The 121,896-nt window shown below is 42.9% G+C and overlaps 2 protein-coding genes across 2 annotated transcripts; both read left to right on the top strand.

Annotated features, from left to right (window-relative positions):
* The first annotated feature begins 19,634 nt into the window (after positions 1 to 19,634).
* Positions 19,635 to 61,383, top strand: HIF1A (hypoxia inducible factor 1 subunit alpha). The gene is made up of 15 exons (XM_077819517.1): positions 19,635 to 19,868; positions 40,875 to 41,065; positions 42,279 to 42,424; positions 42,525 to 42,609; positions 46,691 to 46,803; positions 48,102 to 48,304; positions 49,920 to 50,026; positions 50,214 to 50,361; positions 51,457 to 51,668; positions 51,857 to 52,137; positions 52,990 to 53,112; positions 53,420 to 53,817; positions 54,658 to 54,763; positions 59,702 to 59,828; positions 59,980 to 61,383. Exons 1-15 carry the CDS (start codon positions 19,843 to 19,845, stop codon positions 60,129 to 60,131), a joined length of 2,418 nt encoding a protein of 805 aa, XP_077675643.1. The 5' UTR covers positions 19,635 to 19,842; the 3' UTR covers positions 60,132 to 61,383.
* A 14,839-nt stretch (positions 61,384 to 76,222) lies between these two features.
* Positions 76,223 to 102,689, top strand: SNAPC1 (small nuclear RNA activating complex polypeptide 1). Its single transcript, XM_077819516.1, has 10 exons — positions 76,223 to 76,419; positions 87,175 to 87,334; positions 90,906 to 91,046; positions 91,667 to 91,771; positions 92,792 to 92,950; positions 93,421 to 93,495; positions 94,787 to 94,849; positions 96,782 to 96,926; positions 100,135 to 100,221; positions 102,102 to 102,689. Exons 1-10 carry the CDS (start codon positions 76,292 to 76,294, stop codon positions 102,134 to 102,136), a joined length of 1,098 nt encoding a protein of 365 aa, XP_077675642.1. The 5' UTR covers positions 76,223 to 76,291; the 3' UTR covers positions 102,137 to 102,689.
* The last annotated feature ends 19,207 nt before the right edge of the window (positions 102,690 to 121,896 follow it).

Genomic DNA, 121,896 nt, shown 5'->3' with positions numbered 1-121,896 from the left:
GCAGACGGTGCTTTGACTGGTAGCCATCGTCACCGTACTCCAGGGTGCTCTTTTAGCCGACCTTGGTGAGGTCGGTCAGGAGCGCTTGGGCAGACATGGGAGTGACTCAGGCAGGTCATTTCCCTTTTTAAGTTTCGTCTTATGGAGATTCAGTCCTGCCGGCAGTCGTACTGCACCGTCTCCTGGTGAGCACCCAGGAAATGACGATGGCTAGCAGTCGTACTGCACCGTCTGCTGCCAGCCTAAGATGTATAAAGATACATGAAGTGGATCAAAACAAGAAATAGACCAGATTTATTTTGTATTCATTTGTATTCATTTTCTCCCCCCTCCCTCCCTCCGTGAAATCAATGGCCTGCTAAACCCAGGGTTTTGAGTTTTATCTTTGAGGGGGCCATTCTGTTTCTCATTGATGCAAAGCCACCCCCTTTGTTGATTTTAATTCCCTGTAAGCCAACCCTGTAAGCCATGTCATCAGTCGCCCCTCCCTCCGTCAGAGCAACAGCAGACAATCGTTTCACGCCTTTTTTCAGCGCAGATGCCATAGCACTGGGAACATGGAGCCTGCTCATATAACCGCAACAATTATGAGCACAAAAAACACGCGCGCATTATCCAGGAGAATATGCAGAACCATAACCTGCAACAAAAGCGAAACCAGGCGAGGAGGTGACTGCAGTGCGGTGACAAGAGTGATGAGGACATGGACATAGACTTCTCACAAAGTACGGGCCCCTGCAATGTGCACATCATGATGTCAATTGGGCTGGTTCATGGCGTGGAATGCCGATTCTGGGCCCAGGAAACAAGTACAGACTGGTGGGACCGCACAGTGTTGCAGGTCTGGGACGATTCCCAGTGGCTGCAAAACTTTAGCATGCATAAGGGCACTTTCATGGAACTTTGTGACTTACTTTCCCCTGCCCTGAAGTGCAAGAATACCAAGATGAGAGCAGCCCTCACAGTTGAGAAGCAAGTGGCAATAGCCCTGTGGAAGCTTGCAACGCCAGACAGCTACCAGTCAGTTGGGAATCAATTTGGAGTGAGCAAATCTATTGTGGGGGCTGCTGTGATGCAAGTAGCCAACGCAATCACTGAGCTGCTGCTATCAAGGGTAGTGACTCTGGGAAATGTGCAGGTCATAGTGGATGGCTTTGCTGCAATGGGATTCCCTAACTGTGGTGGGGTGATAGATGGAATCCATATCCCTATCTTGGCACTGGAGCACCAAGGCAGCGAGTACATAAACCAAAAGGGGTACTTTTCAATGGTGCTGCAAGCACTGGTGGATCACAAGGGACGTTTCACTGACATCAATGTGGGATGGCCGGGAAAGGTATCTGACGCTTGCATCTTCAGGAACTCTGGTCTGTTTCAACAGCTGCAGCAAGGGACTTACTTCCCAGACCAGAAAATAACCGTTGGGGTTGTTATCCTTGGGGACCCAGCCTACCCCTTCATGCCATGGCTCATGAAGCCGTACACAGGCAGCCTGGACAGTAGTCAGGAGCTGTTCAACTACAGGCTGAGCAAGTGCAGAATGGTGGTAGAATGTGCATTTGCGTGTTTAAAAGCTCGCTGGCGCAGTTTACTGAGTTGTTTAGACCTCAGCAAAACCAATATTCCCACTGTTATTACTGCTTGCTGTGCGCTCCACAAAATCTGTGAGAGTAAGAGGGAGACGTTTATGGTGGGGTGGGAGGTTAAGGCAAATTGCCTGGCCACTGATTACGCGCAGCCAGACACCAGGGCAGTTAGAAGAGTACAGGAGGGCGCAGTGCGCATCAGAGAAGCTTTGAAAACCAGTTTCATGACTGGCCAGGCTACGGTGTGAAAGTTCTGTTTGTTTCTCCTTGATGGAAATCCCCCCTCCCCCTGGGTTCACTCTACTTTTCTGTAAGTTAAGCACCCTCCTCTCCCCCCCTTCAATCACCGCTTGCAGAGGCAATAAAGTCATTGTTGCTTCACATTCATGCATTCTTTATTTATTCATCACACAAATAGGGGATAACTGCCAAGGTAGCCCGGGAGGGGTGGTGGAGGAGGGAAGGACAAGGCCACACAGCACTTTAAAACTTATTGAATGCCAGCCTTCTGTTGCTTGGGCAGTCCTCTGGGGTGGAGTGGCTGGGTGGCCGGAGGTCCCCCAACCGCTTTCTTGGGCGTCTGAGTGAGGAGGCTATGGAACTTGGGGAGGAGGGCGGTTGGTTACACAGGGGATGTAGCGGCGGTCTGTGCTCCTGCTGCCTTTCCTGCAGCTCAATCATACCCTGGAGCATATGAGTTTGATCCTCCAGCAGCCTGAGTATTGACTCCTGCTTTCTTTCAGCAAGCTGACGCCACCTACCATCTTCAGCCCGCCACCTCTCCTCGAGGTCATATTGTGTTTTCCTGTACTCTGACATTGTCTGCCTCCACGTATTTTGCTGTGCTCTGTCAGTGTGGGAGGACAGCATGAGGTCAGAGAACATTTCATCACGAGTGCGTTTTTTTTTCACCTTCTAATCTTCGCTAGCCTCTGGGAAGGAGAAACATATGCAGCTGGTGGAGAAAAAAAAAAGGGAGAGTGGTAGTTAAAAAGACACCTTTTATAGAAAAATGGGTACACTCTTCCACGGTAAACCTTGCTGTTAACATTACATAGCACATATGCTTTCATTACAAGGTTGCATTTGAGAGTATGCCGGTTTGGTGGAGAGATCACTCACGCAGGGCCAGGCAGCAGAATTCGGCTTTCAGGCAGCCATGGTAAGCCATAGTCTTTTGGCTTCTTTAACCTTCATAACATGTGGGAATAGTTTCAAACAGCAGCACCCTCATTTCCCATATGAAGTAGCCATTGGGTTGGCCATTTAAAAGGAGGGGCTGCAGTTTCCGGGTTCACGTGCTGCAGAAACCCAACTAACCCCCCCACCCCCCCACACACATACCCAATTCTCTGGGATGATGGCTTCACCGCTCCCCCCACCGCATGGCTAACAGCGGGGAAGATTTCTGTTCAGCCACAGGCAAACAGCCCAGCAGAAACGGGCACCTCTGAATGTCCGCTTACTAAAACCACCCTATTTCAAACAGGTGACCATGAATGATATCACTCTCCTGAGGGTAACACAGAGAGATAAAGAACGGATGTTATTTGAATGCCAGCAAACACTGGGACCATACACTGCAATGCTTTGTTCTGCAATGATTCCCGACTACATGCTACCAGCCTGGCGTGGTAAAGTGTCCTACCATGGAGGACAGAATAAGGCTGCCCTCCCCAGAAACCTTTTGCAAAGGCTTTGGGAGTACATCCAGGAGAGCTTTATGGAGATGTCCCTGGAGAATTTCCGTTCCATCCCCAGACACGTTAACAGACTTTTCCAGTAGCTGTACTGGCCGCGAATGTCAGGGCAAATTAATCATTAAACACGCTTGCTTTTAAACCATGTATAATATTTACAAAGGTACACTCACCAGAGGTCCCTTCTCCACCTTCAGGGTCCAGGAGCACACCTTGGGTGGGTTTGGGGGGTCCTGGCTCCAGGTCCAGGATGATAAACAGATCCTGGCTGTTGGGAAAACTGGTTTCTCCGCTTCCTTGCTGTGAGCTATCTACAACCTCCTCATCATCGTCTTCCTTGCCCCCAAAACCCGCTTCCATGTTGCCTCCCACTCCTTGGATGGAGTCAAAGCACAGGATTGGGGTAGTGGTGGCTGCACCCCCTAGAATGGCATGCAGCTCATCGTAGAAGCGGCATGCTTGGGGCTCTGAACCGGAGCGGCTGTTTGCCTCTCTGGTTTTTTTGTAGGCTTGCCTGAGCTCCTTAATTTTCACACAGCACTGCTGCAGGTCCCTGTTATAGCTTCTATCCTTCATGCCATTTTTAAAATGTTTTGGCATTTTGTTTTTTCGAACCGAGTTCTGCCACCATGGATTCGTCTCCCCATATAGCAATCAGATCCCGTACCTCCCATTCGATCCATGCTGGAGCTCTTTGGCCATTCTGGGACTGCATGGTCTCCTGTGCTGATGGGCTCTGTATGCTGACCTGTGCAGGTGAGCTCGCCACACTGGCCAAACAGGAAATGAGATTCAAAAGTTCACGGGCCTTTTCCTGTCTCCCTGGCCAGTGCATCTGAGTTGAGAGCACTGTCCAGAGCGGTCACAACTGAGCACTCTGGGATCGCTCCCGGAGGCCAATACTGTTGAATTGTATCCACAGTACCCCAAATTCGACCCGGCAAGGCCGATTTCAGCGCTAATCCCCTCGTCAGGGGTGGAGTAGAGAAATCGATTTTAAGAGCCCTTTAAGTCGAAAAAAAGGGCTTTGTCGTGTGGACAGGTGCAGAGTTAAATCGAGATAACGCTGCTAAATTCAACCTAAACTCGTAGTGTAGACCAGGCCTTAGATAGGTGTCAAATATGAGTAGCGCTCTTGAAGTCAATGGTAATAAACTGTAAAATTGGTGCGATGCTAATCAGGCCCCTTGAGACATCACCATTTGTCTGAATCTGACTGGGAAGAGGGAGGTTATTAATATTTTTAATTAAAAATGAGTTTACTTTATGGGTGCAATATTCTGATTTATACATTATTATATTTCTCCCTGTCGTGGAGCAGGGGGATGGACTGGTGCTTTATAATTACAGTATATAACACTATTTAATAGATGAGCTGGAGAACATGATTAAGGGACTATATATTTATTACCTTTCCATCCCCTCATTTGCCCATTTTATCGCCTTCCCCTTTTTAAGCGCCTCCTCCCGCATTTAGCTTTTAGAGGCTGATCTTTTAGGCATTGGTTCCCAGAAAGACTTACGCACATGGAACTTTATCCACAGTGGTGTGCATGGCTGGATTGTCTTCAGTGGAACTACTCACAAAGCATAAAGTCAAACATGTGCAGGATGAGGACCATAGTATATTATACATTGTAGTGGTAGTGGTATTTATTATTATATACAGCATCCAGAGTGCTTCAGCTGGGGAGGGTGGGGAAAAGCCCTTTATAAGGACTATTATTTGTTACAGTTTTATCCCATCAACACTGCTAATCAGTGTGTGTGTTCCATGAATATTTTAAGGCCTCAACTCTGTTTTTAATCTGCGGTGAATGAGCTGATAAATTACTTCAGCCTGTTTAGATTATCGTTTGAATTGACATACAAAAACTGCTCAGAGTCCATCTGTTTAGGTTACATAACAAGTTCTGAAGCAATTTTAGAAGCAGGATTTACTGCACAAATAGAGTTCAGAGTAGCAGCCGTGTTAGTCTGTATTCACAAAAAGAAAAGGAGTACTTGTGGCACCTTAGCGATTAACAAATTTATTTGAGCATATTTCATGCATCCGATGAAGTGAGCTGTAGCTCACGAAAGCTTATGCTCAAATAAATTTGTTAGTCTCTAAGGTACCACAAGTGCTCTTTTTTTTTTTTTTGCATAAATAGAACAATTTCCAGTAAGGCGATGAACACTTTTTTGCGGGAAACGGAGAAATTACCAGAAAAGCTGTCATTTCAGTGAACAGAAATGTTCCAAAATACACAGAAAGAGAAATCCATGTCACTGAGCACTTTCACTTTGAGATGCCTGCCTCAGCTGGAATGCCATCATATAAAACCAAAACCTTCCGTTAAACGTTGATCACCTTTTAAATATTTATGAAACTTGGTTGCCTGTATTTTCTGAATTTTAAAATGTAGGTTAATTCTTTAAAAATCAGTGATGCTAGTATTCATATTTTACATTTTGTGTTTTTTAATTCCTAGCTTTTTTTAAAAGCAAATCGCTGGCTTTATGTAAGTGCCAGAACTCAGTAAATCCCCCCGCACTAGGAATAATAAAATAACCTTTTTTACCAATGTTCACTAGAAGGAGTATAAACAAACCGTAACCAAAGTTACAAATGCTACCATGTGATAGTTCTGTAGTAGACTAAACTGTGTTACTAAGACTGAGGAAAGCTTCTGTTGGTATTTTACTGCAAATGCTGTGTTTGAGCTCAGGAAATGGACTAACAGTGTTTAACGTTGCCTCTATGCTCCCAGTTTTGTTTGGTTTGTGTGGTTATTTTTTTCTCTCTCTTACATGTTGGATAAGGTAACTTTTCTGTTCTGTTCATTCTTGAAAACAGATAGCCAAATGTTTCTGCAAGCAGACAGTTACCATGTGTCACATACTTCCTGAGGAGAAAAAATATGTTCCGTACAAATGTTATTTGTAAAAAGCATTTATTAAAATAACCCACTAAGCTTGTTTCCTTGAAAGTAACTATGGCTGCATTGCCTTGTAACAGCAGGGCATCTAGAGAGAGTTTCCATAGGCCTGCCCAGCACACAAGTTCTCTCTTTCAGAAGGGAAGAAATGCTCTGTTGGCTTATGAGTCATCATGAGCCTGCTCACAAGGCCTGCTTAATCCCTGATCTCAGGCAGCTGTGCTTCTCATGGGGCTCTCCAATTCCTTTCCCAGATTGCAGTTTTGAGTGGTTGTTCCTAGCCTTACCCGCATTTTTGCCTATTTATCCTATTTCTACAGCTCTAACACTTACCTGGGCCTGGCCTCAGTCTCCTCTCCATTCCCTGGGAATCCCCAAATCCTGGGTGTGATGGAGTTCCTCATCCTTTACAAGTAGGCTAATGTTTTGGCATAAAAGATGCCTTTTCTATGGCTCTTCACCAGATGCCTCCTTCCCCTCCCCTGACTGTTACCTCGCTGGAAAGCCTAAAAATGATGTGCCTGAAAAGAGAAATTTGTTTTGGTAGCTCCCATTTAGTTACTTCTGTACCACCATCCCCCTCACAAAACACTGAGTTACAACCCCTGTGCCTTCCCTGCCACCTTCATCGTCTTCCTGAACTCTGCCTCTCTGCCTACAATCTCACTGCACTGACTTCTTCAAGGAAAAGACTGACAAGACTTAGCATACGCGTCCTCTTCAGTCAGAAGTCCACACTTTCTGCTCCACGTAAATGGTTCTACTGTGGACAGTCAGGGCTCCTGTCCTGTTCTCCTCTTCAATCTTGCTCACTTTAGCAATGTAAAATTTTAAACTTGGGGGGTTTTGCTGGATATTTTTTACCTGACACCCCAGATGTGATGTTGCTCATCTTATCATAATGAAACTGAAATGACTGCTGTGATATCAGGACGATATTAAGCCACAAAGAGGAAATGGCTTGTCTATTTATAGCTAATGCACACAACACTTGTGGTATCGAGGTCATCCAAAGCAAAATGTTGCTGAAAAGTACCCTGCTTCCTTCACCTCCTGATGTGAAGTGCTGTTACTTCTTGCCCGTTACAGCAAACCTTCAATAAGATTACTCATGTGAGTATGGATTACTCATGTGAGCAAGGGATTATAGGATCAGGTCCTTGTAACTTCCCTTCCCACTGCCCCTTGTCATCATCCATTTGTTAGAGACAAGACATTCTTCTTCCTTCATTGAGGGACAGCTTGCACGTAAAGGTGGGCCTTGCACTGTGCTGTGAAAATAGTCAGATTTGGGCTCATTCAGAGTTCCGCAGTCAACAATCTTCTGCCAAATTGTCTCTGTTCCTGGTTCACAACAATCTCTACCAACTGCAACATCCTCACTGAGTGGGTGAGGTGGATAGAGACATACATAGCTGGGCCCCAGCTCATTAAGGACCTGGACTTTGAAGTGGATCTGGAATCAAATGGGGAGCCAGTGGAGTATGCAGAGCACTCATGCGACACACTCTCATTGGTCATGCTTGTATAACGGGGAAGCTGTATGTTGTCCCAAGTGGAGTTTCTATGTGGACATCACAGTGAGCACCAGGCAGAAGAATTTGCTGTAAACCATTTGAGATAGGATGCAATCATGCATAACAGTTTCTAGGGTCTCATCTGAGAGGAAAGAGTGTGGTATTTGGGACTGTGCCTTTTAGGGATGAGCCTCTCAGATAGGGAGTGTGGGCAGGGCAATGGAATGATCTTGCTGTTATGCACAGCCAGTTGGATCCAGACACAGAATAAACCAAATCTCTTGCATGCACCTTGCTTATTAAATGATCCCTGAACACCATAGTGCAGCACAGTCTTCTGCCTAGCCAAAGGTGGAAGAAGGCATTTCTTGCCACTATTACTGCCTGGATGCCTCGAAACATGGATGCATCCCATAGGACTCAGTGGCTGTGCATAATTATGACACAGAAAATAACTCCACATGGAAAAAAAAAGAAGAAATGCTGCCAGGACATGATTAGCATCTTCATCTCATCAGCAGGTGTTTGAAGTCATGCTATAAACATCAGTAATATTTTCTTATATGAAAGAATGAACTTTGAGGCAGGGTTTATAGAGACAGAGCAATATTTCAGGAAATGGAAATCTGCCAGTTATAGGGTTTACACTAAGCAGTAATTGAGTCATACACACAAACCTATACGCTGTAGCTGTGTGTGTTCGGGGAGCTATTTCATAGTACATGTTACTATTTATTTATACATTAATTACTGTGTAGTTTTTAGGCCTTTCGAGGCATCTTCCAGGCAGGAGGCTCTAGATGGCCAACTGAAGAAAAGATAGTGAACAATAAAATAAACTCTGGTCAGATACATTGGGTCACTCTAAGGACATTATGCCTCTTTCATGCTCTTGGTATGAGAAGGTGTAGCGGAGTGGCGACTCACCCCTGCGGCGCCTCCTGCTGGTCATCCAGGGAATTAGAGTGTCCCTCCTCCAGCGAAGCTCTTCCACCAGCACAGAGTGGGACGTGGCAGCCAACCCGCTGCCATCCTCCAGTGAGGCCTGCAGAGACGGGCAAGCATGGAGCAGAACCCCGGCGTGGTTGCGCCAGGCAGCCCGTCCCCATCCCCAGCACGGGAGGGGGCGGCGGAGGAAATAGTGCAGCCCCCATGATGTTGGGAAGAGGGGACATGAAAACTGCCCCCCTGAGAATTGTCTGTAGACAGAGGAAACGAGACAACCTCGGGGGCGGCAATAACATGGGAGGTAGCGGGGAAGGGGGCAAGCGACTCATTCATCGTCCTGGTAGAAAACCGGCAGCTCAGAGAGGTGTTGCGGAAGGCCTCTCAGATGGAGAAAAAAGAGCTGGCGGTCATATCGGAGCCCTCAGAGGTGGCAGAGGAAGACATGTGCCAACGTGCTCCATGCCGCACTACCTGCCCCGTAAAGGAGCCTCTGCAGGGCCTGGAGACAGAAAACATGGACCTGGCTGCGCAAGCAACCCAAGCCCTGTCCTCCCTCCTCCAGGGGAAGACTCAGAGCCCCCGCAGAAAGCCAGTGCAACCCCAGCCAGAAGAACTCCAGAGCCATCCTCTGGAGCCTGGCCAGGATCCTCGGGGCTGGGCTCAGGGTGTTGAGTCGGTGCCAGAGCATGGACAGGACTAGTTGGTTCAGCACCAGCACCCTCCCTCGCAGGGAGAGACACCGGAACAGTCCTGTCCATCTCCGCAGCCACTCACCCACCCTGGCCTCCAAATTCTGCCAGTTCTCCCGTGGAGAAGGATGCATGGCGGATAGATAAACGCTAAGATAGAGCAGCGGACCCGCGTTCCACCAGATGGCTTGAAGCGCGGGCGGGAGGGAGCTCGCCTGCCACCCGTCCCCGACCACCAGGCCAGAGCTCTTGACCCAGTTGACCCGGGCGGAGGAGGCCATCGAGTAAACGGCCTGGCACGCCTCCACCCACACCAGGTCGTCTGGGTCCTGGATCACGAGGAACACGTCGTCGGCGTACGCCGACAGGACCAGCCGCAGTTCCGGCTCCCATAGCGCCAACACCATCAACCTCTGGCAGAGGAGACGGAGGAAGGGCTCGATTGCCAGAGCATACAGCTGGCCCGAGAGGGGGCACCCCTGCCATACTCCCGCCCGAAGCTGACCGGATCGGTCAGGGTCCAGTTGAGCCTGACCAGACACTCCGCGTCGGCGTACAGCACCTGGAGAAAGTCCACAAACTGGGGCCCGAAGCCGAACGCCCACAGGGTGCCCAGGAGATACCCATGGTCCACCCTCTCGAACGCCTTCTCCTGGTCCAGGGACAGGAGAGCGAACGATAGACCATCCCTATGCCCCAGCTCCAAGAGTTCCCGGACGAAATACAAGTTGTCAAAGATGGTCCGGCCCGGGACGGTGTAGGTCTGGTCGGGATGGACCACGTCCGCCAGCATGGACCCCAGCCGCAGCGAGATGGCCTTCACTACGACCTTAGTCCATGCTGAGGAGAGAGACGGGACGCCAAGTCCGTAGGTCGCGGAGGTCCCCCTTCTTCGGCAATAAGGCGAGCATGGCTCGCCTGCACGAGAGAAGGAGGACCCCGCTTTGCAAGGACTCGGCCCAGACGATGACAAGGTCCGGGCCAAGGACGTCCCAGAACATGCAACAGAACTCCACAGTCAACCCGTCCATGCCCGGAGATTTATTGGTGGGCATGCAGCAGAGGGCTTCCAAGAGCTTGGCCAGAGAGAGAGGCAGCTCCAGCTGATCTCGGTCGCCTGCGCTGACCATCGGGAGTTCAGTCCAGAGCACCCTGCAGGCTTTGGCATCGGTCGGATCTGGGGAGAAAAGGCCAATAGGCTGGCCCGGACTCTCCGAACTGAGAGAGGCCGTCATGGTCATCAAGTGGTGATCCAAGAACAGGGCCGGCTGGACACCGGAGTCATGGGCTCATGCTAGATGGAAACGCAAAAAATAAATGCAGTCCAACCGGGACTGGCGCGACCGATCCTCCTCTACCCAGACATAGGTAAAGGAGGCATCATTGTCCGGGTGGTGGTCGCGCCAGACGTCCACCAGTGAGTGATGGTCCACGATCTCCCTGAGGACACCCGCAACTACCTGCCCACTTCGGAGGGCTGGGTGCTCGTCCGGGGGAAGCACAGCGTCCTTAAATCACGGGCTCGATCCCTCCCCTCCTTTTTGCAAGCCTAGATATAATATTAGTCACCTTCCTCTCTGAATGCCTACAATTCTCCAAAAGGCATGTTATAACACACCCAGCTATTAAAGCCTGAATTGTGTTTTCTAATATATTAGCCAAAACACAACAGCAAATTAAGTTTCCATTTGAACCAAAAACCCAAGGGGAAAAATGATAAACAGAAAAATTATTCAGGAAATGTGCATTTTCCAGTGTTTAGTGAAATAAATTTAGCAGCGTGACAGGAAAATTTCAAAGTTGAAACAATACGGGATGTTAGCGTATGCAAAAATATATAAATTCCCCTTATATTTTAATCATTCACATACATGTTAACACTCATAGCTTATTTCAGAAATAACAGAATATTGGATTATGTGGGACACAGAATCTCACAAATCTGCAGTCCAGGCTGTAAATTGGCTGAGGGGGAGAAAAGAAACGTTTTCCAAAATGTTCAGGGGTATTTGCAATGAGTGTCTGTGTGAAGCAAAAACCACTTTTCCTTTTGAGATAGTTACAGTTCCCCTCTGCTGTAGGTATTGGTATGTATGAACACGTTCTTCCTGAAATCCAGTTAATGTTTCACCTGCCTACTGTTTGCCTGGCTTCCATTACATGTTCTTAAAGCATTTCCCTTATACTCATAAGGCATTCAGAAGGGAAGCTGGACTAAGAAGAAAGTAAAACTAGCTTTGCAGATGCCTTGCAGCTAAGTTGGTTACGCTGTGGAGCTGGTTGGCACATTGGAGTTTCCTTTCAGCTCCAGTGATGTGAGTTAAAATACTGTATTTTGGACACAAGTAAAAGTGTCTGGCAACCCTATTTATTTGTATTGCAGCAGGACCAAGAGGCCCTAACCAAGATCAGGGCCCCACTGTGTTAGCTACTGTACATACACATGTAAGAGACAGCCCACACTCTGAAGAGATTGCCAGAAAAGACAAAGGGTGGGGGAAAGGAAACATTTGTGTCTCCATTTTATAGATGGGAAGATGTGTCACAGAGAAACTGATTTGCCCAGTGTCCCACAGAAGGACTGAACTAAACCCAGACTTCCTGAGTCCCTTGATAATGTCTTAACTACAAGATCATCATCCTTACCCTGTGGAGCAATTTGTAGATACCATTCTGATCCCTAGTGAATGTTTGTCCACATCAGGAAACCCTCCATACGTTGACCAGTGTCTGTTCAAGACTGGTCTGGGGCTGGCAAAGCTGGCAGGCCAGCAGGGGAAGTTTGCGTAGCACCTGCATGCATGCTTCCATCTGGTCAGTGTTCTCAGTTTGTCTCCTTCATGAGAGCAATATTCTCCCTTAAAGTTCAGCTATACTGAATTTGGGCAGACTGAACTGGATGGCGGTTTTTTTTATTACAGTAAAAGTTACCAGCCACGCTGCATCCTCTTTGTATGCAGAGACATGGCCTGATCCAAAGCCCATTGAAGTCAGTGTGAGTCTTTCCATTGACCTAAACCAGCTTTGGAGCCAGGTCCTAAAAGAGGGCATTGGCCTTAAAATATTTTAACGTGCAAATGCTAAGAGGAAGGAACAAGAGGCTGGATTAGGAATGTGAGGAGAGTCTTCAGGGTACGTCTACACTGCCACCAGAATTGTGACTGCAGCACATGTAGATAGCTGAGCTAGCTTTGATCTAGCGAGCTTAAAAATAGCAGTGAAGCCGTAGCAACAAGGGCGGCAGCATGGGCCAGGGTCAAGCACATACCCAGGATCCTGAGTGAAGTTGTACAGCGCATGCTGCCATCTGGGCCGCTGCAGCACCACTGTTGTTATTTGAGTTAGCTAAACCGAAGCTAGCTCGGGTATGTCTCCATGAGTTGCAGTTACACTTTGGCTTGCACTGTAGACGTGCTCTCAGACTTGGGAGAGACTATTGGAAATCGTAGCAATTGCAGAAGAGTAGTATCCTTTTCTGGTCACGTCTCTTCTGCTTCAGCCAATGTTGCAGACTCAGGGAATAACTTGTGGCAGTAGCTTTCACTACCCGGTCACAGGCTTGAATCCAGTTAATAGGGACAGATATTACGGAAAAACAGCTGTTTATTGCAAAATGAGTTGGTGATTATTCCAGGTCTTTGCCTCATGAAAAACGTCACAGCAATTGGCAATTGAACTTGGATTTCACTTCAGCCCAAGCTGGCAACCTGCCTACTTGGCTGTGTGAATGCAGGCGAATCAAGCCCAAGTGCTGTTAGTCCTCCTATCCTATCGCACCTGAGCAGTTCTTTTTGTCGAACTCCTCCCTTATTCTGCACTGCATTTTAAACCTATGTTTGCCTGCCCCATTTCTGTTGCACTTCCTCAGTATTTAAACAGAGATGCCATCCAATAAATCTCTCTCCCGTGCTGCCAGATGGCCAGAAGCTGACACTAGCCTTATGTAAATCTGTGGTGTGACATCAGTAAGACTCACAAGACCACTTGCACAGGAACCCAGGAAAGACAGACAAGTTCTTCCACAACACACAGCAAATGAATTCAAAGGAGTGGCCCAGTCTAATGCACAGCTAAGGCTATCCTTAGGCTATCCTGCTAGAAATTCAACACAGCACAAGGGCTAGTTTAGCACCATTATGGATGCAGTCTCATGCATAGGGCTCTGCAGTAGGGATGCTCCACCCATGCTAGTCTAGCCAGTCTAACTCTGTGGTGAGGACATACCCTTCCAGTAGGTGCTTCTAGAAGAAGTATAGTGGGTTGCATCTGATTTGTGGACAAATATGTATTGATTGATTGGTGCCTATCACTGTAGCATCAGGGGCTTATTTACAAAGTTGATGGATATTAATGTTGCAATCACAATAGACTTCACTGTCAATTCAAAGTCAATGGGAATTACAGATGCTCCTTGACTTACGCAATTGTTCCTTTCCAGAGCACCTTGCATAGCTCAAATTTTGCGTAAATCGGAAACGTATACCCAACCATTATGCAAAAAAACAAAAAACCCCCTCCTATTTCTACTTACAGAACTTTTTCCGTAAGTGCGGATTTGCGTAAGTCGGGTCTTGGGTAACCTGGGGAGTGTCTGTATGTGTGTCCTGCTGCAGTGTCAGGAGAGAAGGGTGTCCAACAAGATTAAGGTCCTGACCGTGTTTCCACTGAAGTCAATAGAAGCTTTGCCATTTATTTCAATGAGACCCGAACTGGAGCTCAAGACAGCTCCTTTTCATCCATCACCGTGGTATCTGAACCACTGAGCAAGCACATCAGGAAACCGAGAAGGAAAAAGGTCCGGCATCCTTTTGTTGACTTGTTCTCTTCCCTATTTCCTGCTCCATCCTCACTGAGCTACTTTCTGACTCAATGCCCAGCCTGCTGTGAATGAGGTGTAATTAGTCATATGTAAGTAATAGGTTATTCAGGAAGTTCTGCTAACGAAATAACTTAGTGAACTTTGTACATGTATAAAGGTCAGGAAAAGTGACTAAGTTGCTACATACTATAATGAGTTACTGTTAGCAGGCACTGGCAAGATGAGAGGGAAAAAGTGTATAAGAAATTGTTGAAGTTAAGTGGCTTGAAATTTCATGTCGGGGAAAACATTTATACTTCATATCATCTTTAAATCGACTATAGTACCATTTTTAAGGGAAATGTGTAATTGCTGAACAACCTTCCATTTTTAATATTGTTCTGAAATACTACCACCCTTTGATGGATAGGTCTTTACTACTGATTGTATGTATATTTGGCATGAGAGAAATGCACACAAAGGTGCCTGTGTGAACTGTGCATAATGAGACCATAGCACTTACAACTCCTCAGCCAGTTCATGCAGTGAGATTTTACACTTTCTAAACAATTAACATGGATACTATTAATAATATGCCACACTGAACTTTTATCTAGTGCCTTCCATCCAAGGATCTCAAAGAATCTACTACACCTGTGTGACTGTAGTGTTAATCTGGAGTCTCATTGCTTGAGTCACTTACAACTAGACAGGACAAGGCATTTGGGGGATATACTGTGAGGTACAATCTACATTTGTCACATGTACAGTGGTCCATAAACTCTTCAAACCTTAATGGTATAACAAACCCAGATTGTGGTGGTAAAGATGTACAAGTGCCTCCTAAAATGAGCACATGACAGGTATCAAAGTTAGCTGCAGCTGAAAGGATAGCAACGGCAAGCTTGAAAACAAATTATGCTAATGGCTAGAATAAGCCTGATCCTGTCTAATTTTCACAGCTCTACAGGTTTTGACCTGACTAGTACCCTTCTTTGTGCTATTTACCTGGTGTTCTAAGGGGCCAAATCAACCCTCCACATGCACTGAGGCAGCTTTGCACCTCCTTATGATGGGGTCAGCAGGGGCCACTTCAGCTCCCAGTGCAGATTAAAGCACCATTCCAGCAGTCAGAAGTAGCCAGGACAGGGCATAGGAATGCCATTGTCACTTTCTATCTCCCCCCCCCCCCCAGAAATGCCCCTAACACATCCACTCTGCCGGTGCTCCTGTGGGAGTGGCAGAGAGCCAACTGGGACACCTCTGCACCTGCCAGGAACTCCCCTTTACATCAGGGGAATTCCCGAGAGGACTGTTACAGTGGTTCTGTGGCCCTGTTAAGTTGGTATAAAGGTGCTGCAATGCACCAGTGAATTTCTCCCTATCTTTAGGCTGGCTGTGCTTCATTTTGAAAGGTAAGTATCTGCTCTCCTGCCTGGTGGCCTAGTAGTAGTGCTCTTCAGTGTTTATGTGGGAGATCTAGTTTTGATACCTGTTCTTATTATTTCTGTCCTTGAGGCTTCGGTGAGCAGAACAACAAAAATATCACAAGTCCATAGCCCTGCTGCCGTGAGCTACGATATTGTCACATCTCATAAGCTAAGCAAAACTGGCCTTCATCCGTTCTTGGATGAGAAACCTCAAAGGGATAACAAGAGTCTATGGCATATGTATCCGACTGCAGCAGCTATTCACCCTGCCATTTCTATTTAAACTTCACAGACACCACTTTTTTTTTTTTTTTAAAGAAAAACACAGTTGCATGCAAAAATGACTTTGGCTTGTTAAAATTAAGAACCTATGTAAATAAAAGTCAGGGAGTTAAGGATATTACAGCAACGCCAACTGGCACCCCTAGGAGCATTCATTACAACATTATACAATATGTATACAGGCATGCAAAAGGTTATCTATATGCACCAAAACAAGTGTAGCTCCTTATGTGTCATTATTGCATAGTATATCACATTTCCCAGCTTTGTATGAGCATTTATTATTGTTTGTTATTGTTATTTATTTATGTCAATCAACTATGGGGCCCCATTGTATTGGGCACTGTACAGACAGAGTAGCAGACAGCACCTGCCCTGAAGAGTTTATAATTTAAATTGACAAGATAGACACAGCATGGCAGAGGGGGTATAACACAGAAGCAGAGTGATCTATATATGATGGAATATAATGAACGCTTTTGTCATAGGACTCAATCTTGTGAGGGGCCAATTGCTTCTGGTGTATCTCACTTCTGTTTACCACTCACAGGATCAGACCCATAATCCACATGATCAAGGAGACATAGTTAATATTGCTGTGGAGCCTTCAATGCTAAATGCACTGACTCTGGCCAAAATTTCCTCTCTTCACTCTCCCTAGTTGTGGTTGCATGGTGTGCCATGTTCTAGTTGTTATTCTCTTTCCGAGATGTTTCCTACCGTTTGTCTGTGTGCCTGTGTTTATGTAAAGCTTCCTTCATGAGGCCTTCCTATGTTAATCTCTTCACCAACAAAGTATTGGCATGCATTTATGCTGGCACAGTTGTCTCCTGTTTTGTATTTGTCTGAGTTCGATTGCAAGCTTGTTGGGAAAGGACCTTGTCCTTCTTGTGTTTGGTGAAGCACCACGTATGCTTGTCATGCTGCATATGTAAAAATACTTTGACATCCTTTGGAACAAAAGGTACTAAACTAATGTATTATATTCAGCATAGAACATTTTCTTAATACTATATTAACATAATTTATTTTACCTGTACTGTATTGCAAAAGACAAGAGATATTAGTCGTATGTGACAACATGAAAACTGTATCATGATTGCATTGCAATCATATTTCTCCTACAGCGAGGCTATGTTTGTAGGAGTCCTGCTCCCACTGAAGTCAGTAGAAGTCTTTCCACTATCATGATGAGAGTTGGACTGAGTCCACTGAACCCAGTCCTGCAAACCATTATATACCTGAGTAGCTTTTTGCAGGTGAGTATTCCTATTGATCTAAATAGGATTACTCATATGTATAAAGTTATTCAGTAAGAGTCTGCAGGATTGAGGACATAGTTTGTAAAAGATTTTAGTGCCTTGACTCTTTAGAGTAGTTGCATCTATTTGTTCTGCAAATGGACAGTGTGTTCTCTGAGCCATGCCCTCTTACTTCTAAACTTAAATGTTTGAATCATTGCTATGGAACATTGCCTCCTGCCACTTCCCCTACACAGCTCCAGGAGCAGCTCTGATCTGAGTCAGGAGTGCTCGCCGCACCTTCTGTCCAGTCTGTGATGCAACTGCTCAGTAGCACCCCTACTGGCCACATGGTGCATCCCTTTGGTTGCCCCACTCCTTACCTGTAAGAGCCCAGTTGGTTCTGCCTGTGCCTAGGAGAGTACTAATCAGAGGACGGTTCCTCTCCCTCATATAACTTACAAGAGGGAAAAAGAAGAGAAAACTATGAACCAACAACCAGTTACATCCCCCTCCCTTTCTGTCACAGTCCCAGCACAGATGAGAGCTCTAGGGGCTGCTCTAATTTATGCCGGCTGTCTGTGGTCCCTAAAGGACATAAACCAGCTGTGGATAATCTGAATGCAGCATATTCCAGCCACTTTCCCTCCCTGTGCTGCGCTGCAGAAGCTGCAAGGAGAAGGCTATGCTGGCTCTCAGTGCCTGGTGGCAACTTGAAACTGGTTGTGAGTTGGAGTGCTCCCTTTTGCACCGCCTGAGAGGCACAAACAAAGATGAACAGGACAGAGCATATAGCCCAAAGTACTAAGCGTGGCCCCTTGAACACTGAAATAACTTGTCCAGCCTTAAGGCTGAAAAGGTTGGACATGACTCCTTTACATCTTTCATAATGAAAAAGAAGCTTTTAAAAACATTTGAGTTTTAATAAGGGTAACTGGAAATTATGTTTTCCTTGTGGTGTACAGTACCATGCGGAAACAGAAAAGAGATGGTGAAATTTTTTCATCAATAGTTTACATAATAGTGTGCTGTCATGGATGTATATGTATTGTCCCCATAAAATCTCAGCTATGAGGCTGAACAGTTTTTTTGCATGTTATAAAGTGTATTATTTGGTGAGTCTCATCAGTTTTACTTGGTGCTGTATGAAATACAGAGAAAAAGCACAAGCCCTGGCCCAAGCATCTTACGGTCTCTAACGGCCTTGTCTGCACAGGGGATTTCACTCATCCGTAACCAGCCATCAGTGTACCAGATGGAAACCCAGTCGACAGGCCAAGCCATGATTTACAGTTTAGTCAAGTAAGGGTAAGTTGCACTGGCAGCAGTCATGGTTTGTAGTGGCTTACTCTTCCTACGCTAAGGGTATGCATAAGTAACTGGCCATCCCTGCCTGAAATTCCTGGGGACAAGGCCTTTGAGCCTTGAACCTACAATCAGACCCCTGTGGATGGCTCCCTGTGCCCATGCAGAAACCCACTGAAATCAATAGATGATGTAGGGATTAAGCCATGTGTGATTTCACAGGATTCAAGATATTACCCTAAATTAACAAATGTTTGAAATCAATCTTCCTCAGCAGACCTGTCTTGATGGAGGGCTCTGTGTGGCAGCTGTGTAAGTGTGTATACATTTTCTTTACAGGCCTGCCGGTGTGGGTGGTGATGTCTCTGCAGGCTTCTCTTGTTGATGTTAGTAAGTGCTGGTGGTGATACGCTGCCCCATCTGCGTCTCCATGTTGGGGAGGGGAGTTTCTCAGGCCTCTCTTTGTGTTTGGAGGGGTGAAAACCTCTGCAGACCTGTCTCTATCAACAGAGGTAAGGATCTCTGTGTGGGAGGGGGTTCTCAGTGGCAGGCCCAGGGAGCGAGGGTTTCTCTAGGACCACTGGGAATGTGCGTAGGGGGAGTGTCAATGTCAGGCTCTCAATGGGGGTCTTGGAGGCAGTCTTGGGGGTCCCTAGACTCCCTCTCTGCGGGGGGGGGAGGTCTAGCCCTGCTGTGTGCACGGGGTGCCGGTGGCAGGCTGGGGGGGGGGGTGGATCTCTAGCCCCACGGGGTGCCCGTGGCAGGCTGGGGGGGGGGGGTCTCTAGCCCCGCCAGATGCCGGTGGCAGGCTCGGGGGAGGGAGGGTCTCTAGTCCTGCTGTGTGCACGGGGTGCCCGGGGTGGCGGGCTCGGGGACCCGGCGGGGGGTCTCCGGCCCCGCGGGGTGCCCGGGGTGGCGGGCTCGGGGACCCGGCGGGGGGTCTCCGGCCCCGCGGGGTGCCCGGGGTGGCGGGCTCGGGGACGCTGCAGCCTGGCCCCGCCCCGAGCACTCTGCAGGCCGCGCCGTGTCGCCGGGGGCCGGGCGGAGGGGGGCTCGTCCCCAGCCCGCCCCGCACACAGCCCAACACGTGAGACTCCAGCCCCCGCCCAGCTGTTTGCTCAGCTGACCCAGCCGGCGAGGGGGGCCGGGCGGCGGCGCGGCCTCTCAGTGGTGCGACGCCTGGCAGGCCCGGCCCCGGCCGCCCGCCCGCCCCCTAGTCCTCCGCCTCCCAGCGCTCGGCGAGGAGCGAGCAGCCCGCAGCCTTGTGCGGTCAGAGCCGACGCCGAGCCCGTCCCCTCCGCAGGCCCCGCCGCCTGCCCCATGCGCTGAGCCCCGGCCCCTCGGCTGCGCCTCCCCCCAGCGCCGCGCTACCCCCTGCGGGGATTGGAGCCGCCGGCCCGGACTGCGACAGGGGCGGCCGCCGCCATGGAGATCACCGGCGAGAAAAAAAGGTACCGGGGCCCGCTCCCCAGCCGCGATTCTCCCCCGCCCCGGGCCTTCCTCTGCCTCTTTAGCTCCCCGTGGCGCTTCCCCTCCTCCTCGGGCCTGCGCCGCCCGCCTCATCCGCGGCACCGGGGCCTAATCCCCACTACCCCCCCCCCGGTCTGTGGGGCTGGGGCTCGTCCGCCTGTCCGCCCCGCCGCCCGCTTCCCACCCCAGCCTGCCCGGGGGGGGGGGGTTGGAGACCCCCCGGGGATCTGCCCCCTTCATTCCACCCCCTGTCACATTCCCCTTCTCCTCCCCCGGTTATACTCTGACCTTCCCTTCCTTTCCCCCCCATCCCTCCTTCCCTGCCCCCGGGCGCCCCTCTTGCCCCCCCCCACCACAACCCCCCTCGCCTCCCCATCGGCCTCTATTCCCTCTCCGGAGAGTGCTGCACTCTCGTTTCTCCTCCTCCTCCTCCCTGCGGTCCACGTCGCCATTTTGCGGGGGAGGGGAGTGCAAAAGCTGGATTTCAGAAAATTAATATCCAGGATTTGCGCGGGGAGCTTTTGGCCGTTCTGTTTAATGCATCTTCGTCTCCAAGATAATTGATTCACATCAGTGACGCTTAATGCATAGGCCCGGTGGAATTCAGTGGCCTGAGCTGCTTTTTTGCTGCCACACGGAGCATTACACAACTTAAAAAAAAAATAAAATAAAATAACCCCAAAACCCACCCTTGTTCTGCTCTTGGCTTGGAGTAAGTAGGGAATGACTTGCCGTTGATTAACTGTGATGTGTGTTCACCTGATTTCATGACTATGTTCTGTGTATAATTTCAGGTTTCAGAGTAGCAGCCGTGTTAGTCTGTATTCGCAAAAAGAAAAGGAGTACTTGAGAGTGTAATGATAGTGTTTGGATGAGAAGAGGGGGTGGCTTTTTAGTGTGTAGATTTGTATTAATAAGAACCATACTCTTGTTTAAAGCTCTCTACAATCTGTCAGAAAATAGATACACCAGATTAATAAAGGTAGAACAGTTACAGGCAGCAGAAACGAAAATACACAGCTGTTCAGTAGTTATTTCAAAAATTGATGGATTTTTAAAGCCAGATTGGGAAGGAAGAGAATGTCTGTATATGCTGAGAAAATCAACACAGTATTTTTTTGAAAGGTACAAATGTGATGAGGTGTTCTGATACTGAAAACAACTCCAGAGTGCTGTTTGTACTGGAAGGGATATGTGAACAATGAACTGTGACGTCGGGGGTTTTTCTGTTTTTTTTTTTTTTTTAAGGCATCTTCTGCAGTTTTGGTTTCCATAATTGGCTGGTTTTTGTTGAAGTTGGGGGGGAGGGAGGAAGAGTGGAGATTCTTAAAATTTTGAACCCATAAGTAAAAATTCCTCTTCAAGACGCTGATCCTCTAGAAAAGAGAGAGTTTACTGAACAATGTATGTTCCAAAGTGTAAATAACTTTCTTCTCTAAGAATTTTTAATTCAGATTCAAAAGGGGGAAATGAAAGCTTCGAGAAATAAACCTAATTGTATGTTGAAGGTGTAGAGTTTGCTGGGGAGCACAGTATTTTGGTTATTAGGTTTTTAGATTAAACAAACTCCACCAATGCGCTTTGAGGAGGGATTAATTTAATCTCCATCTGCAGAAGGCAGAGTATGTTTATATTGTTGTTGTTAGAGTGACCAGATGTCCTGATTTTATAGGGACGGTCCCGATTTTTGGGTCTTTTTCTTATATAGGCTCCTATTACCCTCCCCCCCATCCCGATTTTTCACATTTGCTGTCTGGTCACCCTATAATTGATACCCTTTTTTTGAGATTTAGAGTAGCAGCTGTGTTAGTCTCTAAGTGCCACAAGTACTCCTGGTTTTTTTTGAGATTTGTTATCTTGGTCGTTGTATCAGAGAATCATCTGAGAAGGTCAAATGAGAGAAAGATATAAAATGCTTTACTATTTAAATCATACTGGAAGTGAGACGAATTAAATATCTTTGTGGCTGAACTAGCTTTTTCTGGTGGATATTGATTTTGTGCAGCTAGAGGTTGCAAATACTGTATGTGAAAATACTGAGCAATTTACTTGTGGGGGAAGTGCTACCTTTGCACCAATTGCAATTTATGTTTCAATTTAAAAAAAAAGTCTTATGTAGCAAAATGCATGCAAGTAGGGTACATATGGGTGGTTCCCATTCTAAACTCATGTGTTCCACTCAACGCTAATAACTATCGGAAAGCCTCATAGAAAATGTTGCACCATAAGTAAATGACCTTTACTGAGCTTGGCCCAGTTTAAAGGCTGGTCTGGAAAAGGTTTGGGGGGTTCAGTTTTTTTAGTCCCTTCATTCTGTGTCTGTAGCTGTTATTTTTCTGACCATCCTCTTTTATTTGGCAGCTTTTTCCCATTTTCCTGCTGCTGCTGGATGTGATCTGCCATTTTATTTTATTTTATTTTTCGATGTAAGAATCAGTGTACATAGGAGGGAGGGGATAAGCTAAAGGTGAAGCTCAAGAATGAGAATTTATTGGCTGCTGCTTCCTGGAGACCTACTTCAATGTGGGAAGAACTTCCTTCTGAATCTTCCTGTGAAGTTGTATTAACTCTAAAGCATTGTGGAGTATGTTTTTTGTTTGAAAAAGAAACAGTATAAAATTTAAGTTGTAATTTAGGAATACTCTTCCTGATGTTATAAATGCATAGAGCAAAGATGTGGGTAGCCATAAAAGGAAGGACATGAGTTGACATTTATGCAACTTGGAGCAGAGAACTTGTTGAAAGTCTGTGTTACTTGAGAGACAAGATGAGTGAGGTCATATATTTTTATTGAGCCAATTTCTGTTGGTGGAAGAGGCAAGCTTTCAAGCTACACAGAGCTCTTCTTCACCCACCTTGTCTCTCTAAAATCTGGGGACCAACATGTCTACATTACTGCAAACATCAAATATTACTTAACAGTCCCAAATTGTTTGAGGTGGGTTAGGTTTGACTGTGTGTATTGAAGGATTCTTTGAAGCTGATTCTTTCCATTTTCCAGTAATGTTTTCTTGAAGCTACAGAAATGCAACATTTGAGCCAAAGTGATGATGACTCACTACAGTTTAATTTTCTACTCTCATACATTCATTTAGTTGAATCTCTCTTATTTTACACCACATGAACATTGATGCTTATTTTTAGTTTTGTTAAAGTTTCTCTCATATTTGGAGACGCAACATAAATCCTGTGGTGGTTTCCATCTTTTTTTTCCCCCCTGATGTGTTGGAAACAGAACTAAATTTTGTAATTTTGTAAGAATTTGGATAAAAGTTAGTATTTGTCATAGAGCAGAAAAAAAGTTGCAATACTATAAATACAGGAGCAGCAAAGATTGGGAAACCATCTTACTTGACAGTTTACTCTGGAATTTAGTATAAGAATAAAGGAATCTTAACACTTGGGTACCTCCCGATTCATGAGTATTTGCAAGAGGATATAAAGTGAGACTTGTTATCTGCTAGTTGAGTGTGCTGTAAAGTCCTGAACTTAATTATGTAGGTGAGTAGCTATAGGTATATGAAGAATGAAAAAGAGAAGCTGTATGTAAATGTAGATCAGTGATGATAGTAATTTTAAATGTGAATTGGTGGCTTATGGACTTACTGACTCATGGAAAACTTTGAAAGACACTTGAAAGCCATTCTGCTTTATATAGCTCAGAACTTCTGTAGTTCTGGTTTCATTCCTTATGGACACTTGAGCCCAGTATAATTAACAAACTGACATATTACTGACAATTATTTGGGTTTTGCCTCTTCCCTTGCAGTTAAACCATCTTCAGTATGGGTTCATGGAGGCCTGTTGCCACTTGTGCCTTGTGGGGAGAAACAGGGTCTCTGAGAGGGGTTTTTGTTTTCAATTAGTAAGCCTCGGTTGTTATTCTTTTGGGCTTTTGTTAAACAGGATAATACCAATATGTTTACCCTTTATTTCCAAATAGGGTCTCTTACTCTACTGTTCAGTTCTTTGGTCTGAATTTGGCCAAAAACAAAAGTAATCCAGCTTAAAAGGATAGTATATGCTAAAGTAATGTTTTAGCCCCCTAAATTTTATAAACCAGGTACAAATGCTTGGTGCTGCCAACAGGGTTTTTTCTCTGTGCTCACCATTAGCAGCATGACACTTGCGCCATCTTAAGTGTATGTGCTGCGTAGTAAAACTAGTTAATATTATTAAAGACATGCTGCTTGTGACTACACATACTAGAAAAGGAAACTAAACAAGAACGCTATCATCTTCTTTCTTGATACTATAACATTTATTTCCTGAGTATTCAATAACTTGGAGTAAATTGTTCCTTCTGTTTTAAATATTATCTATTAAGGGTAACATACAGGAGAATTTTAAGAGGTAATCTCGGGTGTTCAGTATGCCTTATATACCAGTAGTTTACATGTCTGTAATGCAACACTCATATTTGGTTTCTAGTTTCATTAAAACTACAGTTATTGTCTGCATGTTTAATTCTTAGTTGGGACTTAAAAACTTGACTAGACATCCATTATTCAATTCCAGTATGAGAAAGGAGGGTGGGGTCTCCACCAGCAAAACCTGATGAGAAGCCAAGTTCCAAGGCCAACAGATACACAGATGATGAGGGGGGATGACCGTTTTGCTGAGGCTATTCCAGCATCTTATCTCTGGAACCATTCATCATGGACTTTGTGTTTTTAAAAAAAATCTCACTGTTAACACTGATTCAGCTCTGCCAGTGTGAGCAGTGGTGGGAAACTCAGCCAAAAAGGTTAATCTATGTCATCGATATCAGTTACTGATTAGTAAAAGTCTGAAAAATGTGAAGTCGCACCTCCCCAGGTGTTGCGAGAGGGGGAGATTTTCTGTCTCTTTATGCATAAGTACTTCCTGTTTCTGCAAGGGGGGGGAAATAGTCTCCATTGCTTTACCTTTTTAATCAGCAATGTTTTGTGTGGCGCATCAGAGTAATTTAGCTCCAGTGTCTGTTTCTGCAGCTTCTCATTGCTGTACTAAGTATGCATAACATGATATGCACAAAGTTTTGAATATCATCAATAAAAATTATCAGAATTTTGTTAATTTTACTTTTTTGATGTTTAACAAAGTTATGAGTAACAGAAAAGTGGCCCTGGAGCAATCTATCGCCAAGATTTGGAAAAGGACTAGCTTTCGAACAATAATCTAATGTCAAATTATCTTTACAAGTGCAAGGGCTAGAAACTTTTTGGTAAATGATAGACAATCAACATTTGCAGAATCTAAGCTAAGTACTATTGCTAGCTAGCTAGGGCAAGCCTCTGTCTTGCCTGGGGCCAGCTGATTTACCAAGCCCTGCTTCTGAATAGGGAACATCTAAAACACGCATCGCTTAATTTTTTCACATTGTTCTCTTTGTGGGGATGTTTCCTATATAATTTTATCCTAAATGAGAAAATAACTAATTGAACATTAAAGGTGATAATTTAAAAAAGGGAAAATAGGGAAATGTTCTCTTAAAAAAATCTATAAAGAAGGCATGAAAAGTGTTTAATTTGCAAATTTTTGTGTATGGTTTTTACACATTAGGAATCCAGCCTTCTTTTCCTTTGACTGCTAGATGGTGCCTGGAGAACTAGTGAAATTGATATCCTAAGAGTAAAAAGACAGAAAACTGAACAGTTGGAAGGAGAAGTGTTTTTTTTTTTTTAGTCACTTATTGTTTACAACTTTAACACTTAATTTCACTTGACTAATGAGCATTCTGGATAAAGGATTTCATTAAAGATTCAGCACCCTTGCCCTGTGGTAAACTGTTCTGAAAAAAAATATTCTGGGACCACTCTCCATGTGACCACGCCTATGCTGGAATAAGTGAGCTCACAGAGGGAGCTATTGTGAAATATTTTATTCCAGTTAATTTCCCTATGCAGACAAGCCCTGCGAGTCAGCTCTCCAGTTCATATTCTTTGGTCCACCAAAAGTCTTCCTGAAAAAACAGGGGAATACCAGACTTGACATTCCTGTTACTTCTGAGGATGGAAAAAGGGCAGAGCAAGCACAATGCCGTTCCCTGCCGCTTCCATTTTTGTTAGAAAAATCTGCCTTTACACATCTCCAGATCCTTGTCTGAGAGGAATATTTCTCCCTCGACTTGTCTGCAAACAGGAGGGAGAGGAGTGGGCAACAGTTCTGTGACTGCTGGTTGGTCAGAATCTTCCTGCTAGTGAGAGAATGCAAGTCGGAGAAGTGTAGCTACTGAAGCCTTGTTTTAACTTTTCCGGTGTGGCTCCATCAGTGATAATAGTGGGAGAACTAGCATAGGTAGTGTGTGGGTGAGAGCCGGTGTTTTAATTTCCATGCTATCTAGGCCTGCTCTGATGCAGCTGAAATACAAGCAACTGGTCTGCACTAGATGACCACTGTTGTTTCCCACCATTGTTACAGATTCACTGGTGGTAGCTTTAAGGAAAAATGTAGTGTAGAGAAGGCCTGATAGGCCAAGTTGTCAGCTGGTACACAACAGGCATACAGCAGCAGGGAGCAGTGGTAAGAGTCTGTTATCCCAAGTTCGCTGTGGCCTCCTTTAGCATGCTGCCCTTTCTTCTGGCTCCTCTCCCTCATTCGTCAGGATGCATCCAGTCACTGCTGGGGTGGGGGGGAGGAGCTGATGCTGTTACCATGGTTGGGGGACATTAATTAGCTCTTGGCTCAGTACTAGGGCTCTTTGTGAGGTGAAAGAAGATACCCTTCCCCCATTGCACTCCCCATCTTTTTATGAGAAATGGTGAACATTCTGTCTAGTAAGAGCTTATCTAAGCTAGGGTAAAAGGTGTATTTTAAAAACATTTTGGGTAAAAGGTGTATTTTAAAAAGACACATTTTATGCCAGTCTAGACAAGACCTAAGAAATTCTCATACTTTCTTCTCAGCCCATTGTTGATGGAAGAGGGAGACCTTGGTGCTAGTGTGACTGGGACTGATGTCAGTGATGTAACAGCATGCACTTGTTCCCTGGTGCTTGCAACTTCCTCCTTTGGATGATTTGAGGGGAACCTTACTCCTTTTAAAAAGAAAAGGAGTACTTGTGCCACCTTAGACTAACAAATTTATTTGAGCATAAGACCTTTTGTTTCCTCTGTGTAGTTGGATTAGGTATAGAAGTTGATAAGTCTTTTGAGAACACTGAGACTGTTGGTAACAAATTCATCTTTTCCAATCAAGTATTTTTTAATCATCAGTAGAAACTGTCATTAACGGTTACTGTTTGTTTGAAACTCTTATCTTTTTTTGTGGTTGTCAGGAACCTAAGAGACTTCGAAAACTTCTTCCATTTAGTCTCTTCTGCTCATAATTACAGAGAATGAACCAGCTTCTTTGAATGTCCTTGGTACTTGCTTAGCCAGGGCATATTTAGGGAGATGAGTGTGGTAGTGGTATTAAACTAAAACCCAGAAACTCATGTGTCAACCAGATTTTCCCCTAAGAAGAATAATCAAAGAGAATGTCCTATGGCAAAAACCAGTTGTCATATATTTCAAGAAAGCATTTGATGCATCTGTTGTGATTCAATTGGGAACATTTTTAAGAGTTATGGTATGCCAGTAAAAATAACTAATATAATCAAGGCAGCTTAACAACAGTATAGAAGATCTATTTTGTGCTGATCTAGCTAACCTAAGTGACAGCTCAACCAACATGCAAATAGAGACCAGCATTGCAAAAAAGATGGGGTTAATAATCAATTGTGGGAGGAAAAATCAAATGAGAATCCCAGCAACTTCCAACTCAAGCATTACTTTAGAAGGCAGAGGAATAGAAAGAAGTGAGTTAATTCACATATGTTGGCAGTAACATGCATGCAAGCCAGTGGAGATGGCCATAAGGAAATAATGTCACAAATTGGTAAAGTGGCAGCTGAAGTCCCCAGCTTAAACAAGATTTGGTCATCGAAAGTCTACAACTTAAAGACCAGACTACAAATGTTCAACTCAAATATTATATCTGTCTTAATGCATGGATGTAATAGCTGGAAATCCCCCAAAGGTACAGGCAAGTCTCTAAATGCCTTAGAAAAATACTAAATATTAAATGGAATGAATTTATAACAAATGCTGAGATTTATCAGAGCATTCAACAGCACATTTTCTCTAAAGCTATCCAGAAAAGAAGATGGAATTATTTGGGATATCTGTTAGGAATGAAGCCAGAGCGTCTGCCATGGCAAGTGTGCTCTTGGGCAACTGGAGGAACACTGAAAGAATCCCTCCAAATACTACCTGGGGAGGGAAAATTTGTGGAATTTAACACAGAGAGAACATGCAAAGAGTGGTCGAGGATAGACAAGGATAGCAGAGCATTGTTTGTGCTTGAAGTGATGTTCAGCAGTCTGGGAAGAATTCAGATTATGGATCTTAGCTTCCAGGAACTGGTGTGATTTGGCCTACCATAAAAATGCTATTTATAATGTTGTAGGTAAGATTTTTCAGTTTTGAAAGAGTAGCATTTCAAAACCATTAGAAATGGAGAAATTATTTTAATATGGATATATTCCAGCAGTGTGTCTTTAAATACTATTTGTGTAAATCACAAACCCCAACATTCCCTAGGGTTCTTTTTGGAGCCAGATCCCCCAACTGATGGAGCTATGCCAATTTACATTGAAGCTATGTGAGTTTACGCCAACCTGAAGATCTGGCCCAAGGTGTTTTGTTCAAAATAAGCGAGCTGATAAAGGTGAACGCCTCATCAGATGTATACATATATAGTATCTGACCTGTATTTGTTTCCCTTTGTTGAAGTCTGTAATATCCAGACTTATAATGGCAGTGTCCTCCATTTTGACATCTACAGCCTTTTCATTGATATATATGAGACATTTTAAACTGCCCTGCTAGCACTGGAAGTCTGACCTTTCAAGAATATCACTCCATGAGTAGCTCTTAGGAGAGTATAGATAGTTATTAAACTTGATTTATATTGCAAACTGACTAGATTTACTTCAGACCTCATGGAGATTTATAACAGTTGGCCACATGTGGCTTCATGTTTTCATCCTACAGATAATAGCTATTAATAATTTATTATGTATGTATTGTAACTCCTAGGAGTCCCAGTCATGGACCAGGACCTCATTGTGCTAGGCACAGTAGCAACAGAGCAAAAAGATAATCCCTGCCCCCAAAGAATTTACAATCTAAATATCAGGCAAGAGACAGACAGATGGATACACAGGCAGTCTGATGGAAGAGTGCAAGAAAACAGTGAGAGGCTGTGGTCTCAGCCACCACAGCCTAACTGTTGTAAAGTTTTTGTGGGTATCATGGCAGAGCAGAGTTTGAAGAAGGATTGAGTTAGTTTTGTAGATATTTATGGAGAGCTTCTTCGAAGTCTTAGGGTTAGCATCGGAGAAAGCACAAAGGTGCTTGCTTGAAAATTTAACAAGTGGGTGGTAGAGGCTGGCATCATGGGCGGATCAAAAGTAGGAGTTGTTGATTATTTAATACACCAGAGAAGACGGAGCCAGTGGATGGATACAAAGCAGGGGGAGATGGTCAAAGTAAGGGGACAGGAAAATGATCTCTACAGCAGGATTCTGAATGGATGGACAAGATTGTATTTGTCAAGGCCAGAGAAAAGGATGGCGTTTCAGCTGTGTGGATGGATAGGAAAGGGTGCATCTTAAGAGATGATATGCTGAAAGAATCTGCAAGACTTGGGACATAGCCTGGATGTGATGATCTGTGTGTGAGGGCTCCAACTCAGAGATGACACTGAGGTTATGGGCCTGAGTGACAGGCAGGTTGATGGTATTTTCCATGGTCAATGAGAAATGAGATAGCAGGGAGAGTTTGAGCTCTGTTTTAGCCATGTTGAGCTTGAATTGATGGCGAGACATCCATTAAAAGATGTCAGAGAGACAGTCCAAGATTTTAGTTTGGACACAACATGGACTATTTGGAGTAAAGAGATAGAAATTAGCAAAATATTTTAAATAGTAGTATATGAATGTATATTTACTAAACATTTAAGGAAAAATCTGCAAAGTTAATACATTTGTAACTTGCATGGCATTGAAAAGGAGCTCAAATGAAAAATTGAGCAAGCTGCAACACTTCGTGCTTACAGTACAATAAAACTGTTTTGTATTACAACGCTGGGAGGTTTTAACAAGTCATTAACTTTTATTAAATATACCCTTTTCAACAGTTTCAACACTGATGTGATTGTTGTAGTAGTACCTAGTGAACAAGGATGACATCTGTTTTCTAGAATCCATGTTTTATTGTACTCCTAATTAAAATCAGACTAGCTTTTTTTATATGGGGCTCTTTTTACATTTCAAGAGGGAAAATAGAGTTTTAAGAACTCAGGACATCTGATCTTCAAAAATTTCTTTATGCAACTCACGTCCCAGGATAAACTTACTAATGAACTGAAAAGGCAAAATGTTTCTTAAAGGCCTGTATATTTTGTGTTTGGCATTTTAATTTTCATGATCATTTGAATGTATGGAATTGTACGGTCAAGCTAAGTGTGGCTTCACTTCTCCTTTTTAAAAAACAAAAAACTCACCATCTATAAAGCCTGCATCTGCAGCTCCTTCCAAGATATGAAAAACAAGAGGCGATGACTAATTACAGTAAAAGCTGTGTTGTCTGGCACTTTATCAACCGGAAAGCGCTATAAATTAGCATTTCTGATATTCATTGAAAGTCCAGTTTATAGTCCGATTGGCGTGGGGCTGACAGGCTCCCTACCTGGCTCCACATGGGTCCCTAGAAGCGGCGACATGTCACTGCTGCTCCTAGACGGAGGAACGGGCACGAGGGGTTCGGAGTGCAGGAGGGGCATGGGAGGGTGGCACTCACCTGGGGCGGTTCTCCGCAAGCGGCAACATATCCTACTGCTCCTAGGCAGAGGTGCGGCTAGGCGGCTCTGTGCAACACCCCTGCCCCGAGTGCTAGCTCCACAGCTCCCATTGGCTGGGAACCACCAGAGTTGTGTGTGTGTGTGTGTGAGTGAGTGCATGGTATTGGGGGGGGGCGCTGCAGGGGAACTGCTCCCCACCCCAGCTCACCTCCGCCACCCTCGGCCTGAGCGGGAAGCCGCCGCCTGCTTCTCAACCCTCCCCAGCTTCCCGCCAAACAGCTCATTCGCGGGAAGCTGGCGCAGAGAAGCAGAGCGGGGCGGTGGGTTCAGGGGAGGAGGCGGAGTGGCAGTGGGCTGGGCGCGGGGCGAGGAGCTGCTGGTGAGTGCTCTGCACCCACCAATTTTTCCCCATGGGTGCTCCAGCCCCGGAGCACCCAGGGAGTCGGTGCCTAAGGCGCCACTTTTGATGTGATCAGTGAGGGGAGCAGTCACTCCCCCGCCCCTAGGAGCCAGAGGGATCTGCCGGATGCTTCCTGGGAGCTGCCCCAGGTAAGCACTGCCGGGACTCCCCATCTCACCCCCCGGCAGGTGCCTCTGGCTCTTAGGGGTGGGGTGGCCATCCACTACGGTGGCCCACGAGACCCTCCTGCCCTGTTCTGGGGGCAGTCAGGGGACAGGAGGGGGGTGGATGGGGCAGGGGTCCTGGGGGGGACGTCAAGGAACATGGGGGGGTTGGATGGGGCAGGAGTCCCGGGGGGCAGGGGTGGGCAACGACCCCCTCATGGGGTGAGGAGGGAACCCGTTGTTAAGGTTTTGGCAACTCATCACTGGGTACAAGAATACTAAGTTAGCTGCAGATTTAACGTTGTCTAGTAATGTAGCTGACCCAGCCACTGCTGAACCCAGGACCTACTACAAATCAGACCACAAGTGCTTAGCTCCGCAAAGAGGATCCATCGGGGGGTGTTATGTTTCAGGCTTCATCAGGACTCCTGTCCCTGCACCATTTGTGACATGGTTTCAAACGTTTGACCTAAATTTAGTACACTATTGTGTCAAGTATCAGGAGTAAAGGATGAGTGAATCCCCTGGCTGCTCAGTTGAAAATACCACAAGACTGAACCTTTAGAACTTTGTCTTGCATGAATTAACTTTCATCAAATGAAGGTTTATCTAGTAGACGAATCATTACATTTATACACTAAAGAAACTGCATATAGAATACTGCAAAGACAGACTGAATTCTGCCCATTTCAGCTCAGGATGGTCCCTTTGCTTCCAAGCTTCAGAACTTTCACCCTCTTCCTGCTCCAGTCTGTGTACAGTAACTCTTCACTTAAAGTCACCCTGGTTAACGTCACGTTGCTGATCAATAGGGAACATGCTCGTTTAAAGTTGTGCAATGCTCCCTTATAACGTTGTTTGGCAGCCACCTGCTTTGTCTACTGCTTGCAGGAAGAGCAGCCAGTTGGAGCTAGCTGGTGGGGGCTTGGAACCAGGGTGGACCGGTAGCTCCCCTATCAGCTCTCCACTCCCCTAAGTTCCCTGTGTGGCAGTCGCCTAGCAGGCTATCAATTGCCGGCAGTTCAGCTGTCTCTGCCTCCCGCTGCCCTGTGCTGCTCCTGGAGCCTCCTGCTTGCTGTGCGGGGACGGGAGGGGGAAAGGGGTGCTAATGTCAAGGTGTCTCCCTTCCCCCCACTCCTTTACCCCATCCACAGAGCGGTGGGGGGGACACAACAGGTATCAACAGGGCTCAGGACAAAGGGAGCTTGTGGGCAGCAACTGCTGTCTCAACTTGCATATCTACTTAAAAAGGCAGTGTACTTAGAGTGGGGTCAGCGTACTGGGCAATGCGCGTGCGTGTCTCTCTCTCACACACACAGGGTGTGTGTCTCCCCTCCCTCCATTTGTGCTGCCTTGTAGAGTGTGAGGCTACATTAACAACAATGTTAACCCTTGAGGGCTCAGCCGAGTGCTAGTTCATCATTTAGCAGTAAGGCATTCCCTGGGCAATATTCCACCCTCTGACTCCACCTCGACCAAGCTTCATAATCATCATTGCTGTTTACAGTATTAAATTGTTTAAAACTTATACTGTGTGTATGTATATGTGTGTATATATGTATGTCAGATTGCATCTGACGAAGTGGGTATTCACCCACGAAAGCTTATGCTCCAATACGTCAGTTAGTCTGTAAGGTGTCACAGGACTCTTTGCCGCTTTTACAGATCCAGACTAACACGGCTACCCTCCTGATACTTGACTTCCCTCAGTTTGTTGCACTCATCTGCTGGCAGCTGATCCTTAAACTCCTCTATCTTGGAATAATGCCTTCTGCCATCTTCCCAGCTTTGACACCTTCCTTTCTTCATCTGTCTTTCACTGAATATTTCTCTGCATTCTTCACCATGTTCTCAGTTCCATCTTTGCTGAGGTCACCACAAGACCGGATCACAATTTGCTGTTTGCGTCCTGTCCCTTATCCTTTGCTGAAATGTGAACAGTGCTGTTAGCGTCGGTGTCAAAAGTGACTTCAATCTGGGGCACTCCATGTGGAACTGTAGAAATTCTAACCAGAGTGAATTGCCCAAGAAGCTTGTTGTCAGCAGCCATCTCTCTCTCACCCTGGCACACTTTAATCTCCACTTGAGTCTGTCCATCAGCTGCTATAGAAAACACCTGGCTTTTCTTGGTTTGGAATCTTTGTGTTCCTGTTGATGAGCTGAATGAAGACACCTCCCATCATCTTGATTCCCAGGCACAGGGGAGCCATGTCCACCAGCAGCATGTCGGTGACATCACCAGCCTTGAATAGCAGCACCAATAGCATCAGTTTTATTGGGATTAACTGTTTTGTAAGGAGCACCGTCAAACAGATCCTGCGCAGTCTGCTGCCCTTTAGGCATTCTGTTCATGCCACCAACCAGGATAATTTGCCAGCATCATTCTTGCTGATTTCAGCAGCCTGCATGGCTTTTTAGCAAGGTGCTACTGTCATCCTGATCAGATCTGCTACAGTCCGCTTAAACTGGGAACAACTCAGTATCCTGCTCAAGTGCTTTGGTCCAGAAGCATACATAGTAAGATATGGCAAGTTAATGTCCATTAGCTCACACTTCACTTTTTCAAATGCAACTCTCACTGTCTGAAGAGCCATGTTGTTTTGTCAGTGCCCGCCTCTCTTGAATTCCTTAACCGTATGCCTCTCTTGAATTCCTTAACAATGCTGCAGCAAATCCTGATGAAAATCTTCACCATCTATGGTCATTAACCCCTCCCATCTATGTGAATAGAGGCAGTTCTCTCTACTTGCACATTCAGGAAGACAACTATGTTGGCTTTCATCTGGAAGATTGTCTTCAAAATCATAAGGAATAGAAGTTTGGGTCAGATTTGTGATATTGTAGAAACTTGGGGGATGGAGGGGGGCAGAGTTTCAGGCTTCAGTGCCTAAAATTAGTCACCCAAGTGTGAAGATCATGGTCTTAGTTTTTTGAATGAAAACTTTAATTCTTCAGAAACTGGGTGTCTTTTCCCCCCACTTCGTCACTGCCTTTGCCCATGAAAAGGTAGGAAACTTTTTCTGCCATGCATTTGCTAAATCATAATACTTATTTTCAGTTACTAGAAGTAATTAGTTGGTGAGCAAAGTACCTGTTGGTAAGTATAGTTCTTACAGTTTAAACTAAGATTTTCAATGAAGTGAGAGAGAAACTTGATATGCTCTTCACAAAATCCAGAAAACTTCAGCTCAGTTTCTTAAGATCAGATTTATATTTAACTGAGATTTTAAATGTTACCTCAAACAATTTACTGCCAGCATGACAGCCCTACTTATAACATCAAGCGTTAAGTGATTAAAAAAACTAATCGCGATTAATCATGCTGTTAAACAATAATAGAATACCATTCATTTAAATATTTTTGGATGTTTTCTACATTTTTCAGATATATTGATTTTAATTACAGCACAGAATACAAAGTGTACAGTGCTCACTTCGTATTTATTTTTGATTAGAAATACTTGCGCTGTAAAAAACTAGAGCATTTTTCAATTCACCTAGTGCAAGTACTGTAGTGCGATCTCTTTATCATGAAAGTTGAACTTACAAAGGTAGAATTATGTGGGGAAAAAAATCAAGCCTGCACTCTAAAACAAAACAATGTAAAACTTTAGATCCCACAAGTCCACTCAGTCCTATTTCTTGTTCAGTCAGATACTCAAACAAGTTTGGTTACAATTTGCAGGAAATAATGCTGCCCGCTTCTTGTTTAGCCAGTGTCACCTGAAAGTGAGAACGGGGTTCACATGGCACTGTTGTAGTTGGCATTGCAAGATATTTACGTGCCAGAGGTGCTAAAGATTCATATGTCCCTTCATGCTTCAACCACCATTCCAGAGGACATGCGTCCATGCTGATGACGGGTTCTGCTTGATAATGATCCAAAGCAGTGTGAACCAACGCATGTGTTTCATCATCGTGAGTCAAATGCCACCAGCACAAGGTTGATTTTCTTTTTTGGTGGTTCGGGTTCTGTAGTTTCTGCATCTGAGTGTTGCTCTTCTAAGACTTCTGCAAGCATGTTCCACACCTCGTCCCTCTTAGATTTTGGATGGCACTTCAGATTCTTAAACCTTGAGTCGAGTGCTATAGCTATTTTTAGAAATTTCACGTTGGTACCTTTGCATTTTGTCAAATCTGCAGTGAAAGTGTTCTTAAAACAAACGTCCTGGGTCATCATCCGAGACTGCTATAACGTGAAATATATGGCAGAATGCAGGTAAAACAGAAGAGGAGACATACAATTCTCCCCCGAGGAGTTCAGTCACATATTTAATTAACACGTTATTTTTTTAACGAGTATCATCAGCATGGAAGCATGTCCTCCGGAATGGTGGCCGAAGCATGAAGGGGCATACAAATGTTTAGCATATCTAGCATGTAAATACCTTGCAACACCAGCTTCAAAAGTGCCATGCGAACACCTGTTCTCACTTTCTGGTGACATTGTTAATAAGAAGCAGGCAGCATTATCTCCTATAAATGTAATCAAACTTGTTTGTCTTTGTGATTGGCTGAACAAGAAGTAGACTGAGTGGACTTGTAGGCTCTAAAATTTTGCATAGTTTTGTTTTTGAGTGCTGTTATGTAATAAAAAAACCCCACTACATTTGTAAGTTACACTTTCACGATAAAGAGATTGTACTATAGTACTTGTAGGAGGTGAATTGAAAAATACTATTTTATCATTTTTACAGTGGAAAATATTTAATAAAAAATATTAATTTATTATATTGAAGTGAGCACTCTCCACTTTGTATTATGTGTTGTAATTGAAATCAATATATTTGAAAATGTAGAAAAACATCCAAAAATATTTAATACATTTCAATTGGTATTCTATTGTTTAACAGTGCAATTAATTGTGATTAATTTTTTTGAGTTAATCGCATGAGTTAACTGCAATCAATCCACAGCCCTAGTTATAATTAAGTATTTATCAGGTTTTACTGTTGCCTACGTTATTTTATTTCATCAGTTAGAGATCATGACGTGTATTGGTGGTTTAAAACTGGAATCTGAGGGCAGCCTGTGGATTCTTGGAAACCTAATAGTACTGAAACCTTCCTGTGAGGTGGCTGGGGTTAAACCTAGTTATTGGGGAATTACAAAAAGGCAGGTCATGATACAAAAGTTACTATGTGTCTTTTTGCTTAAAAGTCCAAAATAATTTGTATATCTAGCCACTTGAGATGTTACATTAATAGTAATGGTCTTTTTCTCCCCCCGCCCCCCTTTGGATTTTTAGATAGGGCAGGAAATTAAATGTCACAAGAAAATCTATATATGCAGCTAAGTGGGAGAGGACTTTTCCATTACATTTCTAAGTGTTTTGTGGTAAATCTTTCCTTCCTATACCCAGATCCTTTAGATTAGGTAAGAGTAAACAAATTGTTTTTATTGGATAGTAGTCCTGTGGTTACTATTTTGGTAATAACCTGCACCTATATTTAAAAAGCTGTGTGGGTGGGGGGTGTCTTGAGTCAAGGGGCAGGAGGGGAAGTTGAGTCAAGCTCTCCACAGTGAGCTTTTGCAGCAGACGGACTTGGGCGTGGCAATTCTAGGCCATGTCTAGTTGCACAGGCTTAACTAAAATTGGTTTGTACCTGGCTTATTGATTTAAATTAAATATAAGCCAAATTTAATTCTGCCTTTGCAGACTTTGCACTGTTTTAAGTAAATCATTTGAAACAGTTTTGTTAAACCAGTGCCGGGAGAAGTAGTTTATTTCATCCCGATAGTCGGAAGGAATCTAACTTCAACTGGAAACATCTGCAACAGAAATTAGAGGGAAATTCAAAGAGCCTGGCTTCTCGAATTGAAACACATTCAAGTTTGACTGTTCTGAACCAATATATCCAAGCCATTACTTAACAGGACAATTGTGGTTTTGTCTGAGAAGGGCAAAATGGACACATTACTACAGGAAACTATTTGAGATATTTCAGAGAATGACTATAGTTCCTGAAATCATGCATTAAATCCCCATTTGTCCAAATATCTGGAGAAAAGAATAGGCAGTAAATAACTAATGATGATTGGTTGGGTTTGTTTTTGTTTTTGTTTTTTTTTTGCATCACATAATTAACCAGAGGAATAGAAAAGCTGGCAGAAAAGGCACAAGAATGCATGGGCTAACAGGACCCTGCTCATGCTGCAGGTCAGTCATGCCACAACTGCTGGACTAACGAAATCCTGCTTGTTTTGGGTTGACCACGCCCCATACAGCCAGTCCTGGAGGGCTGAGAGGAGCAGCTCAGATATAGAGGAACAAGCGGGTGGTAAGAGGCCTCGTGGCCCACCACTTGTTAAAACAAACAGAGTGATAAAACAAGGTGTGAGTCAGCCGTATGGAAGCCTGCCTTGCTCACCCTGCGATCCAGTTTGAAACAAAAGGACATGTCCATGCGGCTGTTAGGTAGCTTTGCTTGGTTCAGTACAGGATACAGTGGTTGCCAAAACCATGTTAGCAGCTTCGAAATTTTAAATAGGTTGGTTATTTGGGGAGTCATTGGACAAAGTGGTGACAGTCCTCAGATAAATTAAAAAAGTTCTTAAAGAACCGTCCTGGTTCCAGACATGGGAAAGGAAAAGCTGACCTTATTACAGGCCTAAGTATCCTTTTCATGGCTACTCTGGCTAAGTAATGGCTACTCTGGCTAAGTAATGAAGGTGAGACTACAGCAAAAGCAGGTTAAACATGTCTAAGTCCAGAAAGAGGAGAAGCCAGTCTTCCCTCAGTGCAAATTCCAGCACTAGAAATGCTCTCTGGTTGCAGTCGGCTTCTCTCAACAACTGACAGATGGGTCCTGGATGTGGTTCAACTGGGGGATTACCTTGCATTAGTTACTTGAAGGATGCCTACCTTAATATGCTGGTTCACCAATGCACAATAGATTTTTGCACTTTGTTCATGGGACCAATCATTTTCAATATAACACGCTGTTTTTTGGACTGTCATCCGTTCCTTGAGTGCTCACAGAAGTCCTTGTCGTCTTGGTGACTGTTCTCAGGCCGAAGAGTGTACAGATGTACCTTTTCCTGGACGATGTTCTGTTCAGAGCCTGTCCTTGGGTCCAAATGGTGCAACAGGATGGATTCATAGTAAATTCTGAAGAGTCGTCTTCAACCATCTCAGCACCTAGTACATCTTGGAGTATTGATAGACACAGAGGCCCACAACTAAAAGACAAGACAAGACCACCCTCCTAAGTAAGCACTCTAAAAAGTTGGACTCTTCCCTGTTTCTCTCTAGGGGAGAATCTCGGAGCCAACACCCAACCGCTGGTCCCTCTTTCAGCAGCAACACAGATCATCATTTCTCGACTGGTCATTAGAACACAACAAATCAACTGTGATTTTGTTTCTTTGGTTCTAATTTCCCTTTCTCTTCATAACTCAATCAGCCACGTTTTCTTTAGCTGATCATAATTCATTTTCCCTTCTTTCTCTCTTCGCTATTTCTTTTCCCAAAGGGACTGTCAATGCTTTTTTCTCTGTTTTTCCTTCTACAGTACTTTTACTGCTTTTGGCACTTAGCAATTCACATTGTTACAGATCGCATACCTGCTACCACTGTATGTAGCAGTTCAGGGCAACTGCATCTATATTTCCGTTCAGTGTACAACAGGGATACTCTCAGCTTTCTAGCTCCTCAGCTATTGCCTCTTATGTAGAGACCTTTCTGACTGGGGTATTTCCAGATTGCACAGTTTCCTGCCTTTACTGTGTTTATTCCCAGCACGGATAAATTGTCCAAGGACACCTGCTTGCTTTCTGTTCAGAGACCGTTAACGTGTCTTTAATTGCCAAAGTTATAAGGCACCACACAGCACTTCTTATGCAAGCCTATTCTTAAGGTAAAAAGCATTACAGAGAAAACATACTAAAAACAGTAAAAGAACTTACTTACATACTAATAAGCTTAACAGAGTTCACTCTAACAATGGTTCTGGCAGGAGCAATCCTTCTACTCCCCACCCAAGCTGATTCCTCGTGGTTATGAGTTCATCACCGCTGCAACTCAGAACAAGTACCCAGTAGGCCCAGTCTTTCCAAACCTACCCTAAGGACTGTTCAATGAATCAGGAAGAAGGTCATGAGCCAGTTTAAAATCAAGTTGTTTATCCAAAAACCCTTTATTTTTCTTCTGGTCCCTGGAGAATACACTTGAACTAGTATATGCTTACCTCTCCAGGAAGTAGCTTTAAATGGTTGATAATGGAGGAAGTGCATTAGTCTCCCCGCTTCCCTCCTGCGGAATGTACATACAATGCCACAATAACACACACACAATTGCATTTTAATACAATGTACCCCAAAGGTATTAACCCTTAAGGTTTATTCAGAATATTGTCCATCTGTCACAGTCACAGCTTGCCACCTGCCCAGTCATTATCTGATTGTAACTTACTGTGTGCATCCCAGCAGAGGTGAGTTTTGAGGAAGGACTTGAAGGTGGTGGCGTTACAGATTACAACTGGGATAAGCTCCCAGTGACAAGGACCAGCATAGGAGAGAGTATAGATGTGTTTGATGGAGGAAAAGGAGGATTAGGCAGTGAGGCTGGCATCTTTGGCAGAGCCCACCTTGTGATGATAGGTCAAATAGGAAGGGATGGGCTAAATTGTTAAGAGCTTTGTAAGTAGGGACAGGAAGTTTGTCTGATGCATTAGGAGAAGAGGGACCAATGGAGGGGATTAAAAAAAAGAGAGAGAGAGAGGTGTGTGTGATGTAGTCAGAGCAACAAACCAAAAATAACTTTAGCAGCTGTATTCTGAGTGAATTTGAAGGATAGGGCAAGTTTGGAGGATTGAGGCCAGAGAAGAGGAGTTCACAATAATCAAGACATGAGATGGTCAGGGCTTGAACAAGAGTTCAGCAGTGAGTAGAAAAGGTCATGTCTTGCATATGTTGAGGAAGAAGCCGCAAGATTTAGACAAGGTCTGGAGAGGTGGGTAAAAAAGCTGAGTCAAATATAAAGCCAAGATTATAAACTCTGACAGGTAGGGCAGCAGTGTTGTCCATCATGGTAGAGAAAAGGGGAGAGGGGAGTGCTTTAGGTGAAAGAACAGGAGCTCTCTTTTTTGCCATGTTAAAATTAAGTTGATGACTGAATGTAGTGAAACTTCACTAGCACAGTAATTTGATATTCTCAGAAGAATGAGGCATGGTACTTCTAGATAAACTATTTATTTTTTAAACAAACTTTGTTTATAAATCTTTTTTGCATTTGCCAATTTAATCTTGTAACGGTCACACTTGGAAATGCCAAGAATATTTCCATTGAAGCTGCAGTGTGTATTGTCAATCCACAATTGTTGTCTAAACTGGATTTTGGTCTTAATAATCGATTTTTGTTTAATCTTGTCTGCGAGGATTTTCTGTGCCAGAAGTCAGAGATTCATGTGCAGATATGGAATAGTATCTGCCCTTACATGGAATATTTAAAATCTTTCTACAAAGTCTCAGATATGTCATAACAAATGTACCAGCTACCAAGTAGCTTAGATATAAAGGCGGAAGGAATGTGTTTGTGTCACTGTGATAACGTTGCCTCCAATGTATGTTAATAATCTAAAATTTTATTCATACAGGATTAGTTCTGATCGCAGAAAGGAGAAGTCGAGAGATGCAGCCAGATGCCGAAGAAGCAAGGAATCTGAAGTTTTCTATGAACTTGCTCACCAGCTGCCTCTTCCTCATACTGTCAGCGCACACCTTGACAAGGCCTCCATTATGAGGCTGACTATCAGCTACTTACGCATGAGAAAGCTGTTAGATGCAAGTAAGTGAATAAACTTATTATGGCTTACCAACAGAGAGGCCAGGAAAGGGGTCTGAGTGATCTGAACTCGCCCCTTGCCTTTTACATTGGTTAAAGATAGCCTCCCTCCATTGGGATATCAATGAAGACACTAGAAAAACTAGAACGTTACCTTTTACTGTGGGGAGAGAGATTAAATAGATACAGCCAGGCTGAGGGGGGCCTAAACTGTAACGTACACTCCATTTTTCTCATACTTATTCCTGATATCTCTTGGATCCCTAAGAAGACCAGCACCATTATCTTATTTTTTAAAAATCTCAGCTGTGACTCCCCCACAAAAATCAGGCTCTCAAGTTTCTGGGCATAAAACTTGACACCATCTCCACTCTGCCTGCTTCCCTTGTGAGAAGGGAGGTCGATTATACCCAAGATAGCTCACAGGACCCCATATGTAGTTGGTAGATCTAAGATTAGGTTTGCTAAATTTGAGCATTCCTGTTTAAATGAAACCACTGAAAACCATTATATGTTGTGCTCCACTTAGGATACACCTCAGTAATACGTGTTCCAGGAAATAGTGGTAGCGATGGGGAGTGACTGCTGTATAAGTGAGATAGTAGTTTAAACTCTGTGTAATAGAGGACCCATCTAGTCAGTGCCTGGTAAATAAGTAAAGAAGTACTTGTGGCACCTTAGAGACTAACAAATTTATTTGAGCGTAAGCTTTCGTGAGCTACAGCTCAGCTCACGAAAGCTCATGCTCAAATAAATGTGTTAGTTTCTAAGGTGCCACAAGTACTCCTTTTCTTTTTGCGGATACAGACTAACACGGCTGCTACTCTGAAACCTGGTAAATAAGTGGCATTTACCAAGACGTTAGAGATGAATGATACAAACTTTTGTCATTTAATGCAGAAGTTGTTAAAGTTTAAAAGAAAAAAGATGAGATAAAGGTAAAATGCAGCAACCGTTACTTTTATTTTGGCATTTTTGAACATAGTATGTGGTATTACTAAGTTTTTATCAGACAGTCTTTGAAAGCTCATGTTTTTAAGTGAGATGCTTAATCAGGACAACCATCTCTCCAGCTAAGTATCCCAGTAAGAGAATTGTGCTGTCTTTGGTGAGTAGCCTGTCAAAATAGCTGTTAATGTGTGGGATGACTTCAGGCAACAAAGTGTGAATTACGTGAGTTTCATCTAAAAAACAATAAAAATGTGGGCTCTTCTAGGTGACCTGGAGACAGAAGCCAAAATGGAGAAGGAGATGAATTGCTTTTACTTAAAAGCCCTTGATGGATTTGTCATGGTTCTTTCCGAGGATGGTGACATGATTTACATGTCTGAAAATGTGAACAAGTGTATGGGGCTCACTCAGGTGAAATACTGACACATCTTTAAATGCAATTACAATGTTGTGCCTACTGTACATTCTTGACTACTCGGAGCTAGAGTCTCACTCTTTTTTACTTCTACAGTTTGAGCTGACTGGGCACACTGTGTTCGATTTTACCCACCCATGTGACCATGAAGAGCTGAGAGAAATGCTTACACATAGAAATGGTAAGAAGAGGCTACTCTTTAATTTAATGACAGACGGTTCCTATCAGTGTTGTATAATCAGCTGCAGATATTACCAGTTTTGATATTGTTTACCTCATTTACTTGAATAGGAAAAAGCCTGAATCCACAGTTACCTGGTTACTGAGACTTCTGTGGCTTCTTTAGAACAGGCACCAAAGGTATTTAAAGAATAAAATAACTGTGAAGGGGAAAAAAGGAGTCAGTGGAGAGAACTACTTGCTACACTTCACTTCTCAGAGCTCACAACAAATCTAGTTGGGACACTATAGTAAGAGGTGTCAGAAACAACTCAAATTCTACCGAGATCTCACGCTATTTCAGGGGATGGATGTTCCGAGTAACTCATATCTCTCAGTAGTGCTTTTAAAAAAAAAAAAAAAGTTTGTATCAAATAAAATTATTGAAGATGGAAGGAATGAAAATGCGTAAAAGATAAGAAACATTTAGAGGTAGGGTGAGTGTAAAGAACATCTTAATTGGTTGATATAGAAGAATTTGAAGATAATAAATCTGTATTTTCTGTATTGGTCTTGGAGTGTCTGTGCAGGGCAAATCTTTCCACAGGATGCTGGAAGAAGTTATATTTAGGTTGCAGTTCTCAGAAAAGGTATAGAAAAGAATCATGCAGTAGCTTTATAAATTTCAGATGATTTTAGATCTTGCTTTGGCATGAATTTAGGACTAACCAAAAATATTTAAAGTAAAATGAACCTTCAGCTAATACTGGTCTTTGACTAAGCTGTTGCTTCACTGCAGTTCTTTATTCTGAAGTTACTGTCTTTTTGACACAGAGTATATTTCATAGTTTTGTTTTCTCTGTACTAGAATGGAACACACGAATCCCATTTTCTCTAACTGCACTAGCAAAAATTAAAACTTCCACAATCCTTTTACTCATCAGCCATTTCCAGGCTCAGTGTAGACTGTGCAATTGAGCTACTATATTTCCACTGCAGCAAATAGGGGAAAAAGTTCAGATATTGGATAGGTGGCAGCCAAGCAAAGCCACTGTGCTTATTGAAGGGGAGAATGTCACGGAGGGTAGGTTTACATCGCAGGTGGGGTGTAATTTCCAACTTGGATAGACATACCTGTACTAACTTCGATTGAGCTAGCAGCGTAGCTGTGAAGGTGTGGGCTAGCTACCTGAATACTTACCTAGGGTCTCGGACAGGATTGTACGCAGGTGGCTAACCTTAACTGCCACCCGCACTGCTATTTTTAGTGCGCTGGTTTGATCAAAGCTAGCACAGATACTTCTACCTGAGCTGGAAATTATACCTCCAGCCGCATTGTAGACCTACCCTGAGTCCCTGGAATGATTAAACAGAAGATGATTATAAATTCCTACATGTCATCAAAATGTGTAGGACTTGATTCTGTTTTCTCACACCAAGGTAAATCAGGAGTGACTCTGAAGTCAGTGGAGACGACTAGTTTAAAGCCAGTGTAAAGGAAAAACAGGCCCTTTTAATATTAATACTGAATTTTCTAAATCTTCCTGCCATCATTACTGGTCCATGCATCCAGTGCTAAATTGGAAGTGTACTTGAAGCAATGCTATATTCAATACAGCAGGATATAAATGGATCTGTTGCAAAGATAAATTCTTTTTAAAGACTAACGTTTCATAATAAGTAGATACAATGTAGACCCATTCTGGCATGTCTAAATTAGTCAGTTTTCAACATGGTTTACCTACCCCCTCACTCAGAAGATCTCTTTTCTGTATATAATTGAGTTCTATTTCCTGACTGCAGTAACAAAAGTATGTCTTTATTTGTTATTCCTACAAGGCTAACATGACTTTGAATAACCTAGGTTTTGTTCTGGCTCACATATAACAGAATTATTAACCCGTTTTCAGTCTTGGTGCTAAATATTGCTATATGTGATCGTACAGGTGTAACTGAAGCTAACATTTGGCTAGCAGAAACATTTATTAGTAATGCTGTACAATCACAGCACAGTTTAGTTTCAGATCCCAGTTTGTGTTTTCAGAATTGTCAATTTGAAAACAACTTGCATAGATCTAAGTCACCAAGAACCAGTAAATGTGCCATCTTTATACAGCTGCTCCTCAGAGTACAACCACACATTAAGATGTTTAGACAGATTATTCAGAAAGTAATAATGATGGTAATATTGTGAATTGTAGATTTCTGAATATGCTTTGCCTAGTTCATGCACCCAGAAACTGTGTGCTGTTTTAAAAACTTTGAGTTGATATGTTATTGCTATGATCCTCTGAACATGTGCATTCTATCCATTTTTCTTCCTGTGAATGTCATAACTGTGTTGTCTTCAGAGTATGAACAGACGAGTGCATAGCTGTAATGTATGCTAGAATGAGCCTGTATTCTGTAAGCTTCCAAATTGTACCAGGTCAAATTGGTGGCATAAAGTCATTATGAATGCATTCCTGGAAACTAATTCTCCACCACCATCCCCAAACCTCATCTGTCCATCTGTTTCCACTCACAAAGGCACTAAGCTGCTTACACTTGTGTTGATGAGGCAGTTTGCACCTTCTCTGCCCAGTCTGAGCAGTTTGTTCCTGTTGAAATAGACCTCTCTGAAATTCAGACTTCTCATTTTTATCACAACGTTTTAAAAATAATGATTAGTCTTCAGAAGTTTGTTAATGAATCCAGGTGCACCACAATTAGATGATTTGTACAGTAACATAAAATGGGATCCATTAATATTAGGTTGCACTAAGATTTCTTCATTGACTTCAAGGGAGTTGAAGGTGTGTTTCAAAACTTGGTTCATACTTATTGTACAATTCTAAGTTCATATATAGACACATTCCTGTATCTGTAACAGGGACTTGGACACAATCTTAACTCCTGCTGTCATGACTATGGTGCTATAATAAAATAGTTTTGGGGGTGAGATGTGTAATAGAACTGTTAGTCTCTAAGGTGCCACAAGTACTCCTTTTCTTTTTACAGAACATGAAGATAGGCAAAGGATGGGGGGGGGGAAGGGGAGGAGAAATAGGGTGAGAGAACTGTTGAAAGATTAACACATTTATTTGAGCATAAGTTTTTGTGAGCTACAGCTCACTTCATCGGTTGCATTCAGTGGCAAATATAGTGGGGAGATCTGTAGTGAGCTGTAACTCACGAAAGCTTATGCTCAAATAAATGTGTTAGTCTCTAAGGTGCCCAAGTACTCCTTTTCTTTTTGCGAATACAGACTAACACGGCTGCTACTCTGAAACCTGTGTTCATGTTCTGTGTTTCTCTACTTCGCACTGTAAACTCTTTGAAGCAGGGGGCCATGGTTCCTTAATTTCCATAAAATCCCTTGTAGTGTTCCAGATGGTATAGAGCTGTTTGTCAATAAAGGCTGCTATGCGTCAAAACAGAGCCAAGTACCCATTATTAAGAAGCTGTGATTCTCCTTCAACATCAATCCCACCCTGAGTGGCTAGGCATCAGCTTCGGTCCCAGTCTTGGAGACCTCTATGCAGCAGCAGCATGTTACTCTCAGTAAATCATGCAGATGATTAATCCTGAATTGAAATAGTGTTTGTTTTTGTTTGTTTGTTTTTATTTTTTAAATACTGAAAACCTAAAGATAGGCCAAAATTGGTACAATATATCTAGCCTTCTTTTTCCCCCCACCCACCATGAGTTATTGGGTGTGGAGAGGGTTCAGACTAATTTTCTTGTGTGTTTAAAATAGAGATGGGGGAAGAACAATACACATTAATTCTCAGTCAGTCTCTCTCTCTTTCTCTCTCCCCCATCTGTCCTCACGTTGAAATCAGGGGGATTACTGTAAATGGAACCTTGAACCTATCCTTGTTTTGGCAGGTCCAGCATTGCAATATCCTCTTTTGCCTATCTCAGAGTAAAAACTTACTTGAAAACTCCTCATATCTAAAATGCGGTCAGGCCTCCCAGCATGCATCATTCACTCAAAAATAACCATTTCATCCCTACTTTCATGTGTCCTTTATTCTAGTCACACAGCTAGTTTTGCTGCACTTATTTGAAGCTTGTGAAGGTGATGAAATACTCACATTTCACTTAATATTTTTTATTAGGTCCTATGAAAAAGGGCAAAGAACAGAATACAGAGCGTAGCTTTTTCCTCAGAATGAAGTGCACACTGACCAGCAGGGGAAGGACCGTGAATATAAAGTCTGCAACATGGAAGGTAACCAACCATGGGGTATACATGAATACTGATATAACTAGAACCTTTGCTTTTCAGCTCTCATCAGGTACAAGTATCCACATTTGGAACAAAGTATAAAATAATTAGCTTGCAGGAGTGCAATTTAGCATTCTCCAATTTCTTGCTGATTTGGTAAAACCTAGAGTGCACTCTTTTGACCAGAAGTTCTTAAGTATGCTGCACTGCAACTTAGAACACGCCTAGGATGTAACTGAACAGTCATTTTCAAAATAAGAGAACCTTTTTAATACTGACCTTTCAACTTAAATCAGGAATCACTAATCATTATTAAAATATTTGCGTGAAGCTTCCTGCTCTTGCATAAAACTAACTAGGATTACATCATGATGATGACTGATCCTGATTGACTTTAAAGTGGTTACCACAGTTAAGGTCACTTTGTGAAGGAGCCTAGCATTATTATACCTCTTTTGCTGGTTCTCCCCCACACCATAACTGGAATAAAATATAGCTAATTTGAGTCTCGATCCATTTAAAGAGACTCAAATTAGCTATATTTTATTCCAGTTATGGTGTGGGGGAGAACCAGCAAAAGAGGTATAATAATGCTAGGCTCCTTCACAAAGTGACCTTAACTGTGGTAACTCTATTACACTCTGTTCAGAAAGGTTTTTCCATGACTTACAGTTTGTCATGTATTCATGATCAGCTCCCCACTCTTAGAAACAATTCTGACTTCAGACTCATAGGGAGGCAAAGTGATTGCCAGGCTTTTGTCTTTCAGGAATATTTGGAGTGTGTTGGAACTCTCTCCTTCCACCTTAATCCCCACAAAGAATGCAAAATACAGCTTTGTCTTCTATCTCTGTTTCAAACAGAATATAAGCTGTATCTTCTGTCTGTGTTTCAAATTGAAATACAAGCAATCAAACACCATCTGCTAATGCACAATGTCACTGATGAGTGATTGCACTCGTCTGTTGGCTGTAGAGGCAATTTTCAAAGATGAATCAATTAACTTAAGCATAAATTCAGTGAGCACCAAAAAGGAAAAAAAGTTGGTAGCCAACTTAACATTTTTAATGTGCATAGTGTAAGTGGGGAGGAATTTTTTTTTAACATAACTGTAGCAGATGTCATGTATATTGCTTGAATGCTGCTATTGCATTTTGGTTACGGACACCAATAGCTCACCTAGGGCAGAGGGAGAGAGGAAGGCCACTGTCCACTTATGAAACTAAAACAGTTATTATGTCAATCTCCTTTTCCAATACAGAACTTAGTTTTTTAAATGTTTTCCCCCCTCCCCCCCATAGGTACTTCACTGTACAGGGCATGTTCGTGTGTATGATACCTGCAATAATCAGACTCTCTGTGGATATAAGAAGCCTCCCATGACATGCTTGGTGTTGATCTGTGTACCTATCCCTCATCCATCAAACATTGAAGTCCCTTTGGACAGCAAGACATTCCTCAGTCGCCACAGCCTGGATATGAAATTTTCATATTGTGATGAAAGGTAAAGCCAAATATAAGCTCTGACAAACATTCAATGCATTATTGTAGTTTTTATACTTGTGGGTAGTTTTATTGCTTAACTTTCACCTATCTATAAAACTGAGTTCATATGTGGTACTTCAGGTTTTACTAGCTTGTCATTTTTTAATTGGTCAATATATTTTATGTAAAAAGCAAGGATTTCTTTTTTTTTTTTTTTTAACCTGAGAAGTTTACTACATTAAGGAAATAATTCCTGTATGGAGTCATCACTTTTGGAAGAATTTGAATTGGCAGAGTAGCACCTTTCATCCAGAAGGATCTAAAGGCATTTTAAAAATCAGATACCCTTTTACCCATCAGTGAAGTGCAGCCACCTCTGGGGTGTAACACAGCTGCTAATTTCAGTGTTTTGTATTTCTTTATAAACCTTTCTTGCATGTGTACAATTGACCACTTCTGAGCAAAATGAATTTATCTAACAAGCTCGTAGTGAAAACTTAGTTTGTCAAGGTCAGAATATGGAATAAGTAACTTTACAACATTGGATTTAAAACTGCGATCAATACCAGTGTATGCTACTACTTCTTGATAGAATAAGCAGTGGTCGGAGATTGCTGCTTCTAACGTAAACTGTTGCTTCATCAGGTTGCTGTTAGATTCAAACAAATATATTGTATGTTAGTGCAAGTGTTTTTTCGGAACTGGTTTGCATGCAGAAATTGCACCGATTCAGCCAGTTTAGTGAGATCAGTGCCATTTCTGTGTGTTCTGTTTCTCTGGTTTCTTTTGTTGGCAGCTAAACTGAGTGCTCTTGTTTTTGTTCTGTGTACAACACTGCCATCTAGTGGTTAAAGGGATTGCGCTTGTAAAAGTTAGGATTGCTGAAATTTCAGATTCTTATTCATCTTAAACAATTACAGAATAAAATAGTGCTGAAGCAGGTATAATATCTTATCTATATTTGATTTAACTTCTGAATATAGTATTAGTAGAAATGGCATACTACATCCTTTCAGAGTAGCCACTGTCCTGTATTTAATAAGAGAAAAAATGATGTATAAAGAGCTGAGATTAGATTTTAATATCCAGAAGTGGAGGGTTATGAACATTCCAGCTGTTAGTAAAACTATGCCTAGAAAGACTAATGGAATAGGACTATGAGATCTTTGAGTTAGGCAAACATCAGAAGAGGCAAGTTTCCTCAGTTTAACCCTGCTTGAAAGGAAAACTCTCATTTTAAACGCACCACTGTTGTTGGCAATGTATTCATCTGGGAGTTTCTGGTTTGGAAGAGATTGTATCTTTAGAGCCATTAACATCTGCATTAAATATATTCATCTAATCATAAAAATAAATGATTGTTAGCCAAGAGGTCAGGGATGCAGCACCATGCTCTTGTGACCCTACACCTCTGACAGCCATAAGCTGGGACTGGACGGCAGTATGGATCATTCAATAATTACCCTGTTCTGTTCATTCTCTCTGATGCACTGGTACTGGTTGCTGTTGGAAGATGGGATACTGGGCTTATATGTACCATTGGTCTGACCCAGTAGGGCCATTCTCATGTTCTTATCTACTTCTCTATTTCTGCTTTCACTTAACTTTTTTTCTTTCTTCTTTTCAATTTAAAGAATTACAGAGCTGATGGGATATGAGCCAGAAGAACTCTTGGGTCACTCCATCTATGAATACTATCATGCTCTGGACTCTGATCATCTGACCAAAACTCATCATGATAGTAAGTGGAAAGACAGACATATAACTCTCTGTAATTTAAGTCCTTTAGATAAGATAGGGAGGGTGTGTGTGGGGAGGGAACTACTTGAAAGTTTTTAATAGCACGTGTGGCTCTGAAGTGATTGTTTATTTTTGCTTTAGAATAATGAAGTGACTTTTTATAGCTAAAGTTGACCTTTCTGCTTTAGTGTTCACTAAAGGGCAAGTGACTACAGGACAGTACAGAATGCTTGCTAAACACGGTGGATATGTCTGGGTTGAAACTCAAGCAACTGTTATATACAGCACTAAGAACTCCCAACCACAGTGCATAGTGTGTGTAAATTACGTCTTGAGGTAAGCTGTGAGTAGTTAAACACTTTTTGCATGTTTCTTTATTGTAGATTGAGCCAAAGCCCAAAGGATCTGACCTCATGTTAGATAGGTTCTGGCATTTACTATTTCCTTTACAAGCAATGCTTTGCATTCGCCTAGAAAATTGCCAGTTACAGGGTTAAGGGAGCAATAAACTGAGAAGTAGAGTCGCTCTTTAATGTATACCTAGAACTCCCATTGATGTCAATGGGAAAATCTGAATGTAGAATTCGGAAGGACTCTGCAGGAGGGGTGCGGCAGGGGGCTCAGGGCAGGGGGTTGGGGTGCAGGAGGGAGCTCAGGATAGGCGGTTAGGGTTTGGGGTGCAGGAGGGGTGCAGGCTCCGGCCCGGCGCCACTTACCTCAAGTGGCTCTGGGGTGGCAGTGGCATGCAGCAGGGCTGGCAACCCTGCGAGCTGGATTGAAAGCCCTGATGGGCCAGATCTGGCCCATGGGCCTTAGTTTGCCCTCCCCTGGTCTAGATAGATGTCCAGATCTCTAATTTTACCTTTTTGTCTGGAGTTTTTCAGTGGTGTGTTAACTGTGTCCCTCTTTAACACTATTTAACTCTGTTAAAATATAATCTTTCCTCCCGCTTCTTCATAAGTGTGACTTTTCTTGTTTCCTCAAAACTTTAACTTTTCACTGGTAAAATAACTGCATTGCTAATATTGACTGCAACTTGCTGTTTTTGGAAATCTTTTGAACTTCTTCAAAATTGTGAATTAATCTGTAATAACCAGTAAAACAGCATATAATTGTTGTGTAAAAAAAAATTAAGATTTCCATATCTGTGTTTGGTATTTTTTTAATCTGTTTATTACTGACATTTTAATAGAGCACAGCCGTCATAATTACTTACGTGAAGTTATCCCTTTATATGATCACAATTGGTTTCTGAAAAGATTGAATTTGAGGGATGAATGGGCAATAACAGAATTTTAAAAACTTCTGTGTTAATGAAAATGCATATGACGAGCAAAGAGAAACAAAATAGAATTGGCAGAATTGTTTCTGAACTTCCCATGAGCTGCTAGCTGCTCTTTAAAGAATAGTCTTTCTTTTTGGTTTTGACAGTGAGATTGTACAGAAGGAGTTATTTCTTTCCCTTGCACAGACTGAGTGCATGCTGAAACCAGTGGAGTCTCCTGATATGAAAATATTCAGCAAGGCTGACCTAGAAGATACTAACAGCCTCTTTGAAAAACTTAAAAAGGAACCAGATGCTTTAACTTTGCTCGCACCAGCTCCTGGAGACACGATTATCTCTTTAGATTTCAGCAGTAATGGTGGGTTTGTGTTTAAGTCAGAGACCCTACTGATTGATCATATTAGTGTATGTTAAAATAAACATTAGAAAATAACCTGCTGGTATCACTTGCTTAACAAAAAATATTTCAGCTGCTGTTATTTAATGAGGTCCATAGACCCACTCAGCGCTTTTACTTAGGTTGATTGTTTTTTTTAATTTTTATAGAGTCTGATGAGCAACAATATGATGAAGTTCCTTTGTATAATGATGTAATGCTCCCCTCATCCAGTGAGAAATTGCAGAATATAAATTTGGCAATGTCCCCACTTCCTGCCTCTGAAGCCACAAAGCCACTTCGTAGCAATGCTGACCCTGCACTCAACAGAGAAGTTGTATCAAAGCTGGAGCCAAACACAGAACCACTCGAACTTGCATTTTCCAGCCACCAGAGGCAAGAACAGCCAGCCAGCCCTTCTGAGGCAAGCACTAACCAAAGTTCACCTGAGGTCAGTCATACAGTTTGGGAAGACAGTCATCCAAATAAATGTGTAGTAGGCTTTTGAGTAAATATCTCTAGACACTATGGCAGCCACAGCGTTTGTTTTTTAGAGTATTTGCATAATTGTTTTGACTGTATTTATAAATTGTGGCCATGTACTGTTAAATTATATTTACAGCATGACCGGTCAATAAAAGATTACTTTACTTTTCAGTTTGAAAGCTATATTTTCAGTTTTTTAAAAAATTAGAGCTTGAAACTGCATATGAAGCATGTAACTGTTTTGAGTACGTCTTTTAAAGAACTTAAGATTCAGAGATATGCTTATTGCAATTAATGAGTGAGTTACAGCAAATCAGTGTATAAACTTCTGACACATTTATACCTGTCCCACAGTCCCCAAATTGGGGCGATCTATTCAAGCTGACGATGGTGAAAACTCTGGGCATATTTAGATGAATGCAAATACTATCCAGTCCCATTGAATTTTCATGAAATTTTTGCAATTATAGTTTGGTTGCACGTTTTTATGGGGGTTTTTTAGCGTGAAGCTGTAGAATCATAGGACTGGAAGGGACCTCGAGAGGTCATCTAGTCCAGTCTCCAGTATTACCTAAACCATTCCTGACATGTGTTTGTCCAAACTGCTCTTAAAAATCTCCAGTGCTCGACATTCTACAACCTCCCTAGGCAATTTATTCCAGTGCCTAACCACCCTGACAGGAAGTTTTTCCTAATGTCCAACCTAAACTTCCCTTGCTACAGTTTAAGCCCATTGTTTCTTGAAACAATGGAAAATAACACAATGTTGAACCAATTGAAAATTTGTACTTAAAATTGAATTGATTTGTCTTGACAGCCCCGTAGTCCCAATGAGTATTGCTTTGATGTGGATAATGATATGGCTAATGAGTTTAAGCTGGAATTAGTGGAAAAACTCTTTGCAATAGACACAGAAGCAAAAAATCCATTCTCTACTCAGGTATGTACATTAAGTTAAACTTAAATGTCATCTTAAGCGTATCCTAGAGCACAGTATTTGTAAGCTTATTTTATCAAATGTTAAAATTAATGTGTTAAAATACAGGAGCAGTATTTCTGAAAATGGAAGATGAGTTGGTAGCTTGTTCTAAATAGTGTTTGAGATATAAAAAAATGGTGTTCACACAGCACTATTCTAGAGGTTTGGGGAGAGGGGAAGTGGCAGACTATTTACAGATGATGACGCATTCTTGGGTATTGCACAGATACCCTAGAAACTTTATTTACCCGTTTTATTATTCTTTCAGGAAACTGATTTAGACTTGGAGATGTTAGCTCCTTACATCCCAATGGATGATGACTTCCAGTTACGATCCTTTGATCAGCCACCTTCACTGGAGAGTGGTTGTGCGAGCACTCAGAGTGTGGCCACCAATACCATATTTCAGCAAACTCATACGCCCTCTACTGCCGCTGAGGAAATAACACCAGTGAAAACAGAATGCATGGATGACATTAAGACTCTACTTGTTTCTCAGTCTCCTGTCCTCATAATCAACGAAACCAACAGCGCCCCAGCCTCACCATATGGTGGAAATCGAAGTCGAACTGCATCTCCAATCAGGGCTGGAAAAGGAACATTGGACCAGACGGAGAAATCTTATCCAGGAACACCCAATTTGTTAACAGTCACTTTGAGTAAAAGGTATTGTAAAAACGAAGCTGAAATCTCATTACCCATTAATCTTGAAGAAATTAGCCAGTACAGTATTATCTGCTGTTGTCTTTGATCTCTTTTTTTGAATAAGCTATACACCTTAGTTTGTGCTTTAAAAGAAGATTTTAGGTTTAGTGCACTTCAACAGTAGACTGGAGTTAATTTCCCAGAACCTTGTTTGCATTTTTATTTACATCAAGCCTTTGTATAGAAAACAAACAATTGAACCATTCTTGTTCATATTTTTGTTCTGCTCCTCTTCATACCTGAGTTGTGTAAATAAAACAGTCCAGTAAGCCAATTGAGAGAGGGTATGCATAAGTAATTTCTTGCCCAGTTTGTGATGAATGCGGAGACTGTAGTTATGCCTTAAGCTTAGATGTTATGCTTAAAATAAGTCAGACTTCAGCAATATGGATTATGAGCATCCAAAACAGATTTTTATCATGACATACAGTGTCACCAAATCAGAATTTCAATCCATGGGATAAAACAAAGTAGCTTTCCCTGTGCATGGACATGCAAAATGAATATTTTAATTGCTCTCCCCATGCCTGCTGTCTAAGGAGGGACAGCAGAATGACAAACACTTAAGCTTTCTCTGTTTTTCTGTAGAGAAGAACTTTTTAAAGGACAGCCAGTTTTCCATGTTAGGATCAGAAGTAGTTGATTTAGCAAGATTTAAAGCTAGAATTCTTTCTAATCATAGAAAATTAGGACACATAAATAACTTGACTGTCACTGTGAAATATTTATTTTACAAAGTGTTTATAAAAGACTGGCTTGAGTATAGTGGGAACTTTAATGGACTGAATCAATTTTTCTTAGATCTGCAATGAATGAAGAACTAAATCCAAAGATGCTAGCTTTGCATAACTCTCAGAGAAAGCGAAAGATGGAATATGATGGCTCGCTTTTTCAAGCAGTGGGAATTGTAAGTTTTGGTATTATTTTTCTTTTAAAATTAGTTGTAATCTTACTGTTTCCAGAATTAACCACTGATATAGAATCTGACTTTAGCTAGTGTCGTACAGCAAAATCCTGTGACCAAAGTAATCATTTAAGTTCATAACATCCTATGTCTTCCTGAATGCAAACCCCCTGATTTTCAATTCTTTCCCACTGTCAAAATAGTTTTAAACTACCCTCTGCACCCAGACAAATTTCTCAGCTAGATAGAAGATAAACTTTTCATTTGTGAAACAGTTTCCTGGAATGTGTTTCCTAAGGAGAAAATAAGGCATTGTAAGAACATGAGACTAAAAAGAACGTTCACCTGCTAACAGTGCATGTCATTACTATTTCAAACTTTATCTCCATGTCCCTCAAAATCAGAGACAGTGCAAATAGCTGGAACAGGAGCAGCACAGATTTGGAAAGATGTGTAAATCCTACAAATAGAAATATATTTATAGTTATATACATTTGTGCCTTGAATAGACACAATCAGAATGTTAGAATGGGAACATTATGGGCTAAAAAGAGGGTTGAGGGCATAGTCTGTCCTGTAGTTAGTGATTGTACTTGTGAATAACCCATCACTTGTCCTTATAGCACCTGAAAAATTCCTTTTAATCAGCTATGTAGTTTGTATTGTTTCACTTACCAGGGTGTTCCACAACTTTATCATCTTGCATACAATTATTTTAGCAAAATTCCATCTGGGGATTTTTGGTTTGGGGTTTGTTTGGGGTTTTTTTTACACTGAGTCAGTATTCTGAAATCCTGGGATTTGACATTAGTACAGCTACGTTTCTCTCTCCTTGATGTATCTTGAGAACTTCAGAGAGATCTCTTATTGCCTATGTCACTTGTCAAATAAAATCCATTCCTTTTAAAAACTTCACACAAGTTAATTCTCTATCACGGTATGCGTCTCGAGACTTTCTGATTCTTTGATGGTCTGAAACACAAGTGTGGTCTTAGAATGTGTATATGTAGCAAAAAACAAAACCAAAAACACCTCATGGCAGCAAGTCTTAAAGCCTGGGTCAACTGACTTGGGCTTGTATTGCGGGACTAAAAATAGCAGTATAGACATTTGGGCTCTGGTTGGAACCTGGACTCAAAGATCCTCACCCCGGTTGGCTACGTTTCGGAGCCTGAGCCTGAATGCCTGCACTGCCGTTTTTAGCCCCACCGCATAAGTCCTGCAAGCCTGAGTCAGTTGACCTGGGCTCTAAGACTTGCTGCCAGGGACGTTTTGTTTTTTCTGTTTTGCTTTGTAGCTGTAGGCTAGCATGTGTTTTCTTCCGAATTGTGAATTATCCCTACATCCTGTCCTGGCTTTGGAATGACTGCTTACATTTTGTTTACTGGCTATCTACCTCTTGTCTCCCAGAAGGTTGGGGAAAACTTGTTGTATATCCAGTTCTTCTGTAAAGCTCCTGAAGCCTTTTGTTAGGTAATTTAGAGACTCTTGTTTTTATTCTCCTTAGCTTCTCTTAATCTTTTTATTTAAAAAAAAAAAAAATTCTAACACTGTGTTTTCATTCTTTGCTCTTTGCATTCACATGCATGTTTGGTTTTTCCTGATTAGCCTTTTATGAATTCATCATTCTCCATCAATGTTCTAATGATTCTTGCTGCATGTGTCTTACTTATTGTCGCTATGGCTGCCATATTTTTCCCATTTAGGCCATTTCAACAGATGTCACCACTGATAAAATAGCAAATGATCTGTGCTAGCTTCGTGTATTGCAGTGTAGGGCAGCTGCTATAATTAAGGTTCTGTTTAGGCTTCCATTTATACAGTGCCTGTCATCCCCTTTTTTCTCACGTTCATAATTTTCTCAGTTTCTCGTTTTAGCTAAAATTTCCATTACTGATTTTGTCTCTGCTTAAAGGCAACGTCTTTCTGTCCGTGTATTTGAAAAATTACTATTTTTAACACAGGTAACTCAAAGGTTGTGCTTTAAAAGATTAAATTTTCCAGTGCCTAGGTCGGGGTGGCCAAACCATGACTCGTGAGACGCATGCGACTCTTTTACATTTAGCCCACCACCAATTCTCCGCCTACCAGACTGGGGGGAGGGAGCTTGGAGCTTCTGCCCTGCAGCAGGGTGGTGGTGGGGCTAGGGGCTTCTGCCAGAGATGACTGGTGCCCGCTGAGAGGGGGGACACGAATTAAAGGACTCTCCTCCCCCCCCAACTTGTCATGCTTGCCCCTCACACACCATCCCCTCTTACCCTCAAGCGGCCCTCCCTGCAGCTCCCACATGTTAAATCCGCATGGAGAGGTAGCTCCTGCAGGGAGGGGCAGCTGTTTTAGCTCTGCGGAGAGAGGCAGCAGCAAAATCAGCGGCTCTCCCTGCAGCTCCTAGCTGTTTGCCACTGCCTTTCCCTGCTGCCTCAGCTCCCAGCTTGCTGGTTCCAGCAGCTGCCGTGCAGGGAGGAGGCCCAACAGCACCATGTGACCAAGCAGGGACAGCAAACCCTGGCAAAAATCTGGGGGGGGGCACATGATCCCACACGTCCCCCTCACCTGTCAGCTCTGGCTTCTGCCCGGCTGGGAGGGGGGTTTCGGGGCTTTAGCCCTACGGGATGCGCATGCTGTGGGCTTGGGGCTTCAGCCCTCTGGGGCACGTGTGCCAGGGCTTAGGGTTTCAGCAGGAGCAGGGCTGAAGCTCTCAGTCCGTGCAGGCGCCCACTGTGGGGCTGAAGCTCTGAGAGACACGCAGCCACCCCCACCCCTTGCAGAGACGAAACCCTGAGCAGGCGCCTATCACAGGGCTGAACTCTGAAATCTCCCCTCCACACAGGACTGGAGCCCCAAGCCCCAGCAGGCGCACGGGGCTCTTGAACTTCTGATGATTGAGGGTCAGTAAATTTGACCACCCCTGTGTAGGTTTTACTGAGGACTAGTTCCAAACCAGCTTGTACAGCCTGCCCCAAATGGAGTTGTAAGCATTTGAAATGTGTGTTGCGCACGTGTAAAAGAAAACTGCTGCTAAGTTTAGGTTTATACTCTCTCATATTTTAGGGTTATGTAAATATAGATCCTGGTTTTGAAGAGCTACACACAAGATTTTATGCTCCTGTCAGTGTAGCGTTCCATAGTTCTGTGCATGAAGAGAAACTGGAATATACTATTTGTGTAACTTTTTTTTAAAACAAGGCCATTTAGGGTACATCTACACAGCAAGCCTCAGAGCTTGGATCTACAGACTTGGGCTCAGGGGGCTTGCATTACAGCACTAAAAATAGCTGGGTTGACATTCCGGCTCGGGCTGGAGCCTGAGCTCTGAAGCCCATCCCTGAACCCAAACATCTACATAGCTATTTTTAGCACTGTAGCATGCCCCACTGTAGACGGGGGTCTGAGACTCTTTTGCCATGGTGCTGCTTGCTGTGTAGATGTATCCTTGGTTAAAAAGAAAAATACATTGGTGTAATAAGATTTCAAAACGAATGAATCAAAGGTTAGGAAAGGTAAAGGGAACTGTTACGTTGCGCAAAAAAATATACTAGTTATATACTAGTACAATGTGGCTGAGTTAACCTTACTGTGAAAATGTAACTTTTAAATCTTCTGACTATTGAGTCATTCGTTTTAACCTTTTTTACACCAAAGGCAGGTTTTCTTGTTTCTATAGATTTCACATATGCAGAAAATTCTTAGCGAAAAAGTGAAGTAATTCAAAGTGAAAAACAACATACCTGAGTATGTAAGTCTCTAGGATTTTCCCAACATTCCACTGTCTTCACCCCTCCATGTTCAACAGCCAGAGAAAGGACAAGAACTTCCAAATCCAGGCATCAGAATTAGCACTCTTGCTGGCTGTTGCCCAGCTTCTAAGCATTTCTGTAGATGGTTGGCTTTTCCTTTTGTCTTGCTTTCTGGTTTAGCAGACCTGTTTTCTTACCTATTCCAGAAAGCAGTAACTTTCCTATGAAGGCACACAGAGCCTTCTGCTCTCTCCTGTACCACAGAATCTCTTGTCTACTGCTGTCAAAAGTGATTCTAGAGCCACGCCTGTGATTGGACGAGTCAGGATTCCAAATTGGTAGGGCCCGACCAAATTCAGGGTCCATTTTGATCCATTTCATGGCAAGAGGGTTTTAAAATTGGTCAATTTCAGGTTTTCACAGTGGTGTAACTGTGGGGGCCCCAACCCAAAAGGTACATGGAGGTGGGTCTGAACTCCCCCCTGAGAGCAGCCCTGCAGCTGAAGAAGAAATCGTGCCCCACCCCCGCTCAGCCTGGACTCTGGCTGAGGCGGATCAGATGTCAGGGGGAGGGGCTTATTTCTTAGTCCCTGACATGTTTTTCATGGCCATGAGATTGGTAGGGCCCTACACATTGACAATGAGAACAAAAGAAAGGGGGCAGCTGAGCTGGGAGGCAAGATAATTGCCGTGTGGGAGCAAAATTCACATAACTAGATATAAAAACCATTTAACCTTTTGTGCACGTGGGGCTTGGGAACAGTAGTAATGCCATAGTAGTTCTCCTCTCTTCTCCTGTGTCTTTTATTTCCATTCACTTCAGTGAACGCTGCTGCCTCCTCAGGCAGTGGGAGTGACCAGCAAAAGTAGTAAAGGGGGGCTGGGGGGGGCGGGGGGGGGGATGTCTACATATACATGCACCCTAATTTTGAGGATGGTGTTTGATTTTATTAAAACCAAGGTTATCTTTATCCTTCTTAATGTTTTTTGTTTCTAAAGTGACTCGCTTTTACTTTTAAACATCAGTCTACACTAATTTGCTCTTAAACTTTTTCTCTCAGGTACTGAATGAATTCAGTTTTAAATAGTAGCAGCATGTTAGTAACTATAGTGACAAGAACTGGTGATTGATTTCCTCTTGAAATTTTTGCATACATGAGCTGCAGAAATAAGTGGTTTGGGTTTTTTGTTTTTTTTTTTAAAGGGATCTTTATTCCAGCAGTCAGAAGATTGTGGAGCGAATGCATCGCTTTGTTGGAAACGTGTAAAAGGGTGCAAATCTAATGGCCAGAATGGAGTGGGACAAAAGACAATCATCTTACTATCAACTGGTTAGTGTTCGTATATGTGGGAGGGAGGGGGGAAATTAAATATTATTAAAGCTGTATTGGCTAATGGAACTTGTCTCGCCCTATACGCTAATTTGGGAAATGTAAAATACAGTAAGTATTGTGCCCTTATCTTTATCTTCTTCCTTTTTAGATATAGCGAGTAAGCTCCTAGGACAGTCAATGGATGAGACTGGACTACCACAACTTACCAGTTATGATTGCGAAGTAAATGCTCCCATACAAGGCAGCAGAAACCTGCTACAGGGTGAAGAATTGCTCAGAGCTCTGGATCAAGTTAACTGAGTTTTCACAATACTTGTTCTTTTTTTGGACACTGGAGAATCATCACCTAAAGCAGTCTATTTATATTTTCTATATCTGATTTTAGAAGCCTGGCTACAATACTGCACTAATTCAGTTAGTTCCGTTTCGATCCCCTTTCTACTTTACTTATTTTGACAGACTTTTTTCATATAGTCTTTATGTAACAACTCAGATTATAGTGCATTTTCATAGTTCTTTGGTACATAGACTTTAAGTCCATTACATTTAAAACATCCTTGCAATAGCAGCTTTGAAATATGCACCTGTTTTTAAAAACGTATTTATTTTTTATTATTTTTGGCTGGAGAGTTTCACTGAAAGATTCTTATCAGTAAAATGTTACACAGTAAAACTGTCAGTACTTCCTGCCTGCTCTTCATAAGTAGTGGGAAGATGTATGCTTTGTCAGTTATTTTAAAACAAATTTTTATTTTAATGATTTTTTTTATATGAAACAACAATGCTTTGCAGCAGTGCATTGTAGCCACAATCGCACAATATATTTTCTTAAGAAAAATACCAGCAATTCCTCATGCAATATAGTCTACATTTATAAAACTAGTTTTTAAGGAGAAGAATCTTTGACAGTTTGTTTGTTTTTTGCCTATGAAATCATGTTTAATTCTCGAGGATGTCATTGTTTTAGTCATGTTGTAATATAAACTGTGTTCTTAAATGCTGTATTATGCTTATGACTGAAATGAGTATTAAGTAAAAGGGAAGGGTTTTATCTGGAAAGGACTATAACAGCATTTTATTTGGATACATTCTCTTAATTTACAGAGAGGATTTGATGTTCCTAAAGTAGTCACTTCGCCAGCTCAGAAAAATCCCTGCCTGTAGTTGTGGAAGTTCATGCTAATATTGTGTATCTGAGATTAAATCTAAATGTTTTGTTTACCCTGTGTGGTATAGGTGATATTTCAAGCAGATCGTAAGACATCATGCATTGTTAGCAAAGTTGCCTAGTACATCACTGAGTTGCTCAATATTTGATGTTTTGGTTTTTATGCACCTTGTTGCTGTTAACATCCATGTATTCATGTAGATGTCAATAACTCAATATATTTTAGAAACCTTTTGATTTTGAAATGAGTAGTTGTCTCACAAACATCCTATTTCCTATATGTACTGTACAAATTTTTCATTCACTCATTCTTTCTCTCTCTGTGGTTGGATCTAACACTAACTGTATTGTTTTATTACATCAATAAACTATATGTGGACCAGGCCCCCTTGGGAAGTGTGTTATCTATTGAGAACAGTGACCTCTTGATTTTGTTGTTTATGTGGTTACTGCTAATCGGTGTGCACTGATTTCAGTAAAATCATCTCTAAGGCATTAAAAAGGAATTTCCTGATGCTGACCTCAAAACCTATCAAGTCAATCATTTATCTGAGCCTATTCCGTACTAAATAAATTTTCAGGACAAAGACTTGTGCAGTCATTGCCAATAGATTTTTAAGTATATGTTTAATTTTCCTTTTTTGTCAGGCATACGATCAGTTGTTAAACATGGAATGAAAGTGGGAGGGAAAATACCGTTTTTGTGATAACAAGGGCAAATCTTTCCATACTCTACCAGCTGTCAAGGTAACTATCAAAGACAAAGCACGTAAAAATTTGTCCGAGAAATCCGTTAAATTCGGACTCTTGGCATATACATAAGATGAAAAATGCACCTGGCACTTGATTAAAGATATGGAATTTTGCTAAACTCTAAATGTGATTGTACCATCTGCTCGGCTCTAGTTTTGGTGGCAAGGTGACGGTTTTCATTTTGCTACATTAGAATATGGTGTCACTAGAACCTGTCACATACACGTGGAATGATAGTATAGCTTCGGTCTCAACTTTAAGGCAATCACACGGCAATATTTTAAAAATCATGCTCTTAGCAATCTTCTTATATACTTGAGACACAATTTAAACCCTTCCTGGAATCCATACTTTCTGTAGCAATTACACAAGTGTGGTAAATTTGTCAAAAACACCTAAATGACTTAAGGGCCTTGGCTCCCATATAACTGAGTCACTTTGAGAAATGGGACTTCTCATTGAAAGTCAATGGGACTTGAAGGGTAAAATGCTCAAGAGTGCCTGTCTTTTACAAATTGTTAACTTGCTAAAAACATTCAAAAAATAAATCCATTTCTAAAACTATTATCTGGATAAGATGCAAAATTCTCAGACTGAGAAGCCAATATTTTTACAATTAAATAGGGAATGTATTGGCATTTACTTCTGAGAAAACTTAAATGCAAGGAGCTTGAAAGTCAGTTACAAGATACTGCCAAAAGTCTAGGATCTGGGTTGAGTGTGTTGGGAAAGAAAGGAAAAATACTGTACTTAGTTACAGAACTAGAACTTGTCCAGTTTATCGACTTTTACAGATACCTAGGCCAAGATTTTTAGGTTCCTGTTCTTGAACTCTCTGGTCCATAAGGCCTCTTACATCCATATCTGGGCAAAATGTTCAAAAATGCTGAATGCTCTGCAGCTCAAATAGCTCAGGTGGCGCTGAGGATGCCCATCCACTTTCAAAAGTCAGGATGAACTCAATTAAGAGCCTAACTAAGCACCTGTTTTTGATAATCTTGGTTGTAAAGTTCAAATGCAAGAGAGTATATGACAAATAACATGCTTTATACAATATGAAAATTAGAAAGTAACCTTTAACACTGGACAGGCTTTGAATCCAGACTTGTAAAGCTAGCCTTTAAATATGTGACCAAAACTGTATAGTTTGTCAGTAAATCCAAGGGAAAGAAGTTACCACTCACTGTTTTGATGACCTGCTGGTCCGTCTTCCATGCCATCCCGTTGTCCTTCATCTGCCTCTGAGAAAGTTGCAGCAAAAAGCATGTGCTGAATTCTTCATGGCTTGAGGTGGCAGCTGCCCTCTTTGAGGAGCAGTGAGCGGGCTTCTTGAACAATTTTAAGTCCTCCCTTCCCATTCATAGTCTAGAAATCTGATTCTCCAATAAGTATCTATAGCTGGCCTATCAGGCATTTGCAAAGACACGTCTCGGTCTCAGGCCAAAGCCTGCAGCTCCACAAATCTCTGTCCCTTCCACCAATAGAAGTTGATCCAATAAAACATATTACTTCACTTACCTTGTCGTTCAACAACTTTCCCAACAGACTTGACTTTTCCCAGCTGAAACATGTTTTTGCTAAATCTGCCTTCTACCGTCCTGCTTCATCTTGCCATAGCACTCTTTGGAGCTCATTTTGGAGGTACCTCCCTTGATGACGAGTCACTCCCTTACTAATCAGCCCTTATCTGTGGAAGATAATGAATTATCTGAGGGGGACAATCATACTACAAGAATTGGCGGTAGAGGGGAAAGTTGACTCCATGCAACCCTTGGCTATTAGTTAACTCGAGATGGGACATGTCCCTGCTCTTACTGAGAGATGCCCTAGCAACCCCGGAGGACATTGGAAAACAGACAGGTGGGAAGAGTATTAGCTGTAGTAATGAAATGTCGGCCTGCACTAACAAGCCCTTGGAGAGTTTAGGTAATGGACCAGTTGAAATGCTGAAGTAAATGTTACTGGTGCACGCTGCCATAGACTCACTGAATTGAATCTTTCTGGGGAAATGCAGACTACAAATTAACTTTTCCCGCGACTGCAGCAAAATCGTAAAAGCTTGCAAATGAGTTACTTTGGGGATCTTTTCCCCCAGAATAGAATCAGGATCTGCTCAATCTGACTTTATTCTTGAGATGATTTACCAGATCCCTGTGGAAACAGGATACAGCACAGTAAGCGATGTGTTGCTCTCATTGGAAAGATAAAATAGTTCCTTGTTCCTCATAAATGGAAGAGAGTGTGAAAAGAATACAGCTACAGACATGGTTAGTGGCTAGTCAGCAAATTTCACTAAATACTAGTCTCATAAAAAATAACCAAATGTATCTTTAGCATTTGAAAAATGAAAGACATTATTTTGCTCTTTATATATATATATAATTTGTATAAATATGTTTGGGTCAATAAATTTTTTGCTTGGAATTTGGAAAGATGTATGACAAGACCATACCTAGGATATGGGGTGGTGGTAGGAGAAAGGAAATAAGCTAAAAGAGGCATTTTTAAAGGGATGGACCATGAAAGCGATACTTCTGAAAGACAAGTTTGCTGAATTTTAGTATCAGCAAAATGACATGATTCAAGACTAGAGGCATTATGTCACAGAAGGTAGGTATTCTTTTCAAGTGTTGGTGAGCTGGAAATACTGTGTTCAGTTTTGCATACCTCATTACATAAGATGTAGGCAAAGTGGAGATCACTGTCCTATAAACTTGAGTGATCTATGCAGATACATCAGCAAAGATTATTGCATTTCAAAATTCTCTGTGTCGGTTCTTCAGGATGCTGAAATTTCACACCCCTTTTCTGACACCTGTGTCTCAGGCCAGCCTCATGTCACTACCTGCTGTTCTGGAGGTTTTCTGTTATGCCCCTGGCTACTCTGTGTCATCCATGTGTCAACCGGATTGTCATATGACCAGGAAAGCATCCTTGGTATCTGCATCGTGACAATAAGTTTTGTGCAAGTGCATACTTTGTGACATGAATAGGGTAATTGGAAAGGAGACTGCAAATTAGACAACTACACACCATATAATGAATCCTCCTCACCCCCCAGAATTCTAGTGTGGGGTTTGTTTGTCTTTTTAATCAAGTTCCTAGCCATGTTAACAGTCTCAAACCAGTTGCCTCTAATTCTCTTTTCTCTGGATACGCTTTGGTCAGAATAAAGATGTTTACTGCTAAAGGAGTACTAGGAGATGATGGTTTGCCTCTGTAATTTCCCCTTTGCCAGTAACACTGATCATATCAAATATGATTTCTCAGACTGACAGCATCCAATACATCACAGCAACAAGAGGTAAAGCAATTAATTATAAGCTCTGGGAATGTCAAATTCAAGCCTCTAATATCGGCTATCCTGAGAGAGCTGAAAAAGGTGGGTAAACTGCAATTTAAATATCCTGAGTTGAGAGACACAGAGCAACCCCTGCGGGCAGCATGGCATGAAAGATACTCTTTGCATTCACACAATTGCCTGTTCTCCCCTCTCATATGGGTACTGGACTTCAAGCTGGGGCTGTGCATTGATACTACGTGATCTTCTGCAGTATGTGAAACTGTAACAGTCTGTCTAGGTAATCATAGTGTGAGTGCTCCGGTCCCAAGTAATTAAAAGCAACCAACACATTCATGGTGTTGGTTTTATTGTTTGAAAAGCCAGAAGGGACCATAATCATCTAATCGGACATGCTGCATAACACAGGCCGTAGAATTTCACTAAATCAAAATTGTCCCGTTAATCCAAAATATGTGTCCCCACACCAATGGGTGCTGAAATAACAAAAGATGTGAAATAAAATGTGACTTTCTGTAGAACAGTCCGTAGTTTGGAAGTGACATTGTCTAGCCATGCATTTATGGTTTTTGTGAAATCCTCCTTTGTATGTGTTTACTTCTGGCATATTAGGACAAGAAAGGACTACCTGGGTCACCAAGTCCAGGCCCCTATTAGCACAGGGAATTGTATCACAACCCTGATCATAAATTTATCAAGCTCCATCTTAAAAATAGTTAAGTTGTTTGCTCCCGCTACTCCTACTAGGCAGCTGCTCCAGAACCTCCTGCCTCATGGTTAGACACCTCATATCCAGTTTAAACTTATTCACGGACAGTTTAAACCTGTTTTTGCTTGTGCCCACATTGTCCTTCAGCTTAAATTGTTCTTTTTCTTCCCTGGGGTTTATTCCCCTGAGCTATTTATATATTGGGTATATTTCTATTTTTTAATATTTACACTAGTACGTAACTGCTTATAACTACGCTATACAGGCATGCAGGCTATTTCAATAGCCACTCTGCCAGCAGGGATTTTGCATTGATTCATACAGTAATGTAACATTCTCCTTCACAAATCGTGCTCTGGAATCCAGCAGTCATAGGAGCACTGAATACATGACCCAGCATCTATAGACTAACGCGATATGGACAAATTGGAGGGAGTCCAGAGGAGAGCAACAAAAATGATTAAAAAGTTTAAAAACCAGACTGATGAGGAAAGGTTAAAAAAACTGGACATGTTTAGTTTTGAGAAAATAAGCCCCTGGGGGGGAAGAGACCTGATAGGCTTCATATATGTTAAAGGCTGTTATAAAGAGGACGGTGATCAATTGTTTGCCACGTCCACCCTAGATAGAACAAGAAACAATCAATTTAATATGCAGCAGGAGAGATTTAGGTTAGATATTAGGAAAAGTTTATAACAAGAAGGCTAGTTCATGACATAGGTTACCAAGTGAGGTTGTGGAAACCCCATCAGTGGAGGTTTTCAAGAACAGGTTAGATAAACATCTATTGGCAGGGTCTAGGGTTTATTTGGTCTTGCTTCAGTGCAAGGAGTTGGACTAGATGACTCTCAAGGTCCCTTCCAACCCTATATTTGCATGATTCTATGCCACATGTGCAAGTCTGCCTCTAAGTGTCTTACTAGTACCTACTATTAAATGGAACGTGGGTGCTGCACAAATGTATGTCATGTCACCATGTAATGACTACAACCTACACATGACAGAAGCCCTTATAGTTCTATAGAAGCATGACTGTTTCAGAGGCTAACAGTACTGTGTACAGAGCCAGGTAAAATTTTTCAATCAAAAATTTGAGTTCAACAAAAAAAAAATGCAGATTTTGCAACACCAAAATGTTTCATGAATTCATATCAATATGACCAACTGGTTCATTTCAGCACAAATATGCAAAAAAGCAAAACATTTTATTTTAACATTTTCAAAACAAAGTTTGATTCTAAGTGATGTTTTTTCAAAATTTCCTTTTAATTTAATTCTTTTTAATGTCCAATGTCTAAGCATTAGTCAAACAAAACGTTTCATTTGAAACAATATTTGTAAACGTCTCTATTTACCTTGAGCAAGTCTTGCCAAGTTTAAATTACAGCTAGGATTTGCTACTGGTTTTATGCAATTTACTAGCTTTATGCTAATGTGGGTACCCTTCTCCCCCTAAAAAGCAAATTCAGTGTAATGGAATTCCTTTTGGAACATTCCTTTTTGTGTTTGACTGATTTTTCCCCTGTGGAATATTTTGACCTAATTATGACTGTAGTTCTTTGCTGTAAAATGCTTTAAAAAACAATCAAACCAGGGTTTAAGTTTAAAGTCCTGAGGCTTTTGTTAATCTGTCATCTCAATTCTAAAAAGGGGAGATGGCAGTACCACTTTGTAAAAGAGAAAGGTAAACTGCAATGCTATAAATAAGTAGAACACCCAGCAAGCTTGTGCACTTGGGGTTGGGCCCCTATCCAACTCCATTAAAGTCAGTGGATCAGGCCTTTGATGAACAGGGGTTTCAGAAGAGGCTAAGCATAATTATTTTAACTGACAACAGGGTGCTGAGTTAGGGTCTAACTTCTGAGCAGAGGAATTTAATGACTCCTAAAATACAGGAGGTTGTAGTTGAAGTCAGAGGCATAATGAACTTGTCAGCTCAGAGGACTTGACACAAAAAAAAAATCTGATGGCAGAGATTCCTTAGTAACAGCTCTTTGCTAGGAAAATTTGCAGAAAGATTGAAAAGCCCCATAATTCCCAGAGGAATTATGCCAAGCCCATTTCTATTGCTCTCAAAACAAGCAAATGACTTGGCAGTAACTCTCGACTCTTATTGTCTTGTTGTATCTCTACCACTCAGTAGAGCACTGATGAAAATGTGTCATATAAAAGTCACTAGTCCGGCATTGTTCGGAAAGCAGAGCAAAGGTAGATGCCATATATGTTACTGGCATAGGCCAACTCTTGCACTTTGTTAGCGTATGTTTGAACAAGGTTTTGGGTTAGTGATATGTTCTTTGTGACGGGTTTGTACATTTGTAAGTTTGTATAAGCTACAAATCTACAAAATAATTCTATTAACAAAATCCCCACAAACTTATCATTCAACACAATACTATTTTTCAAAACCATATCAAAATTCTTAGCCACTCACAGGTTTTCATATTGGATAGGTATTTTAATACGTTTACACTATGCTTTTCAGAACAAAATAAAAAGGTGTTTGCTGACACTGTTTGCAATGGAAGCAACTCTTGCTATTTTTCAGTCCCTTAATTTATGTCAGAAATATCAATAAATTGCATATTATTTAATACTTTTGTGTTGAATATTGGCCTGAACCAAAATAAGAATATCAAGAAATTACTTTTTTATACAAGTGATCTTGGGCATACAGAACCCTTGCCAATCAACATTACCGATCCATTTTTTGTTTGGATAAGCAATCTTTTGGTCAGAAACTACTCAGCAATCAGCACTCAGCAATTACCGCTTATCAGATGCAAAAATCTGAAGGAGCTTCAGATGAAAAACACACTCTATTCTTTAATCAAAATAAATGAGTGGACTGTTAGCAACCCTGAATTACCCCTATACACTATGAAATAAAAATGGTGAAAGCTGAGTCACAACTCTGCAAATAGATTGTGTTGTTTTTCCTCTTCACGTCACAGTTAACATGCCCTGTATTTGAATCTAAACTGTCATCCGTAAAGAACGAAAGGTCTGGATTACTGAGAAATGAAGCTGTTGGCTTCCTCCTCTTCAAAGGTTTCTTGCAGACTATCAACTGTAACTTGCACCTTCACTTCACAGAATGATGCTCTCCTGACATCACTGTCAGAGTTTTGCCCTATATCCCTAGCTAGCTCGTCTTTCCAAGAAATCCTGACACACATTGCACACTTAAATCAAACGCAGACTATACAAACATTTATATACAAATTTGTAAAGTATGCACTACTCTAGAACCAAATCCTGCTTGCAATATGCTTTGTCTACACTGGCAAGGGAAAGACAAAACTTTCATCATTCAGAGGTGTTAAAAAAACACACACACACCCCGCAAAAGACAAAAGTTTTGCAGATGACAAATACCAACAAAGGATCTGTCCCTTTGATTGTCAACTTCCTGGGGGACAAGCACTTCATCCCACTCCATATCTTAACAACACCAAGCACACAGTCAGTGATTAGAAAGGGCTGCATCTTGTTCCCATTGACATCAGTGGCAAAACTTCTACTGACTTCAGTGGGCCCTGCCTAATTTATGAAAGGAGGAATCTGGCTGATAAGCATAGGTTTTTGATTGTGGAAGCATCGGGAACAACGATCGCATAGGTTGGGATTCATTAGCTAATTTGTCCTCCTTCAAATCATTAAGCCCACTGTGGGTGGAAAAAGGAGTAGGAAAACATACTTAGGATGAAGAACGAGGAGTACTTGTGGCACCTTAGAGACTAACAAATTTATTTGAGCATAAACTTCACTACAAAAGGTTTTTTTCTCCTGCTGATAATAGCTCACCTTAATTGATCATTCTCATTATAGTGTGTATGGCAACACCCATTTTTTCATGTTCTCTGTGTGTGTATATATATATATCTTCCTACTGTATTTTCCACTGCATGCATCAGATGAAGTGGGTTTTAGCCCATGCAAGCTTATGCTCAAATACATGTGTTAGTCTCTAAGATGCCACAAGTACTTCTCGTTCTTTTTGCTGATACAGACTAACATGGCTACCACTCTGATACTTAGGATGGTTTCTCAATTATTTTGATATTCTATTTCTGTTTCATAGTTAACACAATCTGTTTGAGAAAAGACACTGGACTATATAGACCACAGGTCTGGGTCCCAGCTGGCAATTCCTGTGCTCCTGTTAGATTCTAAAGTCTATGATGCTCTTGGAAAAAAACAGCACATGTTGCTCTCAGCTGGCAGACGCTGAAATGTACATGATTTGTACAATAGCTTTGCTACTGCTCCTATTCCTGTACCAACGAAGGGAGCAATAAATGGCACTTTAAAATAATCATTAATCTGCTGAAATGGCCACCATTTCCATAGTTTGTAAAGTACCCATTTAAAGGATCAAAGTCTAACACAATTTTTTTATTTACACAATATTTATAAAGTTTATTTTTCTATCCAAAATGTTGTTGCATCAGGTACCCTTTACCACTTGGTAATTCAAAACAGCTTTTTAAAAAAAGTAATGTTCCAAAGATGTTAATTGATGTTTCAGACTAATTACTTTTGTTGTTTTGGAAAATAATCAAAATTACCAAATCATTATGATTTAAAAGTTATGATGCATACACATGATTATTTCAGAAAACAACTGACTTGAATTGATCCAGTAACAATACTGATTTTAAAATTACATTTTTGAAAGTCCAGTTACTTAAAGTTACCATTTACTGTACCATTGTGGTCTATAGGGACAACTAACTATAATTTTTCTTTCCATCTCTGTTCTTCTCCTAGGACTCCCTCGCTCATACCTGAGCCCTGCCCCACCACAGAAATCTGCAACTCTCTCCCTCCCACATTGGCAGAATGGTAACATCCCAATTTCATAAAGCAAACCCAAAGGAATTCAGATTTAAGGTCCAAGATTTTCGTTCTAACTTTCATTGTTTTGCCGAACACAAATCCCAGCCCACCCAGCCAATCAACCTGGAAATGGCAGCCCAAAGCTTTTGCCTTCACTCTCCATTTCTTTGCGCCCGTGGGTTTAACCAGCCTTTTGACAATGACCCTTGGATGCTGAAGGAGGTACCAAACTACCCCGCTTTCCTCCAAAGGCGTGAAAAACAGCCGCGAATCCTGTTTAATTCGAAATTGCCCTGGCAATTCCTGGCATCTGTGCGGGGGTCAGCATAAGGCTCATTCTCCCCCCGTCCCATGGAGGGTCATGGAAACGACCCCCCCCCCCGAAAATGCAGCGCAAGCCGTCCTAATAACGTACACCCAGGCCGGGCTGGTGCCTGCCCACCCAGGCCGTGCGGCCCCCGGAGTTGGATGTACTCGGGACACTCTCTCTGCGCCTTTAAGAGCTTTCCAAGGTACCGGCTCTTCCCGGCAAGTCAGCCCGCCAGGTGGTGAACCTTACCCGGGCCTGAGGGGAGCGGGGCGCTGGCAGGCTCCCCAGCAGCTGCTCCGTGGCGACTGCAAACAGCCCCCCCAGCGCTGGAGGCCGGTGCGGGCACCGAGCTGGGCTCCGCCGCCCGGCGCTTCCTCCGCCGGCGCGGCTGCGCTGATCTCGGGGCGGGATGCAGCGGCGAGCCCGCGCTGGCCCTTTCCCATCCGCTCGCCCCGGACCGCGCCCGCCCGACGCGCAGCTCCCCCGCCCCAGCCGGGGCCAGCCGGCTCTTCCCCACCCCAGCCGCCTGCATCAGTCACGCCGCCGCCCGGCTCACCCCGCGCCCGGGCAGCCGCCTACGTGTCTTTGTGCACGTCGGCCCGGGGCTCCCTGGCTTCCCGGGCCTGAGCTCGCTCCAGGGGACAGCGCCCGCGGGTCCTCGCCCCTTCGCACGCGTTCAAGCGGCACCCGGCTGCCTCGCTCCGCCTTGTGGGCTCCCCTCCACCGCTGTGCCCGGCCCAGGGAGAGGCGTCTGCAGGACGCAGCCCTGAGGGGTGGCGAACGAAATCGGGTGCTGCTGGCCCGATTACACCCTCCACCCCGGCCAGCTTGTCTTTCCTGGCAAGCATTGAAGCGTCAAGGAGTCTGGGGCACGTTTTTCCTCTGCTTGTTAGTGGGAAAGCACCATCCGTGGACAAACCCCGTCAAGACACGCTCCTGGCCCCCAGCAGTTTCTAGCTGAGCAGAGCGATATAAAGCGGGCGCCAGATCACCCTTCAACCACAAAGGAGCGGAGGCTAGGGGACCCCCCGCAGCTTTGTATGTCACAGTCACAACATCTCTTGCATCAACAAACAGGCGCTGCTCCTTCCCTCTTTGTTGCCAGGTGAGGCATTGCCAACTAACCGCCTAGCTGAGCTTCTTTCACGGGCTAGCAATTGCCTCTCCTGAAGCCTTATCTTTCTCCCACTAAAATCAGTGACGAAAGTCCCATTGACTTCAGCGGGTTTGGGATCAGGAGTTCACTTGCAAGACCCCTGGAAAAAAAATCCCTCAAAGAAGGTGGAGTTAAGTGGAAAGTGTGTATCAAGTCATGAAGGGAAGCTAAAGGTCAGTGATGCTATATCTGGCTGTTTAGTTCTCTTAGTATATGTTAGGAGGGTTTCTCAGGCATTGCTGCCTGTACAAAATCTGCATTTGTCACAGGTTATCCATTTATTTATCTTCAGTCCATTTCCACCCTGTGACAAAAATGGCAATTTGCTGCAATATCTTTGGGAGATCTTACTGTATTGTTTGTGTATCCTTGTGGGCAGGAACACTATAAAATTCATTGAGGGAGGGGGAATCATGGCCCTTTCGGGAACTAAGAACAGTGAGGGGGTGATTAGGCAAATTCACTCAGGTTGTAGCATCTCCAGAGATGTACCACCACCTGGAAAGGCTTGCATATACTGCTTCAAACCGGAGTCTCCAGAGACCAACAGACAAAGAAAGGACTTTCAGTTAAAGAGCCTGAGTTTAGACTGACTCAGGGTCTTCTTTGTGATCCACCAAGCAGACAGGCCCTATGGTCTAAGGGGGCTCCCAATCCTTCCTGGGAAAGGATGGAAGGACTTTGGCTTACTGAGGCCCCATAAGCTTGATTGGTGACCTCTGGTCAGCTTTTAGCAGGTGTATAGGAACGTTTATTGGGTTTTATATGTTTTCTCTGTAATGCTTTCACCTTAAGGATAAGTGAAGAGAGGGAAGAGTATCTTCGCAAGCAGGCTGGCAAACCTAGTGAGGAGGGCTTTAAACTAGGTTCACTGGGGGAAGGAGTCCAAAGCCCTGAGGTAAGTGGGGAAGTGGGATACCGGGAGGAAGCACGAGCAGGAGCGCGTGAGAGGGCAGGGCTCCTGCCTCATACTGAGAAAGAGGGACGATCAGCGAGTTATCTCAAGTGCCTATACACAAATGCAAGAAGCCTGGGAAACAAGCAGGGAGAACTGGAAGTCCTGGCACAGTCAAGGAATTATGATGTGATTGGAATAACAGAGACTTGGTGGGATAACTCACATGACTGGAGTACTGTCATGGATGGTTATAAACTGTTCAGGAAGGACAGGCAGGGCAGAAAAGGTGGGGGAGTTGCACTCTATATAAAGGAGCAGTATGACTTCTCAGAGCTCAGGTATGAAACTGCAGAAAAACCTTCTTCAACAAAAAAACTTCAAAAACAGACTCCAGCGAGAGACTGCTGAATTGGAATTAATTTGCAAATTGAATACAATTAACTTAGGCTTGAATAGAGACTGGGAGTGGTTGAGTCATTACACAAAGTAAAACTATTTCCCCTTGTTTATTCCCCCCCTCCCCCACTGTTCCTCAGACGTTCTTGTTAACTGCTGGAAATGGCCCACCTTGATTATCACTACAAAAGGTTTTCTTCCCCCCCCACCCCACTCTCCTACTGGTAATAGCTCATCTTAAGTGATCACTCTCCTTACAGTGTGCATGATAAACACCCATTTTTTCATATTCTGTGTGTATATAAATCTCCTCACTGTATTTTCCACTGAATGCATCCAATGAAGTGAGCTGTAGCTCACAAAAGCTTATGCTCAAATAAATTGGTTAGTCTCTAAGGTGCCACAAGTACTCCTTTTCTTTTTTTGAGAAAAACCTGAGTGTCTCTGGATTAAGTTTAGAAGTGTGAGCAACAAGGGTGATGTCGTGGTGGGAGTCTGCTATAGACCACCGGACCAGGGGGATGAGGTGGATGAGGCTTTCTTCCGGCAACTCACGGAAGTTACTAGCTCGCAGGCCCTGGTTCTCATGGGAGACTTCCATCACCCTGATATCTGCTGGGAGAGCAATACAGCGGTGCACAGACAATCCAGGAAGTTTTTGGAAAGTGTAGGGGACAATTTCCTGGTACAAGTGCTGGAGGAACCAACTAGGGGCAGAGCTCTTCTTGACCTGCTGCTCACAAACCAGGAAGAATTAGTAGGGGAAGCTAAAGTGGATGGGAACCTGGGAGGCAGTGACCATGAGATGGTTGAGTTCAGGATCCTGACACAGGGAAGAAAGGAGAGCAGCAGAATACGGACCCTGGACTTCAGAAAAGCAGACTTTAACTCCCTCAGAGAACTGATGGACAGAATCCCCTGGGAGAATAACATGAGGGGGAAAGGAGTCCAGGAGAGCTGGCTATATTTTAAAGAATTTTATTGAGGTTACAGGGACAAACCATCCCGATGTGTAGAAAGAATAGTAAATATGGCAGGCGACCAGCTTGGCTTAACAGTGAAATCCTTGCTGATCTTGAACACAAAAAAGAAGCTTACAAGAAGTGGAAGATTGGACAAATGACCAGGGAGGAGTATAAAAATATTGCTCGGGGATGCAGGAGTGAAATCAGGAAGGCCAAATCACACCTGGAGTTGCAGCTAGCAAGAGATGTTAAGAGTAACAAGAAGGGTTTCTTCAGGTATGTTAGCAACAAGAAGAAAGTCAAGGAAAGTGTGGGCCCCTTACTGAATGATGGAGGCAATCTAGTACAGAGGATGTGGAAAAAGCTAATGTACTCAATGCAGAGCCATTGCAGAGCCATTGGCCATTATCTTTGAAAACTCCTGGCGATCCAGGGAAGTCCCAGATGACTGGAAAAAGGCTAATGTAGTGCCCATCTTTAAAAAAGGGAAGAAGGAGGATCCTGGGAACTATAGGCCAGTCAGCCTCACCTCAGTCCCTGGAAAAGTCATGGAGCAGGTCCTCAAGGAATCAATTCTGAAGCACTTAGAGGAGAAGAAAGTGATCAGGAACAGTCAGCATGGATTCACCAAGGGCAAGTCAGGCCTGACTAATCTAATTGCCTTCTATGATGAGATAACTGGCTCTGTGGATGAGGGGAAAACGGTGGACGTGTTGTTCCTTGACTTTAGCAAAGCTTTTGACACGGTCTCCCACAGTATTCTTGCCAGCAAGTTAAAGAAGTATGGGCTGGATGAATGCACTATAAGGTGGATAGAAAGTTGGCTAGATTGTTGGGCTCAACAAGTAGTGATCAATGGCTCCATGTCTAGTTGGCAACCGGTATCAAGTGGAGTGCCCCAACGGTCGGTCCTCGGGCTGGTTTTGTTCAATATCTTCATAAATGATCTGGAGGATGGTGTGGATTGCACCCCATTGCACCTTCACCTTCTATTATCGGGTCCTCAAGGAAGGGTGTGAGTATGTTACGTTAAGGTATTTATAATAGGAACGTTACCACCAGGAGTTTTGGAATTCTTTTACTGTTTTGCAGTCATAAGTTTCATAGCATTTATTATTCTTTTGTTAACCGCAATAAAGCTTTTCTCAATTTGGTATCGTCCTCAGTGTTAGTGTTTTTGCCAAGCCCCAGAGAGTCCTCTTCCGGTATAGAACTGAGTTATCGGACCCTGTATTCTGAATTGGACAAGACCTTATAAATCTTCTGGTTGGATGTGATCAGTGGCGAGCCATAACAACTAACCCATAAAATTCAGGTCAACAACTGTGCCCCGCCATAGGGTGGGGGGGCAGGGCCTGGTCATTAAAGCAGGGCTCCTGCCTAGGCAGGGCTCTTAGGCCCCATGTGGGCTCTGCGGCAGGTGACTGACTGGCCAGCTGCTAGCATGTGGGTGCCGCCACTTTGTTTTGTTTGTTCATGGGGGGAGGGACTTACTCAGCCCACCCCTATACATTATAGCCATCACTGAGGTGGGGGCAGGCTCCCCGCAACTACCCTCATTGGACTGACCAGGTGGAGGCTGCCCTCACTCAGCCCTGGCCCCGCCCTCACTGGAAGGGCAGGAGAAAGACTCCCCCCCACCACAAGGCGGCTAGAGAAGCTGAAGTACAGCAGATGAAAGTTGAAGGTGCGCGCATGCGCCCGGGTGAGCGAGGGGGCAGGGGTAGCGTGAGTGTGTGCAGGAAGGTTGATGGGTCAGAAGTTGTCGGAAATTCACGCAGGCGCAGTGTTGCGGGGAACAGAGTCGGCGCATGAGCAGTGGATGTTCATGTACCCGCTCCCACCCCTCCCGCACTATAGCGTTAGGCACTGTGGCTGGGGCCGCGCGCGTGCGCACTGGTGGTCCTGCTCTGCCTGGGCCTGCCGCGGGTAGCTGCTGGGCTGGAGCGGCCCGGCGGCGGGATGAGCTGCGCCTCGGGGCTGCAGGCGGACTGCGAGGCGCTGCTGAGCAGCTTCCAGGAGACGGATAATGTCCGCTTCGAGGTGTTCTCCGGCCTGTGGCGGGACCGCCGCTTCCACACCATCTTCCAGTGAGACACCCGGCACCTCCCCCCCCTCCTCCGCCCCGTGAGGGATCCGGCTTCGTCCCCGCACCCCTCGTGAGAGACCCGGCACCGGCTCGCACCCCTCCCCCCCCTCCCCGTGAGAGACCCGGCACCGGCTCGCACCCCTCCCCCCCCCCTCCCCGTGAGAGACCCGGCACCGGCTCGCACCCCTCCCCCCCCCCCCCCGTGAGAGACCCGGCACCTCCCCCCCCTCCTCCGCCCCGTGAGGGATCCGGCTTCGTCCCCGCACCCCTCGTGAGAGACCCGGCACCGGCTCGCACCCCTCCCCCTCCCCTCCCCGTGAGAGACCCGGCACCGGCTCGCACCCCTCCCTCTCCCCTCCCCGTGAGAGACCCGGCACCGGCTCGCACCCCTCCCCCTCCCCTCCCCGTGAGAGACCCGGCACCGGCTCGCACCCCTCCCCCTCCCCTCCCCGTGAGAGACCCGGCACCGGCTCGCACCCCTCCCCCTCCCCTCCCCGTGAGAGACCCGGCACCGGCTCGCACCCCTCCCCCTCCCCTCCCCGTGAGAGACCCGGCACCGGCTCGCACCCCTCCCCCCCCCCTCCCCGTGAGAGACCCGGCACCGGCTCGCACCCCTCCCCCCCCCCCTCCCCGTGAGAGACCCGGCACCGGCTCGCACCCCTCCCCCCCCCCTCCCCGTGAGAGACCCGGCACCGGCTCGCACCCCTCCCCCCCCCCCTCCCCCTGAGAGACCCGGCACCGGCTCGCACCCCTCCCCGTGAGAGACCCGGCACCGGCAACTCTTCTCCCCGCACTCCTCCCCCTTGACCCCCCGGGAAATCCGGCATCTCCCCCGTAAACCCCCCCTCCTCCCTATGAGAGATCCCCCTGTCTCTGTGCTGGGATCATGACAGTCAATCTAAATGTAAAAAAACAACAGGGAGTCTGGTGGCGCCTTAAAGACTGACAGATTTATTTGGGCATAAGCTTTGGTGGGTAAAAAACCCACTTCTTCAGATGCATGGACTCCCTGTTGTTTTTGTGGATACAGACTAACAGGGCTACCCCCTGATACTTGACACCAATCTAAATGTAGCATCATTCAAAATTATATTTTTAGCTCTAGCTGTGCTCTGATGTGTTTCTGCCATGGATAGTTCTTGTCAGTTACTCTTCCTCTGCAGCCAGTGTACCAAGCTCTGCACTTTCAGAGTCTAGTATCAGGGGGTAGCCATATTAGTCTGTATCCACAAAAACAAAAAGGGGTCCGGTGGCACCTTAAAGACTAACAGATTTATTTGAGCATAAGCTTTCGTGGGTAAAAAACCCCACTTCTTCAGATGCATGGAGTGAAAATTACAGATGCAGGCATAAATATACTGACACATGAAGAGAAGGGAGTTGACAGGCCCAATTCTATCAGGGTGGATGTTGTCCACTCCCAATAATATACGTAGGGGCATAGCGAGCAGATCGAGGGACGTGATCGTCCCCCTCTATTCGACATTGGTGAGGCCTCATCTGGAGTACTGTGTCCAGTTTTGGGCCCCACACTACAAGAAGGATGTGGATAAATTGGAGAGAGTCCAGCGAAGGGCAACAAAAATGATTAGGGGTCTAGAACACATGACTTATGAGGAGAGGCTGAGGGAGCTGGGATTGTTTAGCCTGCAGAAGAGAAGAATGAGGGGGGATTTGATAGCTGCTTTCAACTACCTGAAAGGGGGTTCCAAAGAGGATGGCTCTAGACTGTTCTCAATGGTAGCAGATGACAGAACGAGGAGTAATGGCCTCAAGTTGCAGTGGGGGAGGTTTAGATTGGATATTAGGAAAAACTTTTTCACTAAGAGGGTGGTGAAACACTGGAATGCGTTGCCTAGGGAGGTGGTGGAATCTCCTTCCTTGGAAGTTTTTAAGGTCAGGCTTGACAAAGCCCTGGCTGGGATGATTTAACTGGGAATTGGTCCTGCTTCGAGCAGGGGGTTGGACTAGATGACCTTCAGGGGTCCCTTCCAACCCTGATATTCTATGATTCTATGATTCTATGATAATGAGGAGGTGGTGTCAATACCAAGAGAGGGAAAATTGCTTTTGTAGTGAGCCAGCCACTCTCAGTCCCTATTCAAGCCCAAATTAATGGTGTTAAATTTGCAAATGAATTGTAGCTCTGCAGTTTCTCTTTGAAGTCTGTTTTTGAAGGTTTTTTTGGCTGAAATATGGCTACTTTTAAATCGGTTATAGACGGTCCAGGGAGACTGTCCTACTGGCTTTTGTGTGTTACCGTTCCTGATGTCTGATTTTGTGTCCATTTGTTCTTTTACGAACCGACTGTCCGGTTTGGCCAATGTACATGGCAGAGGGGCATTTCTAGCACATGATGGCATATATCTCATTAGTAGATGTGCAGGTGAATGGGCTCCTGTTGGTGTGGCTCATGTGGTTGGGTCCTCTGATGGTGTCGCTAGATTTTTCAGTCTGTAACTTTAAAAAAAAATAAGATTATAAAGCAAACTTAAAAGAGGGAGAAAGTGAAACCTCAAAAGCTTTAATTCTTGTAAGGTATACTGAGATTATGAATGTAGTGTTTGTATTTCATGTGGCTTGTGCTGCACTGTGTTAGGGGGCTTATTCCTTCACCCACTTACTTCACTGGTCCTTCTCGCATGAACAGAGAGCAACAATACCCGAAGTCCAAAGGTGCAAACAATTCGATGTTTATTGGGGTGAACTTCCAGCAAGCATGATTCCAGTTTCCTTCCTTAGTATCCTCCTTCCCAGCTCTGACACCACAGAGCCTTACACCTGTGTCCCTGTTCCCATTCCTACCCTTAGTCAAACATGATTCCAACTTCCTTACTCCCATTCCCTGTTCCCATTTCCCCCTTTAGCAAAACATGATTCCAATTTTCTTACCCCCATTCCCTGTTCCCATCTCCCTCACCCACATGCCCATGCCCATCCACATCCACACCCTCATTGACTACAGATTATATAGTAAAACTTGAGTTCTGCTTAGCTATACCTTAACCAATCATTTTCCTGAAATTTAAGTAACCAATCCTAACATATTGTAACATGATTATGTAACCAATTATATCCCACCACCTTAATTAGTTTACACCCAGCAAAATTAATTATACAGCAGACAGGAACAATCACAGAACCAGACAGAGATTATACAGACAAACAATAGCAAAGTGACAGGTTTCAGAGTAACAGCCGTGTTAGTCTGTATTCGCAAAAAGAAAAGGAGTACTTGTGGCACCTTAGAGACTAACCAATTTATTTGAGCATGAGCTTTCGTGAGCTACAGCTCACTTCATCAGATGTATACCGTGGAAACTGCAGCAGACTTTATATATACACAGAGAATATGAAACAATACCTCCTCCCACCCCACTGTCCTGCTGGTAATAGCTTATCTAAAGTAATCGTCAGGTTAGGCCATTTCCAGCACAAATCCAGGTTTTCTCACCCTCCACCCCCCCACACAAATTCACTCTCCTGCTGGTGATAGCCCATCCAAAGTGACAACTCTTTACACAATGTGCATGATAATGAAGTTAGGCCATTTCCTGCACAAATCCAGGTTCTCTCACTCCCTCACCCCCCTCCAAAAACCCACCCCCATACACACACAGACTCACTCTCCTGCTGGTAATAGCTCGTCCAAACTGACCACTCTCCAAGTTTAAATCCAAGTTAAACCAGAACATCTGGGGGGAGGGGGGGGTAGGAAAAAACAAGAGGAAATAGGCTACCTTGCATAATGACTTAGCCACTCCCAGTCTCTATTTAAGCCTAAATTAATAGTATCCAATTTGCAAATGAATTCCAATTCAGCAGTTTCTCGCTGGAGTCTGGATTTGAAGTTTTTTTGTTTTAAGATAGCGACCTTCATGTCTGTGATTGCGTGACCAGAGAGATTGAAGTGTTCTCCGACTGGTTTATGAATGTTATAATTCTTGACATCTGATTTGTGTCCATTTATTCTTTTACGTAGAGACTGTCCAGTTTGACCAATGTACATGGCAGAGGGGCATTGCTGGCACATGATGGCATAAATCACATTGGTGGATGTGCAGGTGAACGAGCCTCTGATAGTGTGGCTGATGTTATTAGGCCCTGTGATGGTGTCCCCTGAATAGATATGTGGGCACAATTGGCAACGGGCTTTGTTGCAAGGATAAGTTCCTGGGTTAGTGGTTCTGTTGTGTGGTATGTGGTTGTTGGTGAGTATTTGCTTCAGGTTGCGGGGCTGTCTGTAGGCAAGGACTGGCCTGTCTCCCAAGATTTGTGAGAGTGTTGGGTCATCCTTTAGGATAGGTTGTAGATCCTTAATAATGCGTTGGAGGGGTTTTAGTTGGGGGCTGAAGGTGACGGCTAGTGGCGTTCTGTTATTTTCTTTGTTAGGCCTGTCCTGTAGTAGGTAACTTCTGGGAACTCTTCTGGCCCTATCAATCTGTTTCTTTACTTCCGCAGGTGGGTATTGTAGTTGTAAGAAAGCTTGACAGAGATCTTGTAGGTGTTTGTCTCTGTCTGAGGGGTTGGAGCAAATGCGGTTGTATCGCAGAGCTTGGCTGTAGACGATGGATCGTGTGGTGTGGTCAGGGTGAAAGCTAGAGGCATGCAGGTAGGAATAGCGGTCAGTAGGTTTCCGGTATAGGGTGGTGTTTATGTGACCATTGTTTATTAGCACTGTAGTGTCCAGGAAGTGGATCTCTTGTGTGGACTGGACCAGGCTGAGGTTGATGGTGGGATGGAAATTGTTGAAATCATGGTGGAATTCCTCAAGGGCTTCTTTTCCATGGGTCCAGATGATGAAGATGTCATCAATATAGCGCAAGTAGAGTAGGGGCTTTAGGGGATGAGAGCTGAGGAAGCGTTGTTCTAAATCAGCCATAAAAATGTTGGCATATTGTGGGGCCATGCGGGTACCCATAGCAGTGCCGCTGATCTGAAGGTATACATTGTCCCCAAATGTGAAATAGTTATGGGTAAGGACAAAGTCACAAAGTTCAGCCACCAGGTTAGCCGTGACATTATCGGGGATAGTGTTCCTGACGGCTTGTAGTCCATCTTTGTGTGGAATGTTGGTGTAGAGGGCTTCTACATCCATAGTGGCCAGGATGGTGTTATCAGGAAGATCACCGATGGATTGAAGTTTCCTCAGGAAGTCAGTGGTGTCTCGAAGGTAGCTGGGAGTGCTGGTAGCGTAGGGTCTGAGGAGGGAGTCTACATAGCCAGACAATCCTGCTGTCAGGGTGCCAATGCCTGAAATGATGGGGCGCCCAGGAGTTCCAGGTTTATGGATCTTGGGTAGTAGATAGAATATCCCAGGTCGAGGTTCCAGGGGTGTGTCTGTGCGGATTTGATCTTGTGCTTTTTCAGGAAGTTTCTTGAGCAAATGCTGTAGTTGCTTTTGGTAACTCTCAGTGGGATCATAGGGTAATGGCTTGTAGAAACTCGTGTTGGAGAGCTGCCGAGCAGCCTCTTGTTCATATTCCGACCTATTCATGATGACAACAGCACCTCCTTTGTCAGCCTTTTTGATTATGATGTCAGAGTTGTTTCTGAGGCTGTGGATGGCATTGCGTTCCGCATGGCTGAGGTTATGGGGCAAGTGATGCTGCTTTTCCACAATTTCAGCCCGTGCACGTCGGCGGAAGCACTCTATGTAGAAGTCCAGTCTGCTGTTTCGACCTTCAGGAGGAGTCCACCTAGAATCCTTCTTTCTGTAGTGTTGGTAGGGAGACCTCTGTGGATTAGTATGTTGTTCAGAGGTATTTTGGAAATATTCCTTGAGTCGGAGACGTCGAAAATAGGATTCTAGGTCACCACAGAACTGTATCATGTTCATGGGGGTGGAGGGGCAGAAGGAGAGGCCCCGAGATAGAACAGCTGCTTCTGCTGGGCTGAGAGTATAGTTGGATAGGTTAACAATATTGCTAGGTGGGTTGAGGGAACCATTGCTGTGGCCCCTTGTAGCATGTAGTAGTTTAGAAAGTTTAGTGTCCTTTTTCTTTTGTAGAGAAGCAAAGTGTGCGTTGTAAATGGCTTGTCTAGTTTTAGTAAAATCCAGCCACGAGGAAGTTTGTGTGGAAGGTTGGATTTTTATGAGAGTATCCATTTTTGAGAGCTCATTCTTAATCTTTCCCTGTTTGCTGTAGAGGATGTTGATCAGGTGGTTCCGCAGTTTCTTTGAGAGCGTGTGGCACAAGCTGTCAGCATAGTCTGTGTGGTATGTAGATTGTAATGGATTTTTTACCTTCAGTCCTTTTGGTACGATGTCCATCTAAAGTGGGAACTACAATGACAAGACAACACAGAAGTGAGGATTTCACATCCCAGCTATTGATAAGTGAGTTCTTGCCAGACAGGATGCTATCAAACTAAGTTTCCTTTTACATTTTCTAGGCACTTCCCTTTCTCTGGAGGTGATAGGAACTATCAGGACAGGATTGTATTCCTAACAGCCGAATAGCACCTTATTTCAGTGTGACTAGTTTGGAATGTGAGGATGTGACTGTTTGCTTCCCAGCTTATGGCTGCCTCTGCTGCTTAGCCAAAGGCCTTAGCCTAAGAACAGGGCCTCAGACTGTCACAGTAAGAGAAGGCCCTTACACCAGCAGACAGTGATTTTGATTCTTTCTTTTATACCTCTGTCACTAGCCAAGTGATAAGAATACACCTAAATTCTTAGAGTACAGGCCTTTGCAGACAGGCCTGAATATCTATATCCTAACACTCCACCCCTTTTTTTTCTTTTTCTTTTGGGATCCTCCTGCCCAGGTATCCCTAGAAAAGCATAGGACATATGGCGACACATTTCCTGATAGGGCCAGGCATCAAGGTGGAAGGTGTCGATATTCCATTTGTCCCACTGCCCCTTGTGTAGTATAGTGCCCTGCACCTTCTCTCGTACGGGCATACCACACCTATTCCAATTAGTGTTCCAGACTTCCCATTAGAGTGGGCCTGAGAAGGTTGGGTCCGGGTTATCTAGTACACTGCAGGGTTTGGAGGGCTTATTACATTCCTTATAGGTTATCTCCCTATGCAACGTAACACAAGTACAGTTAACAATACAAAATCCACAGCAACACCAAGTCCTGAACACTGCAGTACGGTCCAACATCCGAGACACCCCCAAAACACTGCCTCTCCTCCTTCGATGGGGGTCACGATCTTGTGTCCAGTTGCTGGCAGTTGCAACAGCCTGCCCTTGGAGGTTTTGCTTGCTTTTGTCCATATCATAAGTCCATTGAATGTTCACAGAGAAATGGGATATTGTCCAAACCAGCTTGACCACTTGGTATAGAATCAGGCAGTATGCCCTGGTTTGATTATTCACAGCAATAAGATTCACAGATCCATTTGTGCACCAAAGTCCATATAGCAGCATGTAGATGGGTGTAGTTTGGTTATGGGCTGGTGTAATTGTGCCCCCAGTAATATGTGCATTCCCAGCAAAACACCTTATACACAGTACACCCAATTGTCCACCCCTTGCATAGGCCATTGATCCTGCTCCTCTATAGTCATAGGAGAGGGGCACATCCAAACATCTTCTATTGATTTACACTATTTTACACACCCCTCCATTAATTCCCGGTGAGCTCCTCCCCTTCTCATTAGTTCCATAGGGCTTGTGGGGGCCACCTTAGTTGCCATTCCATTTCCAGGTACCACGGTAGCTATTACACAGATGCTGGCCTCCTAGTTGAGCATTTTGCATTCCCATACACATCTCCCCCCCAAGGTCAGCCTTTTGAAGCCATCCCCACCCATGTCATGAGATTTTCTGTTCATTAAAACACAACAATGCTAGCAACAAGACAAACACCACAGACAAACAACACAAAACATAGATCCATGGTATTCTGAGTTATTCTTCCGCTGGCGTCAGCTTGCTTGTAGAGTGTCTGAAAAACAAAAGAAACAATTTCCACCCCCCTGGTGGGGACAGATTATTGCTTAATAATAATACCACTTTCTTTTACAAATGTCCTTGCTACTTGCAGGAAAAACAGAAGAATTACCTCCAGGCTGTCCTTATTTTGTTCTATAGTCATGCTAGTGAATTACCTCACTCACTGGTCATTTATGAAATTCATGAGATGGTGTACCTCAGTTTCCCCTCTTGTACAACAGACCAAGTTTGCAATAGTTTCTCTGCTGTACCAAGCTTTAAGTTTATTCTCAGGTAATAGCTGAGACACAGCTTCAGATTTTAGCACTACACACACACACACACACACACAGGTTTCAGAGTAACAGCCGTGTTAGTCTGTATTCGCAAAAAGAAAAGGAGTACTTGTGGCACCTTAGAGACTCACCAGTTTATTTGAGCATGAGCTTTCGTGAGCTACAGCTCACTTCATCAGATACCTGATGTATCTGATGAAGTGAGCTGTAGCTCACGAAAGCTCATGCTCAAATAAACTGGTGAGTCTCTAAGGTGCCACAAGTACTCCTTTTCTTTTTACACACACACACACACACACACCCCTTAAGGTTAACCTGTCCCCCTTATTTTCAGGCTTGACTTGTTTTTTCAGCTTCCTTTCCTGAAGGGCCATAATCTGAGTCTTCTAGTAGATTGTTTGCTGACCAGATGTATTCGTTATTTGCAGCTCCTTTGTGCCCATCAGCTAGGTAATTTGCATTTACACACAGAGGCTTACTAGCTTGCTTTTGGATCCAAAGCTGTTAGCAGTTTAGAGAGTGTCTTAAAAGGGAAACATTCCACTTCCACCAGAGTTCTGATTACTTTCCACTTTCATCTCCTGCTCCAAAACACACACAGATCTGAAAAAGAAAGCACAACCTATTGTGGCTCCTTTTGGAGCCCTATTAGGATTTTAACTAAGTACCATGTTTTATTTGCATTTCTTTTACCCCTTCTCCAATATACACCGCACACGTCCTGGGAAAATGCACATTCCTTCCATATAGTTTAACCTCCATAACATCATATTAGCCAAATTAATTTTACACAAGGTATAACTGCCTCCCCCATGCCCACAGAGTTTTCATGCACACCCACCAAAGTAACAATCTAATCCCCCAGAGCCATCCCAAGGCTCAGTGTTCCCATCATTCCTCCCCTTTTCCTTTTCTTTTTCCCATGCAAACACACAAAATTCTGTTTTGCCCAACATCCCTTGCCCTGTGATTACTCTTTTTACATAACTGTACCCCGATTACACTTCCATCTTGTACAACTAGACACAACCAAAAGCAGCCAAGTTAAGTTCCAATAGAAACCCCTTCCATCCTTTAGTGATTTTGATTACATTACCCAAAAGTCAAATAATTTTGATCAGATTCTCTCTCTGCCTGCAGCAGTCCCTTATAGACCATTTCTGTGGGAAAAGGGCCCATTTTCCCTCAGAATAGCTGTAAAGGCTTCTGGGGACAGAAGCGTAGTGGTGGTAGTAGCCACTCTACCTGACCCCCTTGGAAAATTTAATTACCAAGCTTCCATCCAATGTGACTGCACAGAGTTGCACATACAGTTACATGTATATAACTGGGTTTTATCATTAAACAAAAACTTCTTTCTTGACATCTCACATAAGTATCCAAAGTACCCTCCATTAAAACTTCAGAAAAACAAGAGTGTGGAAAGGCAGGTTGCACTTTGAAACTTTTATTTTTTTTTTTCTCTCCACTCCCACAGGACTAAGTCTCAGATCCAGTCTCTAAAGGTGGTCTGTTAACTCTGCTTTTGACCTTAAACCCTTTTGTGCCAAATCATCTTTCACTACCCCTAACTAATTTACAACCCTTCAGCAGTCCTTGCTGAAGCAGCACCAAACTTGAAAGATTACTGGCAGCTTCCCATAATGCTGCCCTTACTTCAAACCTCACAAGCAGACTGAAGTGCCTCTTTTCCCTGGGAGGCATTCAGTCCCCATGGGCAGGAACCTTCTTCCCCTACCCATATACCAAGGAGGGTGGGCTCCTCAGCGACCCCCCATACCTCTGGGTCCCCTAACACTTCCTCCATTTCCTTTTTAATCTCATCCCAGGTTGACCCCTGTACCTGGTATTGGCCCTGGTCCTCCCTTATCCATTTATCCAAAAAATCCTTTACCCTGGCTTGCCAGAACCCGCAACTACCATCACGAGAGTTCGCGATACCCCCTCCAAGCAGCTGCGTGGACTGTTGGGGAGGGGGACTTACAGGCTGCCACTCACCTATCCAATGCGATGCATCCGAGTCACCGGCACCAAGATGTGACTATATCTATATCTATAAGATATATCTATAAGATATCTATATCCTAACACACTGCGTCCAAGATATGCTGTATTGAGCCCATGCACTTTGGCTGTATTCTAAGCATACTATTTAAATTCCTAAAAGTAGAAATAGATTAGAAAATGCAGTAATGAAACAGTTGGTTCCTTTTTTAATAAGGAAAAACATGAATATAGAAGTATCTAGCAGTGTTAAGTCTGACTAACACCAAAAGCAAGGACATTCAGGACTGTGGAGTTTGATTGTATCCTTGTCATATGGGGTTTCTGAGAACAAAATCAGATCATTGCATCCTTCAGAACATAGGTCTTCTGTTTAATGTAAGGAATGACAGAATGACAAGAGGTAAAATTTAAGAGATTTAACCCTGATTATCCTTGAAGATTTGTCAGTTATAATCAGACGTTAGTCTAACATAAGTTTTAAATGTATTAATGGGTTAAATCTTTTAAAAACTGTACTTATATCATTATTTGCTTTTATCTATTGTTTGTTTGTTTGTTTTAGTGGTCAAACAAGGCCTTTAGAGAAGAATAAGTTTACACAGAAGGTGTTGGATCTGGCATGGCGATACTTCTTGCCTCCTTACACTTTCCAGATTCGTGTTGGTGCTCTGTATCTTCTGTATGGATTGTACAGTACGCAACTCTGTAAGCCAAAACAAAAGGTAAGTTTTTTTTTTTTGAGGATTCCGTCTCAAAAGAATATCAGACTTTTATGATTGTATAATGATTTCTTGTATATTTTACCACCACAACTTGAAGACTTTTTTCTTTTTTAGGAATAAAACATGAGTATTCTGGAAGAAATGGGCCCTCTAAGAAAACTAGCCTTTTTGAACATCATTAAAGTCTGAGAGCCTAAAAACTGGCTAAATTAACTAAAGGCATGGTATTTTTCAGAACTTAAAATATCACTTGCCTGTGCCTATAGGAAACTCTCCTTTGTTTAAGGAATAATAAATTAAAGTTTCTAGGCTTCCAAATGTGAGCTGAGAGTAAATGTTCAGCAGTCTTTCTCTAGGGCTGCAGAGAGCTCTAGTGCTGCTGGTGGTGCTTACGTTTTCCCAACCTGTAGCAAAGTGAAAACTGGCCAAAGTTTCATCCGTTTTCGTTTTACACTCTTCAGAACCATATATATAACAGGGAAATTATAAGTTTAACTGCAGTTTCTTCTGAAAGGTATAAACAATATAGATACATGTTCTGAAGCTATTCTTTAGAAAGGGGGACCTAAAAAGAGATGTTGGGGGAGGTGTAGAGTAGATGAATTCTTTTTGCACCATCAAGAGCTGAGGGGTAAAGTAGCAAAAACCATCTTCACAGCCAGGACCCTCTGGGTAGGAGAGGAAAACAAGAGGAAAATGTTTTCTCTCCCTCTCAGGTTAGAGGGAAGACTTTTCATCTTTCATATACCTACCTGGATTTCCTGAGCAGGTTAAAATAATGGCACTTAGGTAAGAATCCTTACACTGTTCTCTTTACAGCTTTGAGGAGTGTATGAATTAACGTCTCACCTTGGCAGATCAGAACACAAGGGGTGGGTGGCGGGGTGTGTGTGTGTCTTTGACATTAGTCTTTAACTAGTAGGTTTATTCCCTGACAGTTAGGTGTCCGTAAAATTTCCAAGTGCTGTGTTGAAGGGAAGTGCGTATGTGGGCTGAGAGGCAGGGGCTGATGAGATGCATTGAAAAAGTGTGGAAGTATCAGGTTTTGGAGAAGAAACAAAATGTAAAGGTGGTGTTGGAAATGCAGTGTAGGGAAAGGTATAATTAGACTACTTATGAGTAAAAAATATGTGCATATGTAAGGATTTGCAAGTTTTGGGCCCAAAGTTGCACTTCAGTGGTTGAAGTAAATTACTAATGCTGTTACAGTGCATGCTTTAACTTCAGACAAGTCAGGAAATTCAATTGAGATAACTGTCATAACTTTACAAGTATTTAAAACTCAAATGGCTGCCACCAACATATTTTTTAGCAATGATCTAAGAAGTTTCAATCAACTGGAGAAAGTGGAAGGTAGACAGAATAGATAGGGAAGGAAAGGTACTTCAGTAAAATATCATTGCAGTGTTGATAAAACTACAGCTTTACAATGGAATTTCTTAAAAATACTAAACTTGAGTCTGCACGTTTGTAGCTAAACATAGTGTTTCAGCCACCTAAGAATCTAAGACTTCTGCTCTTTGAGCGAGGTGTTGCTCGTCCCCATTCAGAGAGATGCCAATCTTCCCTAATTTTCCGTAATCCTCCTAGTGTTTACATTTTAATTATGAATTCAGGTCTTAAATCTATGCTTTTGCATCAGTCACTGCCACTTGGGTCCGATGAACACAGCAAATAGTGCCGTGGCTGTGCAGGGCGTTCTTCATTGCCTTTGTGGCATGTGTGCAGATTGTGCAGTGAAGGTCTGATAGGAGGCAAGCCGTGGCAATTTTAAATGGTGTTTGGTGCTCCTGATTCACTGCCCATGCCACAGGCTGTGTGTTGCTCTTTAACTGTCCCCTGTGAACCCTGCTGCACTACGTTAATGTGCTGTAGGTACTGTTTAGAATGCATCAGCACTGTCCACAGGGCATTTAGAGAGCAACAAGCAGCCTGTGGCTAGGGTGGGGAAACCAGTACCCCAATACCATTCCAAATTCCTACATTGCCTCCTGTCAGATACTTACTGTTCAGCCAGTGGGGGAGGAGGAGGAGGAGAGAGGGAATACAAGAGAAGGTTCATCCTGGGAATGAGGTCCAGGGCAAGGAGTGGCCAAGGTAATAAAGAGCCCTAGGTGGCATAGGAGGCCTGCTTTCCTAGGGCCAGTCCTCCCCTTTCCCCTGCTAGGAAAGGTGGAGTGGGCAGGGTCCCCCTTGATCATAGACAGGGAGAGCAGGGAAAGTTCCTGGTTTCTCTGGGGAGAGAGGCGGGGAGGAGGAGAGGTTCTGGTTTCACCAGGGGGAAATGTCATGGCTGTGCGAAGGCATGGAGCCCCATACACATGCACATGGTTCTCTGGCTGCCTGCCTAGGAAAATTTTGTGGGTAAGCATCCATGATATTTTTTTGTTTGTTATGATCCACTTGCCCCAAAGTTCACCAGCTGCCACTGTCTGTCAAAATGGCTGATATAGGTGATAAAAATAGCCAAATGTGGCAACAAATTGAAAATGGTTTCAGAAGTGCAAAATAGACCATACAAATGAATGTAAAGCAATTTAAGCTGTCACAAAAGGTTGAAAATTATGCATACTATTGAACTTTTTCCCATGGACATATCCATCGCACATAGTGATCTAAAATGCACCTCAAGCGTTCCTGGCGCTACCCCATATCTAGGCCCCTTCCAAATTCATGGCCATGAAAAATGTGTTATGGACTGTGAAATCTGGTCTCCCCCTGTGAAATCTGGACTTTTATGTGCCTTTGCCCTATATTATACAGATTTTACAGGGGAGATCAGTTTCTCAAATTGTGGGTCCTGACCCAAAGGGAGTTGGGGGGGTCTCACGGTTATGTAGTGCGTCATGGTATTGCCACCCTTACTTCTGTGCTGACTTCAGAGCTGAGCGGCATACCATACCATGCTTCCCTTACTTCTGCGCTGCTGCTGGCAGCAGCTCTGCCTTCAGAGCTGGGCTCGCAGCCAGCATCCGCCGCTCTCCAGCTGCTCGACTCTGAAGGCAGCGCTGCCGCCAGCAGCAGCACAGAAGCAATATGGCAACCCTCCCCCTACAATAACCTTACAATCACAACACCGTGAAACTTTAGTTTTAAATACCTGAAATCATGAAATTTACAATTTTTAAAATCCTATGATCATGAAATTGACCAAAGTGGACCGTGAATTTGGTATGGCCCTACCCATGCTTCCTGTCTGTATTTGGCTTTGCACTTTTGGTACTTGTCTGTAGTCCAAGTAACCTTTCTAATTCCTCAACTTTTTTTTATAAACATCCCTAGAAGTCAGAGTAAGGTTGGCATCATTGTATTCATTGTCAAAACAGATGGCTAAACCTAGAATACTAAACACAACAATGTTATATAGGATTACTTATGTGACTGACTTGTTACTATTAGAATCTGCTGCATCTTTTCTGTAGTTTTGAGGTCACTTCTGTCATATACACCCATTCAGGCATGTCTCCAGTTTGTAGCATGCTATGACTTTACTCCACTGGTCAGCTAAAATCTCTAACCACTGTTCAAGGAAATGTGTATCAGTAAAATAGATTCCTTTTTTCTATTGCAGATCAGAATTGCACTCAAGGAGTGGCTTGAAGTTCAGAGATTTCAACAGGATCTGATAAATGCCCAGCATTATGATGCAGCGTACATATTTAGGAAGCTGAGACTAGACAAAGCATTTCACTTTACAGCAATGCCCAGACTTGTGAGTTATTGCACAAAGAAGTTTACTTCCTTTAGAAAATCCCTGTCTATCTTCTAATTGTTGTACAATGTTTAGTTAAAAATAAGAAATGAAGAGAGAGTTGAGCAGCACCAGTGCACTTGGTTTGCAGTTATTTTTTTACAATACCCCAAAGTGCAGTAGGTACTTTACATAACTAACTCACGATAGAGGCTGTTGGATTTAAAATGTAGTTTAGATGTAATCTGAATCCATCATATGTTCTGCTTTAAAAAACTAGCAATTATTTGAAAAAATATTGCTTTGGCATCTTTATAATTTATCATGTCTTTTAATCTGTAGAAATTAACATTGTTTTTCTGAGTTTGGGTGGTGGCTTGAATTTCTGATAACATCCATGCAGTGAAAGAATATCTTTTTTTAAAAAAGTGTTTCACAAAAGCTATTTAAATCATTGCTGTGAGATTGAATGTTTGAAAATAAATCTATACAGATGAATGTCAGGATCACCTTGTTTTCTAGATCCATGCCTTTCAGCATCTTTCATTTTTGACTGTCAAGGTGAGAATTTTCATAGTTATAAACATACACCTGTACATTTCTTTTACCATGTATTTCGAAATATACCCATCTTTATACAGCTGTGCTTCAGAACTAAGAAAAAGGTTCGGGAAACTGAACTTAAAGAGGAATTTAAGGAGCTAAGTAACCGAGTAAGCAAGCTCATCACTAATGATGTGTTGGAGGTACAGTAACTTTTATGCTACAAAATAATTATCATTACTGTCAAATATAATTTCTCTAATTGTATGGTCTGGTCCTTGTAAAAGTTTTGTTACAGAAATAAGGACAATTATGTGTACCAACAGTTTTACCATCCGTTCTGAAACACTGCATCTATTTTCATGGAAGGACTACTATATTTGTATAATACCGAAAGTGTGCAAAGTGCTTCACAGACGTGTTAAGAAGACTGTTCCCTACCAATCCAAATAGGCAACTCTCAGACAAGAAGTGGGGGAAGTACACTGCAAAAGACAGTATTTTATTTAAATTTTGACCTTTGTGTTTGCCTTGGTTCGGCAACTGGCTGCATACAAGTGAGCATGTTGATGTACCAGCTTACAGTCAGCTGCAGGATTGGGTGGTGTTTTGTTTTTTTCAAACCCTTGCCTGTTTTCCAATGGTCATTTTACTCTCTCACTTTTAGTATAATGTTACCTATACAAACTCTGGCACTGGAAGTAGGATAGAGTTTTTCTTCTGTTACATTGTCTAGTCATGCTGACCAGCTGTCTGGTTCATGATGTCTCTTCCAGTTGGTTCTAGCATTTTAGACTTGTACACAGGGAAGACCTGCCCCCCATCTCACGTCCTCCATTGCCACTGAAATCATTAACTAACCATGAAATGGGGGGAAACTTTAAAATGCCTCAAACAGTTGAGGATTGAAATCTTTGCCTGAAAATAATTACCTGGTACCACTGATGTTTCCTTCTTAGTGCACAGTCTGTCTTCCTCTGATTCTCCACTAAGCTGGTGGGACCATGATACTAGATATTAATTAAAACACTCTTATGACTTGCTACTACTGACAGTGATCAGCTAATTTTAACAACCTCCTTTTTAAAACAGTTGCTAGTTCAATATACTGTGATGAAAAAAATTATATGCACTATGTCCGTATTTAACCAGGAGTTTATATTCTTTATTTGTTGCTACATCACTGTTTTTTTTTTAAAAGCTTTTAACATTTTTCACTTAAGGAAATGATGAATGTTCATGACCACTATCAGAAAATGAAGTGTTTGATCTCCACTGACGGATCCCAGCCGGATAAGGCTCTGAGCTTGATAAAGGATGAATTTGTAATTAATATTAAGAATATGATTTTGGAATATCAGCAATGGCAGCAGGACAAAATGGTAGGTTATAGTCTCTATTGTGCTGTGGCAGTGCAGGTTATCATGAGTGTATAGAATGTGTTAAATGTGTGAAGATCTCTGAATATATTTTTCAAATGATAAATTAAAGCTTTGTCTTAAAAGATTTGTCATGAGTGAAAGACCAGATATATAATGTGTATACGTTGCCTCTATGGAAGTCTGAAGATTAGTGGTGCATGAATGCTTTAAGTAGGGATCTATGTAATCCTGTAATGTAAATGTTAAATGTGCTACACACACTTACTTTGAAGTCATGCAAGGGACATGATACCAGTAATTAAAATATTAGACTGAGGTAGAAGGGAAGAGAGAATGTGGTTAATTTCCTAGAATAAATTGATCTTTTAAATTTTATGTTGTCAAATGGAAATGGAGATGACAACGTTACTGTGCACATTTTCAGTTTTGTTCAAGTCCTGAATGAGTTTTACATATCTATACTTTTTCAGAAATCCTCCTCAAAGGCTAAAGATAGTGACGAAATGACTGACAAAAGGGAAGGAGGGACTTCTCAAGACTCAGAAGTAAGAAAAGTTTTTACTGTGTAATATCTTAATGTTATTGGGCAACCTAATCTGCAGTCAGAGCACGTCAATCTGTGATCAAGTCAGGAAACTAAGCAGTGGTCTGGTCAAGCCTGGCTAGTACTAGCATGGGAGACCTTCAGATTCCAGAGTTCTGAGTAGTGTTGGTGTTTTTTAGCAAGTATGTTCTTCTCTGTTAGTGGTGGACTCAGGTCTCAACTTGAGAGGTCCTGAAGAATGCCATGGCCATTCTCCACATAAGTAGGGGTTCTATCCCTTCTATCCTGGCCAAATTCCTTTCTGGTTCTCCTGTAGTTTCAACTGAATGCTGTATTCAGTTTTTACAATAAACTGTTTCATAGTGCTGCTTTTTGTTTAAATGACTGCTGGGTTGAACCCCAGAAAGTTACCTTTCATAGAAAGGTAACTATTTGCATGTATGCTTTTCTGCACTGTAGAAACCTAGGAAAGCCAAAGTCACAGTTGCTTTACTCTGGAAATCTGATACTGAAATAAGGACTTTTTAAGCAGCACTTATTTTACACACTTAGCTCTCTACAAATGACACAGTTTGCAAGATGCATCTTCTACATTCACTCTCAAGGAGTTGTTCCTTAATTTAATATTGCCCTTTCACTGAATGTTATATCAGGTAATATGGAAACTGCCTCCTTTGTACACTTTTATATTCCATCAATTTGCATACTGTAAATATTGAGATTTATTCTCTTCCCCTGTGCCCAACTCCAAGATAGAGACATAGCGAGTGAATCTTATAAACAGTTGTACATTCACAGAAGGGATCGCTGCCTCATTTATCTTCATCCTCTAGTTGTTTTAAGATGCTAGTTTCTTTGAGCAAAGTGAGTCTGTCTTGCATTTTATTTCTGTTTTTCATAATTGATCATAAGGAAGGACAAGATCAATGGACAGCTAAGACATAGCGGCAAAGCTCTGTGGCCCTTGTCAAATATTTGAAAAATACTAAATCAAAGTATTTTTGTATGAATGCAAGCAGACGTATAAAGCCCACGGTTGCCATGGTTCAGAGGATAGGACAAGGGTGTGGGAGACAGGAGATCTGGAGTCTTTGACATGTGGTGACCCCTTGGGCACGTCTTGCTAGCGGTACTTAGTTTCCTTATATATAAAACAGGGATGATGATTCTCCAATTTAGTAAAGCACTTTGAGATCTGGGTGAAAAGCTCTGTGATTGCGAATAAAAATGAGAAGATTAAGGTGATATGCCGGTAACTGGCTTTTTCTGACCTTTTTCTTGTTTGTTTACAGGGTTCTGAAAGAGCAAATGCACTGGCTAAAATCAAATACAAGTCCTATAATGCAGTTGCTGAGGTAAGTAAACAATTAGATATATTTGTTAGGGAATTGTTAATCATTACCTTTCCAAAAACACTTACTTTCACTTAAATTATAATATGGTCAGAAAAGTGATTTATCAAAATGGCACCATCTGCTTCAAGCCCTGCTCCCATTGGGCATTCAGTCTTACCCACCTTATTGGCAACAAAACCAAGTTTTTACTACTCCTATTAGCTTTGCAAAAGCAATACAGGTGTTGAGAGAGTGAGCTGGATTCTAGTCTGGCACGTGACAGAACTGTTAGTAAAGTTCCTTATGTCAAGACTAATTGGCCTTCATTTGATATCTGTGCACACCCCTTTTTTCAGTGGAGTTACACAGGTAACTGAGAACAGAATTTTGTACATATGTTTTAGAAAGCTGCCATGACTTTCCAATCCCAGGGCGAACTGTCTATGCTGGCAGTTAAAAACTCCCATACTTTTACCTGTCAAATGAAATGGGCTAAAATTTTCAAAAGTGACTTTAGAATTTAGGCTGCTAAATGCTTTTAACTTTCAAAGTCTTGGGAGTTCTTAAAAGTGAATGAGACTTAAGCTCTGAGGTCACTTTTTGAAAATGGGACCGAGGCTTTTAAGTCACTTAAGTACTTTTGAAAATGTTATTCTAGATCTGATTAGTCATTGAACCAATGAACATGAAATCCCCCAATCTCCATTGTATTGTTTTTTATAGTAGATCCACACTTAAACATTTTTCTCTCCTAATATGGGGAATGTGGATGCACATATTTACTAAAATCATGATATAGTGCTTTGAGTATACAGTAGTAAAACTTTGAAATTATAGTGATGTTGCTTTCCCAGGCAACTAAGAGAAAAATGGAGCCCCAAACTGGACAGTAAAAACCCCATTTGGTCTTGGTAGTCTGTCTTTGTTACACAAGAAATGTTCTTAACATTTGCTGCTTATTGCTTAAAAATAATTGTACAAAAAAATGTAGCACCAGGGCATTCTCTGTGCTCTTGAAAATAAGTCTCACAATGTGTTCATTATTTGACAGGTTTCAGAGTAGCAGCCGTGTTAGTCTGTATTCACAAAAAGAAAAGGAGGACTTGTGGCACCTTAGAGACTAAAATTTATTTGAGCATAATCTTTCGTGAGCTACAGCTCACTACAGATCTCCCCACTGTATTTTCCACTGAATGCATCCGATGAAGTGAGCTGTAGTTCACGAAAGCTTATGCTCAAATAAATTTGTTAGTCTCTAAGGTGCCACAAGTCCTCCTTTTCGTTATTTGAATGTCAGATAAGCAGTGTTACTCTGAAATGGTAATACTTTAAGACGTGGGATTTTCAAAAGTGCATAAGAGTTGGGTGCCCAGTTCTCAGCTACTATGGACACTTACTGTCATTATTGTCTTGTCTGTTAAACAAGGGGTTCTCAACCTTTTTCCTTCTGAGCTCTCGCCCACCCCCCCCCAAAAAAAACACAAAAAAACCAAATTCCGCGGCCAACCGTTGCCACAACAACTGTTTTTCAGTAGATTAATAGCCATGCCTGGCTTTAGGAGGTAGCAAGCAGAGCAATTGCCTAGGTCTCCATGCCAAGGGGGGCTCCACAAAGCTAAGTTATTCAGGCTTTGGCTTCAGCCCAGGGACGAGGGGCTCAGGATTCAGCTTTCTGCCCTGGGCCCAGTGAGTCTAATGCTGGCCATCCTCTCTGGTTTATTTTGGTGGACCCCTGAAACCTACTTGCAGCTCCCCCAGGGAGCTCTGGACCCCTGTTTGAGAACCGCTGTGTTAAGCATAGTGTGATCACTGGCATGGTGGTGGAGACAGAAAGATGTCGTAACATGTCTTATTTCCCTAACAAGATTCAGTTACTTGCTGAGTGTATCACTATTGTGTGTATGTAGTAACTAGATTTCTTTCTGTTGCTTAATGGATTTGTTTGGATTTTAGGCCTCCAAATCAAGAAGGCACCGTCAAGTTAAACTAGAATCTTCTGAATCTGGGTCTGATCAGGGAAAAATGAAAACTCCCAGGTGTAAAAGAAGCAGAGAGAGGTCACAGTTGACACAAAAGAGAAACTCATTGGAAACCAAAGGTAATTCTTCATTATATTAGCGGTACTGGAGATGCTAAGGAATTCTTCTCTCCCCTCTGTCAGCCAAGGCAGTTGGTTATAGTTCTTATCAGCAGATGGAGACAGGAAATAAAGCAAAGGACTTGAGATGTCACTTCCCTTTGTAAATGCACCTGACTTGGCTGATCTTGCTCAGTTGTCTTCTCTCTCTCAGCAGGCGGAAAGAGCTGTGGCTAAGCTAAAGTGAACTCTTATCTCTGCTCTTGGTAATTCTCCCCCCAAACATTTCTTTACTGCCAGTAATGTAGGGTAGAATGCTTTTTATTTTTTATCTTCTCTCACCAGTGTGTTAGATGGCAAAGGCAGACTACCAACTGTTGTTCTTTCTCTCCTGCTGGGCAAGGATTGGCCTTCATGAATGTAGAAGCAGTGTATGAATGTTGATAGCTCCAGGGGGCCTAGCCCAAAATCCAGAGAAAATAGTCTGATTTTCTGCTTTTGTTTCTATCTTCTGTTTTTGTTCCTGTTGTGTTCTTCAATGAATATCCTCCCGTTTAAGAATTCGGTATTTATCTGCTCTTTAAGCTTATTAATGAAGATTATTTAATAATACAGATGTCTTGATGTCTACAGCGTCCCGCTCCCATCTGATACGCAGTGCCATTTATTTTTGCCCTCACTAATGGTACTTAAGTCAATTTTCAATTCAGGTGACACTGTTGGCATCCAATGCATTGCTTTAGAATAGGACTGAAAACATTGAATCAAATGTTTTTTTGTTTTTTTTTAATCCTGTTATATTGCAGCTACCACACTGTTTCTTTTACCATTCTATAAAAAGTTATTGTCTGAAAGGAATTTTATATAATCATGCAGTTAATTGCTCAAGGCTCTGTAATCACAGTTCCTGCTCACAATAAACGTTTCATTATTTTAGTGAAGATTGCACTTAAACTTTGCCAGGATCATTTTTAGTGCCATATTAGGACCTGCTGCAGACAGGGGGAGAGGTGCCCCAACCCAGCCCCCTGGACTTACCACGGATAGGGAAGAGGTGCCCCAGCCCGGACCTGGACCTGCCGTGGACGGGGAAGAGATGCCCTGGACCTGCAGCAGCCGGGGGAGAGGCGCCTATCCCCTCCAGACCAGGTGCAGCTGCGGGGGCAGAGAGCAGGGGGGAGAGTTCTCTCTCTCCTTGCCATAGCCCCGGGGCAGCCTGCACCCCTCGTCCTCGGCCCCAGCCCTCTCCTGCACCCCAAACCCCTTATCCTTGGTCCCACCCAGAGCCTGCACTCCCAGCCGGAGTCCTCACCCCCTCCTGCATCCCAACCCTCTGTTTCAGCCCTGAATCCCCTCCCACACGCCGAACCTTTGGTCCCACCCCTGCCGCATGAATGTTATGTGCATCAATATGGAGGTGATGTGTGACACATCAGCTCCATATTCATGCACATAACAAAATTCATTCCACACACGTGTGGGAAAAATTAGAGGGAACACTGCTCATAACAAAAGAACCATGGGGACAGTCAATAAAATTAAAAAATGGCTAATTCAAGACTGATAAAAAGGAAACACTTTCTTTCAGCCAGCATGGTTACATTGTGGAACTCATTACAGCAGGCAGTTGTTGAGGCCAAAAATGTAGCAAGATTCAAAAAGGATTGGATATCTGTATGGATATTCTTGTTACACAGAGATGTTGTAGTTAATGTTAACAAAGTTTGGAAGACATGTTGAAACTTGATGCTTAGGGCTTAAGATAATCTAACGTTCATAACTCTGAACAAAATGTTATGGTTCTTTCAAAAGTTTACAACTGACCTTTGACTTAATACAGCTTTCAAATTATACTATGCAGGAGAAGAATGCTGCTTTCCCTTCAATTTTTAGTAGTTTGTTTAACACAAGTCAGTTTGTAACTCTGAGGTTCTACTGTATTAGAGATCAGGGCGAGGTCGAATATGGGAACCAGATTACCCCAGTTCTGCCTACTGCAGGGTTCTTACACCTTCCTCTGAAGCAGGAACTCAATTTACCTTCGGGCCAGTGCCAGTCCTCAAATCCTCCCAGCAGGCCAATAATGTCACTGAAGATAGTGTTCAGAAAAGAAAACGTTTATATTTTTTTATTTTGAATTTCTTAGAAATAATAAAATTGTCATACAACTTTATACAATTCTTTGCCTGCCAGAGAGTTTTTAGTGTTTGCCAGACACCTGGCAACGCTTCAGTTCTGTCAGTTTGTTGATGTTTGGCCTCAGTGACTGAGCCGTTGAAACCTTCAGGATTGCAGCAAGGTGGGCATCAGATATTTGTGTTCGGTATTTTGTTTATATTCATTGTGGGGGGGGGGGGGAAAGTGATGCTGCCTCCATGGCTGACTCTCCCTGGCAACTAATGATGCTGCCTCCATGGCTGACTCTGCCCGGTGACTAGTGATGGTATCTCTGTCCCTTTCCCACAGCCAATGGGAGCTGTGCGGGGTGGCGCCTGCCGCAGAAACGTCTCTCCGCAGGCTGCAGTGGGGAGGTTCTCGGGCCGCAAATGGCCCACGGGCCAGGACTTTGAGACCACTGCTCTGAAGCATCTAGTATCTGCCACTGTAAAAGACAAGATACTGGACTAGATGGACCTAGGTTCTGATCTAGTCTGGCATTGGCTTATCTTCCTACATTCCAAAAATAATTCCGTAGTTCAGTAAATTAATTCATTTTGCGCCCTAAGATGTATATCATTTGGATCAGCTCATTTTTATGTAGTCCTATTTTCCAAGTATTTTCTTACATTCCTCCAAGTATATTCTAATCAGGGTTTCATAAGGTGTCTGACCTTATTTTCTTAAAAGACAGAGTTGAAAAATTCAGGTATTCCAGCCATTTTATTTATGAATTTCATTCCTGTGAAAATGAACATTTATTTGGTTTGATGGCTCTGTAGCACTTCGTTATCTGCAAAACCTCTTTATTCCCTGTAATCTCTCTGGCTAATGTTAACTAACCCTGCATCCATCTTTTCAGAGTCTTCGTTTAGTATGGTTTATGTTTATATTACTAGTTATTGCTCAAGAGCCAAATGAAGGTCCTGTGAAGGTGCTAAAAGCTCCTTAGTACCAACTGATGTCTGCTTTTTTAATCAAGAGCAAGTAAGCAATCTGTCTGGATTGTTTGTACCTGAGATGCAGACACATTAATAACTGGTGGCATTTTTCCCTGAATATTCCTTTGTAGATAGGAGACAAGCAATAAAGAAGGAAGCCGTTACTCGGAATCGTAGGATGCCTGTAATCGCAGAAGAAGAGAATTCCAGTGAAGAAGGTATGACTGCAGTCCTAACATTTGAGACGTGTTTGTTTGTAACTTATTACTGTCTAGTGTTTCTTTTTGCAAATATATTTGTGGTTTTCAAAGTACCGAAGGTGCAGTTAAGAACTCTACCTACTGTATTATAACTTCTGCTGTTCTGGTTTTCCTGTCTTGTCACAGCTAGACTATTTCTAAACCTGTAAGTTTATTTCCATAAAATAGCACAAGGCTTTAACAAGCACCCTGCAAGCACATGAATAATCATTTAAAAGTCTTGTTATGCCATATGCATCTTTTCCCATGTTCTTAATACAGTAGAGCAAAGATTGCACTCAGTTAAAAGGAGGATATTTATTCTTGGCAAATGCTGTAGGTGAACTTATAATTTTTATATTTATTAAAAGGGAGAATAAAACCTCTTTCAAGAGTTCTCCCAGTTGCTAAACAGGAGCCTTAGTTGTATGGTATAGCAGCCTCTGGACTAACTTGCAATAGAGGCCAAACTAGCCCTATCTAGCCTCTCAGTCAGAGGACATAAAAGGGCCATCCCTTGGGTCATGTTTGACGCATACCTCAGTCAAACCAAGGATCAAGAGCCAACCCTATATACATGGACTAAGGACTTTCTCTGCAATATTAGAGACTTCATGGCAAAGTTGGGATGTGATTCCATTAGTAATTGAAAAGAGGGAAGAAGATTTTGATATGCTTCATCTGTTTGTGTCATGAAGGAGAACATAGCTTTTACTTGAAAGTAAAAGACAACCTTAGAGAACTTCCATTGGAGCTGGTCCTATGGAAATTACAATTGCACTTGGGGCATTGCTAAAATCTCTGTTTTCATTGAGTTGACCAGTGATCAGAAGCTTCCAGGGCAAATTTTCCACTGTGCCCAAGCAGAGCTCAATCATGGTGGAACTGGAGGCTGTCTGGAAATGGTGGCAGCTCCTTCATGCCTGTGGAGGATTGAGTATAGCAGCAGTACTTGCCATCCCTCTACCCCGACATGTCTGGGGTGGGGTTGGTAGGTGTGGCAGGAGTAGAGGAGAAACCTTCTATTGATTATCTCCAACCACATTAAGGTCATTTTGTACCATGTACGCAGTGCAAAGTGGACTTAATGGACCAGTGAATCTAACCCTTAATATGAAAGGCTAAGGTGAAACTGAGGCTACCTAAAATAAGTGGGACAAGTGATGGATAGCTTATTGACAAGCTTTAACTAGTGCCCCATGGGGTAAAGCTCTTGTGGGGTCAGCATTATAGAAACTGTATTAAAGTAGATGAATAGAGAGGGAGCATGTGTGTACTTGCCTTTTTAAAGTGCAAGGAGTTTTCATAGAGCTGAGGAGAGACTATTTCCTCTGAAGACCTCCTCATGTAAATATAATTGTCGCTAACTTTTGAGTGAGTGTGTTTAGTTTATTGACTTCAAATCTAAACTAGTAGTGCAATTAATTGCAGTTCAGGTGAATTACTAATATGCCCTTTAAATGGTCATGTGGATTAAAAGAGCACTTGTATGTCTAAATCAGGAAGAAATGGAAGACCGCTTCTTTTGGATAATGCCAATGGTAAACAGACTTTGTTACAGATACATGTGCAATCAATTTAGACATGAAACATTTGGGATCCAGTCTTTTAAGCACTTCATGTGCGAAACTTAGATTGAGATCATTGGGAGTTCATGTGCAGAGAGCTTGCAAGGTATTTATATATCTGAATAAACTTTAAAGTACACTAATCTGTTCCCATAGTGCTAGTTGATACTTGAAGGGGTACACTGTCTCTAATATTTTGAATACAATTGTATACTGTAGCTTTTATTTGACTTTATTTATAAAAACAGTCATCTGACAGGCTGTTGAACCTCTTTTATCTCTTCTTGTCAGATCTTCCATGCCCTAAAAGGAAAAGAACCCGTTAAGAAAGGATCAAGTTGAAGAATTTCTTATGTGAATTAGACTGTTAGATTTTTTTTTTTTATGGTCAAATATAAATGTCTAAAACAACTTTGTAAATTATTTGATTTGGTCATCTCTGTGCAGCCATATCAAATGAAGTCACAAAGCAAAAATTACTCCTCCTAGAACTACAGGTTATGTGGAACTGTAAATAGTGACTTCAGTATATGTTGTGTAATGGTACAACCCAGGTGAAGGTAGAGTGGAGTGGAAACTTTTTCTCCCAAAAACTAAATTGTATATGTGTCCTTGTACCTGTATTGGAAATGGTGAGGGGCAGAGGGCTGCTTTTTTGTTTTGTCTAGTTTTTGCCATGTGAATTGACATTTATAACTCATTCCCATATAACACAAATAACAGAATCTACTACAAGAACACTCCGAATATGTACACTGTATGGATGAATATTTTGTACTTGTGCTATCAGTATTCTTACAACCTCTGAACGTAACTGCTAATTTTGTAATGTTAGTGACCATTTAAGATTACTAAGTGCAATAAATGATTTTTTTTTTACTAAGTGTGTATGCTCCATTTCATTGCGCACAACGTTTATAAACATGTGGCCTGCTTTTAGCCCACAGTGACATGATGTTTAGGAACTCGAGCCCAGATTCAGTTGTGATAAAACTTTTTACTGGATTCTGTCTCATGTGATTAAATTTAAAAAGCACAGTTGTAACAAATACAAACCTGGGGCATGAAAATCCACTCACCGGTGGCACACTGGCCTTTTTCCTCACAAAAGCAGGGCGGGTGGCTAATCTGTTTCTTGTCTTTGTGACTGTACACTTCCCAGTGTTGCCCAGTGCGGTGTTGTCTTTCAGAATGCAGGACAGCTCTGCTGCCTCAGCTCTTACAAGTTTCACAGCAGCACTGTGAAATTACCAAGACTGGCCATTTTCATTGCTGCTGTTCAGAACTAGAGCTGAGGGAGTAACTCACAAGAAACAGCCTATTTGAACTCAATTATATTTAGCAATAAGAAAAAGATTGAGCAGATCAAGTCCTCAGTTTTTTTATTTGATTTATAATTTCAAACTGTTAATTTCATAGGCTTAACATCTGCATAAGTCAAATTTTTAGAATATTTTAAGTTGTGCTTACTGGAATTGGAGTTTTCTCATTGCCATGGTCATTGTGCTCTTCCAACATGCATATTGATTCATTTAGAAATCTTCTTTGCACATTTATACTAGTAACTTGGGTTAATCAAATGTTTGAGGTCTGAACATAAGTGAAAGAATTAAAAAATATGACCAAACTCTTCTGGAAAAGGTTCTGCATCATTCTCTCTGGTATCATGACCTCCTGAAATGGAAAAATAGAGGCTGGGGGAGGTGTAGAGGACTGTGCAGCAGTCAGGATACAAGATGGGGCAAAGTAGTACATCTTGACCCCCTCCTTGAAAGGCAGGAAGGTGTAGAAGGTGGGAGAGCACACCTACTTTCCAGCAGATGTTATATGTGATGCTGCACGCCCGACAATGAGTATCAGTCTCATCTGCTAAGGAGCTCCCTCCAGCATCCTTGTAGGAGTTGCAGCATCTGTCCCTTTCCCAGTATCCAGGATTTGGAGATGGGCATGGCTTTCTACCAGTGTGATATTATTGGAGGGGAGGAAACTGGGAGATTATGCATCTTCTGCATTATCCTCTAGCTAGTGCATATCTTTCCACTTGGGGGAAAAAAAAGAAACCTGAAAATGAACTTGACTAGGAAGAGCCTAGTTTATTTAATTGTGTGTGTTCAGAGAAAATGTAGAAATTAAACAGCACAGATGGGGCAGCTTGTGCTCCAGTGGAATTACCAGTGGACGGGGCAGGAAATCAGACCTACATTCTGTTCCTTCTTGCCCTTGATGAATGGACATGCAGCAAGTTACCACAACTGTATCTCAGGCATTTAAAGTTTATATAAAGAAGACCCAAATGTGCACTTATAAATCTTTCCTTAATTATATATTTGTGAATGGTATAATGCTAGAAATAAAAATACCTGGTAACAAACCTTGGTGTTCATTTCTCTTCAAGGCTGGAGACCAACAATTCAGAGCCTTGTTATTGCCAAACTATACACAACAAGCTGGCCTTTCTTTTAAAGAAGAGAAGGTGGTTTCTAACCGGAAGAAAATGGGAAGTAAGGGCAGATAAGTTTGTCTTGACAACATATGTTTGAGATTCTTCACGCCAACGTGTGCTTTCTTTTTATTAGTTATCAAATACTCTTTTCTTGATATGAAAACTAAACAGCACTAAGATGGGTGCTTTAAACTGTTTAACAAATTTTATTTTTTTTAAATATCCATTATCAAAGTGCAGGTGCTCGTTCTGTAAAGCAAATGAAAACGTGAGTGGGAGGAAGATACCAATGGTCATATCAACAAAAGAGCAAGAGCTGGGAGGCAGCTAAGAACTAAGATTCACAATACTTGATCAACATTGGAAAAAATTTCCTTTCTTAAGTTGCAGTCTGATCTGCAGTTACAGGTTATGAAAGCAGGAGGGGCACCTCCTGAGATGCCCTTTAGTGGACTGACACTGTATTGTGACATTACCCAGGGTAATACCCAGCTGTGTTCCCTCAAATCTCCAACCTGGTGTGCCTTTTACCCTGCTTCACTGTAAGAGTAACCATTCCTGCTCACACACAGCCTCTAACATGTAAAACCAGTCCCACTGTACATGAATGCTCTGGCCAGTCACTCATGAATTACATACAGGGTGACACCAGCAACTTCCCAGTCCCAGACCTTCCCCCAGAAATGTGCGTCTCGTACTGCCCAGTGCCCTCCTGGACAATACAAGTTCATAAAAAGTCTGTTACTTCATGGAAAATTATGTGCACAAATCCTGCTATCTCAAGTGGAGGTTCCCAATCACTTCAATCCAAACACACACTTGTTTAGATAAAACAAGTTTATTAACTGCATAAAGATTTTAAGTGATTACAAGTAATGAGGCATAAAAGTCAGAATTGCTTATAAAGAAAGCAAAAGATAAAATGCAAACTAATACCTAACTTAGCAAGCTAAATGAATTCAAAGCAAAGGTTTTTCTCACCATATGCTTTTTGCAGTCTTTACAGGCTGAAAGTCTTCTAGCCAGGATCCCTCCCCCATTTCAGTGTTCCTTCAGGTGGTGGTGCTGCCATGAGCAGAGAGGAATGGAAGAGAGAGAGTAATTTGTGTTGTGTGTTTTTTATTCTTATACCTTTTTCAGTGTTGCCAACTCTCATGATTTTGTCTTGAGTCTCATGATGATTGCTTTCCTTAAAGCCCCAGCTCCTGGAGTCAAATGGTTATGTGATGGTTTCAGCCTTCATTCTTAAAGTAAAAGTAAGTTTCTAACCCTAGTGGCTGTGGAGAAAGCTTCAAAATGTGACCCCAGTGCACCCTAAAAGCTCAAAAAGCTGAAGGGCAAATGAAAAGAACACTGGACTGTTAATTTTGCATAATCACATGACTTTAAAGTCAATCATGATTTTTGGTGAGCCTTACTCATGATTTTTGAACATTTGGGGTTGGCAATACTGCTTTTTCTCTCCTTTTGAAGATTGCCTCCATTTTGGATTCAGACAACAGCAAGTCTGTTTTAGACAGGAACCACCAGCTGTTTATTTGCCAGTATGTAAATTTCTTGCTTACACCCTTCTTCTGCCAAAGAATGGCTGCTTAACTAGGTGATGGTCTACTTGACTTTGTTGACACCTGGAGTTGGGGTTTGCCTTTTGTTTCTGAGGAACTGGTTTGTGCCTGCTTTTCTAAACTTTGAGTATGTTACAGCAATGTTATACAGTAGAATCTTATAACTTTACATATAGTGTTGATACACATATTTTACAGGACAATAATGTTCAGTGGATCAGGAGTTTTCAAATGATACCCCACGAAACATACTTTGTACAAAATTTATCGTAGTCTTGTAAAAAGGGTTAATATGGGGTACAGTTTGTCACAACTATTGCTGCAATCTCCCACACATAAACCGGCAAGTAATGTTATGTTCTAATATCTAGCTCCTCTCTTGATTTATAGCATAGGCTAACAATGGTCAAAGGCACCGAGAGAATTTCAGTTCTCTCTCCCTCCACAAGTCTGAAAGTTGGGTTTAAATAGCTAGTAAATTGTGCTGAGACCAATCTAAGGATGCAGTGCCATCCCAAAAGTTTCTTCGGGTAAGATCAGTATCTGTATCTATATAATATGATCTTATTTGTTCACTTCTACATTTAGAATCATAGAAATGTAGGGCTGAAAGGGACATTGTGAAGTCATCAAGTTCAGCCCCCTGTGCTGAGGCAGGGTGAAGAAAACCTAGACCGTCGCTGATAGATGTTGTCTAACCTGTTCTTAAAAACTTCCAGTGATGGGGATTCCACAATGGGGCTCCTGGTCCACAACTTGGTGTACTAGGGCCTACAGTAAAACGGATAATAAATGAGACCTTGTTGATGTTTGAGAAGAGCTTGTAGATATTTGGATGGAAGGTGCTACTCATTTATCAACTTCTTTCCAGGCTAATGGATGCCAATTTTTCCAATCTTTCATCATATGGACTATAAATCCTATGTCTCTAAGCATTGTCATAGAGTTTTTCAGTTTTCCCTATGTCTTAAGGTAGGGTGACCAACAATGGACACAGCATTGAGTGGCATCTATCCATTTTATAATACAGCTGAACGTCAGTGAGTTACCCACCGGAATAACCTTTGACCTGCAGCGGATCTTGCTAGTGAGTCTACTCCATAACTTTTATTAGCATTTGAGTTCTTTTGGGTACCTTTATTCACTATAATTTTAATTTGTGTTCTGGTAGCAGCTAAACACTCCAACCACATTTGAGACCCCATGGCACTAGCACTTGTGCACACGCAGCATAGAAAACATTCCCCTGCCTCACAGAGCTTACTATCTAAAAGACGAGAGATATAGGCAAGCAACACAAAAGCAATTTGCCCATAGTACAATTTCTTCTCGGTTTCTCCTTTGTATTACAATCCCTCTCCCCTACCTACCTCCCCCACATCCAACCAGGCTAAATTGGCACTGCTGCGATTGATGCAGCATCGATTTAGTGGTCTGCTGAAGCACCCTCTTGTTGAGATGGATTAATTATGTCGATAGGAGAATGTCTCCCATCAGCATAGCACAGTGTAGACACTGCATTAAGTCAATGTAAGTTGTCATTCAGGGGGTGATTTTTACACCCCTGAGCAATGTAATTTACTCATGTCAACTTAAGTGGTAGTGTAGACAAGGCCAAAGTTTAATGTATTTTTATTAGAGCTGGTTGAAAACCAGACATAAGTAATTGAATATTTCATCAACATTTTTCTCCTGTTTTTTGGGTCAAAATTTGAAATCTGAAAAATTTCAACCACCTTTAGTTTTTTAGTTGTCCGAGGGGCCATTGCTGTGGGGGGAATGACTCCATACCGGTCAGTTTCAACTTGCAGGGTTCCTCTAGAGCAAGTGGGGCAAAGATCTAAACTTGAGGACAGGCCTGTCAGCAATCCACACGGAGCTCTAGTTATTGAGGGTGATAGCACTCATAACATCCAGGGGCCCAGAGTCTCAGCATGGTCCCTGCCCCACTATGACAGCATGGTTGCAAAGAACCCTTTCCCAGAGCATGTCCCAAACTCACCCTCAGATGCCCAGAGGGGAGGTTTCAGTGGAGAGGGGAGGAATGGTCATAAGAAGCATTCAGCATTATTACAGCCATTCAAATCCTCACATGGTTTAAGGGACAATACCTCCCTCTACACCTACAGAGTCGAAATATAAAAGAAGCTTCTACAAAGCTGGGGGAAGAGGATACAGATGCTGCTTTTTAGGCTCAAATCCCTCACTTGCATGGAGACCCCAGGTCCCAGGGTGGTTGACTCTTTAAGGGGAGTCAGGGCCCACTCTCCTCTCTTAAGGAGAAGGAACCAGTCTCCGCCATTTGTAAGAAATTAACCACAGAGGTGGATGGATGGCAGCTAACTGACTAATGGACCTGATCAAAGGCTACCAGAGCTTAGTTTGAAAGAGTGCTCCTGGACAGAGATGTGAGGCAGGCTGCTGCCTGCCTTACAGTACGCTGGCCCCGGACAGAGGGCTGTGGGACTCCTGACCCAGGCAGCAACCCTCCCGCGGGCACCCCTCCGCCTCAGAGCCTTCTCCCTCTAGGGCCACCCTCTTTCTAGCTGAGCGCCGGTGGCCTTTTTGGGTGCAAGGGCTCCAAAGCCAATTAGGAGCCAAGCAGCCACCTCGGGCTGCCATGGGCTGCGCTTCCTTCTCGAGGCCCCTCAGGGAGAGCCGGGGCCCTGCGTCCCCTAACAGGAGCCCGACACCCCCCAGTTCCCTCACCCGCAGGGGCTTTCCCAGAGGCCAGGAGCGGCCTGGCTAGGGGATGGGTTGTGCCAGGCCCAGCAGAGGCTCGCTCAGCAGCGATCCCCAGCCCCGCACTTGTCCCCCGCTGCGCTGAGACGCGAGGGGCTCCTGGGCGCTGCTCGTAACGGGGGGGGGGGGTGGCGGCAGGCGGGCCCCGATTCTGCCGGGGAGCCCCCGCGCTGGGCCATGGCTGGTGACCGCGGGCCGGCCGCGGGGAGAGGGCGGCGCCGCTGGCAGGTGCGGGATGCTCGGCGTGCGCCCGCCGGGGCGGCTGCGGCGTGTGTGCGCGCCGCGCCCGGGCTGCGGCGTCGGGCGCCGGCGGGGAGAGGCGCGCTCGGCTGCGGGCTGCGCCATGGCGACCGACAGTAAGTGCGAGTCCCGGGGCCGGCTCTGGGCCGCCCCTCTTCCCCTCCACCGGGGTGGCAGCGCCGGGGGCGCAGGAGGCACCTCTGCCCCGGCCGGGGAGCTGCGGTGATGGCTGGTGGACCCCCCCCCCCAGCCCGCACTCCAACACCAACCTCCCCCGGCCCCAAGCCCTGCCACCCCCACTCCTCTGCCCAGCCCCTTCTGGCCTCCACCCCCTCAGGCCCTAGCTCCTCAATCCCCTTTTCCCGCAGCTGCCTGCAGCCCCCTCTGCGCCCCCAACCTCCCTTAGCCTGGCTGCCCAGTTGCACCCCTTCCTCCTCTCAGCCTTCCCACTGCCCTACCTGCCCCAGCTCCCCCTTGACTTCTACACCCTTCTGAGCAACGGGGAGCTCTTCTGGGGGGAGAACTGACCGGCCCTGGCCCTTTGCCTTCCCCTTCCTCCAGTTCTTCTCCACCTGCTGCGAGGCAGGGCTCAGGGAAGCCCTGCTAAAAGCGGCAGGATTTTCCTGTGGTCCGTCGATGCCCCACCAGAGCAGAGAGAAATGCCCCCCGTTAGGAGACGGGTGTCCAGCGACAGCGATGTCAGCTGTAAAAGGCCGGGCCTGACGCGGAACTTTTGACTTTCGGGCCCATCCTGCTGCTAGAATGAGGAAAATCAAGTTGGCCCGGTTCGGCGATCTCAGCCTGCCAGCTATTCCAGTGGCACCGTTTTACATGCAGTTTAAATCTTTAGTAAGAGAGCCAGGAGGAGTGGGTTTTTTTATGGACGTGATTTTATGTTTCATTTTATTTGAGAGTATAAGATTTAGGCGTATAGGCATTGATTGACTTCTCCGTTCACGGGGGCTGCGCTGGTCAGGCTAGTGGGGCTGTGTATTGGTGGGGCAAATTCCATGCCTGCCTAAAACTTGCAGTTTGGGGGGCAGTGCCCCACAGACCCTTCAAACTACACCTAGGCTTAGGCTCACCTGTTTAGTATATCACCCCAAAAGTGGGTTGCCTCCCAGTCTAGCTCAGTGGTTCTCAACCTGTGGCCCAAGGGCTGCTTGTGGCCCAATTAGCACAGAGCTGCAGCCCATGTGACATCCTCAGGGCCATACACGTGGTATTGGATGTGGCCCACATAACACGTTGTGGGCCGCATATGTGATCCACAATGGTAAATAGGTTGAGAACCACTGGAGCTCCTGAGAGACAGGACTGCTTCTTACTATTTGTGCATATAACTCCTAGCATGATGGGACCCTGATCTTGGCTGCAGCCTCTAGACACTACCATTACTAATAACGGTCAGCTTCTGTTTTGGCTCATCTGTTACAGTTGTCGCATGGACAAGAACTGTCTAGGCTTAACTTTTGGCTGCAGTAGTTTTATACGCACACATGTGACATCCACCTCTGTTAACTGATATAAGCCACGCTAATGTTTGGCCACCATGTTCTGCAACATGCCACCTTGGATTCACCAGAATTAGTACCTGGTTCAGGGCACTCTTAGCTTGTAGAATCACCATCCCAATCTTTGTCTTCATGTTTTATGGAGAAACATAGACATTAATACTTGTTTAAAGTTGCTTAATTGATCCATTGCACGTGGCCTGATTGAAGAATTGTTTTTGAAAAATAGTACGGAGTTCTTTAAATGATGGTGTGTATCAAGTTATAAATGGTCAAGAACAAAAACCTGTGTTTGAGTTTTTTGAAAGCAGTTAGACTGTTCAGGGAATTGTAGTTTCCCTCTGCCTTTAACTGTACAGTGATAGATAAATACGTCTGCTGTTCCTTGATTTCTTTCAAGAGCATCTCCCTAAGGAAAGAGTGTCCTGTGCAAGGCCCAGATGAGATGCAGGTTGTTGTGCACTGCTTTTACTGAGGCCTTAGAAGAACTATGAAATGACGTGATCTGTTCAATTTTATATGACAACTTTGTCAAATACTGGCTTTCCTCCTGTTGCTTTTATAAGTTAGATGGGACCTGAGGGCAGTGTTGGTGCTAGATATATAATTAAAAATGGTCTTTATTTTAGAATATTTTACAAATATATGAAAATACAAAGGGCCAGCTTCTCGTCCCCAGAGTGGCTGCTTTGCACTGCCCTGGCAGCACAAATGTGAGATGTATAGATATCAATATGCCTTGAATCTACTTGTTAATAACTATAGAGCCTTCAGTCCCTTAAATCAAAAAAGCTATCCCTCTATTTCCCCCATCAAAAACACAAACAAGATCACAAGATGTACCTTTGTTTGCCTCTCACATCTTCTTCCAGGAACAGAAAATTGGATGTTTAAACAAAATCTTCAGGTTATTGTTTATTTGGGCAAGAATGTCATAACATATATGAAGGCAAATGTGTGTCTTCTCCTCTGACTATCTAAAAAGAGCCTCCCACAGGCTGACAAACCAGGGTAACATCATCTTGGCCTGTGCAGAGTGACCCATTGTGTCCTGTAAAGTTAATCAAGTTATAGAGATGGGTGGAGAACTTTAAATCAGTTAAGAATAGCTTGTGGAGTGACCTACAGAAAGACAAAGGCTGTAGGGGGTCAAGCTTGCTGTATCTTTCACCCCCTCCACCCCAAGTTAATTTGTCTGCCTTGTTCATCAGATATACATCCCTATATATGTGGATGATCTGCTTTGTTTCTTCAATACAATGTCTCTTGTTCTGTTGTGATCCCTGAAAGATGTGAAATAAAAGGTATTAGTTATAAATAAGGAATGTATGGACTGTGTCCACTAAATTTAGAGGAACTAAAGGCTTCTCTTGGGTTTTTTTCCTAAATGTTTGTTGCAGTCTGCAGGTGGTATGAATTATATGGCACCAGAAAGAAAAAGAATATTGAAAAATATCACCTAACCAGTGTATAACTCTGTAGTATTAAAAGAAATTGCTTAAAAGTGATGTGTGTGTGGGGGGGGAGAATTCCAATTAATGGTCTGGGTTAATAGAGAATTACAATCCTTGAAATGAATAAACTTAGGGCTGTCAATTAACCACAGTTAACTCAAAAAAATTAATTGCGATTAATCGCACTGTTAAACAATAGAATACCAATTGAAATTTATAAAATACTTTTGGATGTTTTTTCTACTTTTTCAAATATATTGATTTCTATTACAACACAGAATACAAAGTGTACAGTGCTTACTTTATATTATTATTTTTGATTACAAATATTTGCACTGTAAAAATGATAAACAAAAGAAATAGTATTTTTCAATTCACCTCGTACAAGTACTGTAGAGCAATCTCTTTATCGTGGAAGTGTAACTTACAAATGCAGATTTTTTTTGTTCCATAACTTCACTCAAAAACAAAAAATGTAAAACTTCAGAGCCTACAAGTTCACTCAGTCCTACTTCTTGTTCAGCCAATTGCTAAGACAAACAAGTTTGTTTACATTTACATTTACAGGAGATACTGCTGCTTGCGTCTTGTTTACAGCGTCACCTGAAAGTGAGAACAGATGTTCACATGGCATTTTTCTAGCCGGCATTGCAAGGTATTTACGTGTCAGATATGTTAAACATTCGTATGCCCCTTCATGCTTCGGCCACCATTCCAGAGGACATGCTTCCATGCTGATGATACTTGTTAAAAAACTAAAATGTTAATTAAATTTATGACTGAACTCCTTGGGGGAGAATTGTATGTCTCCTCTTCTGTTTTACTCACATTCTGCCATATATTTCATGTTATAGCAGTCTCGGATGATGACCCAGCACATGTTCATTTTAAGAACGCTTTCATAGCAGATTTGACAAAATGCAAAGAAAGTACCAATGTGAGATTTCTAAAGATAGCTACAGCACTCAACCCAAGGTTAAGAATCTGAAGTGCTGTCCAAAATCTGAATGGGACGAGATGTGGAGCATGCTTTCAGAAGTCTTAAAAGAGCAACACTCAGATGTGGAAACTACAGAACCCGAACCATCAAAAAAGAAAATCAACCTTCTGCTGGTGGCATCGGACTCAGATGATGAAAATGAACGTGCGTTGGTCCGCTCTGCTTTGGATCATTATCGAGCAGAACCCGGTTATTTGCATGAGCACGTCCTCTGGAATGGGGGTTGAAGTATAAAGGGACATATGAATCTTTAGCGCATCTGGCATGCAAATATCTTGCGACGCCAGCTACAACAGTGCCATGCGAACTCCTGGTCTCACTTTCAGGTGACGTTATAAACAAGAAGCAGGCAGCATTATCTCCTGAAAATTGTTATCAAACTTGTTTGTCTGAGTGATTGCCTGAAATAGGACTGAGTGGACCTCTAGGCTCTAAAGTTTTACATTGTTTTATTTTTGAATGCAGTTATTTTTTTGTACATAATTCTACATTTATAAGTTCAATTTTCATGATAAAGAGATTGCACTATAGTACTTGTATGAGGTGAATTGAAAAATACTATTTTTGTTTTTATAGGGCAAATATTTGTAATTAAAAAAATAAATATAAAGTGAGCACTGTACATTTTGTATTCCGTGTTGTAATTGAAATCAGTGTATTTGAAAATGTAGAAAACATCCAAAAATATTTAAATAAATGGTATTCTATTATTGTTTAACAGTGTGATTAATCATGATTAATTTTTTTAATCGCTTGACAGCCCTAAATAAAACACACACAGTCTGTGATGAAGAAAGGATTAAAGATATTTGTACGCTGATGCCATCTTCTAGAAGTTGAAGAAAGCAACAGAGAACTTGAGAGAGCATGAACGTGAGAGCCTTTTTGGCAAGTTCCAATAGAAATAAGAGATTTGCCCCTTCCAACAATCCCTGAAAACAGGGTATAAAATTGAGGTCACTATGTGGGACCTCAGAGTTCGCTGAACCCGCCAAAGAAGCTGTTGAACTTGTAAAGTGCTACTAGGCACTTGGGCCAGCCGTGTGGCTAGCTCTCCCCTATCACAAGCTTGCAAGGACTGAGAAGTGGTGAGATTTCATTTCAGGGGTTGTATTTTTCCTGGTGGTCTTTAATAGAAGTAACTGAAAGTTTCCTTGTTGAGTCTGTACTCTTTCTAATGAAATCTCAAGGAACCATATTCTGTATTTTAACTAAGTGACGCTATGTGCATGTTCCTCCTTTGTAAATCCAAATAGATTGGCTTATGAGAGCCTCCAACAATAACTTTAAGCAGTTGCTTTTGGTGATATAAACTAGTTCCTCTCAAATCAAGCACAAGGAATTGCGGACTATTCACAAGACTGCCTTAAGACAAAGTGCATTCTAACTTTCGAGATAATTATTTGAACATAAGAATGGCCATACTGGGTCAGACCAAAGGTCCATCCAGTCCAGTATCCTGTCTGCTGATAGTGGCCGATGCCAGGTATCCCAGAGGGAGTGAACCTAACAGGTAATGATCAAGTGATCTCTCTCCTGCCATCCATCTCCACCCTCTGACAAACAGAGGCTAGGGACACCATTCCTTACTCACCCTGGCTAATAGCCATTAACCTCCATGAATTTATCTAGTTCTCTTTTAAACCCTGTTGTAGTCCTAGTCTTCACAACCTCCTCAGGCAAGGAGTTCCACAGGTTGACTGTGCGCTGAGTGAAGAAGAACTTCCTTTTATTTGTTTTAAACCTGCTGCTCATTAATTTCATTTGGTGGCCCCTGGTTCTTATATTATGGGAACAAGTAAATAACATTTCCTTATTCACTTTCTCCACACCACTCATGATTTTATATACCTCTATCATATCCCCCCTTAGTCTCCTCTTTTCGAAGCTAAAAAGTCCTAGCCTCTTTAATCTCTCCTCATATGGGACCCATTCCAAACCCTTAATCATTTTAGTTGCCCTTTTCTGAACCTTTTCTAATGCCAGTATATCTTTTTTGAGATGAGGGGACCACATCTGTACGCAGTATTCAAGGTGTGGGTGTACCATGGATTTATTTAAGGACAATAAGATATTCTCTGTCTTATTCTCTATCCCCTTTTTAATGATTCCTAACATCCCGTTTGCTTTTTTGACTGCCGCTGCACACTGCATGGACGTCTTCAGAGAACTATCCACGATGACTCCAAGATCTTTCTCCTGATTAGTTGTAGCTAAATTAGCCCCCGTCATATTGTATGTATAGTTGGGGTTATTTTTTCCAATGTGCATTACTTTACATTTATCCACATTAAATTTCATTTGCCATTTTGTTGCCCAATCACTTAGTTTTGTGAGATCTTTTTGAAGTTCTTCACAGTCTGCTTTGGTCTTAACTATCTTGAGCAGTTTAGTATCGTCTGCAAACTTTTCTGCCTCACTGTTCATTCCTTTCTCCAGATCATTTGTGAATCAGTTGAATAGGATTTGTCCTAGGACTGACCCTTGGGGAACACCACTAGTTACCCCTCTCCATTTTGAAAATTTACCTTTTATTCCTACCCTTTGTTCCCTGTCTTTTAACCAGTTGTCAGTTCATGAAAGGATCTTCCCTCTTATCCCATGACAACTTAATTTACGTAAGAGCCTTTGGTGAGGGACCTTGTCAAAGGCTTTCTGGAAATCTAAGTACACTATGTCCACTGGATCCTCCTTGTCCACATGTTTGTTGACCCCTTCAAAGAACCCTAATAGATTAGTAAGACATGATTTCCCGTTACAGAAACCATGTCAACTTTTGCCCAACAATTTATGTTCTTCTATGTGTCTGACAATGTTATTCTTTACTCTTGTTTCAACTAATTTGCCTGGTACTGATGTTAGGCTTACTGGTCTGTAATTGCCGGGATCACCTCTAGAGCCCTTCTTAAATATTGACATTATATTAGCTATCTTCCAGTCATTGGGTATAGAAGCTGATTTAAAGGACAGGTTACAAATCATAGTTAATAGTTCTGAAATTTCACATTTGAGTTCTTTCAGAACTCCTGGGTGAATGCCATCTGGTCCCGGTGACTTGTTACTGTTAAGTTTATTAATTAATTCCAAAACCTCCTCTAAACTTCAGTCTGAGACAATTCCTCTGATTTGTCACCTACAAAGGACGGCTCAGGTTTGGGAATCTCCTTAACATCCTCAGCCATGAAGACTGAAGCAAAGAATTCATTTAGTTTCTCTGCAATGACTTTATGGTCTTTAAGTGCTCCTTTTGTATCTTGATAGTCCAGGGGCCCCACTGGTTGTTTAGCAGGCTTCCTGCTTCTGATGTACTTAAACATTTTATTACCTTTTGGCTAGCTGTTCTTCAAACTCCTTTTTGGCTTTTCTTATTACATTTTTACACTTAATTTGGCAGTGTTTATGCTCCTTTCTATTTACCTCACTAGGATTTGACTTCCACTTTTTAAAAGATGCCTTTTTATCTCTCACTGCTTCTTTTACATGGTTGTTAAGCCATGGTGGCTCTTTTTTAGTTCTTTTACTGTGTTTTTTAATTTGGGGTATACATTTAAGTTGGGCCTCTATTATGGTGTCTTTGAAAATTGTCTATGCGGCTTGCAGGGATTTCACTCTAGTCACTGTATCTTTTAATTTCTGTTTAACCGCCTCATTTTTGCATAGTTCCCCTTTCTGAAATTAAATGCCACAGTGTTGGGCTGTTGAGGAGGTGTTCTTCCCACCACAGGAATGTTAAATGTTATTATATTATGGTCACTATTTCCAAGCGGTCCTGTCCTGCTCTCCACACAGGACTAAATCGAGAATTGCCTCTCCCCTTGTGGGTTCCTGTACTAGCTGCTCCAAGAAGTGTGATAAGCATATCAGAAATAGTGAAGTATTGATAACTGATGATTACAAAAAAATGTAGTAAGAAGTCCTGGTGATTAGTGTTTTATGGTACAGCTGCTGGGCCCTGACACTGAACTATGACAATTGCTTGCAGGACTGCATGTGTGTTTTGTGTTCAAAACATTGCTGGAATGTTTGGTATATCTAAACATGACTTGCAAAACTGTTGATTATATTCCTGTGTGGTTGTTGGTGAATCAACAAACTAGTTTGGTTAAAAATAGCTGTGTCCTGATCTGAGAAACACTATTGAAGATAAAAGTTGATCTGAGAAGAACCTAACATAATTTGTAAGCTAATGCTTCCTGGACTATACAAAAGTGGCTATCCATTTTAAATTCCATTTAGATGTTAGCTATGATATTTATCCAATTGGCGAGCTGGATTTCAGCTTTAAAATCTAACTGCACATTGGGAGTAGATTTTTATGAATTTACCAGCCATGTTGTCAGAACAGCTGCAAAGTTGGCTGAACTGACCATCTGAGGATTCCCCCTGAGTGAGGAAAGTTGTGGATGGAGTAAAGCTCTCATAGTGGCCTCTAGGGCTACAACCTCTCATAGGGGCCATTCCTGGCAGAAAGGGGGCATGACCAGAGCATCTCTATTTGTTGGTGAATCCTGGTGGCCAGCAGCAGCCAGGCATATGTTAGAGGAGCCCTGAGGCTGCTCTGATTTATATTAGTGATCCACCATGTCCTTTTTGTCTCAAGGATTGGGGGTGAGGGGAATAAAGAGGGGAGTGAATGACAATCTTGGCCCCACCAGAGGCTGCACCATTGGGCAGGGCCAGTGAGTACCAAAAAACCTGAATAATTTTAATGCATATCTAATATTAGGGGTCTATTCTTATAGTATTAGATCCATCCAGTATTAGATCCATCATGAGACTCTTATCAAATGAAAGCTGTTCCAAGAGGGAATAAACTGTAAAGAAAAGAGAAAGGAGAATTGCTACAAGAACACCAATCTGTTAAAGTAGTCATTTTTAAGTACTAGAAAATGTTGGATGTTTCTGTATTGAAGATGAATTCCAGATCTTCTTAAAGTTTTTTAAATTGACATTTTAGTATTTTTCTTGTTTCTTTACATGGGGTTGATTGTGACCATTAATAGTTTTTTAAACACCGGTTCTGGATATTTATTTTGAAGGTGCTTTATTGAATTTACATTACCTGAACCTACTCAGACGTTAATCTTGGAGTAGGCATGTCTCTGTGTTTTCAGGGAATTGCACAGGACATAGCTACAAAGGATCACAGGTTTCCAAACATGTTTCTAACTTTATATGCCTACTTATGTGGGTTGAATCATCTGTGTGTAAATGTGACAGATTTTTAGACAACTGTTACCTGTTTTATGGACTCAAACCTTGTTTGTTATGAAACACTTTTGTAGATATAAAAATAGAGTGGATTATTTTAAAAACAATGTAAAATGCTTTGACTTGTTTGAGAGGCACAGTGACATTAGAAGGCAGCTTTTACAAGGAAGCCTAGGAAAATCATTGCCACAAGATGTTGAAGCAAAGAGCATAGACAGGTTGGAAAGAGAACTGGAGATTTAGAGAGACAAACAGAATACCGACAGTTACAAGTTTTAGGCTCCAATTTGGCAAACACTCATGCCTCTGCTTAACTTTACCATGTGAATTTAGCCCTGCTGATATCAGAGTTGGGGCCAAGCCCGGGCTGTAGCTTGGGGGAGGGGGGTGTGGACAAGGGTAAGGGTGAGCCAGCTGGCACCACAGCTGCGGACGAGAGCTGGGACCCTGCGCAAAACCTGGGGGTGCTGCAGCACCCCCGCACCTTTAGTTCCCGCCCCTGTGACTGAACGGGTATGTAAAGGCCTTTAGTTTGAATTGGACTTAAGTGAACAAGTGGGTTTATCTGAACAAGTCACCCCTGGTGATGGGCGTGGGATAAGAACTTGAGCAGAATAATAATCTTTTGAGGGTGAGGGAGAGGGAAATCCACAGGAAAATATGGCTCTGTTACAGCCCCCATCTACAGAGCCTGTTGTTTTTTTTAGCTCGAGATGTAGAAATGCATTTTTAGCTCTAGAGGTCCCTGCTTCAGTCCCTGATGCCAGGCAAGATGGCTGCCATCACGTATGCATGTGCAAAGGGTGGGGATGAGATCTGGCAAATGAACACGTGCTCAAAAATTTGCAGGCAGGATTAGTGGATGTCTGTTAAAAACAGGCTGTCACTGTTCAGAACATTTGAAGTCTCTCTCTCTGGCCTGGTGACCTACCTCGTCTCTCTGGATGGCATAAAGACATTAGGTTTGTGGTATTGCTGGAGATGATTCCTGCGACTTTTGGCTGGCATTGGGTAAGCACCATGTATTCTGCTGTCTGAGAAGGGAGTGCACCAGCCCATTGAATATGTGTGTTAGATACAAGACTTCAGATAAAACACAATTGTAGAAGACTTTACTGAATGGGGTTACACAGGTCCATATAAAAATGCTTCCTTTGACTTCTTTGCAGATATCCAGTATCCTCTCAGATATCTTGATTTTTGTTGTGTAAACCATTATTGTGTCATTTGATGTTCTGTTGACTGAATTCTCACTCTCCAACTGGAGACTTGTGTTGTGTCTGCCTGTGGTGATTATAAAGCAAATCTTGAAAAATGCCTGCTTAGTTAAAAATATTGCTTGAGATCATTGGTCTTTTCTTAATACTCAGGACACACTGAATTTTCTGAAAGAGCTTTTGTTTGTGCTTACAACATGTCTCTGTGGAATAATAATATATTTTTAATTTGGCAGTGTAATCAGAATTTAGAACCCAAGGAGGACTGGTTACCCCATGGAATTACCATTGTTCTCTGTGGAAATATGCAGCTGTCTGCGCACCTCTGGAAGTAGGAGTGCAGGGGATGTGATTCTGCTGAAGAAATGGTAGACAATTAAAGACGGTAGGCAGCATTCGTCACATTAGAGAGAGCTTAATGGGCTCCCCTGGTTGTGATATATCTTTCTCTATAGGCTCCTAAAGAGCTTTGAAAATCTGGCCCCCAAAGTCATATTAATACCTGGTGTGCACTAGCTAAAGCCACCAGTGTGTATTGTGGTCACAGTGCAATGGGTACATAAACTCTTTCAGTAGACTTCAGGGGTTCAAATAGAATAAATATTAAGCAAAACTTTCAAGTGGATGAGACAGCTTAACATTGGCCCAGTGCTACAAGTGCATACTCAGGTGAGAAACCAAATTGCTCACCTGAATAAAGGTTTGCAGGATCAGGTTCCATGTTGTTCTTTGTTTATGCCCTGGTGATTTATTCCAGATGGTGCTATCATTTCTCTAATGAGCCATCTGCAACATTCTGTAACGTTTTAGTGTCTGAGTGTTCTTTTGATCCTGGTGTACCAGAGAACATCAGAGCCATCCCGTCTGGCTGAGTTCTTCTCCAGCATTGGTGGGCTGTAGGATTACACTAATGTAAATAAGAATGGTAATAATCACCATTGGGGAATTATCTGAAAATGCGAGGCAGCATCTACATTTAAAAGCAGCATCATTGATCTCTTATTTCCTTGAGACAGGTTGATGTCGTGATCCATGAGGGTAAGTAGATTTCATGTTCATTTTCCTTTTGTATGATCTATTGCTGATTGCTGTTGTGCATTGAGTGTTTGATCAATTATTCATTAAGGGGTTGATTCTGATCTGTCTGGAAATAAAAAGGAGAGTAACTCCCCAAATCTATCATATTTCTGCCTGCCTGAAAGCACAATTTATGCTGTGTTTTTCTCATACTGTTTTGGCAGATGTGAAATTCCTGCCCAGAAATAGATACATTTGTGCTTCTGTCAACTGTGTTTTGGGCTTAACCCATCAAAATGGCTGTGAATAGGTCCCACTTGTGTATATTTTAATCTACCATGGATCTCATTTTGGCTGCCCAATCCAGAATAGCTTCCTAAATATTTTCCTTTCTAAATGTAACATAGAGCAGTACAGGTTTCAGAGTAACAGCCGTGTTAGTCTGTATTCGCAAAAAGAAAAGGAGTACTTGTGGCACCTTAGAGACTAACCAATTTATTTGAGCATGAGCTTTTGTGAGCTACAGCTCACTTCATCGGATGCATACCGTGGAAACTGCAGCAGACTTTATATATACACGGAGAATATGAAACATATTTCATATTCTGTATATATAAAGTCTGCTGCAGTTTCCACGGTATGCATCCGATGAAGTGAGCTGTAGCTCACGAAAGCTCATGCTCAAATAAATTGGTTAGTCTCTAAGGTGCCACAAGTACTCCTTTTCATAGAGCAGTACAGTGACTGATGACAATGTTATATGATAAGTAAACAGTTAACTGAAACTGCAGGTCCAAACAGTTTACTCATGGTGTCTGAGAGGGGGGAAAGGCACTGTAGATGGCATTTGCTCCATTTCTTGTCGTCTCTTCATAGCTATTGCAATCACAGATTAGATACAGGCCAGTAATTCTGCATGCTTGACTTGCATTAGAGCATTTTGCATTGTGGTCTGGCTCTCTGAGGTGCGAGGCAAACCGTAAGCTGACTTTTTGCCTGTGACATACCCCCTAGACTAGGTTGAGTCAGAGGCAGCATGTAGACACGCCTTTCACTTTGCTGGGAGAGAGGAGAGGGATTTCGTGGCAGAAGCGCTGCAGTCCCCTCTTGCATTTTGTGTGAGACCCTTTTCAATTCATTTGTAGGGTGACCATGTGTCCCTGAAAACTGGGATTTCCTGACTATCCCATTGGTAAGAGGGGCAGATTCAGGTTAGGGCTAGCATTGCATGAAAGGGATCTCTCAGCTGCTCCCTAGGGCAGGGTTGTTTTGTCTTTCTGCAGCAGCCCTTTCTTTTCCTCTGGTAAGATGACTTTTTGCACAGCAGGCATACATACCCTTTATTGGGTTTGAACAACCTAGAAGGGTGGGGATATTTTATTACCCCTTAGATTTCTCATTAATTGAGGAGTATCGTCCATAATGTGTCAGTCACAGATGGGAAAAACTCCGCAAGGGTGGAGTGTCACCCATCCCCCGCTGCCCACACACACATGACGCCTCTCAGCTCTGGATTTGGCCCGTGCAATCTGACGGAGCTGAAAGATGTGTAAAATCACAGGCACACAGGCAGCTCCATATTGGCTGCATGTCTGAGGAGGTATTTGTGTGTGTTGGTCCTGCACCAACTGTAATGCACAGAATATCGCAAAAAGAAAAGGAGTTCTTGTGGCACCTTAGAGA

The sequence above is a fragment of the Eretmochelys imbricata genome, chromosome 6 (genome assembly GCF_965152235.1).
Source record: "Eretmochelys imbricata isolate rEreImb1 chromosome 6, rEreImb1.hap1, whole genome shotgun sequence".
Lineage (NCBI taxonomy): Eukaryota > Metazoa > Chordata > Testudines > Cheloniidae > Eretmochelys > Eretmochelys imbricata.
Note: the sequence above shows the minus strand (reverse complement) of the source record. Positions and strands in the feature narration are given on the sequence as shown.

Coding starts and splice junctions, on each gene's coding strand:
- HIF1A (XM_077819517.1), top strand. CDS start 19,843: ATGGAGATCACCGGCGAGAAAAAAAG. Junction 48,305..49,919: donor TTTTCATATTGTGATGAAAG/GTAAAGCCAAAT, acceptor TTCAATTTAAAG/AATTACAGAGCTGATGGGAT. Junction 51,669..51,856: donor TTTAGATTTCAGCAGTAATG/GTGGGTTTGTGT, acceptor TAATTTTTATAG/AGTCTGATGAGCAACAATAT.
- SNAPC1 (XM_077819516.1), top strand. CDS start 76,292: ATGAGCTGCGCCTCGGGGCTGCAGGCGGACTGCGAGGCGCTGCTGAGC. Junction 76,420..87,174: donor CGCTTCCACACCATCTTCCA/GTGAGACACCCG, acceptor TGTTTGTTTTAG/TGGTCAAACAAGGCCTTTAG. Junction 100,222..102,101: donor AGAGAATTCCAGTGAAGAAG/GTATGACTGCAG, acceptor TCTTCTTGTCAG/ATCTTCCATGCCCTAAAAGG.